At 45.0% G+C, this 115,320-nt stretch overlaps 2 protein-coding genes across 2 annotated transcripts; one reads left to right on the top strand and one right to left on the bottom strand.

Annotated features, from left to right (window-relative positions):
* Positions 1–3,415: 3,415 nt before the first annotated feature.
* On the top strand, positions 3,416–29,988 carry PSMB7 (proteasome 20S subunit beta 7). Its single transcript, XM_086475674.1, has 8 exons — positions 3,416–3,477; positions 3,615–3,708; positions 4,090–4,187; positions 4,504–4,644; positions 5,902–6,017; positions 13,846–13,904; positions 27,838–27,989; positions 29,771–29,988. Exons 1-8 carry the CDS (start codon positions 3,416–3,418, stop codon positions 29,880–29,882), a joined length of 834 nt encoding a protein of 277 aa, XP_086331800.1. The 3' UTR covers positions 29,883–29,988.
* Positions 29,989–31,518: 1,530 nt separating this feature from the next.
* NEK6 (NIMA related kinase 6) lies at positions 31,519–96,459 on the bottom strand. The gene is made up of 10 exons (XM_086475575.1): positions 96,424–96,459; positions 71,821–71,949; positions 63,377–63,517; positions 62,671–62,733; positions 58,258–58,368; positions 54,629–54,737; positions 53,209–53,316; positions 43,093–43,187; positions 36,509–36,622; positions 31,519–32,676 (listed from the first exon to the last, which is right to left on the bottom strand). Exons 2-10 carry the CDS (start codon positions 71,911–71,913, stop codon positions 32,566–32,568), a joined length of 945 nt encoding a protein of 314 aa, XP_086331701.1. The 5' UTR covers positions 71,914–71,949; positions 96,424–96,459; the 3' UTR covers positions 31,519–32,565.
* Between the last annotated feature and the right edge of the window lie 18,861 nt (positions 96,460–115,320).

Genomic DNA, 115,320 nt, shown 5'->3' with positions numbered 1-115,320 from the left:
GATCTTAAGACCACCCGTTGTACCTACATAAATGGGGCTGAAAATTGGGATCCTATAAAGTTGAGAGGGAGAAACAAGCATTTGTCCGAATCTCAGCCAGCCATTAACCAGCAATAGATGGAGCCAGTGGTGCACTAAGACAGCTTTGAACCAGGGAAGAGACGTACCTGCACATCTGCAAAAGAACCAGTTGCGTACCTGGGAGGATAGGGAAAGACGCTATATTACCAGAAGGTAAAACAATAATTGTAGGACATCTGCTTAGTTGTCAAGGACCAAGAGGGAAATAAAGCTGTTGTCCCCTCTAGCTAAAACCTGCTGTTTCTTTTTCCCCAGACTCCCAACCACCAACTGCTCTACAGTTTGTATGCCAATCCAATTTTGATGCCTGTAATTCACCCCAGAGACTGTTTATTTTAACTTTATCAAGTGAAGAGAAAAACAACTGTGTTAGAATAAAAAAAGAGCATCTGGCAGCAGGATATTCTTTCTCTCAGACAGCTTCCCAGCCTAAGTGGTGCACAAGAAAATGGGATTTTAGTCACTCAAGGGTTGAAAGAAGGGGGAGAAGAGTGCAGAGCGCAGGTTTTCTGTGTGTTTATCTTAAAGATGGTCTTTCGTGGTCAGTTGGAAATGCTCTCAGTATATTGGGCTCCACCTCAAAAGAGGCAGACAAGCCTCATCTGCGCCCTACAGGATGCAGCAGCAATGACTCCACACACAGGACACTGCCCGATGTAGCTGACGCCAAAGCAGTGACCTCTGGAACTCCACCAGCTCAGCCGTGTATCCCCAGGAGCCCCCGGCCCGCGCGGGGCAGAGCAACGCGGCTCTCTGACAGTCAACAGAAACCGAAGGGCACTTTGGAAAGCAGCCCTGTCCGTTCCTTCTTCCAGACACCGAGTATCAGGCGCTCTTCAGCGGCGCAGGAACTTTGAGCAGCGTCAGCACACATCAGAGTCGCCTTCTGCGAGGCGTCCTCAGCGAGAGCCTGTACAGCAGAGGATCTCGCGTTTCCCTGTCCCTAACACAAGCTGATTCTTTCGTATTTCCTGACGGGACTTTCCTGTTCCCTGGCAGGGGCCAGTGCCACGCTGGGCTCTGCGCCTCCTCCAGGCTGAACGCGGCTGGTGGCTTTTTTTTCCGGCCAGTCTGGCATAACGAAGAAAGTGGTTGGGGTTTGGTTTTCTTCCCTATGGCTGTTTCTGTTGCCTCCCCTTGGCAAGTAGTTTTGAACACGGGAGGAAAAAGCAGACATGGCACGATAGCTTTGCCCACCCACCCCATTTCTGTTTGCCTACTTTCATCTGAGTAACACGCTGATGAAGCACACGCATTTTTAAATAATTAGGAGGGACGCTGCAGAGATGTAGACTTGGTCTGGACACATGAGACCCTAGTTTCATTTTCAGGCCATCTGCTAACTGGGTACTGTTCAGAGGGAGACTGCAGCATGTCTGACTCGCTTCTGAGGCAAGAGCCACCATTCCTCTTGGAATGAAACACAGGCCTGCTCCGCTCAGAAACACCACCCCCTCTTCTGAGCATTAACTGTCTCAAGAAGGAAGACACTTTACTCGGTAAAATACTTGGAGAAAGTTTCCTTTAGGCAAGAAGCAAATGCACTACTTACGTTCTTGTGTTGCTCTAGAAGAGAGAGGGCCTCATGTAAATAACATTTAACGTTCAGAACAAGTAACATTTGACTTTATTTTGCTTTAATCAACAAGATTTTTAATTTCAGGCATTTACACATCTAGAAAGCAAATTAGGTATGTGGTAGACTTTGGAAAAATCTCACTACATGTCTGCCTTGCTTTAAAATGCATCCTTTCTTGAGATGTTGCTGCAAGTTCTCCTCTCTATGGATACTTTAGGGCATTCCTTTTAACAGGGCAGTAAGCTGGAGGGAAAGTGAAAATGGAGGTTGGACGTAGTTTACCCAGAAAACACTAAGTTAATTTCACTGACCTCCTTGACATACAGCAGGACTTCCCGAATTTTGAAAAGGGGCATTTATATTTTTTCTTTTACTATCTAACCACTACATCAACAGCAGAGCAATTTTTGGTAGGTTTCCATTTTGTCACGCAATTACAGGTTCTTTGTAAGATCTAAACATAAAAGTTTGCGATTTTTTTCCCTTTTTGTCCTTCACCACCCTTTCATTTTCTTTGAAAGTCTCAAAGCTGTTTACAAAACCCATCAGACAAATCCTACAACCCAGTAAACACAGCATTACTTCCATTTTAAATATGGTAAAACAAAGGCAAAGGAGGGAATAACAAGACAGCCCAGGTTTACACATGAAAGCACAGTCAGAGCCTGGACGAGCATCTCGTATGTCCCCGTCCTTCCCTGCTCTGGCCTGTGGGTCCGTGCTGCCCTGTGCCTGTTGAACACCCAAGGGACGACTGGGCCCTGTGCGCTGCTGCTGCTGCTGCCAGGCTCCGTCTGCTGCCTCCTGCGCTTGGCAGACCCTCCTCCTCCTCCCCTGAAACCAGAGGATGTTGTTTGCAGTTGCCTGTTACCAGTGATGAGGTTTTCTACTTTTGTGTGAATTTTGGTTTTGCTAACGTTTGAATTAGGGGCTGTGAACCTATGTGAAACTTTGGGTCGTGAAATTCTGCACAGCCTGTTTGCTGGTGCAGGAGGAATGTACAGAAACTGCAGGAACGTCAGGAGCTCCCTCAAAGCTATACATACCAGAGAGACATCAGGGAGATAAAGCTCCAGACATCAAGGAGACATCAAGGAGACAAAGCTATTTACAGGTGCCAGGCTTAAGGAGACCCCTAGCAAACATCTCCAGGACTGATTGTTACAAGAGGTTGCATCAGAAAGGGGCCCTGGCTTGTGCTCTAGAAGGAGGATTCAACTCAGCGTGAGGAAGACTACGGACAACCAGAGACCCTCGAAAGACCACCGACCTGTTTATTTCCGCTTGACAGAGCCCGTGCAAGTGGGAAGGAACCTATGTAAACCATTATTAGAATAACACCGCCTTTTCGGGGAAAGATAATGACTGTACAATGAGAAAAGTCTACAAAAGCTGTGGCCACGTGACCCAAAGGCGCGACCTTGGCGAAAGGATCCGCGTGTGCGCCCAGCGCTGCCACCAAAGACCGCGTTTCTCGCCGATGCCGACAGAGGGGCCTCAGGGAGCTGCTGCTCCGCTGTTTCGGTAACCCCAGACACCAGCAGGCCCCAGCAGCCCGCACGGCCCCCGAGCCCCGCGCCCTCCCCAGCGCCCCCGGGCCGGTGACCCCCCCCCCCCCGCCGCCATTTCGCGGGCTGCGGGCAGAGGGACGGGCGGCCGCTTCAGGCCCCGCCGGAGGCCCCGCCCCGGTGCGCGCGCCGGCGGGTGACCCGGAAGCGCTCGGCAGGGGTCGGCCGTGCCTGCCGGAGCGATAAGATGGCGGCGGTGTCCGTGCTGCGAGCGCCGAGCGGTGGCTTCAGCTTCGACAACTGCGCTCGGTGAGGCGCGGGCGGGACGGGGCGGGGGCTGGGGGCACCCCGGCGGGGCGGGGTGGGGTCCGGGCGGCAGCGGGGCGCGGGGGCCGCGGCCGGGGGGAGCTGCTCCGCCCGGCCTCACCTCTCGCCCCGCGTTGCAGGAACTCCCTGCTGGAGGCCGAGCTGCTGCAGAAGGGGCAGCGGCTGCCCGCTCCCCGCAAGACGGGCACCACCATCGCCGGCGTCGTCTTCAAGGTGAGGCGGGCGCTGGGCGCGACCCTCCGGCGCTTCGTGGCGAGCGGGAGGCTGGGCCGGGCCGGGCCGCTCCTCTGCCCCCAGCTGGGGGGGAGCGTGGCCGCCCCTCGCTCCTGAGCCGGGGACGGGGAAAGGCCGCTCGGCCCCGCGATGGCCTCCTCGGGCAGCGGCGTCCCGGTGCGGCTCGGAGCGGCGGTCCCGCGCTGCTGAGTCATTCTCGGCATCCCCGGCCCCGCATCCCGGCCTGTGCGGAGCCGGCTCCTGCGGCTTCTCCCACCCCCGCCCCGAGCTGCCCCGGGCCGTGCAGCCGATCTCACTGTCGGTGCCAGGAATGCCTCCTTGGGAAATCGAGGCTTTGGGAATAATTCTCTCCTTCTGTAGGATGGCGTGGTTCTTGGAGCAGATACGAGAGCAACTGAAGGAATGGTTGTTGCTGACAAGAACTGTTCAAAAATACACTTCATTTCTTCTAATATCTAGTAAGTATTAAAATTGCTTGTTGTGTAATGGTGTTGGTAATAGTATTGGGATTTTTAGCCATATCCTTTGCTAACAACAAATACTGAGGTGAACTTTAAAATGATAACTTATTAGTAAGGCTTGGGTATTTTTGCTGTTTCATTTACGTAAAACAGGCTATCTTGTTTGTTTCATGCTCTCAAAATCTTGACTGTACAAGAACTTAATGTCCTGAGTTTTACTATGAGAAGAGCTCTACTTGTTGGACAAAGCAGAAATTTCCTTGTTTTTCCTGTCCTCCCCACATTTTCCTGACTTGCTTGTAATATTTTTTAGTTGTTGCGGTGCAGGCACAGCTGCGGACACGGATATGACAACTCAGCTGATTTCTTCGAATCTGGAACTCCATTCACTATCTACTGGACGACTTCCAAGAGTTGTTACAGCTAACAGAATGCTAAAGCAAATGCTTTTCAGGTAACGGAGTGGGTTTCTTGTTTGCTAATAATGCTGTTAAAACCACTAGATGGTACTTAAGCTCCTGTGAAGGAGCGTCCTTCCTCAGCCTGCTTAACCTTCGTAACAAAACTTTAGGGAAGATTTAATAATTGCTCTTTGCTTCATAGGCTTTTGAACTGAGGTGGAAGAGAAAGCAAGTCTGGTGTTTTAGAGAGCTGGTGCTGTAGTTGTGCTGTGCTGTTAGTGTTTACCCGGCAAAAGCAGAACGACAACAGTTCAATAAACTATTGATCACACCTGTGAAAACTGCTGGGTGTCTTTGTGGGGAGATGGATGGACCAGTGATAATCTTGTAACTGCAAGCTTGTAAAATTGAGACTTCATGTCACTAGTAATAGAATCACTACCTCAAAACTTATTTTATTTCTAATTTAACTATTTGAAGTCCACAGCTGTTAATATAGGAGTCTGCTGGTGGTATAGTGAGATGTGAGTAAAATGGTTGTACTGCAGTTATCCTAAGATTTCATTTGATTGCTTGACTGATCGTAGTTGGTGGCAGTTGAACTTCCTGACTAACAGCATGATGTAGGACGTGCCCTTAGGTTGAGGGCACGCTCTCCAAACCTGTAAGTACTCCAGTACTGTTTAGTACTGTCTTTTGCAGTAGCAAAAAATCCTGTTGAAAGAGAAGGAAAGAATGAAACAATTGTATTCAATTAAAGATACTGTCCAAGCTATTGGAAAGTCTACAGGAAGATGAAATAAAGCAATGAAAAGAAAATGCTGTGTGCAGCCAAGTGACAGATAAAAGTGACAGCAGTTCAGCTCAGTTGCTCAGTGCTGTATTGCTAGGCAGTTTGCCTTTAAGTGTGTCACAAAACAATAAATTAAGAAGTTAAAGCAGCCAAGAACATCTCATGGGAGAAATGAAGGAATGTATTTTCTTTGAAGTCTCTGAAGAAAAGCTTAATTGCAGATACAGGAATTTCATTTAAGGCTTGAAAAATAATCCTCATTCTCTCCCTGTTAGCACAAATGTATCATCCAGCCTCCTTGCTTCTCCAGTGCTTGTTTGTTCTGCCTGACACTGAACTGTGCTGTGTTCTAGTGAACTTCTCAATTTAAGCTATTGCTGACAGATAGTAAAAGTAGTCTTTGTTACGGACCGTGCCTGGTGTAAGCATGGAAAAACTCTCAAATGTGTACATTGTGATAAAAAGAACCGCAGCTTTATTGTGGGCATCCAGATTCACATACATACACTGCTCCTAGGTATCAAGGCTACATCGGTGCAGCCCTGGTTTTAGGGGGAGTAGACGTTACGGGACCTCACCTTTACAGCATATATCCCCATGGATCGACTGACAAACTGCCTTACGTGACCATGGGTAAGTGATGCTCCCTCACTGTTGTAACACAGCTGCCTAGTGGAAAGGGTGAACAATTCACATTATTATTGAAAGTGGTTTTACTTAAATTCTGTTGTTTGCTGGGAGCTGTGCAGACTCAGACTTCAAAGATAAAGTTGTACCCATATTTGTAAGGCAGGTGCACTGTTCTGTTTTTCTCTAACGCTTTAAAAACATGGGCTATTGTAATACTTGAATCTAAGCTGCCAAAAAACTTGTATTAGGAATGTTACTGTGCGCATTCCCCAGCATACCTTAAAGCAAGAGAATTGTGGGATTCACAAAAAATTGCTGTAAAAAAAAAAATCCTTAGGTCCTTGATTTGCAGATAGTGCTAACTCACGGTTCACTTGAAGTCTCACCAGGGAATTACATTCTGCCTGCAGTTTTTCTGTAGCTTCGTTAGGAAAAAAATGTGCCTTGCTTCTCCTTTGGGACTGTTGTATTTCTGTATGTCTTGATAAGTAGCAGCTGTGTTTTACTCAAGAAGGTGCTTCATTGTAGTGAAGCAACACCTGGATTACTTGTTACAATAATTTGTCCTAACTACTGTGTGGAGCTGCTCAGTAAAGAAGTTTAATTCTGTCTGTTGCTGGGGTCAAGGTGACACTGTCAGGCTATTAAATGTTAGCACCCCAACTCTGGCCATGTAACGCCTCTGTAACAGCAGTAATTCCAGCTGTCGGTAGGTGCAGTTCTGTGTATGTCCCGTTCAGTTTCGAATGGGAGGACTGATAATATTGAAAGCTGAAACCACAGATTTTTGCATGCTTTTTTGGCATTTAGGTACTACCCTGTCAAGACCAATTGTGAAAGCAATGTTCAGGATATATTGCAAAATACAATTTACAGAAAAAAATGATAAATATATTCTAATTTGCTGGGGTTGTTTTTTTTTTTTTCAACTATGAACAAGAATATGGGAAAACATGGAAATAAGTCCTTTGTGGTAGCAGAATGCAAGTTGTAGGTGGCTCTTCCGGAGTGTCTTGTCTTTATCACTTTGAAAAGCAGAAACATTGCTCCATTACTTCCGAGCTCTACAGAAAGAGGTGAAGAATACCTACAGGAGAGAATTAAACTTTTGAACTCAGCAGTGCTGCTGTGCAGCAGCAATAATTTCAGGTTGTGAAATGGCTCTTGAGATACACCCTTTTACCCGTGATCCTGCGAAACAGCCCAATTAGAGGCCTCTTACGAGTATATTCAGGAAAACGCTGTATTACAGAATACAGAATCTTCAGTCATCTCTAATCTTGATTAGTGAGTTTGTTGTTCCTCCTATGTCTTCTAATTATTCTTTGTCAGCGTCTAGTGAAATTGTTTCTTTAGATGTCGCGTTCTGTTTCTTAATTATTGAGGGACGCTTGGAGAGCCCCTGTGGTACGAATCCTGAAGCAATAAGCTATAATAAGCTTTGACTTGCAGGAGAGCCTTAGTGACTGCTGTCATCTGTGTATTTTTGGAAAAGGGAAATAACACATGCATTGTTGAAGGGAAGGACACACCTATCTGGCAGTATTGCAGAACTTGCCCAGTATTTGGCAAAGGGATTATTTTCAATAGTAGTGTCAGCTTGTTTGATTATTTCTGAATTCTTTTGTGATTTACAGGCAATAATCTGGGACTAAAGGGTACAAAATGGTAAGAGATTAAATTAGTGCCTTGTGAGCTAATGATATTCTTGTGCAGTTTCGTCTGTGGCTTTTAAGGCTAGTGCCCTACTGAGAATATCATACATCTGGAAAAAGTAAAATTCCAAGCATAACCAGGGTGTGTTATAACCAAGTATTTTTGTGCTCTGATCACTCAAGAAGATGCTGTATCATTTCAGACTTGAGTTTCATTTTGAAGACTTGGATGATTTTTAAATGAAAGCTTGGTTTTGGTAGAGCTGTGGAAGTGTAACATCGAGTCCAAATGGAAGAGAAAATTGATCTGAAAATGAAGTGTGTCAGGACTAAGTAAATCAGACTCGGCCTGTGTCTGATGCAGCTTTTACGCTGACACTGTGGTGGGAAAATACAACTAATTTCAGTTAATCTCTTCTGTTCGTGGTTGGCATCTCTGAATAAAACGCCTACTTACTATGTTCTTGGAAACGTTAAAGGTTTTTCTTTTTCTTTTGGATCTTTGTGCTGCTGAACAGTGCAGCTGGTACTGAATCATCTGGGTAACTAACTGTAACGAGAACGTGCCGGATTCTGCAGAGGTGGTGCTGGACCGATAGATGGTGCCATCGCCTTAGGAACTGGCAAATTACGTGGCCAATGATACCGTGTAACAGTCATGTGATGTCATTGTTTAGCCTTTCTGTAAAGTAAGCGTCTGATTCTTGTAATTGCCTTATACCGAATATTGTCGTAAACTGTAAAACTCTAACTGATGCTATACAGGTAGCTGCTCGTAGTGGATTGCCTGAGTAAGCTCACACAGTTTGTTATGTACGTGGTTACTTTGGTGCCTGTGTTTTAAAAGCTTTAAAATGTGGCATTTCTGAAAATTCTGGCCGCTCCTCTTTCCCTCCACAGCAATAACACAGGAGCAGCTTAAGCTCAAACAAGTAGGAAGGGGAAAATCAATGGATTAAGTTCATTGTAGCTTAAACTTTGATTTGCTGTCAGCTGTACCAAGTCTGTGTCTGGTGGTTGCATGTTACTCTTGGCCATGCTGCCGGACAAAGCCCTTCTCAGCATAAATGTCCTTTACCTTTCTACACCTCGTACACTGATACTTTCTCCAGTGACTAGGGTGTATTTTAGTGAAAAGATTAGCTTATGTATGTAAATGAAGGATAGAAGTGAGACAGCAGGAAAAGTACCAAAGGTCAAATCAGAGATAGTAGTTGGAATTGCATTTCAATCTTATTTAGACTGAAATCTGTTACTTTTTTCCAGATGTTGTAAGGGCAGTTTATGAAATCGGGGTAGGTATTTTTGGCCAGTTAATTTCTGAGAATTTGCTATTAAGTAGGAAAGGTGGTTGAGGTGTTCAGGTTTTTTTTTGTTTTTAATGTGCTGGATGTGTTTTTATTTAGCTGAAGCATGTTTGTGGATGGACAGAGCGGTGTCCTCCCTTGCAAGGGAGATTTAAAAGATACTCGGTGCTTACTCAGGAGTGAAAACATCAAATTAAACTGTTTATGCTGACAAAGGACAAAATTGGATTTCAGCAAACGAGGCAAGATTGTCTGATTGCTTGGCTTGTCTAGGAAAGCTTCTGGCCAAGACTTATAATGAAATGCATGCATAAAATTAAAGCACTTCAAGTAGTTCAGCTTTCGGAAACAGTAAGTATGTTCCAGTAGTCTCCAGTGGCTCAAGCTAGTCCCCTGGTACCAGGGTTGCTTCATATTCATAAATCAGCTCTTCACGCATTGGCAATGTCGTCCTGCAGAGCAAGCACTACCTCTGCTGAGGCTCAGCCCCTCAGCCAGGAACCGGGGTGAAAAATGATCCCAATCGATGGGGCTGTGGAGATCACTGAATTCTTACCTAGAATGAACAGCAAATTGAATAACAATGAGTGCGTGTGAATAAATGCCCTGTCAGGGAGCCCTGACACTGATGGATTAGGAAGTGCTGAATGTTGCGCTCTCAAGGCTCTGCACATCCTCCAGCGTGGCAGGCTGAGGTAGCAAACGCGTCCTTGGGTGATGAAAATGGACTGTTCTTAGCAATAAGAAGTTGTCTTCAGTGAATGCTCTGCTAAAAAGATCCAGTTCATCTGTTTTAGAAGAGCTACTGCAGTTGCAAAACACGGTGGAAATTATTGTCGGCTGGATTTTTTTGCTATGTATTAATAATTTCGCTTTAAGTCAATACTGAAGCCGTACAACTGCTCAAGTACAGACTAGATGGGATTTTTAAAATAAGTGTATTACAATAGAGACCAGGTTTTTTTTTTAATAACTTTGTTGTGAAAACTTACAAAATGACCAATATTTCTTAAACAAGAAAAATAAAATCTATTCTGGTCTCATAACTTACCTGGTTCATTCTAACTATCAGTCTGAAAAGCATTTGCTTCAGAGTAGAGCTTTGCATTTCGGTTTCTATAGTTCCTTATATATTTAGATGCCAGATTAATACTCCCTGAATATTTCTTTCTAAAGTGTAGCTTACTGAAATGTGTGCTAAAGTAATTCTCTGGAATTGGTATGGCATTTTGTCTTGATGATTGTGTTTCCAAGGTTGTCAAAGCGAAACCTTTCATAGCAGTTAGTGGTTTTTAAAAATCTAGCTGGAAGGTTGTTTTTTTCCTGAGTGTTGTAGAATACAAATACATGATGACTTCACCAATTATACTTTGTTTTAATTATCCTTACTGCTCATACACAGAACAGTCATAAACTTCCAACGTTAAAAAAAAAAATTCCAACAAAGACGACTTCTTTCTGTGTTGGTTGTGTGGTGTTAAGATTTCAAACTAAAGTTACGTGAGATAAATGTCTGGTTTGGTGTTACTTTGAATCTGAGCTCAGTTAAAGCCGCTATTTAATGGTGCATTATCTCGCAGCTTTCCTGAATGTTTTAATAGATTTGGGGTTGAACTGCTGCATCTTGGCAATGCTGCATCCGAACTTAAAGCAGTTATTGTGTGTATGAGGTGGGAACATCTATGCCTAATTAATGGATGGTGTTTTGCAATGTTTGGATTTTATCTTTCTCCAGACATTATGTTTGGGAGTTGTTAAGCTTGTTTCTACATAAAGGCAAAGCATGCTTGTTAAAAATGAATTATTGGTGGGTACTGAATGCATGGACAAGAGAGCAGCTGTTTCCCCACATACAAACAAGTTCTCCATAGACCCTTAATATCTAAGTTTTCTGTGCTTTATAGGTACTGCAATAAGAAAACCATACTTCCAATGTTTACTTAAGGTCACAGGTTTTATTGCCAGCTCTTGCTCTCCTGTTACAATGCGTAGCTTTGACAAGTCAGTTGAATACTTGGAACATTGTGGGGTTGTTTGGATCATGTGTGGAATTTGACAAGTAGAGGGAAGTCGGAGTAATTGGATAGTGAAGTTCGCCACTACGCGTGTGAGCAACTGTCTGCTGCCGGATTTCTGTGTTTCTGCATGGCTTCAGTCCACCAGCAGGGCGAGCAGGGGGACTGAGGGGTTGTTCTTGGTCTGTGGGGTACAGGTGGAGATAGGCAACTCACTGGTATTTTGCAAAACGGTGCCTATTGCTGTTGTCAAACAGCAGGTGACTTGTTCCGATGGAGAAACTCGCAAGTACACATCTATTTGTGTTTCTAAAAACAGGGTGTTTACATCTGGTGCTAGTAAGAGTAAAGCATTTTCATTGTGCTGTTTAAGCTTAGAAAAATCTGTTCTTTCAGGGACTTAGCTGTGCTGTGAGAGTTTTCTAAGGCACTTTTTTAAAATGCAAGCTTATAAAGCTTATGTTTAGGACTTATAAGCAGTAAAGGGGGAAAAAACCCCCACAAATGAAGTAAAGCTGGAAAAGCTGAATAAACTCCTGTTCTGTTAGAACCTCCTTGAGATCTTGGTTTTCAGATGTAAATGTCTACATGTAGATTTAATTAAGAGTTTCAACAACTCTTTGAAAACTTACATTGTGGGACTGTTTGCATTTATTTAAAGTTGCTATTAGATTTAGCATTTATTTGCATCTTGGTTACATAGATAAATAATTAAAAGTATAATTCTTTGTGTAGAAAGGATTTCATGTAGTGTAGGGTGTGTCTGTCTGTGTCCCCTCCCCCACTGCCTCTTTCCTTTGTGTTTTTTTTCATTCTTAAGTCTGCTGAGTTCTTGCCCATAGGTTCTTTTGGGAACTTCTTTTAGAAAGGAGCTGGAGGAATGAATCCACTCCAAGCCATGTAGGAGTTTATTGCAATACTGGTGTTAATTGATAACTTTTGTCAGTAGAAGTTTTGAGAAATTAAGACCACTTTTTCCTAGCTCGGTAGCTAATGTAGTAATTTCTGTCAGATGCGACCTTTCATGCTTTCATTCTTTCGCATTTTTTAGTCTTCGTACTATTTAGTTTTTTTTCAGAGAACCCTTATCCAAGGGTAAGATTGTTTTCTGCTTTGGAGGCTTCCCATTCTGCTCATGGTAGGCCTTCATTTGAGTGTAGTAAGCATGGGGTATTAGTTTGAGACCATGTCTCTGATTTCCCCCCCCCCCCCCCCCCCCATTAGAAGTGTTCCCGTGTCATTCCACAAGAAGAATTATTTTATGGTTCAAGTCCTGTATTTGTTTTGGAACATACCTTATTTTGACCTTGTTTGAAGAATCAGTAAAACTCCTTTTATTTGTGACTTGTTCTGTAATATCAGCTGTTTGGATCAGCAGTTCATTTCTGCTATTAGTTGCTTAAAAATCTTCTTTATTCCCAGTTTCAGCATTTAAAAAATGGAGTCATGTATTGCTCCGAGGTGTAAATGAATAGTCATTGCCTGTAATACAAGTACACACTTAGAGTGTCCTACTGCTTTTAGATGTGATGTATTTGGTACTGTAAAGGTAATGATCCTCAACCACAGCAATATTCTGTAACAGGAGTATCTGTCATATTCATTGGGATTACCATGTTCATTGATTTGTGTCTGTAAATCTGCTGTTTCTGCCCTTTAAATTTGATCTATAATTGGACCTCCTTAAATGGTTCAGATAAGGTAGTCTGTATTTTCTCAACAGTGTCACTGTCAGCTTCTCCTTTTTCATTATACATTCAGCAGACTTGATAAAATCAGCAGGACACCTCATTTGAAACTGTTTAATCGCTGCCTTTTTCTTTCACTAAACCATTGAGGTGGTCAAGCGATATACACAAATCATTTTAAATAGAAAATATGGCTTTCTTTGTGACCCAGCTAAACAGATAGCAGTATGCAAAACAAGTTAAAAAGTAATAAATGCCAAAAAATCTTCTAATTGGAGTAAAAAATTGCAGATAACTTTATTCACTCCCCAAAAGTAGTGTGCTCTGAAATATGGTTAGGGCCACAGACAGACAAGGTACCTTCCTGAAGACTCACTCACTCTGAACAAAGCAAGTGTACGCTTTTGGATAGTGTCCTACTGCTTTTTGGATTAATTCACCACAAGCACATCTGTAACACCTGCAGTTACGGTGCTTTGGGTAGAGATGGCTTCTGTTCCATTACTACACCTGCACTGCATCCTTTAAGAGGAGTGAAGTTAAACCCCTGATTTCATCTCTCTTGTTTTGTCTATTCAGCTGTTAAAGTTCAGTGTAAAAAAAAAAAAAAGGCACAAAGTAAATGCATGATAAACTGTTTAAAAGTAGGTATGGGAAATCCCTGACGGCAGCAGCCAGCTACCCCGTTAGCATTGCTGGTTTACTCCTCCCCATGTGTCAAGGTGACTGTGCCAGGGCAGCTCGTTAAAGCAATCTCTTCGTCTCAGTGTTACGTGACATACCCTCTGACGTGGCCTGGCACAAAAGTGGGACAGGAGAAATGGAGGGATTGCAAACTGTGGCATTCAGTTAACTCTCTTTTTCTAACCTCATTTTCATATCTTTAGTGTTCGTAATAGTAAGAAGGCAAACAGGCTGTCGGAATGGGCACCATGACAAGTCTGTGTACACTAGCTATAAATCTAGGATTAAATTGGGTGCTGGACTTAGAGGGTCGACATTTTATAGCGTATAGCAAGCCAAGGTAGACTTTGCTCTGGTTTGTGCTGCTGATGTTTGCCATCTTAAAAAAAAAAAAAACAAACCAAACCCACAAAAAACCCAAGCGCACAAACCCTGTATCAAACCGCACTGGCTAAATAAGTGTCCCAATTTTGTTACCGTAGGTTCTGGGTCGTTAGCGGCTATGGCGGTATTTGAAGATAAATATAAACCGGACATGGAGGTAAGAAATTTTTTTGAATCTCGGTGTTTCTTCCCTCAATAATCCTTGTGATTGTAAGAGTTTAAGAGCTTTGAAGCTTAAAAAAAGTTAAATCTGCTCTAGTTTCCCTGTACTTAAAATGTACTAATGTCAACTTACTGCAAAGCTGCAAAAATTGGTGGGTAAAATAAATTTAAAGAAATACAACTTTTTGCAAATTTACATACGGAAAAACTTGAGTGATTTGAATCGTTGAAAGCTTTAAAAACGTACAACTTGCAATTAGAAAAACAATGTTGATTATGCGAGGGCTGTTCGATTCCTGAAGTCAACTCTATCAGTCAGTCCTCTCTCTTAATCTTGATGAGATTGTAACATCAACAAAAAATGTTCAAGCAGTGTATGAAACTAGATGTCTGGTTGGTTATGTTCAGAACTAGTAACTGCACTTTCATTTTTAATGTCTACTTAAAAGCTGATTATCAGAAGATTTATAAGGCTGTGGATTGTTTGTGTTTTGCTGATGATCTTCATAAAAACTGAGAGATGTTTGGTTGCTCATTATAGAGAATCATTCAGGAGAGCTGAAAGCTGGACTGTCATGATTAAGATCAGAATAAGCTGTTCAGTTATGAATGTATGCAGTACATTATTTTTGCATTATCTGTAGCATTTCCTTACACTTAGTTACAGCATGTTCAGTGCCTGCTGAACTAAATGGTGAAGAATCCAGTTATCTGCAGTCAATTGATGAAGATAAACCTAAAACAATTAAAGGGCTTTCTGTAACTGTATCTTGTAAAAAGCCTCAGTAATGTCAAGTGCTCTTTTAAACCATGCTAATCTCTTCAGACTTTCTGTGAATGCTCCTTCTCATTCCAATTGATTAATAATTTCACAGTAAAGAAAAAACTGAATTGAACACAAAATTGAAAATTGAACCTATTAAAAATGACTTGTAACACTTAACAGTCGCAATCCCTTCAGCCTAAAATGCAGATATAACAAATCTTACAGCTATTCAGTACCACTGAATAACATGGGACGGGAAAAAGTTGATTTACTTCAGAAAGGGTCTTCAGATGTTCCTCATCTTTGTAATGCAACTGCTGTGGGTCACTTCCTCCCCTTCCAGTGCACTGTGTTTTCAGGTGATGGTTCCATAAGTCCACCGAGTTCCTCTCTAAAATTGACCAGTTGAAATTAAAATTTCAAGTGATGCGTTGTGCCCTGTTACATCTCCTCAAGAAATGTGGTGTGTAATACCAGTTGATTTAAAACCAACCCAACCCCCCCCCCCAAAACCCCCTTGTTTTGTTAAGTTTTCCATTCGTTAGGTTGCTTTAGAGTTAGTAATAAGCAATTTTCCAGTTATCCCTGGAACTGGCTCCAGTATATGTGAAACAGTTGTAGGTGTGCAAAATTATAACAGTGTGTTAAGGTCAGGGTTCCTGTGTTGCTGCAGTGTTTGGGCAGGATCTGAGGGCACTGGACTTCTGGCCTCTGGTGCGTTTATAAATGCTCTCAGAAGTACTTTAATGGGCGCTCCAGTTTCTCCTGGCAGTAACGTTACACGGGATGACTGATAGAAGAACCACTAGATAGAGGTAGACTCTACTTCTTTTTCCTCTCCCCTCGCACCACTGAGAATGACAGAGCCTCTTTTCCAGCCTCTTGTGTGACTGTGCACTTGGCACGTGTGCCGTTCGTGCTGAAAACAGGGACTGCAAATCCTTGGAATCAACAGCCACGGCATAATAGTCTGCTTTCAAAACCACAAATGTCAAAGAGCTGTGCTATGAAACTGAAAATTTCATCTTATTCTCAGCTAGTTTTCAAGCTTGTATTTTAAGTCATTCTTTGTGCAAGAGCAACCAAAAAGGCACCAAAAATTGGTAAATCTCCAACTTTTCTCCTATTTAGAAAGGTCATCCTAATTAAATTGTCTTCATACACAACCATAAATGGCAGCAGATATTCACTGTTATAACAAGCATGTAGAAATGCAGCCTACCAGTTTGTTGAAATAGCTATTTAGATCTGAGGCTTGTGTGCACCTTCCTTTGTTTTTATTAGCTATTCTAATAACAATTTAGTAAGTGTATTAACTAAACCAGCAAGTTTTGGGTGATAAAGCTCAGCTGTACTCTTCAATACTTGATAGTATGTTATGACTGCCAGCTTGACATATTTACCTTCTAAGTCAGATGTGGTGTTTTTTCCAGTAATGAAATAACAAATTATATTTCTATTGAAATTAAAACAAATTAAATCTGAAGGACACTATGTATATTTTACATAAGATTTGCTATGAAATGGCAATGATGATAAACTTAAAATTCCTGGAGATTAATTTAATAAAATGGGTAGTGGATTAATATTTTTCTGTCAAGATCAATACTGCTTTCTTTTGCACTAATTGTCAGAATATCTTGCTAGGGCTACTGGAGGGTAGTGGTGTGCTTCAAGACCATCACATCACAGAAAAATGATTCAAAGGCAAACTGTCCTGCACCCTCTGGTATCGACTTGCAAATTAGCATCTGGAATGTAATTAAACAAGCTTAATGAAAGTAGCAGCTGAATACTACTGGAAAAGACAATCAGCTTTTTTGCCTCTGATATATATTCTGTACTATTGAAGCTGATCACCAAACGCATCGTGTGAGCACAGTTAAAAAAAATTAGCATTTATTTGAAGAATAGGAACTGTTTTTCATTCTGTTATGCTTTTGGCATGCACTGGTGTCCCATGAGAGCCATGCCACAGCAGATAGTGCACAATATTTATAAATCCGTGACAGGCAATAATAGCAACTTGAAAAATTCTTTTGCTAGAATTTCAAGTTGAGAGCTGCCAAAAGCTGAGAGGATCAAATCTGCAGTGGCAGCTGCTGTGCCCTACAGTTAGAATCGTAGACTTTGAAGATGCTCAACTTAAAAAAAAATAAAAAATAAAATAAAAAAATAATAAAATAAAGAAGACTGCAGGCTTAGCCAATTTTTGCAGGTTCCTAGAGCCCTGGCTCTCTGCCTTTTGAAGATGAGTTGCTGAAGCTTCTACCACTGCCTGAGGCATGCTAACACCAGCAGGATGTATTTTTTTCCATAGACTTAGTGTGTCTTCAGATTTAAGTAGCACATGCTTTATCAATGCCAACTGTGATGGTCCTTTCCCTGGTTGCAGTGCCGGGAGATGATCTTTACCCAACATCCTTCAGAGAAACTGCTAAGATAGATGGTGACGTACACAAGTGCCACTTCTGCAGTCTGATTTATGGAGGCATGTTTCATTATGAAGCAAGTGCTGGCCTCTAGAGGAACCATTATAGATTGCTGAAGATGTGAACACTTTCAGCCCTGAAGGCCTGTAGATGCTTCAAAAATGTAATGCCAAGCACCTAACTACTGTGGAACAATATTAATCTGTCATGTGGGCAGCTATAGATCTACCTTAAAAAACATAAGTGGAAGAACAGCACATCTAATAGAGTGTTTTGAGCCTAGATCTTTCATTGCAGCCAATTTTTCTTTCCGTAGAGTTTCAGTAGAGTAGCCACATGGTTTTTAAACATTACAGTCAGATATTGCAAATGCATTCATGCCTTCTGGTGTTAAACAACAGTGAAGAAATACTCTGAGTCAGTGGGTATGGAAACCATCATGATCTGGGGAAAAAATGTCTACAGTATTAAATGCTGGAAATTTGGGGTTATCTGTACTGTGGTTGTTGAATTCCTAGGGAGATTGGGGGGGTATTGCATATTTTATTCTGGTATTTGATTTCTGTTTTTTGAAACGTAGAAGCTTTTTGTCTGTAGAAGAATTAATTGATGTACAGCGAGGTGCTGTTGTAGCCTTCTGACAAGAGCTTTGTATTTAAGCAAGGAGATGGGTTGTTTGTGACTTTTCTGTATTTCATCAAAACAGCTGGGTTTAATAGAAGGAGGATCCAAAAGAGAACCAGTAGAGGCCACACAGAGCAGAACTATTGCAGGGAAAGGGAAGTAAATCTCTGTGTAATGAGTTCAAGGGCATGGAATAGGGGAAAAAAATGGAAGGATGTAGCCTGGCAGATATTTAATAACTGTTTCTAAAATAGATCACCCCCAAAATGATACTATATTTATGATCATTGATTATATTGTTTAAGTGTGGCAGGAAATCAAGTGGTACTGAATGAAAACAAAGATACTCTGGAGGGATAAGAACAGATTAAAAATAAGAGGTGGCTGTTCTGACTATGTCTGAATTATTGCATCCTGCTCTCTGCCAGAGACGTGCCCTCCTTCACCTGTTGGCCACGTTTGCTTTTGTGATCATTCTGCAGTGGTTGCTTTTGCTAACTTGGTTGGTTTAGACAAACGTGTTAGGGGGTAATCTTATGAGCAACGCAGCTGGCAGATCTGGGTAATCCTTGGTAAAAGCAGAAGTGAGGAGCAGACCAGACAGGAGGAGCTGGAGGTTGTAACCTTTTTCAGCTGATAGCTGCAGCTGTTGGAGTAGGGGTGTTCACAAAGAAACTATGGGAAGGAAGAGAATTGGAAGTTGCAAAATGCATAGACTCGGGCTCTTCTGGTCTGTGGTTTTGTTTCTGGCTTTGCCGTGGATTTTTGAGGTTCTTTTGAGCAGCCCCATGTCTCCAGAGTGAAGCAGCTGAGGCATAAAGAATGTTCTCCTCTGGATGCTCAATGTCTGCTGACTGTCTTTGCTGTAGCAAAGTGAAAAGTAGTCTAAATGCAACTTTCACCGTGTACCTCTTATTTCAGTAAAAAAATACATCAGGCAGACTACAAAATATTATGAAAACATGTCACTTTCTTCCATTTTTTAAACAGCTGACATACAGATCATTCAAATGTTTCTGTGCTCGTATTTCCTACTGCCCCTCAGTATGGTGGTATTTTTGTTTGTTAACTACTGACAATAATACTGAGCTATTTTTGGAAACTGTCAAAACTCTCTAATCTTCAACAATAGTTCTCATCAGTCTTATTTAGCCTGCATCTGTGCGATTCGAGGCTCAAGAGCAATGACAAGCTGCATACGAATTCTGTATTCATTAGTGATGGTGATCAAAATGCCTGTGTCCCCGCCATAGGGCTCAGGTGTGGAAGTCTGCAGGCTAATCCCACCAGCTGACATGCGGAGGTTTAATGACTCCGTAGGAAGGTGACCACTTGCTGGGAGGTTTGTCTGCTGAACTCAGACAGCAGACAATAGAGATCAAGCCAGACTATCAGAGTTAAGCTGGAGAGCCTGCCTGAGATACTTGAACCCCTGTGGGTGTCAAACACGGAGATTAAGTAAATGGGGGGGGGGGGGGGGGGGGGAGGATCTGACTCTGAACAAAAATAAGTGCTTAGTATTTATGTGCTCCATGTAGCTGTTTATTTCATTACCCAGCGACAATAAGTGAGACTGTGGCATATCTTCACTGCCTTTTCTGGCAGAGCTCATGGTGACACAGATTTCATGCTTCCTTTGCATACCTGTGTTATTGTCTCCTTCAGAGACTTGGGTTCCCATGGGTAAGTGTCAGGGGTTGGTGCAGACAGCTGTCCAGAAAATAACGGCTTATCGTGCTGTTTCCTACTTCCAGATTAAAATTAATCTGTGGTAACGTGGGTTTTGCTTGGCACGTTGGGCAGTTGGCATTGTTCTCATCTTTCACAGAGTTGTGCCTTGGATTGGTTTCCTTTGCAGACCCAACGTTCAACGGGAAATAGGAGGCTGGTTTAAAATGTGCTCTGGAAGGGCTGGGGTTGCTGCAGGAGTGTTTTGAGGTGAGGTGGGCTTTCTGAATGTATCACAGCACAATTTCCCTGCAGAGATCAGGTGGGAAGCTGCCAACACCGCCGGTCTGAGTTACCGGCGATACCCAGTAGCACTTTCTTCTAGTGTTCTGTTTACAGACTGCATCGAGGGAAACAAATTTTACTTTAGTTTAAATTGGGCCTTGCTGCATGACAAAGAACAACAATTTCTTCACCTTTATGAAAGTAACACTTAAACTTTGTTCCTAATAATGTAGACGAGCTGGGCAGAAGCAGGGCTCCATGTTAAGAGATCATTCCGCTGCACAGGGTAGAGGTAGGACAGGTAATTATTTTTGATGCATTTCTCAGGAGCAGGTGTTCCAGTTTAAATAGTTTCAGTTTGTATCTCCCATAACTGCAGAACACGGGCAAAACACACTGGAAAATATTTCATGTGGCACGAAGCCCGAGTGCCGCCCCTGCGGAGGCAGAGTGCGGCTCCTGCCTGAGCCGGAGGAGCGGGTGGGCGGGAGGCGGAGGGTGGGAGCCAGCCTGGGCTGTCGGGGGAGGCTCCCGCCTGGCCAGGACGCTTCATGCAGCATTTTGGTGTATCCGGAAGGAGAAAGTACCAGAGAGCCCGAGACTTCTTTTTCCAAATAAAATGCTGACCTTCATTCCCTTCCCTCCTTTTTTAGAGGTAAAATAACAGTCGTAGGAAGGGAGAGTTGCTTTATTTGAAGCCAGACGTGCTATTGCCGAATAGTCATTTTTTTGACATGCAGTAGTAATATATAGTAATTTTAATTGTCATCTTTTGCGTGGTGTGTGTATCGGGCTACTTCCCAGTAGCTAAGGTTGTGTGTTACTGGGCGGCAGTGCAGCTGTACGGAAAATGGGGGGTACTGTACTGTCAGTGGAACTTGCAGCCTGCCGGAATTTACAGCTCTGGCTGTTGAGCAAGTTCTTTTTATTTTGGGAATCTGTTACCTAAAAAGCCATGAACTTCACCCAGACAAAAGTGATGGATTAAATGAATTTTCATATTCATTCTTCGATCAGAGTATGGGAATAGGTATTCAAATCAAAAACCCATAGTTGTGAGAGGAGCTTGTAATTTAATTCTGTACCCTGGAAGTATGGATTGCACTAATCGTCACGTAAGGAGTGACGTAGAGGAACTAATGTTATTGAATAGTAGATCCGAATCATAAGTTTCTTGCCTTGGCAGGTAATTTGGCATAAATTGTTAATGTAAATCCAGGTTAGTGGGGAAGACATTATTTTACTAAAAAAGATAAACTGCTGATTAATTCAGTATAGAACTCAATTACAAATTGAAAGTGTCTCTGCGGGACGCCAGTACCCTAAAGACAGCAGATGTTGAATTGATACTCCAGCATATTTCACACTGGTATGAAATATTAACATGGTTTATTATACTTGTGTGGTGTACAATATCAGAAAGGGGGAGGTGGTGATGAGTGTGGGCTTGCAGGCGTCTGCCATTGGAACATGAAAAAACTGTAATCACTGAGAATAATAATTAGGGACTAAGGTGCATTTTATTTGAAAAGTTCTTAGTAGGAAACGGTTAGGAAAATAAACACTTACTAACGTATTATTCACAACAAACCTGTGAGATCAAATGCAGTAAAGAATTACCTGATCTGTGCTGTATCAGGGAATGAACACAGGTACGAATTGCTGAGTGTTACAAGACTGCGAGGTCAGCGCTGCGCTCGGGTTGCTTTTGGCTTAATTTCCTGCCCATGCCATGTTTGTGCTGAAGATGGCTACTTCCTACGGAAACCAATTTTTCTCTATTTTTTGTGTGTGTGTGTAAAGCAGGCAGCACATTAACCCTGATGTGTTCATAATCCAGGGATTTAAGCAACTTGGGGTTTTGTCTGTCGCGGTTCTGCGTTGGTGGCGGTGGCACAGGCGGGCTCGGCAGACTCGGTGTTCGGGAGCGCCCAGCGATGGCCGCAGCAGCGGTGCAGTGGCGCAAGGAGATCCGGGAACGCGAGTAGCCGAAACTGGCCTCTGCTTCCCCCCTCCTTCAAATGGCAGTCCGGCTCGGAAAGCTTGCAGGGAAGTTAGAGCTCAGACAAATGCATTTGAAGTCACCTTTCCAAGAGGAAGGCGTGTTCCGCAGCGTTGGAACAGGATGTATTCTGGGGAGAAAACTCTAATCGTATTTAATAGCCTTTGAGTCCTTGAGACTGTGTTGTGCAAATACTGAGTCATTCACTTGCCTTCCTGCAAGTGAAAGAAAGTAATGTTTGGGAACTTGGAGCATTTCAGTTTCTTGTTAAATAAGGCTGTGGAAACAGAACTGGAAAATAACATGATACACGTTACCTTGATTTAAATTAACTTGGCTGTTTAACACACAAAGCAAGAGTTAGTATTTCACTCCCCCCCTTTGCTTTAGAAACTACTAAATTTCTGTTTATTTAGCTGTCTTTAACAGCAGTTCAGTAAAACTAAATAAACTTGTATATAACATTTGAAGGCGTATTTTTCTCTAGATTTAAGTGTTTTTTCTTTAGCGCATACATGATTCCAAAATAGCCTATGTTGAAATTCAGCAAAACAGAGGCGATGCCATCTTTATACCTACACAGGGCACAGCTTTAGTCCTAGGTATTTTTAGATACCTTCATTTTTCCATCGTGTGCTGGGAATGTTCTGGTAATTTCTGCCGCCTTTATGCACAAAGTGGTGGCTGTTCCCAGGACCCATCGGTGTGTTTTCCTGCTCCGTGTCTCCCAGACGCTGCTGACCTTACAGATTCTGATTCTCATAACCCCTTTGCCTTTGGTGTGATCGTTGCTTTATTCTTCCTGTGTGCAGCTTCTACCTCGTAAATGTTTTTGTGCTGTGGTCACTCGACATGTCAGTTCAATCCCGTTTTCTGTGATTTGGAATCCTGATCCTACATATCCATCACATATATCTGTGTTAATAGCCTGTTGTGCATTGTTTGGGCTGTTAAATCTCAGCATTCTGCTTCTAACTTCTTTGGTGACTTTTTAGAGCACAAACAGGAGATGGTGGAGGAAGAAGGGTAAGGGGGAGAGCTAGGAAGACTGGCTACTTTTAAATTTTAGTCACCTGATCAAAGGTAACAGGGAAGCAAACTATTTTGTTTGTAGTATAGGTCTGTTTAAAAAAAAATAAATAATTATGCAACAAGGTATGTCACTCGTCTGCTTGTCAGGTACTACCTGAAGTGCGTACTTGCTTTGGGGAAGACTTGTTAAACCCAAGTGGTTTAAATGACATGTGCCAGCCCTTTTCCAGCTTCAGAAGGCAGCCAAAGCAAATTCATCCCCACTAATGGAGTCTTTGATTTCTCCCCTTACAAGAGAAACGCCAAGTACTTTGCTCCTCAGTTTTGTTCTCTTTGGACTTGGCCAGCAGGTTTTAGCGTTGCTTCCAGTTACGTATCGATCTCTACCTCAGCCTCTCCCAACAGGCAGGCTTGCTCAGCCTCTCACAGGTTGTAGTCTGCTGATTACTCTTCCAAAGTCTAATTATGCTTCTGTAGGTGCTTATGTCCTTCAAGAGGTATCACTTTCCTAGCCCCAAACTCCCAACGCTCCTTTATAGATTTATTTTTATATTATCATTGTCCTTCCTGAAGCTTCTGATTTTTGTTTTTCTTCCCATGTGATTCTGGGGGATTCTCACTTCAAGCAGGATCAACACTTCCATTATATGATTTGAAAGAATTTCATTCTGTTGTGACAGACAGTTGTGATAAGTGTTTGACTTCTTTATTTTTCCAGAAATTGTCACACCTTTGTGTTCATTCTGTACTAATGCTCTGGGCATTCTTGCTAAGACTCAGTATTGGAGAGCTGCACTATGTATCACCTATCTGAAAGCATACCTGTGACCTGCAGAAAGGTATTAATTTCATTTTGGTAAGAATTTAAAACAAACAAACAAAAAAACCGCAAAACAAAACCAACAACCCCTTCTACAGTTTTTAAATCTGGAAAAGGCATCTCCTGTTTAACTCGCTTGCAAAGTTACAAAATGTTGAGGAAATGCTATTCACAAAGCTGTTCCAGCTGCTCCCTTTACTGCTGGAGGTGTAATGACAAACTTGTTTAGAAGCTGTTAGTAAAGACAGTGTTAATGTGGCGTGGAAATAGCCACATCTTCTGTCGGAAAGTCTCTCTTCTTTTTTTTCCTTCAGTAGCATTTGAAATCTGGAAATTACTTAAGTGGGAAGAGAAACTTGATTCAAGTCATATACAAGAATAATGTGTAAAAGTTCCTTATTGGTGCTGTTTGGGACTTGCACCATAGCAGCTGTGGAGAGGTAATCTATCAGTTCCTGAGTGTCTACAAAATGCAACTCTCCAGATAACAGGTTTAAAGTAAAGATTTAATGCAGGCTCTATCTGCTGTGATGTTGCAGTGACAGTTTAAAACTCGTTCTCTAAATCTCAGCAGACTTTATAGCCAGCAGTGGGCCCATATAAAGCTTAATGGCATTACAACACATAAATCATCTTTTAAAGATGCTACCAGTAGCGCCAATATTAAATGCAGACAATTGTCTGTGTTATAAATAATTTATCAAACACCATTTCAGATTAGCCTTCCATGCTGAGTTATTTATTTTAGCCTTTACTGTACTATTCCTAAGACACATTTTGAGAGATCCATTACTGGTCACTTTAATGAACTTGGGGCTCTGTTTCCCCCCTCAAGCACGGCGGTGCAGCTGTGCTGACCATTACCCGCCTGAGCTGGACCTCTTTGCGCCTTTCACAAGTGCCGCCCATTTGTCACGCAGTGGTAAATGGAGTTGCACATTGGAGTCCTGGGACACATTGTGCGAGGCGGTGATGGAGACAAACGGATAGCTCTATAAAGCGCTGCTTGTCACCGCTGACGGGTGTTACAGCGCGCCGCGCTCGCCGCAGCCTCATTTCAGAAGCAGCGTGGACCCGAGAGAATGATATTCCCGGTTAGCTTGGTCTTTGCAGCCATAAAGCAGGAAGTGTGCCTTTTATATGCTCGGAACTTTTAGGGTTTTTTAAGATTAATTATTGCAGCGCCTCGTTCATGCCCTGTACTTAAGACTGTGTCAGCACTTTCTATGCTAACCCCTATTTTCTGACTGTAAAGGAGCAGTCCTTGCTGGAACTCGGGTGCAGGCTCTCCATCAAGGAATGGTGTGGGGCTTGTTGCTTGTCACTATTCTGGTCAGCTTTCTAAATTATGGAGAGGGGAGGAGGAGTAAACCCAGCGCCGAAGCAGGCTTTTCTATAACGAAAGCTATTCCAGGTTCGTGAACGGGGCTGGGATAAGGAGCTGAGACACCATTTAACACTTTCTCAGTGCGGTAGGTGCCGTAGTGCAGATACAACAGCTCTGCTGACCATACTGGGTGGTTTTAGATCATGGCTGGTAACGGTAGGCTGACAGAGTATGTTTTAAAAAGTGAATAAAACTGAAATTAGTGAGAGGGCTGCAGGATTTACATTGTTGTCTAAAAAATGTTAAATTAAAAGGGAGAGTGGAACAGCCCCCCACCAATCTGCTCCGGCTTTCCCAAGCTGCGGTGCTTTTCTTACGCCAACACTCACATAACTACTTAATTGTTCTGGTTTTGCCACCACTGAAAACATACCTACATACATGTCGTTGCTGTAGTTCAGTATATTTACATTCACTGTAGTACTAAAATAGCCTTAGCATGTGAGAAATCGGTGAAAGGAGGCTTCAATCAGTTGAATGAGGAAATTGCTTATCGGAGTTTTATTACCAAAAACACCGAAGGAAAGGTACTGGAATTATTTTTGCAGCATGGCTGGTTTGTTCTGCTTGGCTTGGTAGAAAGTATAATTCACTTTATTTTATTTTTTTTTTAGAGTAATACTAATAAACCCAGGAGTGAAATAAGAACTTGCTATTTTTAGATTTACTGAAGAAAACACCCCCCTCCTAATGGACACCTTAATTAAGCTGTTAGATCAGGAATACTGTTATTAACCAGCTCGTTCATGGAGGCCATGGGAGAATGCAGAGCACGCGCGGGGAGCGGACGTGGCTGTAGCTGAGCTAATTTTGGGCTCCTCTTCAGCTGCATTTGTACACGGGGGCTTGTGCAGCTGCTGCCGGGACGGGAGGCTCCAGGAGCGGGCGGGGGCTCTTGGCATCCCGTGTGCCGTGCGGCAGGACACCGGCAGGACACCGAGGCCTTTCCAGTGACGCCCGCTTTGGAGAGCTGCGTTTGTCACAACCAGTGTTGAGCACTTGCCTCGGTGCGTGGTGCCCAGGGGGAGGAGATAAGTCAGGGGCGTGAAATACCCGCAGAGCAAGGGCGAGTGATGGGGTACACTGAGCCCTGGGCCGTGGTCGTGTTGGGCTGCCTGAGCAGCGACGGCCTGAGTGACTTCGGGATAAAAGGGAGCCCAAATGTCTGTTCCTACAGGCGCCTCAGCCTTACTCCTCCTCTCCTGGACAGGCATGCTCTAGCGGTAGTTCTCAAGTAAGTTCCTTACGCACCTTTGAGAAAAATTAAGGGGTCTACGGGCTCAGCTACGTCCTTAAGAGGCTACTGAGAAGATTAAAGTGTGTGTGGGTGTGTAGGTGTCCTCTGTGTGTGTGTGTCTATGTATGGACACAACCTGTTTTCCTCACATTCCGCCACTTTTGGCAATGACTGGAGCACTGGCACTGACTGTCCAGGCCTCGGTGGAGCTGAGGGTGCAGGGCCCGTCCTCGCTGCTCTGGTCTCTGTCCCTTGGTGCTCGCCTTCTTCAGCCACGGGGCAGAACCGAGGGTTTGCTGGCGGTGTCGGGCTGTTTCTAGTACCGCTGGGTCGGGTCTGGGATTAAGCTGCCTTTTGGAAGGAAAATAAGCTCTGCCTGGGATCTGTAGAGGGAGCCAGCGCAGCTGCAATAGCTGCTTCTTTTCTAGCAAAGGCTCAGGCGTATCAAAACGTGTATTTCTGATGCCTTCACATCAACATCCCTTGTGTATTTTATTGGGGGGGGTGTGTGTGTGTGTGTGTGTGTGTGTGAAGGTGATTTCAGATCTGTTGTAATATTTTAATGGAGTTTGGTGAATGGGAGATGTTTCCTTGTAAAAGACACTCATCTGAATGTCACCCCTGTTGGTGTAACGCAGACACCACCGCACTGTTTTCAGGCTGTTGAGGCAGCTTCGACATGGCACGTTTCTCACCCTTAGGCGCAGCACGAGTATCCCAGCAGCTGCGTGTTTGCCCTTCTAAAAGAAAGTAGATAAAGCCTGCAGGAAAGCAAACATCAGAACCTGGGCAGGATTGGTGCGTGGTTTCAGAAGCGATAAACCTGTGAGCTTTACTTCCTGCTCTAGTTTTCTGTTCCAGTTCTGTTGCAGATGCGATTCCACTAGTTGTACCAAGTAACTTAGAAATGCAGGTGGCTTCTGAAATACATAAATACGGGCTGTGTTGAACAAACTGTTTTAACTACACTTCTTGCTGTAGTTACCTATGGGATTTTTGAAGTGTACAGCAGAAAAGAAACTGTAGCAAATTTCCCAGTTTTTCACTTAAATGGCAAGAACTTAACTAGAAATTGCAGTATTTTGACAGAGGTACCTAGTTTGACCACTGTTTTCAGCAGGTTTCTTTAAAGTCTCTGCTCTTGTGTTCAGGAGTGGATCCAGAAATGTTAGCCCGCTGCAGTCCAGGACGGAGCGGGGCTGCAGGGCTGCTGTGCAGGACGGTTACTAGTAAGACGAGTCGCATTTTGTAAACCGAGCTACGTTACAGGGTCGTAGAAATAATTTTGGTACCACAGCGGATGAGTGAATAGCCCTGCCTGGGGAAGGCTTGTAACCGAACTGGTGTGCAGGCGTGCACAGGGGGCGCTACAGGGGGCTGGGAATAAAAATCACAAAGTTTATTTTCTCCCTTCATTCAGACAGAAATCCTACCCTCGTTTCCTTGCCTGTCTTTACCAAGGCTGAGCCGCCCGGGGTGGTGGATCTCCAGCAGGACGACCAAAGGTGGTCCCTGCCGGTCGTGCCGCTGCTCAGCACCGCGAAGGCCGCGCGGGGCTTCGGCAGGCGCTGCCGTATCACGGGCTGCCCTGAGCGCTCCCGGCTCCCCCCTCACGGGGGCAAACACGTCCGTGACGGCAGCGCTGGTGCAGTGACGGCTTTTCGGGCTTTTCCAGGAGGAGGAAGCCAAGCAGCTTGTGAGAGATGCCATTGCAGCCGGCATCTACAACGATCTGGGCTCCGGCAGCAACATCGACATCTGTGTCATAAGCAAGAGCAAGTTGGATTTTCTCCGCCCGTATGACGTGGCCAACAGAAAGGGGGACAGGTTCGTATGCCCCAAGCGCTGCGTTACCCTTGCTTTTCCAGCAATTCCTGTTCTCCGTAGGACTAAATTTTGCCAGAGTACTCTCTCGATCTGTGTAAGAATTTCAGCTAAATGAGGAAACACAGTTAGTGGCTGTACGTGCAGCTGACTGGAGGCTGCTGGGGGCACGTACAGATGCATGAAACAAATTTCTTACCTGCCGCTGCTTTACTGGGCCGAGAGGCTGCTCCCCAGTTTCAGGCACTTTGAGGAAACGACACATTTGTGACGGAGCAGATACTTGGGCTTGTTTTGCTCTCGGGTAGCAGCAGTTTTGTTCTGCTCTTCTCTTGCCAAAATGTGTGTGGTGTCAGAAAGACGAGGGGCATGGCTGCCCCCTGGGCAGTTCTGCCTGACCCTGGCGTGGGGCGCCGGAGGGGCAGCACAGCCGGGCAGCAGCCACTGTACAGGAAGGCTCTGCAGGACAAACCCAAATCTGAGAGAAAACCCCAGAACTGTGACTGCAGGGTTGGGTTTTACTCTATTTCTAGAGGCCCTTTTTAGCCCGTGGCTGGAAAATGTGCCCTATGCAAGATTTTTAAGATGACACAGACACTGTTTTGCTCACTTGTTTCCTCAGAATGGTCCAGAAATACCCTGTGATGTGTCGAATGGACAGGTCACAGTTCATAGCTAAACACAGCAGTCACAAGATTTTTATTTTCTTTTTTTTTTTCAGTTGGACTTAACTTTTGAGTCCCATTTCATGTATAAGTAAATTTAAAAAATGCTTGTAGGCATTCATGCTTCCCTCATCAACCACGCCTCTGGACCCTTTCCACTATGTAGAAACTCGTGCTCCCCCAGCCCAGCTCTTCATCTGCCAAAAAGTCAGATTTCTGTACAGCCCCCCCTACCCTTCCCTGGGGTCATTTCCTCACAGCAGAGGCAGGGTTGCACAGCGTGTGCAGCTACTGTAAACCCTTCCCCAAACCTCTTGCTGCTTTCCTGAAGGCAGTGACGCTCTTCAGCTTTGTGACAAACTCCTTGGGAACACGGTGACCTTGAGGTACGTGTTACGGGGTCTTACTCTGGGGCGGCCCAGGAGAGGGAGGCGCGAGCACTGGGGGAGCCGGCAGGTTTTACTGCTCAACACTCCCGTCCCTTGCTTGGTGAACCACATCACTGCCTCACGGGTGAAATCGCAGCCCCCAGGGCAGCTGAAGGATTTTGCAATAGGTGCTTCTGTGTTACGTGTAACAAGTTGTGCAAGGTCTCCAGTAGTGTAAAGAAAGGGCTGCTGCCCTTCAGCAGCCACAGCGGTCCCTAGGAGAGCGGTCTTACGGGGTGGTTTAGTGAGGGTTTGGGATTCTGCTCTGAATGGGTGAGGGGGGGACAATTCAGGTGCAGTTAAGATTTCAGAAACATGCCTTGGTGACAGGCAGTCTCTAGGAAATGACAGCCAATACACGGGTAAAGCTATTCTAGAGTTGCAAAAAATAAATTGCTTGGTTTTTGAGTGAGGGTACACAGCACGAGTGGCCTGTGCTATAATGAGATCCCCCTTGGCTCTAGAGAGGAACCTTTCCAGTTACTCAGTAATTTATGTCTTTTAAAGACAGTGTGTTTCCTAAAAACACTAGTGTTATCTGGTATGGTAATCAGTTCAGGTTTTGCAGTAACCACAGTTCCTTTACTTACTTTAGACTTTTATAGGAAACTTCCAGAGAAACCTGAGGAGTTCTAGAATGTTGAATGAGTTTTCCTCTGTAAAACCATCTTTTTGCCCGTTTCTTTCACAGACATGGCCGATACAAGTGTGAAAAAGGAACAACTGCTGTTCTCACAGAGAACGTGGCGCTCCTGGAGATTGAGGTGGTGGATGAAACCGTACAAACCATGGACACGTCCTGAGGCAGCCTGGGCAGCGCAGCACTGGTGCTCTTCAGCAGCCCTCCCGCACCAAGAGCAGCACGTGGCTGATGATCCCCAATAAAGGCGGTTCTGACCATCCTCCCGAGCCCTGGTTTCATGGGGTGCTGATTTCTTTTGCTGCTTTTTCCGTCTTACGCTGTTGGAAAGGTGAGGCAGGACAGAATGGCAGCATCTTACACCCCCCCCCCCCCCCCCCCCCCCTCCGCCCGGTTTAGCGTTGTGTAGAGGCAGGATCTGAGGTAGCCTCCATGCTGGTACACATGCTTCTGAGTCACATGACAGAAGACAGCGTAATTCAAGGTCTAATTGTCTTGTTACTTGCTTCCACTTGGACCCCTGTTGTCCTAAAATCCTGAGCTCGTACTATTTGAGATGATAACCTGTTTCCTAGGGTACCTCATAATCCTGAAAAGCCCCCGCAGAAACTCTGCCTGCAGGATTAGGTTCTCCTTTAGTCAAGAGGGGAGGCACATCCTCTCCTGTCAGCCTCAACAGGGTAACTGGTACCAGTGCCTGGTCTTGGCATCCTGCAGCACACAGCTTCCGAGGGGCAAGACTCTCACACGTACTTTTCCACAGGGACAACTGGTTGGGTTTGTGGGGTCCCTTTGCCCATTTTCTGGAGAAGCTGGGAGCAGTTTCACACATATTTAGACCTGTTTTCAGTGTTGGGCTTTTTTTTATCTATTTCCCTTAATACTGGACTTTTTTTTTTTTTAAAACAAAGGTGTTTATTTTGTAAATATTTTTTTATTTATCTAAAAATGCACAATTGCAAAAAATTACCTTTTAAAATACATTTACTTATAAGCACTAATAAATTTTATGTAGCAAGAAAAGTGACCAGACTTCTCAAGATACCCAGATTTAAGCTGAGCTTCCCTGGAAGCCAGAGCTCCTGCTCTGTGCCCCACCACGAGAGGCGCAGCACAACCCTCCCGCTGAACGCCTATAGGAAAGCTGCGGGGGGCAAGCGCCAGTCCTCAGCCTCGACTAGGACCTGCTGAAGAAGGCGGGTATGAACTAAAGGAGTTCGCCTGGGAGGGGGGGAAGCGCGAGGTTCTCGTGCTGGTCCGAATCTCCCGCCCCCCTCACGAGCAGCGGGCTCAACTTTCCGCTGAGAAGACTCAAGAAAACGGCACCTTGCGTTAATGACACGAAGGTTATTCACAGCAATTAACAGCTTTGCTTTGCTGCCCTACGTCGTTTGACATCTGACAGGAAGCAGTTGAAGAGGGCACTGCAGTTTTCCTTTAAGTAGAGCAAATTAGGTTAAAAAAAAAAGTCACTAAAAGCATATATATATGTGTAACCCTCTAACCCCCCCTCGGATTTCGAAGCAGTGAAGGACCTTGTGCTTTCCTGAAGAAAACCACCAGGCACAGGCTGCGCCAGACCCACCGCCCCCCCAGGGCAGCAGCGCAGGGGCTCGGCCCCACTGCAGCCCCCGTCCTCCGGCCAGGCCCAGAGATGGAAACACTGGAAGGTGGAGCCGTGGTGGGTCCTGAAGCAGTGAATGGTTCCCATCGACAGCAACGGAACAAATCATTGATTCAATGAATGAATTTAGTCAGTTGAACATTTTCGTGCAGGCAAAGACGATGACGCCTTCGAATCAGGTTGAGATTTTATAAAAATTCACATTCTGTAAATTACCTTTCACAGTTAACTCGAGGGGGGAGGCTGATCCTTATGTAGAATTAGATACACAAAGCATTTTACTTCTTTCTTTTTAAACAATTTTTCAAGGTGTGTAAGACACGACTTTGCTCAGGTTTCCCCTGTAGTCCCTAAGGCACTACTGAACGTGCAGCGTTCTCTTCACCAAAATAGAGCTGGCAGAAAGATCAACACTTTGTTAACGAATACATAGAGTCTAAAAAGAATCATGCCAACTGGGAAGAGAAGTTTAAAGAGACATTATTTGCAGAAGAAAGGCTTGTTTTGGGTTTGTTTGGCACGTTTCTCTTGGTTTTTTCCCCAGGCCCACGCTTAACTCACCTCACTGGCTGTAGCCAAGTTAACAAATGCATCAGCAAAATACTCACTCATTACTTTTCAATTAAAAAAAAGAATGAAACAAATGTCTTTCCCACCCCCCAACCCTTCCCAATTCCAAAGTCTGAAGAGGGAATTAATAAAAACACATAAATGGCTGCTTTAAAATATACGAAGTAAAAACTGAATTTGCTATTAACCATTTGCAGAAGAGGCAAAGTAGCAGTTATACAAATTACACAAAATCTACTGTAATTCTTACATTAGTATAAAGTGATTTCACTGAAGGAATTATTTCAATATTTCACATTACAGTTAAGATAGAAGGGCTGTGTCAAATGCTCTGACACCCTCGTTACTATCATCTATCCTAGATTACACACGACAGTTTTAAGAAAGGACCCTTAAATGATCTACATCTGTAACATGTTATTGGCCTTAAAAAAAAAAAAAAAAAATCACTTGCAATACCTCACAATCTTCACTTTAAAGCATGACCACCTTGTAAGAGTCCTTGTCAAATAACCTGCAGAAATAATGGAGCATCTTGCTACGAGTGCTCACCCCTCTCACGTGTGGGACTAGGCACCACTCGGTTTCATCGGAGAAAAAAATTCAAGTAAGACTGAGCTGTGCTGGCGTCTGGCGAGTGTCTGCAGCTGGTTCATGTGCTGGAGGTCCAAACATGCATTTGTTTTGCTATTTGGTGCACGTAACCAACGTCGGGTCTTTGATCTGGGTCAGGGTATATGCACATGCTGACCAGCTCCCGCAGCTGAAAGACAGGAAAAGCGGCGTGAGGGGGTCCCCGATGGCCGCCTGGCAGGGCTACGGCGGGGTCTGTCCTGCTGCCGGAGCCCGCGACAGGAGCTGGGACCCTCTTGCAGACGCTCCTGGGCAGAGGGCAGGCACACGCCCATCCATCCCGTCCTGTGTCCCATCCCAGAGGGCCAGGAAGGGCCTTCCCCACCAAACCAGCACCAAAGGTTTACGTCTTCCCCACAACCCAGTGGACTTTACCTCATCATTTACAACGTGCTGGCAGCACGTACCCACCTCAGGGTTCCCTGCGCAGCTCTGCAGGGATTGCAGCCCCCACCTCCCACTTGCCACACTTACCACTCCTGACACCGCGAGTTCCAAAGTTTTGGTTTTTTGTTTGGGTTTTTTTTTGTTTTGGTTTGGTTTGGTTTCTTTTAAAAGAAATATTTTTTCCTGGGGGATTTTTGATTCCCTTCAGAACCAGAGCAGAGATGACCAGTGCCGTCAGACGAGCAGCAGCTCCCAGTGAACAGGAGTCTGAAGCAGCAGCCAGGGCAGTGGGTTGGAGGAGCGGGAAAGGGAGCCCAGTGCAGGGGGACCCGGCCCCGTGCACCAGGGGCGCGGGCTGGGGAAGCAGCGCTGGGCAGAGGGAGGCACCAGCAGCTTGAGCAGGACATGGATGAAGGAAGGAAAAAACCAAGATCGCTACCAGAAACCTGACTGAGCTGACAGGCAGGATGGACCCAGTGCAAGTGGAGTCTGAGGAAAGGGGGAAGCAGAGGGAGGGGTTTAATAACAGACCCTGAACAGAGCTCTGCTGTCCAACTGCGCTGCCCTTCCCACACCAACCCCTGGTGACAAGCCCCTTCAAGGTTCTTCATGTAAGAACAGCACTTGGGTATCTTAGGATACCGGAGCAGGGCTGTCAAACAGCAGTGTTTCTTAAAAACCTTTGTGAAGAAGAGAGACTGGCCATTGATTATGTTTAATAAATAAAATGCAGAGGGGCTGAAGTCTCCCCACCTCCCAACCCTCTTTACTGTGCACATGAAAGATTGTAGCTCTTAATTATACAGACACTGAAAGCCGCTCGTACCCCCGAGGCACTGGGAGAAACAGCCTTGAGCCTCTGATCTTCGCACATCCTCCCAGTAGCCACAGTGCCAATTATTTTAATGGTAATTAAAAGCATGACCATACAGCTATCAAGCACACGGCTTCAGCTGCATTACTGGGGTTTTCAGCTGTGGATGGAGCAAGGCCCCGCGCTTCAAGTCGTCCCTGGGCCCGATGCACGTTTCAGCGGGGATGCCTGCAGGGCACCCGGGCGGCACGGGCAGCACAGACACGGTGTAACGCAGTCACTGCTACCTCCAGAGCGAAGCCACCTCACTGCCGGGCCCTGGCCCGTTCTCTCTGAACTGCTCTGGTGACTTGATTCACCCGAGGGCAGGGGGCTGCTGCCTTCACCACCCTGAGGCCCCAAAGATTCAACACATACCTCAGCCCCGATCAGACAAGATCACCACAAAATGCCCACAAACAAATTAAATTGCTTCTAAAGCTCTGAGCAGAGCCTGTGCAATCAGTACTATTGGTCCAACCCGCAGCTGTGCTCCCACGTGAACACAGCACTTCACACAGCCCGGCAAGTTTCGCCCTCTACCGACGCCCGGGACAGCACAGGCATTTCACCACCGTCTACAAGGAACTGGCAGACCAAGCCTCAACAAGCACCACCAACCAAATCTCCAATTACTAACAAATTTGCTCCCGATACAGAAAACTGAACCCTGGCTGGAGTCCCAGCTCCTCCTCCTGCTACAAGCCGCGCACCAGATTTGGACTGGTTGGCCACAAAAGGCTACAGAGAAGAGGAATGTCACTGACAGGAACCACCACCGAAGCCGGCATTCTTCAATAAATGCTCTGCCTTGTTCATCTAACACAACGCTGCAACTAAAATATTCATGTGATCAGCAGTCAGCCTACAGCCAAAGCTGCGCTTTGAGACCGCGTTGCTGCGGTGCGGAAAGACGTACCGATGGCTCCAGAGCATCACCGAGACCTCCGGCAGCCTGGCACGGACTAATCCTCACCCTGCCTTCGGGCGGGAAGTGTAAAGGCTTCACTGCTTCCCCGCGTCACTCGCAACCCTGTGGCAGTGGCAGTGCTAGAGCGGCTGTGAAGACTCTGCCCTTTCAACCTTCAACAGAGACATCGGCTCTTGAAGGAAGCCACGTACGACCAGACCGAGGCAACCCCCCGCCCACCGGCCGCGGGAAGAACAAATTCTTTCTGGTGCAACTTGCTGCTGCAGCTGCCTCTACGCTCCCGATCCTGCCTGCAGGGTGTACCTTGGCTGCTGGGGGACACCACACACCTTTCCCTTTGCCCAGCTGCTCCAACAGCATCTGAAAAGTATTTAAGTACCTTTAGAAGCACCTTCTGCACCGAACATTGTTCATGGTGGAGCCACGTTATCAGAGTCACAAAATTGAAGCTCTTTGCGGTTTCAGTGAGAGGCAGCAGCTAATGCAGCGAGATGAGCTACAGCCAAAGGCACAGCCCTCCTCAGACTTTGTCAAGCATTCTGTTAATAGTGTATGAACACCATCTGGAGTCTAGTTCTCTGGGACCTGGCGCCTTTGAGCTTTAAACCATCCTTCTCACCCTGGATTGTATCACCACACTACACACACTCTTTAGCACTGCCAGAGGGAAGCAAACAGACAGTAATTGTAAAGACAGGAAACACATCTGTCAACTTACACTAATTCTTGCTGCCAGCAGGCAGACCCTGAAATGCACGCTACAACAGCACGGCAAACGTGAACGCACAGAGCCGGGACTCGCTGCTACGGCAGCTTGGGGGAAAAAATTAATTTAAAAGTTCACTTTTCCAGAACAGTTCTCAAATAATCTTTTTGTGTGAGTTTACTAAGTCAAATGTAAAATGTGCAGCACAGGGTCCCTCTCAGGGTGGAGACCAGACCGTCTGCTACCAGCCGTGTACAGTATTTCCCCTGCATCCTGCTGCCTCTTGCTCCTCAGAACTCTGAAGCAGAGTAAAACAAAAGAAAACCCCCAAAGGATACGGGGAACATTTAAAAGCACATTAGCCATTTCCTTTCAAATAGAAGGCAACCATAACTGAACGAGGAGGTAAGGAAAACCAGCTGGTTTGTCTAGGTAAAGGAAAAAAAAATTAAAACCCCAGCTCAGGCGGCCCTGAACAAAGACAACACCGTGTTTGCAGCAAGGTGAAACATCGCACGCACAGTGACAGGGTGTTTGGGGTTGGGTTTTTTTTTTAAATATACTCCAGTTCAGCCACTGCTCTCCATCCCTCGTTTTCATATGCACAAAACCCAGACTCCAAAAAGCCCCCATACAGCTGCCGTATAGATGTTTATTGCATTAAACCACTTTACTCCCCCGTCTTTTTCTTAAAAAAAAAAAAATCTTTCCGCCCTTGTTACACACTGAAGACTTCATGAACAAAGATCTAAGCTGTGTTTTATGGTGTTATTTTAAGGGAAAGGAAGTGAAGGAGAGGGCTTTCCCACGGTTCATTGTTGGGTTTTGCCAGCATCACAGACTTTCAGTTTCAAAATATTCCCCACATTAAGAAGTCTTCTTTTCTGTCTTAATTTTGCTTGTCAGTACTCAGACACGACAACAACAGTTTCCTCAGCCAGCCCTGAAGGTACCCAGGACACTGGCCACCTCCTGTTCTGCCTTGGATGCGGGGGGCTTCTCCCCCCGGGGCTCCCTTTCCCCTCTGCAGGGAGGAACTCCACTGCCGCCCCCCCCATTCCCTTGCAAAACTGCTCCCAATTTACCTTCTCAGAATAATGTTCAGCTGGAAGAGGTGGGTAGTCACATTGCTCTATTTTTTGGCAAAGAGAAAACAGGTTCATTTTATCTCCGTAGAAAGGGCTCTGAAGAGCTGCCATCTGGAGAGAAAACACAGAAAGTATTTCAGAAACGCAAAGGATTTAACAGCCCTCGGTACGGCTGCTCTGCAACTTCTGTTCTTTGAGTGAGCAAGTGATGCTGTTGCACTGGGCCTGCCCGCAGCCCGAGCTGCTCCGAGGTGGCGGTGGCCTCGCACGCCGTCCCAGCGCCGGAGCCGGGCGTGCCGCCGCGCTTCCCACCGCCCTCGCGGCGAGCGAGCGGGGCCGCAGCGCCAGCGCCGAGCTCCCCTGCCAGGCAGCGCCCGTCCCCGCTGGCGAGGCGGCAGTGCCAGCCGGGCTCCTGCTCTCACACCGCTTTCCGGGGCGCCCCTGCGACGCCAGCCCCCGGCCCTGCCTCCCGCCGGAGCCGCCCCGGCCACTGGGCAGCACCCAGCCTGGGAAAGTCTCTGCGTTTTCGTCTCGCTGTGATTCCTTCTGCCCAAAACATTTCAGATGGGGGATGTTGGGTGGACACAGGCAATTCGGCAGGTACACAGAAAAAAGCACCTTTTTTAAAAACCAACCACAACACCCACACGAAATCGGATGCTTGGACCGTAGGGCAACCAGTTAGAAAACAACCGGCTCCAAGATGACTGTGGAAGCCTCTCAAACACAGTCATCTCTTTACAAAGTAGACGCTCTTCTGGCTGTGGTAACGTGTCACGGGCTCAACCCTCCTCAGTTACGACCATCTTCAGTTCATTTGTGCTCTGGGACTGGTAGATTTTTAGTAGACTGCTATGAAGAATAAATGGATTATTTTTGGACATTTAGCTACTTAGAATACGAAGAATCTTATAGGCCTGAGCACTGTACTTCAGCCTTTAAAAAAAAAACCAAACCAAAAACCACAGTGACCTCAAAACAAACATCCCCTCCTGCCGGGAATCTGCTGTTTAGGAAAGAGTATCCCAGGCAGACCTGGGAAGCAAACTACTGAAACTTTTCCTAATCAATCTGGTCTTTTCCCTCTTTCCAATCTGTTCTATGAATCCAGTATTTGCATCTCCAAAAAGATGACAGCTGTCCGAGATAAACAGGCTGCTCACACAGCAAGGAGAGCACAACGGAAGGCTCTGGGCGGGGAAGAATTTCTTCCAGGGCACATGGAGGCTCCTCACAAAGACATGTTTATATTATACTGAAGTCTCAGGAAGGAAACTGCATCTTTGTGTGCGGAAAACCATTCGTGCTGCAAGTCCTCAACCAGGAGGTCAGAACGAACCCTGAAGGATGAGCCTCAGGCACAGCCGCAGCGGCGTCCGGAACGCCCGAAACACGGCTGCAGTCGCGCTGTTAGCGGCACACGATGAGCCGAGCACCGTCCCTCTCGCCTGCCCACACCAGGGCGCCAGCCCAGCAGAGCCACCCGCGGCCGCTGGCCATGCTGGGCCCATCTGCTTATTAGCCCAGGGTGTCACTCGAGTGCTGCTCGTCACTCGCGCTGCCTGTCAGAGGTGGCCCCGCGCAGCGATGCCTCCTCCTAACGAAGCACCGCTGGATAATTGTGGATGTTACCCACTCTGTTTAGATCTTTTTAAACCATTTTGCTACAAGCCAAGTCAAATTGTCAAGCTTTTCATACCGAGGCCAGCTGAAGTTGATGCTTCTCACTATCACTTTAATAGGGAGTTATTTGATGATTATTAGTCTTTTGCTCATTACCATGCGCTGTGAAAGCCGTCTGAGGAACGCTGCCTTGTTGCTGACACACACAGCAAGCTCCCAGCAGCATTAGAACCAGTCAATACTAAATCCTCCACTCTATTATCCTGCAGTTAGGAATCAAGATTGATGGATTATTAGTGATTTGGTGACAGACAAGCAGTTTTGATTAGGGCAGGGTTTTGCCATGCTGCGCTTGGGCTGGAATTCCCGCAGCAGGATGCAGCCCAGCACAGAGGCATCCCCGAGCGGCCCCCCCAGCACCGCAGGAGCGGGCTGCAGCCGGGGTGTCTTACCCAAACCTCACGACCAGTAACACATGTCCAAGTGTTAAGCAATGCAGGATACATGAAGATAAACCACCCTTGGGTTAAATCATAAACTGTCTTTTAAATAAGTTAAAGTTCCTGCGTTTCCTCCTTGCCTATTTGCAAAACGTCCTGGTTACTCTGGGAAATTAGTGAAAAGGTGCCTCAGCTGCGGGGGTCACCTTGCACAAGGCAGAGCAAGAGACCCTCTGCAGTGGGTTCTGAGCCAGTATGAGAAGCCATACATATTCTGGCCAAATCTCCAAGGTTATCTCCTTAAGCACCACTACACTGAAATATTTTTCAGGAAGCTTTTCCCGAGGCACGTATCAGATACCCAGAGAGGCTTATAAATGGCAATACAGAATACATGAGGGTACCCAAATGACACTGAAGGACACAACGAACCGAGTACACAGCTCCCAAAAACATCTCGGAAAATCCCAGGCTTGTTCCGTTTTCTGTCTGTAAGGCTCCACGTGAGGCAGCCCCAGGTATCTGCTGGGCTGGTGACGCTGCCCGTGCTTTGCCGCAGGCCAGGCGAGAGGAGGGATTACGCCTTCAGCAGGGGCGCAGAGCAGCGGGCTGGGGAACGGGCACACGGTTACCCCTCTGGTTTCACCGGTAACACTAAGCTATTCCTCATCACCCGGCAGACCGGAGGTTGAAGAGTCGCCCGGCAGCTTGTGAACAGCCCCGTGCTCGTGGCCTTTTGGAAGTTTCTGAAGGCAAAAGGTGAAGTTGCATCACCGTTACTTCATTACTGTCACAACAGGCAGATCAGTGGGGAAAAAATTACAGACTCCAATTAGAGGCTGTAATCTCCCATTAGGGATTGATAGCAAACTGCTCTCCATCAGCTCAAACAGAACTGGAGAGCCCAGCACGCAGGGCTGCTCCAAGGAAACCACTAATGGGCGCATCAGGGAAGGCGCAGAAGGCAACCAAGGGTTAACCAAGGCCTCCGAGATTTCAACACAAACATCAGTAACACCAGTAAGGCTGAAAGGGGTTTTTCAATTCCCACTAACTTTTCTTTCCAAGCCCAGTTAAGCGGTCACGTGCAGAAGAGAAGGAACGAAAAGGAAACACCGAGGGGTTTTGGGTGGTAAATGCAGGGAGTCAAACCAGAAGGAGATGGCGCACACGTTCTGACTAAGCGGTCAGGTCCGCGGGGGCTGCGGCCACAGGCGCTCCGAAGATCTCACTAACAACAGTTTGTGATGCCACGTTGGGGTTCGCTCCTGACATTTGGATTAGAGCAATTACTGCAGGACAGCTAGATCTCCATTTAAAGTGACCACCATGCAGTACGACTGGTTAAAAAAAAAATAGAGAGGAATCACTGCTAGTGTTTAAATTCATCGTCTTGCCAGAACTGCTAAAGTCATTGCTTGTAGCTATATTCTGGGAATTAACAACTTATTTTTATCCCCTCCAAGTTATCTTGCTGACAGACATCCACAGGAAGTGAGGGATGAAGACAGTTACTACTATATTGATAAGATTTAATAAAAATCACTGTATGATTATCAATGTCAAAGTTAAGTGGTGCTATGTGGCATCACATCCCAAACCCCTCAATGTCCCCTAAGTGGATTCCAGTGGACACGAGTGTCTCTGAAGGCAATTTGTACGTTAAATCTCTCTGCAGCTTATCTACGTGATCTATCTGGAGAAATATCAGAAGTGACTCACAACTAAACAAACATCGCTTCCTTACTTTGAAGCCAAATGGAAAAACATTCTCGTTACAAGAAATTAGTGAAGCTAAAACGCAGCTCCTTCAAATACATACAAACTTGATTCTTCATTTTCTAGAAAGTTTAAAAAAAAAAATCAAGTAGCTGTTTATCTACGAACACAGAATTGGTAACTGTCCAGTCCTCCCTGGAATCTGCAAGATCTCGCAGCTCCTGTTCACAAAGTTAAGGCTTACCTACGTAGGAAGTAAATTTAAAGTCGCTTCATATGCCAAATCTTCCCCATGTTACTATAGCACTGCTACTCCTACCAGAGAACTCTGTTTAGCGCGCAATTAAGTCAGCTTCTTGAAATGCAAGGAGCACCAAGCCTCCTGTGCCATAAGGGGACCATATTGCCTGCAACAAAAACACATCTTAGCGCAACGCTAAATATTTCTCTCTGCATAAATCTGGAATCCCATCTCCAGCAGAGCTCAGCCTCCGCAATGACTCGGAGCAGCCCGACGCAGCAGCTCTGCGCTCCAGCAGCGCACGAGGAGCCGTGTCCAGGCCGGGCGACTCGGACTGTTATCGACGGACTTGGCAAGTCCCACGCGCCACAGCAGGGCCGAGGTCCTCGACTCAGCAAAGCCTTAATCGGAGAATTCCTCTCCAGGCCCCCTACACGAAGCGCACCTGGAATTGCTTGGCACAGTGACTTACTGGGAGCTCAGGCTTCCTTCCCCCTGTTCCCACAGAAAAACCTCCAATTTCCTTTTCGAAGGCCATCAGCAGACCCAGGTACCTACAGCTGTACTGCACCATCCCACTTTCAGTATCTCATGAGAAGCACAAGCAAAACCATCCTTTATAAACAATACCAGCTTTTTAATGGCGTGTTGCTGCTGCTTCAGGAATTATTAAAAGTCTCTTGAATTCTTTCATGCAAGGTAGCGAGAATTTGAGAAGCCACTCCATTTAAGCTCACAATTTTCCAAATATTTTTGATCAAGCACTTAGTAGGGTGCCTTACACCCTTCCAGTACCTCCTATCCCCCAGAATTTTGACAATAAACCAGTGCTACAACGGTATCAGGCTCATGCGCGTCCACAGTGAATCTTCCCTTCAGCACATCCAGTGGCTGTCTGCAGTAAGGCCAACGCTGGGCCTTTACGTTGCTGGCGGTGACTTCTGGGGCATTGCTGCCAGGCCCCCAGATAAATCTTTTTCCTTAGTGCAACTCTGTGCCGTGTCAAGCCGACAGGACAGTCAGCAGTGGGGAGCCGGCTGTCTGAAGCACTGCAGAGACACCGCCTTTGGACCGACAACGGTAGGAGAAGGAAAAGGATGGACAGTTGTGGGGGTTTTGCCCCCCCCAAGAGCATTTTCTGGACCACACTCCAGTCCATGACTGTACCTGGGCCAGCTGTGCTGCTGCCTGATGTGCAAGAAGCAAAGGGCTGTTGGAGCCGAGCCCCCAAACCTGCTGAAGCCCTTCCAGTGGGATTTCATCGAGTCCTTGTGCCGAACTCCCAGCACCAGTTCCTCACTGCAGACACCCCCCCCCCCCATACGGCCCTTTCACGCTCTGCCAACAGTCCAGCAGCACCCATCGACCTGTACGAGCCAGGGCTTGGGAACGCACGGGCACTGGGTGACCTCGCTGAGCAAGCGTGTAGCTGTGCCGGGGGGTGTTCCTCCCAGTGACAGTAACGGTGACAGGCCCTGAACTCCCGCCGGGAGGACGATGTTATGGGAAAATTTACTTTTATACCGCCTTGTCCTAAAAGGTTTGTTTAACCAACTAGCTGAAGTACGTGCTTAACTATCGTAGTTTTCACATCTGATGCGTTTGCAAAATAAATTACGTTTCTGTTTATTCTCCAATTCCATGTGGTTAGGAGAAGTTGTAGTGAGAAGCAAAATGTCATCAGTTCACATAATTTATTATCCAAAGAGGATGTGAGCAATATTCTTATTGCTAAATGTCCCAGGGACTTTTAATTCTCTGGGCTGGGATAAAAGCTTTCTAAATGTTGACATGCATTTTCACTTGAACTCAAAGAGGCAAACATCTAGAAAAAGATTAAGATTAGATTATAAATGAGTACAAGACCGTTCAATACTCTTTGATCCTTGCTGAAAATGAAATCACAAAACTCCAAGTACTGTTACAAAATCAGCACACTTATTTTCAAAACAGATGTAAGAGCGTGCAACCGTCTCAGAAGCGTGGCGTGCGGATCACACGGTGTGCCTGCTTTGTGTCCGTGCCTTTGGCTAGAAGACAACATACGAACAGTAAAAAATTCCAGCTATAGTCTGACAAAAATCAGAGAAACCGATTTCAAATTACATAAACCCACAATTTTTCTTTATTGAAGGCTCCCAAAATTAAAAACCTCCAATTGGTCAGGACTCCATGTAACAAACCAGCAGCTTACACTCAAATGGATTTGCCATTTTTAAAACAAATGCAGTATTGAGGAGAAACTACGACTACGCTGCCCTAATAACAGCTCTGCTCCCAGCAGGAAGAAAGAATGCAGTAAGCTGGCTTGTTCATGTCCACAGCCTCAACATCTGCTGTGACCTACTAAATTAACCCTGTGCAAGTACTGCGCTGTACAGCACAACCCCTTTGCTGTGCACCCTCAAAAAGCACGTGATGAGCACAAGAAGGGTGAACTGGCCATAAGGTTTCTGAACAATTCAGCTAAAGTAAGTCTGACCCACTCAATTCTGTACCGTACCGTGTGGTTAAGACAAACGTGTAGGGGGAAAAAAAAAAAGTCAGAAGATACTTGCCTCGTACAATAAACAGCCCAAAGACCAGATATCAGATTTAAAGTTATAGCCGTTTTCATGTATTCTTTCTGGGGACATATAGTATGGAGTTCCCACTGTAAAAAACAAACAAACAAACGAGGAGTTACCATCTTAAGAAGTGACCGTGCAACTTGTATTATACAGAAGTTTGGCTTCGTTAAAGGGTTAGGTTTAGCACGAGTAGCAAGTGAGAAGAGACTGGCACAAAGATTTGGAAACAAATCATGGCTTCGAAGGCGCAGAACCAAATACATCATCACACGCAGAGCCAGAGGACTGGGGAATATTACTGAAAATATCTTCTGTATTTTTGAAGTCTGAGGATCGTTTTCTTCCCCTCCCAGGCCTCCAAGTACGTTCAGAGGGTCTCAGACGGACAGAGCCACCGCAAAGGGTCATCCTCTGGTTCGCTCACCAGCAGGGAAACTGCAGAACTGCAGGTCGGACGGCAGGAACGCTGGCTGCCGAGGCAGGCTCCTGCGACAGCGCATCCGCTGAACCTCCACCTGCCACACGCGGCACCAGCAGCGTGACAGAGCGGCTCCCGACACGGCGGGGGACCCTTTTTAGGGGTTCAGGGGACCACTTACTGCAGCAGAGAAATGGAAGTAACAAGCCCAGCACCAGACAGATATTCAAAAGCTTTCTGAAAGAACCAAGATAATAATTCCAAACTTTAAAACGCCGCTCCAACTTGCCATCATGTCAGAAGCTGTGGGATTCCTATGTACTTCCAGAAGTCTGTATTTTATCAAAAGAAATTTACTCCAGCATTTTGGACAGAAGTTACAGGAAATTATTAATAAATTCCTTACCTCAAAAAGGTTTTTTTTAAATCCTAAATAAGTTTCAGTTGTGGTTCTGAAAATACAAGACATCCTGGCAGTCTCAACTACATCAAATAATCCTCAGATACATCATTTATTAAAACATCCAAGGACTTTATATGCTCTCTTTTCTCCTGCTTCCCCTGCTTGCCCGTCCCCTGTCAATTTTTTTATTTTTTTTTTATTTTTTTTTTTTTCCTTTTGGCATTCGAGCGTATCCTTCTCCTAATTAAAGGCCTTTCCTCACAAGATGGCAAATGTTTAATTTGCCTGTAACATTCAGTTTACAATTCCTCCATTTGAAACGCTGACTGCAGACTGCTGGAAGACTAATAAGCAGATAAAGGATGGTGGTAGAGGTGGAGGGGGAAGAACAGCCACCACCTTCCCCCAACGTTCAGGGTTCGCTCACTGCAGGAAACCAACAAGTTCTGGGGCAGAAAGCAACAGCTTCCCGAAAGGTGGAACCCAACCCCCGCCGAGGGCACGGATGACCCGGCGCAAAGACCAGAAATCCTGAACACAGCCAGGATCTGCCATACGGGCACTGCACGAGGCCTGCCCGCACAGGACAAACAGCTGTTGACACCCCAAGGAATCCACAAGGCGCAGAGGAACAGTCAGACGCAGGGCAGCACCCGAGGAACCGGACAACAGCCGTGCTCAGTGCATCAGCACCCTGACAGGAGCTGGAAATCACAGAGACACAAAAATCTTTGACAAAAAGCGCATTGATCTGAAATTAGTACTGTCAACGCCATCAGCCTATTTACTGCAAAGCATCCTCAACATCCCCCCTTATGTAGGTCCTGCCTAAGTACGTATGGATGCCATATGCACCAGTCTCTCCCAGTTTACCCCATTACTAAAGCTGGCACCGTACCAGCATTCTGAACCCCTAAGCTTTCTGTGGGGTAAACTGGGATCGTGCTGTACCAGCTACTCCACCTTAAATACTCAAGGCGTTTTTTTTCTCTGGGGTGAAAACTAGGCAGCTTACCTCAAAACAGAAACTACACCCCCCCACCCCAAACCAACACCCTTCAATCTTTATTCTACATTTCTGTCACACATGGATATGCCCAAACCTTGAGTCTGCTGTGAACCACAACAATTTTTAGTCGGAGCTATTCAGCAACGCAGCATGTAATGTGAAATTAATCCTATGGCATCGGTGTGAAACATAAGATGCTGCAGGAATACATATACAAAACTCTACTTACCAAAATAGAACAAGTAACCAAGAAAGGGGACCACTGTCCCGACTGGCTCATCTATTTGGTCCCCCAGCACTTTCAATAACCAGACGCCCTACATGATGAACTCAGCTTGTGCCTGCAGCTCATTCAAATACGAAATTACTTCACTTTCAATGTGAGGAGTACCCTAGTAAGAAATTCTGGGTTTGCAAGTTCTATACAAACTACACACTGGAAAAATAACTCGTGGAGATTATGGTACTTCCACGCCCAGTACTACCACATCCAGCCTAAGAGCACACCAAACTGACACTGCCCCGGACCTAGCTGCTTTTAATGGCCAGTGAAAGGTCTCCAGGCATGGATGAGACCAGAGTTCTGTTAAGAGTCAATAATTTTTAACAGACTGCAGAGAGGAACTTCACAGGACACCCAGAACAGACAGGACTCATTCAAAGAGCCCAACAAGGCTCTCCATGGCGCTCTCCACGTGCACGCAAGATGCACACGACGGACAGCACAGCCCTCCGAGTAATTCCCACACATTTGCCAGATTTCTGTACACAAACCGACTCGGTTGGAATAGCACCGATTCATTTTCCAGCTTAAAAATATGCAGCTGCAGAAGAAACAGTGATTCATTATGTGAAGTTCTTGAAGACAGTTTTGGAAGTCCCCACTGAGCACCAGCGTGTAAGACACTTCCCTACCGTCAACTTCTCAGTGCTGCTGCTGTTCTCCGCCCTGCCGGGAGAGCTAACAGAGCCGCTGAAGCAGAAGACAGCGAGCACAGGAGCCGAGCCCGGGCGGACAGCAGCACGCAGCTGGCAGGAGGGAGCACAAAGATCATTCCCACTCCTTCTCCTCGAAGTCTTCGTGCTCCAGAGGGCTGGTGCCAGCGGCAGCCTCCAGCCGTAGCTGTTCCTGCGATCAGTTATTCTGGGTCACTGCGTGACAAGCTCAGAGCAAATAACAACGTGTGGGCTCTAAAGTTACGGCCTTGCCTTCCACGTTCGCAGGGGTCTGCTCGGTAGGCTAAGACTGTCGTTTTGGATAATGCCTTAAAATGACCTTCGATCAAAGCAGAATGACAGGGCTTATAATACGGATGAGTGCGTTACAGTCCGGATTTGATTCTCTGTGCATTAGTCTGTTCCATTATATTAATAGGTCTGGGGAGCAGCCCACGCCTGAGCTGATTTTAGGAAGTCTACCTTGCACAGTTACCTACCATTACCGTAGTGTTGCCAGCAAATGCACGAACAAGCAGGTCTCTGCGTTTCAAAACGGATGCATTAATTTTTAAATAACTGTCATGGTGAAAGACTGACAAGCCCAATTCTCTTTAAGGCCTGTCCAACATTACGTGGGAATCTCCCGTAATGAGCATCTTCTAGAAAACCGCACAAGGCTTCCAGTGCAATCAGTCAGGGCTCACCATTGCATTACATTAGGCAATTTGACAAGAATAGTCTAATCGGAGACTATTAATCAGAAACTTTCTTTGGCATTTGCCCTGCTGAAAATACAAAATATTGTTCAGATTCAATATTAATCACCAGGTGGTAGAGTAATGCCTTTAAAGTCATAAAGGTGACAAAATGGTAGATTATGACTAAGTAAGCGTCTTCCCATTCTATTCCTGAAAGCCGAAGCACTTCACCTGAGTATCACCCTACTTCAGCGATACCAGAACAACATTTCTTCCTACTCTGCCCAGCCGGGTCTGTGTGCACAGCTACAGCACTCACACGGACCAGGACAGCCCTGGGATACCTGCAATAGTCAACTTTGGGAAACGCTAACAATCCCCAGTCAGATGAGGAGCAGAGTCTATTGTTTCACCAGGAAAACAGAGGAAGCAAAGTTATTCCAGGAATAAAATTCAAATTCCTTTCCTCTCATACATAGCCTGAATTAAGACCCCAACCTGTGCAACTTCAGCAACAGTGTGCGTGGGTGCTCTGAGCTGAATTCCCACAGAATCTGCCACAGAAACAGCCAGGTGAAGAGCCACGTTACTTCTGAACTCCCCAAGTCTTTCACTACATGGGGAAAATCACGCTCACTCGTTTTGAAAACGTTTTTCGGCTCGAAGCAGAGGAGTTTTGTTGTGGTGGAAGTGACAGGGGCTGGGTCGTTAGTACAGTCTCACACAGGATCGTCGCCGGCTGTACAGAGCTTCTCCCTGTGCAAATGCAGTTCAGCCGGGGAGCAGTGCTTCCCGTGAAACTCATCCCCAGCTGCTCACGGGCAGAAACAAGAGAAAATCCGATTCGTACCTTTAGGAGGTTCTATCAGAGTCCCATTCACTGAATTTAACGCACCACAGACACTCGAGTCTCTTCTGTCATCAGTTCTCCCACACCTTTAGGCAGAGTGTCATTAGACTGAAATCAGTGTAGAATATACCCAAATATTTTAATAGGCTCTGTATGTCAGGTTTTTTAAATGCTATAAAAAATAAGCTCCTCTTGAAATGACTCAAACTCCACAAACATACTGGGCTCTGCAAAGTACAAGAACAAGTGACAGGGAAAGCTTCTGTTGTTCCGCCTTCACCAGCACCTTCCAGCTAGTCTTTAAGACTAAGCTGAACAGTGTTTCTGAATCTATTGCTTTTCTTTCTCACAGCAAGGAACAGAGTTCTGAATATGAAACAGCCTAACAAATTCTGACCTTTATTGTATCTTTACAGAGTATTCCCAGTTTCAGACCAAGAGATATCAGAGCACAACACAGGCCTCAAAGGGGTAATACTGATTAAAGCATTCCTTCCTTCTAGAGATGTTCCACTCCTGTCAAAACAAACTTTGCAATGTTTTGAAATACTTGGGATTTTTGAAACATCCTCATTACAAGTGAAAAAGGCGAAGAACTATGCTCAAAAACCTGAGATGCCATCTATGAATAGCAAAAAAACACCCAGTTTTTAAAATAACAATTAAGTATTTCCAGAACTATTGGCTAAGCTTTAACATAAGACACATTATTACATATTCCATGAACATACATACAGTTTCGAAAAATATTTTAGTATGTTTTAATAATATCTGGTGGTGCAAATACAGCAGGGAAGCGATTTACTTCGAAATGCAAGTCCACAACTCTCACCTGTCTCGTCTGTCCAGACATGCCTGTAGGTTTTCAAGAAACATTTACCGCATCGTTTAAAAGGAATCTAGTTCCTAAGGATCTGCTAGGAGCAGTGTCTACATTTCCAACAAGAAAGCTGAGGTCTTTTCCCAGAAGCAGAATTTGGGAATTAGCTCAACTTTGAGGAATCAGATGAAGTGCAACAGTGGTCAAAGGCACTAAACTATACTTTAAATTCCTTCAAATCTCAGGCTGAGGTATCCCCACCAATTGTTTCAAGGGGGAGGAAAAAAAAAAGATTTAATTACTTATTCTTATAAAATAAGTATTTTGTGCATAATATTGCAGCTGTCTTACAAGACCTGTTGCTCTAAGCTCTCCATTTGTCTTATTAGCATTTAATTACATACACAACCCTACTGAAGTCCTTCTACGTTCTCGAATTTGTTGTTGTTTTGGGATTTTATTTTTTTGTTTTTGTTTTTTTTTTTTTTGTTTTTTGGGTTTGTTTTTTTTTTTTTTTTAACACATAGGTAGTACAATATACCTGCAGTAATTCTGCAGCAATCTTCTTCCACAAATACTGTAGTACGGGCACAGGGCAAAAGGCCAAAATCTCTCAAAATGCACAGAGCACTAGCTGTTGAAATTTTAAGCCCATTTCTTGTGTCCATTTTTTCTGAACAAGTACTGCTTACCACCCCCCTGAAGTACTGTGATTTTGTTTCGGATGACAAACTGGCTTGGCAAGCAGAAGAAAAAAAAAAGGACAAACAGTCCATTTATAAGAGAGCTCTTCTCGTGATCGCAGTTACTCCCTGTTTGTCCTCATACCCAACAAGACACCAGAAGGAACGTGTAACACCCCACGTACTCCAATCCACCACTATTTGCATGTTCTAAACCAGGAAGCTTTGACTTATATGCATCCCCCAAAAGGAAAATCTGCTCCAAGTTTATTCTTGTCCAAGAATAAATAATAAATCATCTGCTCCAGAACAGGACTATTCTGTGTAAAATTGGTTTTTTGTTTGGTTTGGGTTTGTTTTTTTCTTTTCTTTTCTACTTTCTCTTCAAAATGTAAAGCCAATCAGAGGCTTTGGATAATGCCCTGTTTATTTGGCTAAAAATGGACATTATACCAGTTCACAATAACGTTATCCATTTTAATACTAATGAAAATTCTCTATATTTATTACAGCTCCTAGTCAGACCAAATCTGCCAGCTTACTGTTAAGTTTTCCGGAGTCTATGCAGTTCTTAAATATGCTCTGCTATTTATCATTTTTGTCTTATAACTAATTAGGTTTTAGAGCAAAGTTAATGACAAACTTTCTAACAAGCGTATACTCCTCTGGATGCCACCTCAGAGATGAACAAAATAAATAATGGCCACAACCAAACAGCAAAGACAAATAAATACTCCTAGGCCTATTAAATCCTGAATGGAAGAGACGACACCTGGAAGCACATCACACCCCAGCACTATAAAATCAACTGCGTGGTGCCACGCGCCCGAACGCCGGCATCTGGATGTCATTTCGTCACTACTGGGTGCAAGGCCCTGTGTTAAGGACAGTCATTTTCTGTGGGGAAACAGCCTGTCCAACACGTATCGTACAGCTCCTCTGGGGGAAAAAATCCCACACAAACAAAAGAAAGAAAAAAAAAGCCTATGGATGTAGTAAAACGCTTGCATCAACTGCAAAAGAACAGGCTGTAGAAGTTTTCAAAGAAAATAGTAAGCAGTACTGAAAATAAGGAAAAAAAGAAAAATCATTGCTTCTCACTTCATGCTGAATTGCCCCCCCCCATTCCCTCCAACGCCCCACAGTAAAATGAAGCTTCTGTGATGTGCAGGTCCATCTCCACTAAACAAAATCATGGAGCTTCTGCTACAAGGGAGCTTAAATTAGGGAAGGAGGGATGGTAAACCACCATGTTGTAACAAGCAGTAGTAAAATTCACCTTAGCTACACTCATTACCTTTAAAACACTAGAGTTTTCTGGTAAAGCTTGTGCATGAAGAGCTCTCCCCTACAGAAAAGTATCTCCTGTCTTCTCTCCCGAGTCATGCAGGGAAAAGGGAAAGTGGTAGAGGAGGTGCCACCGGGTGAATTCACGCACCCCCTTCAGCCCCCGGATGGTCTCTACAGTCTATCACACATCCCACAACACCGTCGCCTTTCCCAGCACAGTTTTGTGATGGAGTGAGACAGGAGGTGTCCGTGCTTCCCCTCTCGCATGTCTGCCCGCAGAGGTTTTCCAGGGCCGGGGCTTTCCCTGCCTCCCGGTCGCCCGCTGCCCCGCCGCTGCTCCCGACGGGCCGTGCCGCCGGTCAGACACCCCGCCGCTGCTCCGAGCGAGGCACTCGCTGGCATCTCACGAGCTGTGTACGGGCAAATCTTTCATTTTTCTTTCATTACCCCGGCATGTACTGTCACTTAATTTTTATGTATGCAATCCTTCCTGACAAATATGATCTGCTGCCTGGTAATTCATCTGACGTTCATTCTGTTCCTTGCTCTAATTACGGCTCCCATTCCTGACACGGCGGCGGCGGCGCTGCCGCAGCCCGGTGGTACACCTGTCAGGCGGGTCGCGGTACTGCCTAATGCCCTTTTACGCCAGTCTGATGCTAGCAAACACAACGGAAGGGAAAAAATGAGATGAATATATTTGCATAAGCCGCCCGTTCAATTCATGGGTCAGCAGCCAGCGAGATGACGGTCCAGGGCGGTTGCCGGGGCAACGTGGCTGCGGGAAGTGCCCGGCATCGCAGCCTGGGTCCGCGGGTACCACGCGCCGGTTTGCAGCGTGTTCATCACTCGCAGCTACTTAAACAAATGTCTTAATTAAACCAAAACCAAGATCAGTCGATTTCCTGCTGCTACAAAACCTGTATGTCTGGCAAATTACCAAAAAAAAAAGCTTCAGGTCTGCATATTTTTTGGTTGTTAAAATGTTCTTTTTACTGGGATACACGAACCGCTGGAAATGGTGGTGTGTCCATCCCTCCCGCCACACAACACAACGCGCTCTCTCCAGCATCACTCACGGCTGCTCCTGTAGCGTTTTGCACCTTACTCCCCTGCTTCCAGGATGCTGTTGATCTGAGGAAGGGTAAGGCTCCTGCAGAAGAGGCTGAACTCCTCCTACATGAGCCTTCTCAATTAAGAGACAGCAACCCCGGTAAAGGTCACAAGCTCGGCTCACATGTGCAGCCAGTTTCCAAGCTCCAATTTATTCTTATTAATATAATAAGTGCAGCAGTCAAACCAGATAAGATCATATAATTAGACATATCATATTTTTCCCTGTTCAAATGATTTGATTGTAACTTTCTGTGAAGAGGATTTATTTTAATCTATTAAGTATAGTGCATATATAACCTAGGATAGCTTTCGATGCAGAGGCAAATCTGGTATTTTCTGAAAGTAAACTGTAGAAATGCCTCGTTTATTTTTTTAAGCACACACACAATAAGGCATCTATCTTCCTCTCCTGTGCACCGAGACACCCCAGTGCTGTTGGCGATGTTCTCAACTAAGTTTGTCCGCATGTAAGAAACAATTGAGCAAGACTCACACTCAGTGAGGAAACTGCACAAACAGCGAAACAAATGTCATCTGTTCCAAAACCAACTGAGTGCTAAATGTAAGAGAGCTTAACTACTGCACTAAAAGCCAAAGTTTCTTCACTCCTGTAACACAGAATTACCTTTGTGACTCAAAAAACTAGACCCACTAACAAAAACAGAAAATCAGCCACCTCTCAAGAGGTTACAGACACACTTATGAAATACTTCATACTGTAAGACTTAAAGAATAAACTGTATATCCTGTACACTTCTCTACGGCATTGCTATTAATGCTAATGGTAAAAATGAAGCAGAGAGGAACCCAGAAGCTCTAAACCAGTCAGCTTATTTTCAATTCCCAGAAAAGTTCTGGGGGTATAAACACACTACTTGTAAAACACAGACAAAAAGAAGAAGAAACGACTCATCACCATCATCATGTTCCACAAATCATCACGACAAATGATATAAGTTTTTTATACTATAAGCTACGAGGCTTCAGAGGGAGGGAAACAGGAGCAACAGACGTATTACAACTTTAACACTTTTATCAAAGGCCTATGTAACTTGTAAGCAAACAGTGAAACCTGTCTACACGAAACTACTTAATGGATACAAAACTGGCCTAAAAAGCAGTTCCCTGTCAAAGTAGAAGGCTACTTCAAGGGAAGTCCTGCAAGCCAGCCAACAGATCTGTTTAACTCATGCACTAACATGGGGGGGACCGTGGCGACGCTATCGCCTTTGTGGATAACAAGAAGGTGGGATGACGCAAAGCACAGCAGAGTACAGAATAAAAGTCAGAGTGATCGCAACAAGGAGAGTCTGGAAGTGGGATACAATTCAGTAAGAGTAAAAGGTACTGCGCTTCGGCCAGGACAACTAGCTGCACTTACAGAAGGGCAGGAAAACAGCCTTGAGCTATGTGGAAGACATTAAGAAAACTTGGATCTTTAAAGGCTAAGCTGAGTTTCAAGTGAAGTCCCTTTTTGGAGCAGATGAACCCTGAGGTTTGAACACTTCCCTCACCTCAAATGACAGTCACAACCCCTGGTTCAGGGTGCAACGGCTGACCAGCATCTGCTAGAAGTGGCGGTGGTGCAACATTTAATTCCAGTGAGCAGAGTGCAGGCAAACATGTTATTTAGCATGGAAAAGCTGCACTTGTCACATTTGCTTATATAAATCATACCTTCCAGAAAAAAGTATCAAATGGAGAAACACCTACTAATCTCATCTGAAGAGTATTTAAAATACATATCGCAGAAAATACAGTATGCATCCACTGCATCAAGCTTCTGCCGTGGCAAGAGGACAGACACCACCTCTTTCGAACATCACAGCTGACAACTGTAGGGCAGCGATCACTTCACATCTGCAAGTACCATCTTACCTAAGGAATGTGCTGCAGTGGTTTTAGAACTAAAAAAACGGCCTAATCCAAGATCTCCCAGCTTCACCACCCCTGTGGCTGTTATAAACACGTTGGCTGGTTTTATGTCTGTAAGAAGAAAAAGGTAAAAGGTCAAAGCCACAAAAGGTTATTCGGTTCTACTACTGCAACAGAAACATAGCCTGGAGCACTCTCTGTACTAAAGGGGCCTGAGCAGAACCGTCTTTCTTTACAGCTTTGATAGGCTGAATCTTGCAAGACTTCAAGCTCCACACATACACAAAAATCAGAGTATACTTCCCAGCATACAAGAAATACCAATGAGGGAAAAAGTAGGGAATGGCACAACAGAACAGAGGCAACCTCTTTAACTGATGGAAATCAAAGAAGTCAGTCTGCTTCTCTTTGGAAATTACTGTCTTCTACAAAACCTGTACTGCCCACCATCGTCCCCTCACACCAAAGGCTCATTTTTGTGTGTGTCGTGTCCATCGTGTCGTGTCCGTGTCTGTCGTTCGTCCGTCCGTCCGTGTGTGTCCCCCCCCCCAAATTCTGGACTCTATACAGCCCAGTTTGTTCACGGAGCGTAAAAAGTACTAGGACCCCAGTTTCCCAAGCGGTCACGTCAGGATTGAGTTCGTGAGGCTCCTTCCTCATGTTAAAGCAGGCTAAAGGTGCGAGGATCCAAATCTCAGCCACCAGTTACAGACTTAATTCAGATACAACTGATGAACTGCACTAGGGGACGTATAAAGGAGCAAAAATGGCACCACGGTGCTGGAAAAAAAATGGTGAGGAATTCACCACTTCAAAGGAGAAAGGAAATAACAAGCAGCAGAGATTGGTATTGGTGCCTTTTGGGATATTTGCGTTTCCTGGGTCAAGTCCTTCACAAAGCATTTCATTTACGCTGAAAGAAGCAAAGCAATTTTTGGATAGGGCTCAAAGTTACAGAAAGTTCTAAGACAAGAGACTAAAAAATAATTCATGAAAATAGAGAACATGTTATGAGAGCGTGTGACATTTTTGTATTAATATTTCAGAAAAACTTGCAAGACAGAAAAACTCTTCTAAACTCTCTAAGGTCACAGCTAATATAATGAAGTCTATTTCTTGGAGTTCACTGTATCCAGTAGTCTCAGCATTTTACTTCTGACACTTTTCTAATGGCAAGTTTGACACTTCTACTTAATATCAGTGTCTGGAATACAAAGCAGCTCATCTTCCTAATACCACACTCACTCCGGACTGAATCCTTTAACAATGAGGCAAGGAGACAGAAGGAGAAATCCATCTTGCAAGCTCCAGCCTTTCTAAACATGCATTGGCTGAACATCAGCATAATTGTTTTTGAATGTAGGCGCTTACTAATTGGAACATTATATTATTATTCAGTGAAAAGAGACTGAATTAATGTTACCTCTGTGCATCACCCTGCGGGAGTGCATGTGTTCCACTGCACTGCATAACTGCACAAAATATTTCCACACCGTCCTTTCCGGGATTAACCGTTTCTGCTTTTTAAAATACTGTGGGAGGAAATAAATAAAAGATCAGTGAAAAAGCAACATATTTGACTCCTTCCTGGACTTGTGTTAGTCAGCTGCAGGTTGCTCATGTCTTCCAGATCTGCAGCAGCATGACTTTTCTTCTGATTAGCTTTTAACTCCTTCTCTATGTAAACTTCAATGCAGTTCACTAATTAACAACTATTATGAAAAATATGCTTAAATAGGTTTGACATTTTTGAATGGACACCAACTATAATTAGCATTAATCTCCTTAATTACCTTGCAAAACATATTTAATGCCTCAAAACAACAAATGTCTCAAATATTTTGCCTTAAGTAACAAGAGATCATAAAAAAAATCTTGTAAACATTCATTATTGTACTGTCTATTAACAACAGTCAGGTAATCCGTTTCCCCTTTTTAAACGATGGCCAGAACATCAATAAAGTATACGTGTTTCTTCTATGATCTGGTAGAATAATATATTCTATTTCATGCATAATAGGAATACGAAATTAACTGAACTATCTCTAGTGAGACAGAAAGACACTACTGATCAAGAGACACACAGATCTGGAAAAAGACTGTTTTGCGTGCATTTATGCAGCACCAAGCATAGCTCAGTCCGGATTCAAACGGACCTCTGGGCACCAATAGCTCAAATCAAATAATCGCAAGCATAAAGCCCACAAGACGAAGGAGTGCAGCACGGTGATGGTTCTCTGCAATACTGAGGTCTTCTTCCCAAGCAACTTATTACGGGAATGAGTAACTAGCTGCGCACTTCAGCAAAGGTTAAACATTATACACCTAAACCCTGCGCTTTTTCCATTTCAGAAATGCACTGCAGCCACGTACATCACACGCGGCGCGCGATTGCCTCCTCCAAGGGATGCCAAAATTGCACTGCTTCCGATTACTGGCCCCTGACTTCTCCTTGCTTCTTCCTGTGCTAGACACTGAGCCAGCTCTTCACCCAGAGCATTAACAAAACACACAACACACTTCCAGAGGTTTTAGATTTATCCTCACCCTTTGATACACAAGGCGCCACTGGATAACGACTATCTCTGAAACGCTGTACACCCGCTAGAGCACAACTGCATTTCTTTTGTACAGTGCAGCATTTCCATCAGCAGCATGCAAGAGCAAGAATAAAGGAAGGGAATTGGCTGTTGCCCCTTTCTGCATCTAGTGGTTTTCCCTCTCGGTACAGGCATCTGATGTCCGTTGTCACGTTTTATGTTTGATGTGAAACGCTGTTACTGGCTCATGTTTGACTTAAGCAATTGCAAATTTTCCTTTGCAGATCAGCTGTGAAGGGGCACGACCGTGCAATTCCCCAGGCAGCAAATCTGACAGATTGCAACAGTTTCAAACTGAAACTGGATAGAGAGCACAGAGGAATTACAGAGGGTGAGGGATAAAGTGTTACATACACAATAAAATTATTTAATTCTCATTAAAGTATTTAAGAGTGGATATGCAAGACCACAAGTGATAATTTTCTAAATGTCATGTCCAATAAGATTCGCCTGACATTTACAAGGAAGTCCCGGCTCTCCAGTGGGTTATCCTGCAGCCCTCGCTTACAGCAGCGTTACTGTACCTCATCAATAATGCAGGCACCAGGGGCGTGACACAGACAGACCTGGTTTTATCACTCTCGCACCTTCGGAGTGGTGTTACCGCTGTTCCTACCGCCTTGCCGAAACGGGAATCCTCACATAAGCTTAAATTCCCAAGGGACGGGTGGGGCGTGGGGGTGACACAGAGGGGCAGGCAGGCAAGCTCCGCTTCTGCGGTTAAAGCTGTATTTAGGAGGAGGCTTTTGTTCCCTCTTGGTTTTGGGTTTTTTTCCCTCCATTAAAAAAAGGAATTCCAAGATTTGCACCAATGGAAAAACATAATTTATATGACCTTAGTGATTCTTCTTCATGCCTGTGATGAACACATGGGAAAACACCCCAGACCGGGGAGTGCCAGCAGCAAGAACCCAAGTTACAGTGCTGTTTCCAGTTTTGGAAAACATAACTCCTATTCATAATGACATGAAAAGTAGTTTAAAAAAAAAAATAACCAACAACCCTGATAGATAAATGAACATAATTATCAGTAGGGAATGATTTAAACTAAAAACTGCAAATGACTAAAAATTGCAAGTATTTTCTATGATGGTATCTCATAATTATGTAGGTAGAACTTTTTATAAGCCAAGATTTAAAAATCAAGCAAAACACTTGCGCACCCCAGGATGATCAAAGCCCTAACTCCTGCTCTCACAATCCTCACTTTTTTTTCCCATCTTTAACCGCAACTACTAAAAGCCTGCGATAAACTGCAAGTTTCCCAGGATCTGATGGGAAAAGGGTAAAACATACAAGAAGCCACAAGAAAACAGTGAAAGATAAAAATATACGAGGTCTCCCGGGTCAGAAGGACAAGCTCTGTCTCCACAAGCCCCAGGGAGCACATCAGGAGCCCTACGCCCGTGGCTGCAAGAGGCGGCCGCCTTCGGCCGAGCCACCACACCCTCAGGGCGGTGGCACCAGCCCACGCGCGGCTGCGGCCACCACCGGCTCGTCCCTCGCGTTCGGGGCAGATCCAACCATCGCTCCTGCTGTGGAGAGGCGGCAGAGGAGGCTCTAACTGGAATTTTGGGGCTCTCCCCAGCAACGGCTCTGCCAACTGCCTGTTCCCAGCTCGCTCGCCCAGGGGGACTCTCCTGTGAGAGGGAGCAGATTTTCATGGATACTGTAAATTTAGCCGTTGACTATGGACTAAATGGATAACTTGTTTGACAGCCTTTGGCCTAGTGCCTCATAGCTCTGCTGGCAAAGAAAACAAATCTGTTAATAAGATATTTTAACTGTGACAACAAGGAGGAGGAGAACTTTCCAAACATTCATTTATGATAATTACAGAATAATGATGGCAAAAATCAGGTAAAACATGGAGAGAAGGTTGAGAGTGCTAACAAACATGATATAACACATCTGTTCTCACAAGGGATGTGTGTCTAAAGATTAACATGTCAAAGAAAATATAAAAGCAGGTGGTAACAGCTTAACTAAAGCTGGTTTGCAGCAATACAAGTATTCCTAAGAGCAACATAAAAGAAGAACAAGTACTTGAAACATTTTCTCAACCCCAAATCCCCATTGCAAAAAAAAAGTCAATACACTTCCTTGAATGTCTTCAGAGTGGCAGGCAGGCTACGCGAACAGCGAATCTAACAATAATTAAGATGTCCCCATCAATCATGAACTGGGTAATCAACCTTGCCAATCACACATACGTCCCACCAAATCACGCAGAGGTTTGCTCCCTTCCGAAGCAGCGACCAGAAGCAGGCGGCACAGCTGCCGTCTCTCAACGCCACCAGACACTTCGGATTAGGCCCTGGAAGCACCCTGCGGGCGTGCAGAACTGAGAGCACCACCAGTGCCTCTAGCACAGACGTGCTTCCGCCCACCGCCTCGCGTCTCTGCCTAATCCCCAAAGTTTGCGGCACCTCTAGAACTGACACGTCCTTACCTTAATCATCTGAGAGAGATCACCAGCGTCGGCCAGTTCCAGGACAATGTTAAGTTCATTGTCTTCAATAAAAGAATCCAAATACTTAATTATATTGGGGTGGTTCAGTTGCTGCAGATAGAGGGAGGGCAAGAAGAAAACTTGTAACGCTGTAGTAACGACAACTCCAGGATACAGTACCTGCACCCCCTCTGTAATCGTGCAAAAGTTCACAATAGGCGCAACTACAAACTGTGCTTGGAGTTACTATAGACAAAAATCCTGTAAGAAATATCATTTATCACAAGCACAGCATAAAAAAAGTATCTTGAGTAAAGAGCAGAATAGTGTGAAACAACATTTTCTATTGTAAATTCACAAAATATTTAAAAGCAACGTCCTGAAAGGATCCTTTTTAAGCAATAACCGATTTTTTTTCCCATTAAATATAAACCAAAAAACCCGACTGTTGATTACAGTACTCCCTGAGATCTCTTTGACCCTTAGAAGAACAGAAGTAAATTAAAACTTTCATGGAGGAAAATAATGCACAAACTGCATTTATTTATTTAAACAGTTTATTTTTCTGATTATTTATGCTTGCACCATCACTAATTACTTTTTCATGTCAGTATAGCTTCTTCTTATAGTCACAACTGATATCTTCACTGAATTTTTCCTTCTATGTTTCTTAAAAAAAATTTGTACCTTCTCAAATTGTTACGCTTTACTCACGGGACTAAATCAAGAAACAGGCTGAATAGATTAAAATTTCTGGTTCAATATTTTATGTCTGAGTTTCTTAAAGCGGAAAACTGTAACTGCTTCGAAGATAATGTGGTATCTAGATCTCTCTAATCACTCTCTTTTGCGCGTTTTGCTTTAGATTATCTTTCTCTTGTGCTCTTAGAAATGCAGTAAATTTAGAAACTCCTAAAGTGAGCATTTCATCGACTAAACAGCTGTGACTGAACCTGCCTATTCCCGGGGTTACAAAGGCAAAAGAAACCCTGTTGTGATCCATCACACTAATCACCCCGCTCCGCGGGCGCAGCCGGGGCGAGGCTCTCCTTGGCGACGCCTCGACACCAGCACACATTAGCGCTAATGGGAGCCATGGGCAGGCATCGGGAGAAGAACATTCCCACAAGCCCGGGCCTTAAATAAATAAATACCAGAGCCCACCTTGGGCTGTCTTCTGTGCCGGAAAACACGGGAGACTGCCCACGACCTCCCAGAGGTGCGAACGAAGCAGCGAACCTTTGAACTCTGTTTTACCCAGAGCAGCCAGGCAGACCACTCCGGATAAGCCAAACGACCGTTCTCCACTCTTCCCTTTGTCAAACTTATTTTGAATAAACATATTGACTGAGGCTCCTTGATAACTATCATATATTCGTGGGGCATGAAAAGGGCTACCTGAATTTTCTTTTGTCAGAAGGAAAGTATATTCGTTCTCACAAGTCCTTAAATGCACAAAACGTTACAAACACTTTATCTTGGGTTAATGACATTTCCTAGTTCTTCAACGCATCCTAAAAGTACGACGGCAGCTAATGCCTGATGTGTATGCGCAGCAGCACTGCCAGCAAGAGGCATGCGGCAGGGCAAGCCGCCTCTAAATGAGCGAGTGTGGGTGCTGGCAGCCCAAATGCTGATTACAGCCGTATTACCGAGCTGCTTTACCTAAGCCTTTGAGCCAGAATTACACTGAAAGTAATATGCAATTTTGTCTGGCCTCTGTTAAATTTTGAATAATTGCAATTCATTCACAAATCACCAAACCCCCCCTTTGTTTCCATGGTCATACAGAAGTCTTTGATCAAAAAAGACAAAGTATTATTTTGACGGGGATGGACTACTGTAAGTCTATGCAATTCCTTCACAAATTCCTCAATGGTCTACATTAAAAATGAAGACAACAGAGAAAGAAAAGCTCTTACAGCAAGTTGCTGCAGTAATAGTGTATACATACTTCATACTAAACACTGGAACTTAAAAGTAGCAAGAAAGTTTTAAAAATATGAATATCCCCTGTTACATGGCCAAACACTAGACAATTACAGATGTGTACTTCACATCAACAGTGATGAAAAAAAGTTGAGCAAGATTTAAACAGACGCTGAAATACTGTGCTGAATCGGGTCTTTACACATTTTACACTTTCCAGACACAAGAACAACCATCTTAACTGATAAACTTGGGAAGTGAAACGTATTTTATCTTTTAATATAATGACATTGAAAATGCTGAAATTATTCCGAACAAGTCACTCATTTGAGAAAAATACACTTCTCTTGCTCTCCTGAAGCTCTGCACACATGACTCTAAAGGAAAGCAAAACGTGAAAAGCTCCCACCAGAACAAGAAACCCCTTGGAATTCCCTAACAAGCCGGGCCGGAGACCATGTGTACTCTGCACCAAAACCTCAAGTCTCACTTTTAAAAGTTTTTCCTGCTTCCAGGCACGGACTGTTCTGCCCCACGCTGCATAAATGGTAACATCTACTGCTCTCTCATCCCTGAGAAGGGCCCTGGGTCCTGCTCTGATGAAGCAGCTCTGAAGTTTTAAATACGCCTTTGCATGACTGTCCCAGCAACCCACGTACAGAGCTTCGGTCATTTCCACGAAGCCGTGAGAACAGGCAGCACGGGAGCGAGCAATCAGCGAAAGATGAGTTGCAGATACATTGATCTGATCAGTTACTCATCTTAGGGCACAGAGTGACGCGCAGTGGAGCTGCTGAGGCTGAGACACCAACCTTGCCCTGCCGCAGGGAACAGCCAGCCCTGCGCCGGGTTAGCGGCACGCCGACCAGAACAGCGTGGGCAGCTCCAAAGTTGGCGACTTCAACTCCGACTACTTTTTCCTTGTTATCTGCTGATCTTCTCAGAAGCTGAGCTACACATATCTTGGATAATTTCAATTGATTTTCTTGGCTCTGACTTGAAAAACAGTAGTCATTTGAAGGAACTGTACTATAGGCAATATTAAGAAACGTGTCCCCTTTGCACCTGTAACACAACAGGACTCAAACTGACTTAAGTTACTCAGACTTCAGATTCCTTGGACGGTGCTACACAACTGTCCAAGCTGGAAGATTTGCTGACGTTCAACAATAAATAATAATTAAACTACCAGCACAACATTTTGCATAATAAACAGCACATGATTATGTTTCTGTAGAGCGTCAGCAACTATTCCTGCTCCTCCCTTCACCCCCAGCTACATGAATCTACTAGAAAGACTCCTGGTCTTCTACAAGTACTGTGCAAAACGATCCAATTTCATCAACCCTGTTTAGCTGAGCGCATCGCATTTGCTCTCACAACTCCGCCGCCATGGTAACCCCAGTTTGTACCCGGCTGGTAGCGAGCTTCACTCAAGGAGGTAAGTGGTCGTCCCCCACAGGTGGGAGGGAGCTGACCTTCTGCAGTCACCTGTCACCATGCATGTTCTATTTGCAGTTTCCTCTGATTCTAATAAATCTGCATGTTCTGCTCTGAATAAACCCTGTGTGGGTTTGACATCTTCCACAACCAGAGTTCAGGACAAAACTGTTTAGATTACCTAGAACCCAAAAATATTCTTGTTTTGAATGTTAAAGCATATTCTCTTTTTGAATGTTAATGCTGGCATTATTTTTCTCCATGACTGTTAAGCAACTGGATCATGTTCACACAAACTGCTGTCTTCATGTTTATCCTGTATGTCATCACTACCGTCTAGTGGACTCAAGCTTTGTCTACAACTGTATGAATATAAATCGACAATTTAAATCGAAATTCCTGAAATCACATTTACAAAATGAATTATTTAATACTTTTAGAATTAAATTTGACTAGCTATTTTAGCCTTCTTAGCAACAATCTGTTGCATTTACTCAAAACAGATATTTAAAGCACAATGCATAAAGATTTTCTACCAATATTTTGAAATAAATTACAGAGACGGAAAAAAATCACGAGCTGGTTTTAATCACTTAAAACACACCCTCTGGTTTCAGAGCCTTTATCTGAACCACCATTTTTCATGTGTGATATGTATACACATACACGACAGGCATATGCAAAACTATTTTCCTGTTTAGCTAGTTCATTAATTAGTTCAAAGTGACAAAACTAATCAAAACACATAAAGGGCAGAATTTACATGCCTCTCTGAAAGAGTAGTACTTGTGTGGTTTTTATGACTGAAAGATTTTTAATAGATCCATTAGACTATAGGCAAAAAAAATAAAACTGAGCTTTAAGACAAAACTTCTGCATCATGCAGGCATTCTAGGTTGCCAAAGAAAGCACAGTCTGCCAAGATCATTCCGTTGCTATATAAGCTTCATTTGCCACAAAAGGCAAACAACTGTTGCCAGCCTGAAAACAATTTTTTTTTCTCTCAAAACAAAATCCAGAAGAAGTCGTTGTAAAAATTCTTACCTTCAAGAGGTCAATTTCTTTAATGCAATCTTGCCTAGCCTTGGCATCCATCATTTCAAAAATCTTCAGAGACAAAAAAACAGAAGATGAAAATGAAACAACAACAAAATTGTATTTTAACAAGAAACTAGTCTTTCCTCCCCCAATTTGAATACCCTCTACTGTAATTAGTATACACACAATCCCCAGATCAAAGCAAGATCAATGTTTTCTTTATTTTGAAACCACTAAAGGGCTTGCAATAGGGTAAAATTAATTTTAGAACCTGTAGGCAATATTCTAAGCAGCACAAAAAAAACCCATCTCATTTGTGAATTTGCTGTCGTGATTTTCAAAACACAGTTTAGTTACTATTAAATTCATGATAAATAAAAGAAAATGTTTACTTCTTTCTTTTAAATGGAGATATAGCTTCCACTGATTTCTCTGTATTAACAATAATATTGAGCACTAACGTTCATTCTGTAATAATCAGAGAGCAAGTCAGTAGAAACAAGAATAATAATAAGAAAGTGTTGGCTTTTTTAATGTAAAAATATCAAATCAGATCATCCAGTGCTCTCAAACCTTAAGCTCTCTTTTATCGCATTATTCCTGCTGACAAAAGAATACTGAAAGACACTCGACTCAAAGTAAGCTGTGTAGACACTTAAAAACATTCCCATTCTACTTGCTAAACAGTAAGACTCTGAACTTAAATGCTCACCTGAACTTTCTTTAATGCCACAGGTTTTCTGTCCAGAAGACAAGTTGCTTTGTAAACTTCACTGAATTGTCCTCGTCCAATCTTTTTCTCTATCTGAAAATCTGCCAACGTGCAGCGATACGGGTACGACGTTAAATGTCTCTGTTCAAGTCAAAAGACATTAAATAAGTTAACTGGAAAAAATGATGCAAAACCATGAACTTGCATTCCCAACCTGTCGTCTTCATGACCTAGCGGTTTCTATGACTAATCGTATTCAGGAGGATAAATTCCTCACAGGAAGGATTGCCCGCCAAGAAAGACAAGGAAGTTTGGTGTTGGCTTGGTGTACGACTTCAGCCACTACTGCACCGGAGCAGCTGCACTGTAAAAGCGCAGGATGCGGCCGCGAGCGCACACGTGTGACGGCAGAGACTTGCATAAAAATATTGACCAAAGCAAAGCATAAAACTAGTAACGGCTACCAGAACTGTACAGAGCAGAGTTAAGATCAGCAGATGTGTACATCCTCCTGCTGATGGTCAAGAATTTAATCTAGACTGATTAGTCTATGGATAATTTCGACCATAAATGCATTAATTCCTAGTAAATGTATTAGTAACATGGGCTGAATTAAATTACTTTTTAAAAAAGGAAATAAAGTCTTGCCCTCTGTGTAGGTAACTAATTAGTCCCAAACGACTGTCTCCCTAGTTACACACCCTCTCATCAACTTTGCCTGCGTGTGTCACCTGGGAGATGCTGGCGCCTACTCCTGAGCAGTCTCAGGTAAACACCCAGCTAGGCAGGTAGACACAGCGTAACGAGGATTACGTACTCCATGGACTAGGAATTGCTCTCTAGAGCCAATCTGGTCTCCTATGTAATTAACACGACTGCTAACAAACGTTTAAAAAAGAAATTATGAAAATTAATTACTTAAAGTTGCCATGCATGCCAAGTAGAGTATTTCTAAGCTTCAGCATCTTGAGCCGTTTCAGAGTTTCCACTGCAAACCACAGACAGACAAGTACACAACAGAAGGGGGGGCGCAGAGGGCTTCCTGGGGACACAGCCATCGTTTACAGCCGATCCTTCAGCAGCCAACGCCAGCACACGGGCGTGGGGTGAGGCCAGGAGGGCCGGGCACTTGAAGGAGATGGCTATTGCTGCCACTGCCATTTCTTCACACAGCCAGGTGGGGCTGGACGTAGGATTTCAAATGCAAGCAAAGCTTTCAGTCCAGCATCCTTTGCCAGCACTCATACAAGACAGGGTAAGGATTTCTTACAGTGTATATTTATTTTGATGAGTAAATAAATTTGGGCTTCTTTTCCTTGCAACAGAAATAAAAACAACTACTATTCAACAAACAATAAAAAGCATCAATCAGACATCAGAAAAGCTTCCAGATTTCAAGGTGTCTGTGCAACTCTGCGCTACAATCACAGTTATTTGACAGAGGTTTTGTAAATGAAGTTGTAAAATTTAACGTTTTCTTTAAAACTCACCAGTAAAGTCCCCCAAATAGTAACTTCTGGCCCACAAACTTCATCAATCAACCAGGACAAGCTATTTTGAAAACTGTCGCCTTTGCAGCATCTTTGTCACAACAAATGGAGGGGAAATCCCCACAATGAAAGCTTCTCTACTGCAGGTATACTCAAGAAAAATTTTCTTTTCCAAATGCTGATGATACAGGGATGCAGAAATAAATCACAAGCCAGACAGGGAAAAGACTATCAGGTCTTTTTGTTGTCATCTTCCCCCTCATGTCTCTGGCAGTGAAAGGCTGTTTGTTGCTGGAGCTTGCCCTGCACTTCCACACCACTGCCCCGCGTCAGCCGTTGAGACCTTACTGGGGATAAAGCTCTGCAGTTATGGAAAGCGAGGACTGCTGCTGAGCTGAAAAGCTTAGATGGTTATGAACTCCAGAGAAGACAAAAATGCAATACCGTAACATCCAGCCAATGCCTGCTGATTCAAGTAGGCACATAACTGGAAATTTAACTCCAGGCCATCATTATCATCAGCTTTCTCAGTTTAAGTTCCCTAAAAGAGCAAACCCTTCCTTTTCAGACGAAATGACACTTCGAGTAATTATTTCTGAAATGCCAAGGCCACAGGTAAGTTTTTTTCATCTATCACCATGAGCATTTAAATATTCTCATACTACAAGAAATGGTTTTAATTTCTCTAGGCTAAAAAAGACAACAAAATTTTAAATTCATGGACAATAACCTACACAAGTAAGAAGGCTGCATTAGAGTTTGCATTAGAATTTACAGAATACTCATCTCATTCCAGGGAGTGCTAAGGGAACACCAGTTTACACAAGTATCTGTTCAACCTGACTGAGAACCAACCAGGCACATCTCCGTTTCCCGACTTTTTTACATACGAGCTACTAAGAAAATGAATTGAGCCGTCCAGTCAAATCGCTTTATGCGGCCAAAACAAAGGTGTCCGTATATAAAATTACAAACCGCTTTTTCCTAATTAAAAACCAGAAAGACCCAAACCATTTCCTAAACCGGGAACATGTGCCTCCTGAGCCACACTCTTCTTGAATAGCAAGACAGCTTAAGCCAAAGCTTTTCTAACTTGCAGTTAACAGTCACAATAGAGGCAGCAGTTTTAATGAGATTTTACAAAGCAACTACCACAAAACTTTATTTTTAAGGAAGAAATCCTTGCTACAATCAAGGATGATATCCATTTGCCCTTCATAAATCATTAAATTCTGTGTTTAAATCAAGAGTGTTTAGTGTAAATTAAGATTTTAAGCATGTGCCAAGAAATAGCTAGCAACTTCTTCACTTGAAAATATAAATAAATGTTGGGCAAGTGACAGGGTGTATGTGTGTGTGTCCTAACCACCTTCACATGGTTAGCACATAAAGTCTGCTTGCCATGCTGGAGTTAATGCTGGGTGATGACTGGACACCTTAGCTGATATGTTCTGGCATCCTCCAGGACTACAGCTGCACATTTACATATGCAATGACCTAGATTTGCATTTGCTATCACAACCTATCAGACCTAATTAAAGTAACGGAGCTTTCACACAGGCTAGAAGATGTTTGACTGTGGTATAAACCAGAGAGCATGCCCAGGTTAGACCAAACCATACCAGAAAGCTCCCTATCGATTACAGCAGCCCCATTTCCCCATATGTCTGTTTAAAGTTAACCTTCTCTTACGTTTTACTGTACTTAAATGTAAGCAGGTAACTCTTCTAAATGCTGTTACAAGGGTATGTCTAGAATTCTTAAGAAATCTTATCTGCCTCCTCAGAATACCACCCCTATAGTCTGGCCTTGCATATCTTTCATTTATTTCATGACTTTTGCCAAGGGGAACTCCATTTTTTCAAGTCCTTCCACATTTAACCACTACAATTTTTCGTAAAGCTGTCAAAGAATCAATACCTATTCATTCCAATAAACCATGATCTTTATTTCTGCAAATCTCAAGGTTCTCTTACAGAGATATAAACTGCAAATAAAATTAGATACCACTACCATCTTCAAACCTGTTCACCAAACCCATATTTTCTCATTTTCAGGACAGATTCAGGCTCAGTGAAGGGTTCAGGTCTGAGTGAATACAGTAAAACCACACCACAAGGTAATGATGCAGCTTGAATTAAAAAAAAGAAGTGAAAAGAAAAGAGGGGAGAAAAACCAACCAGCCAACCAAAAAACTCCTCCAACACTATGAAAATAGGGCTGCTTGCACATTTCTGTTCCCGGGGCAGCTGTAGGAAGGGGACAGTCTGGGAAGAACTAGCTTTGAGACAAAGACTGTTCTCTTTATCCACACAATGAAGTCCCATTCTTCTACTACTACATTAAAACAAAAAAAAAAAAGCCAAAGATTAAAGTCAATTAATTCCTCATTTGAATAAAGAGGCTATTCATTTTTAAGAAGAAATGCAGAGATTATTCCAAGAACAAGCTATTCTGGACAACGTCTCTGGCATACATGTTCTTTCAGATGCAATCACTGTTGCAAGAGCAAAAATTTCAAAGCTGGCAGAAGTTTGCAATGACAGTCCTCGTCACAATACTTAAGGGAGACACTTGCCAGAACTTTCAGCCTCTAATTTTGAGGTGTTACAGGAGATTTTCTGCAAAACAGGATTAGTACGGGTTTGTAACACTAAAAAAAATAAAATAAAAACTTCATTTCTATTACCTTGTACACACTTGAACAGATATGCTGCAAGGATAAGAAGCTTAAAGAATAGTAAGAGTCTATACACCAGATTTTAAAGCAACCCAGGCAAATACAGAGGATGACAGTAGCAGAAGAGCTCCTTGGTGATAGGTTGTAGCTTCTACTTACGCTTCCACATTTTCGGGGATGTCTGCAGCAGCGCTAGCAGAGGCACCTGATCACAGGCAACTCCCTGAGCACGCACGGACACAAACGTGCCAAAACTTGCAACTGGAGATTTGACAGCTTCCTCCAAATCCTTCATACACTGCTATAACCACATGCAGGTAGGACAGCTACGTAACCTGAACACAGTTTTTGTATTTTTTTTTTTAAATGCACAGGTGTACAGCTCAAACTTTGTGTTTTGGGATAAGGAAGAAAAAAAAACCAACCTGTTCTGTAGAACGACTTTCAATCTCCAGAACAATTAATGTTTGGCCAATAAATTGACCTCTTTGTTATTTAAGAGCTGGGGAAAAACCTAAACAGTCCTGAAAAAACTGTCCCAGCAGCCTTTTCTGCAGCCTCTAACCTGGCGTTTCAGGCAAAGCAGAGTACTGAGAAAGCACAAACCTCAGCGCAATGCCAACATGCTGCAGAGCACTGCCTGTGTGACTGCTTCTCCCAGGGGCGTGGAAAAAAATAAGCCTGAATGAGCTGAAAAAAGGGGAATGTCCACTACCAATTGCAAAATATCTAAACCCAGAGTGCTAATGGTAATTTATAATAGTCAGTTGTTTTACTGCTGCCTGATTGACATGTGGAAAACTGGCACTAGCCATTAGTCTGCACAAACTGCTACAAGGTGACGAGAATTTTAGATTATTTGTAATCAACCTAAAAATTGTTAAAACTGGTTAACCAACAGTTAAAAAGTCTGACAGGACAATCTTTAGATGCCAATAAAAGCATCTTTCCAGTAGAGCCATGAAATGAAATATTCTTTAGAAGAGTAAAAACATACTCGCCCAATTAATTTTCTGAAATCTCATTAAAAAATTTAGCCCGACTAAGTCGTACACTTCTGACCTGAATTTTAATTATCTTTACACTGGATATAAGGTTTTTTCCTGATATTTGCAATGCATCATTAATTTTAAAGGCATGGTTTCCTTGCTTCTAAAGTGCATACTTCATCTGAATGACATTTACTGTAAACTAATTTCACCTTTAAAAGACATCTGCAATAGTAGACGGGGAAGCTTCAGCCCCTCCAGCTGAGCACGTGTACATTACAAGCAATGATTTACTATCAACATCAGTGTTTCAAACCTCTTTATGATACCCCAAATTATACACCCATCTCCATTCAATAATGCCCACCTGAAAAGAATTTTGCATACTTCGAGGTTGAAATTCCAGTTTGAATTTATGAGAACCCATTAGAACAGATTGATTAAAAAAAGAACTTCCAAGCTCACAAGAGATGAGGAAACTTTTAAAATATGGATTATCCTTCAAACAGGTAGTCAAGTAATTATTGAAGAACACATCAGGTTTCTCAATTTGCAGCTTCAAAACTAGACTATACTGTCATCATAAAATATCCTTAACCTGACCTGTTACCTAGAATTTAGAAGTTTGCTGAAGAACTTGGCTTGAATTTCAAAGTTTTAACATCCCTATCAGCAGATATTTGTACTAGCTCATGACAAGGAAAGAAAGAAATACCAGCTTGAAAACAGTAGACCAAGGTGATATGCACAAAGAAATTAATATTAACACAGAAATAATCTAAGCATTTCAGAAAATGGTAAATTGAAGAGTCTTTGCTGCCAGATGACCGGTTCAAGTCTACCTTCAATTTACAGACCAAAATGAAACTACCATGAACAGCTCTGCTGCTGTGTGAGTATATAAAGGGGTTGCTTAAAAGTGAATTACAGCTTCATACTTTTGCATCACTGATTTACTCCTAAATAACTTTTATTGCTTACTGCTCTAAACACTAAGTAATCTAGAGACTTAGATAACTGACACTTTCACTCTAGAACATTAGTAAAAATCGTTCTGCCTCTTGCTGATGAGCTTCACCAGGGTGATGCTGGGCAGGTCAGAGCGCCAGAAGCTAAAACTGATTTTATTGGGCCTTTTTCCATTTATATATCCACTTACTCCAAGAAACTTCTAAATACGAAGCATTACTCCGAAGTGTCATCTCATTACTAAACTATAGTAGTTAAAGACAGAAAGAAAAGTCTGATACACTTACTCATAGCTCTGTGCTAACCACTTATAAGACAGAAATAACACCTCTGTCAGAATGAAATAAAAAGCAACCTTTGGAAGCAGCGTAATTATAGGAAAAGTTTCTACTAGAGGAGCACACTGTAGCTCTCGTCTTTTTTAGGGCTGACACAGTAGCTTTGAATGAAAGGTCTGGAAGGAAGAGGGGGCCATTCCACACAAAAACCCCTCCTCATCCAAGACTCTTAAAGCTCAAGTTCTGGGTTTTTTCTGCTTAAGCTTTTATCCCTGCCATTCATGACATTTCATCTGAGACAAGTTTGGTGAATTTTTCCCTCCCAAACCTCTCTCTCTTCCACAAGCTATTACCCAGCACGTCTGCATTACTTCTATCTTCTGAAGAAAGAAATCATGTAATTTTGGATTCCTCTAGGTAATAGGTACCAGAAAATTGAAAGTGATATATAATTATGTTTCTGCAAAATGGAAAATCAGAAGTACGTAATGAGCAATCGAATCATGCCACCAATGTAAGGTAGGCTCTAAATAGTACAATTTTTGTTAATTTCTAAACTGAGTTTCCTGCGGAGATGCATTATTTTTCGTTTCTCTGGTAGACTATATTTGTCACTGAGCTTTTTTAAAATTTTACTTTAACAGCAAAAACAAAGAAGTCCTTCTGCAATCCTAATTCCAAACTAGATCATGCTCATAGCAGCTAATACACTGAGACCTCCATTAACACAACTTGGATATTGATGGAGTTGAGGGGAGGTTTCACTGAACAATGACCATATAGCAAGATAAGCCCACTCAGCATCAGCATAACAGCAGAACATAGATTATTAGCTACTAATTACACTTAACTATGTCATTACAAATTCTAACATGTGCTCCAAGATGCCACGAATGTATCTGCTGCACAGGAACACTTCCTAATCTTGTTCATGAAATAATTACAGGGGCTCTATCCTGCCAAATGAGGCAGTAATTAACCCTAATTGCTCAAAATGCAACTGGCTAATTCTAGGAGATTAATCAAGGGGATTCAATTATTATTAAATGACTTAATATGACAAATTGCTACATTAGGAGAGGGGGGCTTTGCTCCATACAACGTTCCTTTCCCAGCAGCGCTGCATAAGAGACAGTCATCGCTGCACGCTGCGTGTAGGCAACTCGCCGCTTCTGCAAACCCTACCCCGGGTGTTGACACAGCTCTCCTGTTGAAGGAACCTGGATCACCACTGGACTGCGTGTTTGGAATGACAGATTGACACCTACAACCCCCTCCCTACGGTAACGTTACACCACAGTTGCAATAGCCTTCTTTCTGACAGCTTTTCCACAGGTAAAATGTAATTGCTCTGATAAACAGACAAAGAGTCTAAAAAAAGGCAAGCAGCCAGACCTCACAAAATACAAGTTTCATGATTACAGTGAAGGTATTGGCACTGCTTTGAATGCAGGTCTAACCCCAGGGTTAACCCCAGGGTTAGCCCACTTCTGCAGGAAGGCAGGGAAGAGCGGGAGAGACGAGTCCCTACAGTGAAACTTGGTAATAGTACAGACAAATCCACTGGGGGTGAGCTTCCAGAGGCTCGCAGGAAATGAAGTCAGAGCGCCTACAGTTTCATGTCGTATTACCACTTGTATTTGGTAATTACCTCTTCAGCATTTATTATTAAACCATAAAAGGAGATAAAATACACTTATTCACTTAAACAACTGCTTTTCTTTGGCCGTTTCTTCAAAGAATCAAAGAGACAAGAAAGCCAACACAGTACATGTTTTTATAAGATTATTTTAAAATACTTGCTTCAAGCAAAATCCAAACGATTTCCTTTTTCCCTTATTATTATCATCAAAAAAAATGGATTCAGGAAACTCTGGCTGACTGGCAGGGTCCCAAACTAGATATACCCTAAAACTCCTATAACTGCACTATAAACGAGATGAAAAAACCAAAGGGCTAAATGCTCAGAAGTCTATAGATCTTTATAAAATGAAGGGAAGAAAACAGAGGGAGACAGATTAGAGACATGTGCGCTTACCTGAGGATCATGCTGGTACTCCTGCCCCGGCAGCTTGCAAAGAGGGTTGTTCTGGTCCCCTAGATGATGTGGATGGTTATGCTGCCCTTCCATGGTATCATACCAACCTCAACAAGCCTCACAGTTCTGCTGGAGTTAAAAGAAAGAGGAGAGAGAAGTCTCATCACTGTCCATCTGGCACTGACAGCAAGGAACTCTTTCTAGGGGTGTGCCTACATGTGGTTGTAAATCAAGACAGCAAGCACCGATTCCTCCCCTTTCTTCCCTCAGACTGACTCACACATTCAGTTCTCAAAGAAAGAAAACCCTGATCTACCACCAGCCCCCGCGCTCAGCTGGTCACCGACAGACCAGAACGCAGCCGCTGCCGCCTGCGAGCTGAAAGGACACAGCAACAGGTCAAAGCTACCCTTGCTCTCCCGAGATGACAAAACAAAAATGACAAAACCAGTACCACAAATACTACTAGTACCATTTCATAACAAGCAAAATAGCAGAAAATGGCTTTATTTGGTCAGTGGTATGTCATCTACAAGAGAGACTGCTTTTGTCAGCTGTAACAGCAGCTAGTGTTACTTCCCCTAGAACTACTGAACCTAGGCGATCCCCACTGGTACCAGGCACTGAGGAGACAATTCGAGAAAGGTAAGCTCGTTTCTGTTTGTAAAACAAAAGTGACAGAACATCCCACCAGACAGGTGTAGCTTTCTCTGGCAGAGACAACCTAAAAGTGTAGCTTTACCCACATTCTTTTTCTCCCCTGCCCCCAGTTACAAGTTTTCATGCAGGTTTGTAAGCCACAGGAAGCAGCAGCTAGAAATCATATTAGATTCAACAAGATTAAAGTATTATTCTAGGAATAAACAAACCGACACGCGAAAATTCCCTGAATGGCTTTGTTCCGGTTTTACCTGCAATAATTACTAAGCACAGTGAGCGAGTGGAACACAGTGCTCCTTGCTCCATGCCAGTTCTGCGGTCAGGCTCCAGCCCCGAGCAAAGCCAGTCCCCAGAACGCATTCACAGCATATACAGAACATGCACAATAAACACACTAACGTCCTCTCCCCACAAAGGAGAGCATGCAGGGGTTTGGGGCTTATTTAATGATGATGTTATTCATAGCTAGTTATTTGTTATCCTCACACACTCTAGGTATTGTCATTTAGAGACGCATTGTTGCTGTCCTTAGCAGTGAGGAGAAGCCTGATAGTGACAAGGGAAGATTTAGTGGCCAACATAAGCATTTGCAGAAACTTGTTTCAAGAGTTCTGGCAAGTATTCACTCAGGGAAAGAGCACAACCTGACCTCATTAGTGTATTAATAGTGCATGCCTGGCACTTGGGCAATGACTAACTCTTCATTTAAAATACAAAGGTATTTTAAATATTTGGGGGAGTGGGGGAGAAAATAGGATGGAGAAGAATTTCTGTAGCAAGTTGTGCTTGGTTCTTTTCACAGTTGTCAGTGAAACAGGCCTTTACCTCTGGCAGATCTTTCCCAACACCAGCTACTGTAACACAGCATACACAGTATCGGGGAGAAAGCAGAGAAAAGGCTCTTCTTGTTTCTTGAGCAAATCAACTTTCACTCTAACAAACGCTCACTAGGAAAGAGTTGTGAGAGCTGAAGTACTTGCTGCATCTACAGGCCAGCACACTGGTTGCTTTCAATAAAAACAGTTTTTTAAAGTCAGTACTGTGAAACTCCAGTGGGAGAGGGATAACCACTGTTAGTACGAAGAAGTTTGATTTTAAGATTCCTTCAGTATCAGGGATCTGTAGGTTTAGTAGCAACCAGGCAAATACTTAAAAAATAAAAATGTCTCAATATCAACAGTAAACTGTCCTATGAAATTTCTACCTTACATCACACAGCCACAACCATCTTAATTATTTTATTATTCATGATTTGAAGAAAGGCTGTTTACTTGAAGAGAACGCAACGCACGTTCCTTCTCTTCTAAGTCAACGAGCACAGAGAGAAGGCTGCTAGGGACTGCAGGCGCCCGACGCCTCCCTTCTTGCCACTTATCTCCAGAGGAATTCAGAAATCTCACATTTACAGCCTCAAGATAAAAGGCATGTCCAGGCAGTGTCATGTGAAGTATCTGCAGTCTAACACTGATCAAACATCCTATCTACCGCGTCCTGCCTTCAGAAAGGACTAATGCTCAAACAGAGAAAAGGGAGTTATTTCTGAATACAAGAACCAGTCATCTGACCATACACAAATCCGGGACATTCCTAGGAGAACCGTAACTTTCCAGCTGCCATAAGGGAACTCAGGGTACCATTATTTACCACAAGGGACTAGACAACAGGAAGGCAATTAACAGCTCAGAACAGCCTAGCTGCCATGAGTGTGTACAGGAATGCATTCGGTGGAGTGTTTGGGTTTGGCCACCGTTTGTTTAAAGCACTACAGCTGGAAGCAAAGGAAGAAGTAAGAACAAAATATCAGCTTTGAAAAGAGATACGGCACAGCTCACATGACACCAGCTCCGAGGCCGCTGACACCTACGGGACAGTGTGTCCTGCTGGAAGCTGTCAGCTCGGCTATTCTGGGCTATTGGCAAGCACACGGTATAGGTAGACTGGAAGGGGGATCCCCAGGAAGGGGCTTCACAGAGGGTCTTCAAAGAGCAGCCAAGAACACAAAGGCACTTTATTATCTCAAAAAAGGTACACAGATTGCACAGAATTGTAATTCTATGGAATTCTGTGGGGGGTTTGAGATTCTTTTAAAAAGTCTAACTACAGAACTCGTATTGCAATTACACTTCTAAATGTGACAATGCTGAGCAGAGAACACGACAGTGTCCAATACAACCGGTTTAAAACAGTGACTTTCACCCCCATTCCACACACTTGCACTTTCCTGAGGAAGCACATTCTGAGCTACATTTTACCAACCCTGAAGTTAAAGAAAAAAACCATAAACATGTAAGAAATCTTTAAATCCGTTCAGTTCACCCCTTAATCCATCACTCCATTCAGGCTACTCAGTCTGTGCATTGAGTAAATTATCTCACGGAATCCAACAGTTCCCGTGAAAGCTTTCCTTGTAATTAACAGCAGCATTTGAATAGGATGCAGCATACCAAAAGCTGTATCTTCATTCCTTTGGAAAGGAATGATCTTCTCAAGGTTACCTGAATGAGTTACAATCTCCCACAAATCTCTCTCAGGCTACAGTTGTTAGAATGGAAGTACCTCACGCTAAGAGAAGCTGTTTCTGCATACAGCATCACGTGAACGTTAACCATCCCGCACTAAAAAGGCTGAACTACATAATGTTTCAGCTTAGTTAAAGCATGCAATGCCTCATTAACTGACAGCAATATTAATAGGTAATGAATTTTCCTTTATCATTTTACTAAGTAGCAATCTCAAATGCAACTTAATCCACCAACCTCTAGAAGCAATCTACACCAAAGTTATGTCTCCCCACCTAATCCAGTCTTTGACCTACATAAGAAGTGGAAGAAAATAAATCTACGGTCCTGGTGTATTTTCGGTTGTAACTACTAACAACTGGACCAAGATCAACAAATTTACTTTACATGTCACTCCTTAGCAGCAACAGTATCACGGACACAAGACAGCATCAAAGAAACCAAAGAGGGAAGAAAAAGCTACCCAACACAAAACCAAGCAGTGACAATAACACTCCAGACTTGGTCTCATTTCCTTATTATCTCAAGGGGGGTATGGGGGCGAAGCAGTTGCAGACAAATAACTGAAGATTTTTTTTTATCTGTTTAAACAGCCAAAGACAATAGTAGGAAATAAACCACAAGGTTTTGGAATAAGCTCTCTTAACATTGGCACGTTTTTATTTTACATTGTTCTACCTCTGCACTTTTACTTCTTAAGTGACAGGCTTTTTTATTCCTGCTTCCAAATTTCCTACAAAGCTTTGCAGTGTCAAACATTTTCAGACTTGGTCTTGACCATGACAGTAAATTAAAACATTTTTAAATTGCATGAAGCATCACATGTCTTTCCAGAAAGTGGATAAAAGAACAGGATCATCATCCGCGAAAGGCACTACAAGAACAACCGAACAGATTTCTGGAATCACTAGGAATACTCAAGTATCTCATACACCCAAATCCTCAAAAATCCACATGCACAAAAGGAAGGACTGTATACTGTTCACAAAACACCTTGCAGAATTTTCCAGCTTTTGATTACAATAGGGTGGAAATCTGTCTTCAAAACCAAAGCATTTACCCCTGCCTCCAGAAAAGCAATTATCTGGTTTGGAAACTATGCCCTAAAAAAGAAAACAATTGATATCAACTGGGTTCCAGTCCTGGAGAGGGGAACAGGTAAGCAGAGCAGACAACCATGTTTGTGCCTACTGGTAAAGGAAGCGCAGGGAGGAAGATTCCACTGAAGCTCTGTTGATGCAGCATTACTTCCAGGATATTCAAGACAAGTCGTGTTATGGATGTATCACAATTGTTTTAATATTTGGGGTCAATTTTAACCAGCCAGACAAATTCCAAATTACTTGGCTTGGCTGCCAACTAACGTAGTAACTTTTACAACAGCAAAAGTGTTGGCAGTTCGGGTTACTTTCAAATACTGGGGTTTATGATCATTTGCATCAATCACCTTGTGTAGGTGCCATCCCTGTTTTAGAAGAACAGACACAGGCTCACTTCTCTCTGCACCGACCACAAAAGTAACTTTATCATACCAAAATCAGAGGAAACTCATGAAAACAGAATCCACTGATATTTCCAATTATTTAAGTATCAGTACTTAGCTGCATAGTAGGAATAAAGTGAGGTGCATGTTGTCTCAGTAAAGCTTTAACTTTCTAATACAAGACAGACATCACGACAGCATAGAGCCACGCACAAAAAATGGCAGCTCCCATAGAACTGAATGGTGCAGCATTGTTGGCCTGTACCTGATCCCCTGGGGCAACCAGTTTACGAAAACAATGGAAGGAAGTGAAAGATTTCCAATTAAATCAGAGGCCAACTTAAAATAAAAAAATGTTTGAAAAAATATACCTGAACTCAGTGCAGAGCTGCTTCACCTCTCCCAACAGATCTTAAGGTAGAAGCTGAGAAAATTTTGAAAACAATGCACTAAAAATACCCAAGGTACCAAAACCTTCCACCTCGTTGTCTTCAGGCTCATATCTCGATAGTTTTGCAGGCAATTCAGTTACCCTCCATGAATTCAGAATAACTTTAACACCGTAGTGGGGAACACTACCAAAGCCTAGACAGGAAGAGCAGCTTATTCCCTCAAACTACAACTTAATATAGGTTTGGCTGTCACCATGCCCTCCACTCCACAGGGGAATAATGCAAAAAGGAAAAACACACAACGTTATGTCCAGCTATGCCAAAACACCTAAAAAAGAAAAGGCTCCATCCACATCGAAACGTGACTTGGCATCATAGTCTTCAAGCACCCTGCCACTTACTGCCACCCTTCTGCAGCGCAGCTATTACTGCACACAGTTGCACTATTCACAGGTAACCTGGGGTTTTCCCAAAGCAAGGGAAAATAAAAACCCCTTCGTGCAGTCAGCTCCCCTAGCACATCCCAGGTGGCAATTCCTCTTTGGGAACTTACGACCCATCCTGCCCATCCGATGCCTGAATCAGTAGAAAGCAAAACAAAACACAAAACCCCAGCAAATCCCGTGGTACCTTGCAGGTACCTGAACAGGTGGGATTCTCAGAGCAGAACAGCCCAGGGCACTTGCTAGCAAAGGCCAAGATCATTAGTTACGAGACACTCATTAAGGAGCAGAGCCTCATCAGCATCTTCAGCCTCGCACACCCTACTGCCCCAGGTGCAGCTCCTCTCTACACAGGCTTGGTGAAGCAGCTGTGACCAGTCTAATCAGGTACCACCATGTGTCTCTGGATGCCTCAAACTCAACTACAGGCCAAATCATTTGCTCCCAGATGTAAAATCAACATGACAGGACCGTGCACCTCGGAAGTAGACAGCAAAGCAGCAGTTTGAATGCTCAGTGTTACAACCATTTTCCGTACCAACACTCTTCACCTTCCTGCAAGACACACCAGCTGCTTCCACGTGCCCAGCGTTCAGCTCTGCTGCTGCCCACAACACTGGAGGAGCCAAACCCAAACAGGCCAGCCACTGCTAAACCGATCCGCAATGGTCAGGGATGCAGCAAGGGGTGGCCATGCACAGAGCAGCTCGTTCCACAATACATATTGCAGACTTCACAGCAAACAGCTTTGCAAATGTAGTACGAGCCACAGCAACTCCAGCTTCCCGTAGTACTGCCAGAGTATTCTGCAGAAGAAACTACAAGGTTTTCCACTTTTGCACCACTTCCTACTGTAAAAGCGACACGACTCCATCTCGAGGAGTCTCAGCATTGCTGGCTGTGAAGTAGGGGCAGCTGTGCCCTTCCTGGAAATGTTACAGGGCTTTTTGTACCTCTGACCTGCTCCAATGCCCTCAAAGTATCATGTGAGATATAGATAGATATAGATATGCACTTTTCCACTCAGTTACTGTATCCCTCTCAGATCCTCTCCCTACGCAGGGATTTGGGGGGTGGGGGCAGTTTGGGTACCTTGTGTAAAACAAAACAAAAAGGCAAGGCTTGCACAGCTCCAGAAATTCTCGAGTTGTTTAAACACAGTCAAGTATATTACTTAAACTACCGCACAAACTTCCATCTTTTAACACATACAAAGAATTGAGATTAACGGTGCACGTCAAGCAGCTGCTCGGCGAGCTGCCGGTACCCGCAGCGGCTGGAGCCCAGGCTCTCCCACCTCCCCCGAGCCATCAGCACGCCGCGCGCTGCAGACTCCCCGAGGACTGGAGCAACGCAAACTATTTTACAAAATAAACACAGCCACATCGGTAACACTTTCTTCCTCTCTACTGCCCAATAATATTCTGCCTCTTCCTTGTTCATAAAATAAATCTGTCAGGATACTATACGAGATTGCCTATATATGTAAATGATGATCTTGGCTTATGATTACATTATGGCTGTGGTTCAGGGTACGTGCTATGGGGAAGGCAGCCCGATCCTAGGAGAGTATTATTTTCGAGTGACTTTTATTGTCCATTATCTTACACCATTTCTGTCACAGCTATGATGTCTGGTAGGAATAGTTCACAACAGAAATATCTTTGTCGTTAGTATTCTCATTGCAATTTAGTCAGATCAACCTTTAAATCTCATCCATCATACTGAAGAGCTTTGGCAAAGCAAGCGCAGTAATATATGCTTCCACGCAAAACCTAATTACAGGCTAGGTTAAAAAGCCTACCCCATTCCTTCTGCAGTGCAAGGTGACAGGAAATCCTGAGCATCCCTTGTTTCTCACTCTCCCTTTTTGCTGGTGAAGTGCGTAACCCGTTCATTACAGCAGACTGATTCTGTCTGGCACATGACAAACTTACTTGAACCTAACAATTAAACTTCTGACAGCGTTTCCAAAAGCAGAGAGTATTTACTGTAAATGCTTGACAATTTTCTCCTCTCTGCTCATCTCTCTCAACAGTCACCTTATGATGACTGGAAATTACCATAAGCAAATAGCAGTCTAACATCCAAAAAAACCCTCATGTTAATGTGAAATACACACCTGCCAACACTGAAAAAAACCCATGAATATGAATGTTAAAAGAAACAACATGAGGGATGCCACTGAAATGCGTGAGACAGGAGAGAATGCTGCAAGAGCAGAGTTAAATAATGCAATTCAGTAAAAAATTGTTCAGAAAGAGCTGCCTGCACAGCATACAGCTGGCTGGAGCGCTGCGGTGGCCAGGCTGCCTGCAAGCACCCCCAGCCGCGCCGAGGAAGGACTGTGCGGCTTGTCCTACCAACAGCTCCAGCCAGCAACGAGGGCATTGGAGCAGGAACTGCAAGTGCAGGCTGATACATCACCAGTGAATAGTTTCAAAATTTTTGGCTTAGCATTAAGATGAAACTGTATCTATAGCTATACCCATGCAAATGTAACGCAGCACGAGCGATGTACCCCTGCAAAGCCCAAGAAAACATAAAATATATGGAAGCGTGAACAAACTCTTAAAACCAGTATGTGAAGATCGCTCAGTTACACAACGTTGTTAGATTTGGTAATGCCATCCATGACCAAAGTGCAAATGTATTACCTAATATAACTTTACTCATCCTCATTGACATAAGCTCTAAAGGACAAATGAAAACTGGCAGAAATCAGCTTTCCCAGCCTTTAGTATCAGGGAAGCTTTAAACGGAAGGCCCTGGACCTAGTACCAGCAGTAACAAAAGCATCAGTCACCAAATGCAGTTAAAGACAACAGCTGTGTTTCAAAGTAAAATTTCCTTTATCAGTATTTTTTAAGTACTAAGGATCCCAGCTGTGGTTTTTAACTCACCCTTATTTAAATTTCACTTAAGAGATGGATATTTTTGAAAACTTCCACAAGCATATCCTCAGCCAACCTTAAATAACTCGTATTAATAGAAGTTACAAATATTCCAACTACGGAATTAACCTCACAATAAGAAAATAGAAAAATATATTTATGTATTTATATATTCAAAATTTTACAGGTAGCTGCTGCCCAATCAAAATGCAAAAACCAAGTCAGCCCTCAGTGAAAACTGGACCTGCAATTTATAAACCCCCAAAACCAACGAAGATGTTTGTAACAAACTGACACTGAGCAGAAGAACAGTGTTTTAGTCACACTTTCCATTTTAGGAGCACTGGAATTACCCTGAAAGCAGGTGCAGATGGGTTTGTGTAAAGACTCCGTGCAGACCTTTTGTTAAGACTTTGTGCAAACTAGACTTTCAACAGCCAGAAATGGAGTGCTGGCTTCTCAAAGACCCAAAATCCACTAACTGAGAATGTTTTAGTAAAATGGCTGAAAAGCCCTAGAGCTTTTTCATACTATGTCAACAACTGATATTCATTAGCCAAATGCTGTGACAGACCACTGTTCCATACCTAGAAGCAAAATTACATTAAGTCAACTATTTAAAGCTATTTGGAGCCATCTCACTGCAGATGTCAATAAAACAAATGCTTCCTGCCAATAATTAAGTATCCGTGTCAAACTTCCCACTCTCTTTCAAATCACTCTCTACATCCAGCTCATGTCCATATTCCCACTTTAAGCAAGCAAGATTATAATTTCAAATACTCTGTATTCTAGTTTGGGGACAAAGCTAGTCAAATGACTTGACAACAGCAAGGTCTGACACAGTATTCTCCCCTCCACAGCTGTATTATGCCTGAAGATGCTACTTGAGTTTCTACAACACTTTTGAAAGAACATTTTGTATGCCTGTTACTTTCATCAGTTTTCACCACCAACCAGGAAGGTAGTTAGCTTACTCCTAATTTTGGTTTAAAAAGGTTTAATCCGAGTTAAGTGTTGGGTTGGGTTTTTGTACGTTGTAGTACCAACTCCCTAGAACTTGGTTCCAAATCAAAAGACATAATTGTCTGGAAAGTCTTCTGAACACACTTTACACACTATGGAGCTCGATCCATCCATTACAAGGGATGGTTTCACATGGCTCCTATTAAACAGTCCGAGGATCAGTGCCAAATGTACTTGGTGATTTATAGCTGTGACTAAAGAATCGGTGCGATAAGGTAAATGTTCCTTTTCACCAGCCTAACTGAACTACTCCTACCTCTTACTTCACTGCACAGAATTTCCTAGTGCAACACCACATGTAAATATTTACATACAATGTTTGCGTAAGATGTAGATAAACATCAAATACATACTCACATCCCAAATCGAGGATGGATAGCAGTCAGAGGCATTTAAAGTGACAATAGTTCCTTTGAAGAGAGATAATATTGTAAACACAGCACAGCCACAGCAGGTTGCGTTTTTCCCCAACGAGTCTTCACTTACGTATGTTTCAGATAAAGAAAGAAGCCAACGTACCTGAATTTGTATTCTTCTAGTTGCAATTTTGAGCCTTCCAAAAGTATTCGCTACATTCATTTTTACAACCTTTGAAACACTAGAGATGGACCTCTCAGGCCACTACTGGTGCTAATGAAACACATGTTAAAAATAAACACACACTAAATCTACCTGGAATTCTACTGTATTGCTTATTAAGCACGCAACGACATGCTCACTTTTTAATTTATAATGCAATAAAGCTTTCAAGCCTGAAGCCAAATTATTTAAGAACATTTCTGTTATCCTTCTCAGAATTCATTCATTTCTGATGAAGGAAAGATTAAATATAGGCTGGAAATATATTCCTAACGTATACGTTCACAGAAACTGCCAGACATTTTCACATCATTAAATCATAACTGAAATAAGTAACACCACATACAGCTATGAAACGCGCGCTGTCTGTACCACTAACGTCAACTTCATTATCTCACTGGCTGTTCAGTCTTCCTTCCGCAGCACGGGAACAACCAGCTATGTGCACACAAGTAAGCAAACTCACAGTACTACCAGCGAGCTGACAATCTACATGTGAAATACAAACAGTTTCCACTCTTGATCAACATCTGAAGAGCCCTTGTAAAAAAGAAGAGCCAAAAATCAAGTAGTAGGTAGGGAAGAATGGTTGTTCCCAGCCTATGGTGAAAACATTCCATTTAAGCCAATCCCTAAAACAAGTTTCTACCACAGAATCCAAACTACTCTCACGGCTTGTTCCTATCAAGACACCTTTGGCAACTAGTCATCTCAAACAAGAGCACAAGCTAACAGATTTTCTTAAGCCAGTCAGACAAAAAGGGAAGTAACATCCGAAGAACAAAAGAAATTGTAAATAAGCTCTGCTCCTACAGCCCCAAAACCCAAATGTGGGAACTGCTCAGCCTGGTCTGTTTTCAGAAAGCTCACACACATATGACCTTAAATCCTAACAAAGTTTTCTATAAATACATATATATACATTTGTGATTAGAAACACCACCACTTAGCACTGATAAATAACTTTTAATTAGCACACTCCCAAGCACTTGACAAATATTAGGCAAACCTCACAAAGATACTTCTGAAACACTGCTGTAATTTCTCAAATGCTTAATGAAAGCTTAGGTAGACCAAAGTGTTAGAAGAAGAAAAAAAAAAAAAAAAAAGAGCAAGGCCATGTCAGATGGGCTCAAAATCCATGAAACCTGCTGTAACCACTCTGTTCATGCAGTTCAGAGCCATTAGTCTTTAATAGCCAACATTTCTGTCTCAAATAGAGGGAAAAGGAATGGAGGAAGATATAGATATATATAGATATGGATGTTTGTTCACCCAACTTCAAAACATCAGCGCAACAGCTTGAAGTATTTACATTTCTCATAATCACAAGTAAGAGGAAATGGTGCTGAGAATTATGCAGGCCAGCCAACCTAAAGATTCATATGATTCAAATCCAAAAGCAACTTCAAAGCCACCTCATAAAACCCTATGCAAAACTTCCAGGCAGCCAGATGCCAGCATTGCAGGAAGAGCTTTCACAGCATCCGGACCTTGCAAGGAACAGCCAAACGGAAGCAGAAACTCTTCCCCATGTAAAAAGATTTAACATTTTTCTGCATACACCACCAGCTACATTAGCAATATGTTTGGGTTTTTTCCACCTCAAGAGATGCTAAATAAGACTGTATTATTAATATTGCTGTAAGGTGTCTAATCTATACTAAATAAAATAGTCAGCTTCCCTACACACTCCCGAGTATCTGGAACTAATGGCATCAGTTTTTCAAAAATTCATGCAGCTCTTCAGTTCATACCCACACTTCTACATCACTGTACGAACACATCACCATCTCCTTTCCCATGTGGGCAGAGTTTCATTCCCCAGTGCCTTTCAGATCAAGGCTATAGGGTAAAACAAAAAAGATCTGTTCTTTATAAAGACTGCATAGCTACTTTTATTACTTATTTTGATGACAGACAGGGTTAATGAAGTTCTTGCAGAGAACTCTCCCTTTCCTGGGCTAAATGCCCAAATTCTTTCAGGATTCACAAGACTTGTCTATTTAAATTGGGTCCAATTTTTCTTCCCTACAGAAAGGCCTGCACAGAATGTTCTGAAGAGAAACTGGGAATTAACCTTTCAAGAAAATTATAACTAAGTGTGCAAGCTCTATGTTAGAGACGAACCACATTTCGCACTATATTCTGCCCTCTATGTAACCACTTTCTCCTATTCTAATAAGCTTCAGTGTTGAAGCACAAACTTAATAGTATAAGATTATTAAAAACCATAAGCTTACTCATGCAAACAAAAATCTTCTATCCTGCCCACCCTGCATTCTTTCCCAACCTTCCCCAACTGCCAAGACATCACACTGATCGTAGATTAACAGTGTGCTGTTAGAACAGACATTCACCTCTTTGAGGGAGCTAGAAAAACGAGGCTTTACTTCCCAAGACAACAGCTCCAGTTTCTTGTCCGAGAACTCCGCTGTATGCCACAAGGTGCCTTTCGGACATTCCCAGCTCTACAGCGATACACTGATCAGAGACTGAGCACTTCACTTTGTCCCCATACAGGTACAAGAAAATGGCAAACCCCCCTAAAACTGAGGTCCATCTCACAGCTGTTTTGCAGATACTACACAACCCTTCAAACAATAAAAAAGCACTTGTGTCAGAGAGCGTGAAACCAAAGAATTAACAGACATTTGCAAAGGCCTTTACATTATGTTTCCAAAGGCAGCACCTGTTCTATCTACCACCAGACACCCACAGCCATGATGAGAAGCACGTAGGGTTAAAGTGCTAATGCAATTAGAAGAAACAAAAAAGTCCAGCTGAGGCACAGAATGTAATTTAGCTTTCAGCAATCCATGAACTGAGTAAAATGTAATTTTCCAACCATCTCAAATTACCAGTTTTTAAGAGTAATTATGCAGAACACAGCTGAAAATATCTACCATGGACCAGTTCCTCAGCATTCAAAGACAACTGTTTACCATCAGATACTTACACAAAGGTTTGTTTCAGAAAAGAAACACAAATATTTACAGTATTTCAAAATAAGCTACAATATGGTTAAGTAGCACCAATGCAAGTTACATTGACACCTTATTAATACCCATGAATAACAGACTACTGCTCATCCATAGAAATAATTTCCCAAGTCCAGCAAAATCCACGCACAGCTATCCCCGAGCAGTGAAGCAACACGGCAAAGCAAGCACAACAGCAGACAAATAAAGAGCAGCAACAGGAAAGAATCAAATTGACCTAGTGCAGAACAAACCAGTGTAAAGAGCTAGTAGAAAAATATAAATGAACAGTGATGTCGCCGTTTACTTGGAAATAACAGGAATTGCTGTATTAAGTGTTCAGACTTGACTGGAGTCAAAGATGGGGATAAAAGACACCCACCCGGACTCCGCACTCTACGTTGCTCTAACCCGTAGACAGGATCACAAAATAAACGTGGACCGCCACAGTGATGTCAGCAGGATCCTGCAGGGATTTACAGGTATTTGGAAAGCAAGGGGAGCGTGTGGGCAAGATTTCCGGGAAAACAACAAAGCCGTTTCAGCAGCACACATTCCTGTGAGCGGATAGAGTTCCCACACTACAACCACGAGCTGCACAACTACTTGTTTTAAAAGAGTAAATGTGTGGAAAAGGGGAACACTGGAAGAAAAAGAAGATATTTAAATAAACAGAAAATATTTATTACTGAATTTGCAACATCTACCAGTCAGTTGACAGTCATGGTCTATTTCAGATCAAACCAAGGCAAGAGAGAGGTGAATCAGAAGTCCCAGAAATGTGAACCCTCGGCACAGGGAGGCAGGGGCAGGACTATACCATCCAGTTTTAGAGGTCAAACTCAACATTTAAAACATGGGAGGTGACAAGGAGAGTTGCTTCAGCACAGCAGCTAGTGACTGCAGCTCCGCTGCACGCTGACTCACTCCCTGAAGAGTTTACAGCTTAAACCCAGCCAAAAGCCTACCAGTAAAGTGACAGTGGGTCTATGGAAGAACGTAACTGCCACATGGCCTCAGCAAAATGTACAGCCATGTACTTGTGAGCAGCAGTATTCCATGCTATGGTAACAGCACGAAGGAAAAACTACGGACGACAGCAACTGAACCCACAGGGGAAGCAATGCCGCATATTGGACACAGGAACAAAAGCCACCCTGGTTATTAACTGCCGCCTGATGACTGAAGAGTAGATACAAATTTAAACATAGTCCTGTATAACAAATTAAAGATAATCTCCAGAGGAAAACTGTATTCCCCACATCATCTAGCTGCCTTTGTCAAACTCATTAGTGCCACCTATGTCACCCAAAACAATGAGCAAGCTGGCACTCATCTGTCCCCAGTGTCACACGAACAACGGGAAAGGTAACATGCAACTTCAGCAAAGTCTGATGAGACTTGTGATGAACGATTCATTTCAAACTTCACTTCCTTTGGAGCACCACATGCAAACAGGTTGTTTAAAAACACACACAACACTTTCACCCCCTCCCAGCGCAGGCTTCACTTTCATTTAAGCTTTTCTAGCTGACCAGCTTCCCACGCACCAGCCGGAGGAAAGACACTGTCAGCTTCTCCTGCCAGTCCCATGAACTCTGAAATAAAGCTGACAAAAGGCAGGAGGGCACCTCAGAGCCCCATGCCATGGCCACACTGTGCGGGAGAGAAGACACCAGCACAAAGCTCCCACGCACAGCTGCCCTTAGGCAAGTGTTAAACCAAATACTCCAACAGGTGTGCCGAGATGCGAACAAGGTGACCAGGAGAGGATGGTCCGAGCAGTGCTGAAACACTGTTTTTCATCCCCTTGTTATTGATGGAATGAACGATGCTGAGGCAATAAATATTTGACCTTCCTATTCTGAAAACAAAGTTCTTGTTTCCTTCATTACCCCTTTGACATTTTTCTAATCCGTAACTACACAGCATATTGAGGGGTTTTACGGAAAAAACAAACAAACCAACCCAGAAACACCATAGCATGACATGCTTACAAAACAACCAAGTCCAAACAAATCCTGGCTGAATCTTTGCAAATGACACGCACTTCTTTGAGAGCAACAATCTACATACAGTGTGTTATACCAAAAATGCTACAAGGTCTGTTTGTCCACAAGAATGATTCATGGTTCACCCCTGGGAAGAAAGAAAAGTACAATACAGGCTCCTTCGGGGACTTATTAGATCCTCCAAAAGCCATCATAGATGCCAAAACCTGCTTTTACAGCAGAAGCTTCATCTTAAAAATACACAACAGAAAAGCATAAGAAAAGAAAAGCCAGTAGATCACACTTCAGCAGTCACAGGTAACAAGAGGAAGAGACATCAGCACTAGACTATTTAGCATCTCTGGCCTTATCTATCTTAGGCTTTCCAGAAAATTTCCTACCATTCTGTTTCCCAGAGCCAGTGGCCACAGAAGCAATGATGGGTGCTCCTCAAACCCAGGGTTTTCAAAGTCACCAGGAATTTTCTTGACTACACATACCCTTCTCCCACCCTACAGCTCCAAAAGTAGGCTTAACGACTAAAACGCTACGGCAAGAGGGCACGTCCCTTTGCTACACAAGGATCACCACCATCAGGTAGCTCTGTGGTGGCAAAAGGAGCAAGGGGAAAGGCAACTTCAAGAGGAGAAACTCCAGTGCCAGGAGACACCTTTATTCTCTCTATAGGCCAACTGAAACCCCATAATGGAGTCGCAGCAGGTTTTCACTTTAACATGGACAATTATAGCGAGGACGTGAAATCAAGTCAGCCATCCCTCCCTAGTACAGAGCCAAACCCTCCCCTAGGGAGCTGTGGGCTTACAACACAGCAAGATGTTTGACTGCTAGTTATCAGTTTCATCAATAGACAATCAAAAATATTTAAACACTATTTGCAGCAATTTTGACTTAAGCAGCTGCAACTTGATTAACAGCCTTTACTTCAGAGAGAACTGCTGCAAGTTCCCCCTCTCCGTGCATTAGTGATGAAGCACAAAAGCTAAAATAAGTCATCATAGTCACTTTAAAGCACAAACCAGGGAGACTAAAAGAAATCTCAATAAATAAGTCACAGAGTAAGTTATTGCATACCTTAATATACAAAGAACTAAGAGCAAACACAGGTAAAGAACCGTACCCCACACTGTTTACCCTTGGACGGTAGAGTTCTTAGAACTGACATAATGTTATAAATTGAGTAATTGACCCACGAGGAAGTAAGGAGCTCAAGAGAGTTAAAAATTACCCTATAAATACCATAAAGATTAACAGATTTGTAATACCCACCCAAGAAGCGCTTACTCTAAGTAGAATGATTATGAAAACACAGCAAGAATATTTACTACATAGTACCGAGTTCAGTATATACAGACTGCCACAAAAGGCAGCGCTGGTTCTTAATATAGTGACAGCTGAAAGTCACCACTTAGGTTTCCCAACTGATTAAAGGGTAGCACAGACACACACAGTTATGACTTACTTGCTTCTCTGGAATACATTCATATATTTTTAAAAACCTTTTCAATGTTGTTTGGGGTTTTTTGGTTCCAGTTTAACATTTTTGAGACTTATGTTTTGCACAACTCTGACAGAAGAGCTAATAAAATATTGACAGCATAAAAAGAATGAAAGCAAAACTTCCATGAGTGAAAGAGGAGGGAATTTTTGTGTCCATGTTTGTTCATATCGACTCTACCCTGAGTCCCTATACTTGGAGGAAAGGAACCTTAAAATATCTACAGCTTTTTCCCCCACCCCCTCACTGTAATGACATACATACGCCCCAAGAACCAGAACCCACCACAAACTCTCCAAGACAGGCTTGACATTGAGTGTTCCTATGTAAGAAATAAAAAGTTCCAACAAGGAGAAAGCCAACTCCTTCTCAGGACGGCAGAGACAAGTGTCCACAAGGTTAAGAACAGGACAGAGACTTGAACTGAAACCCCTGAACGGAATTGTATTGAATGTACTCTGAAGCTGCGACCCATCCTGCGGGTCAACGTTCCCCAATTATTGCATCATCTGCAGCAATTTTCATCTCCAACTCGACAGTTTAAAAATCACTAGGTTGAGAGAAAAGTTACTCTCCCAAGTACAAGAGAGCAGCTGGCTCTAAGGAAAGCAGGAAAATTGGAACTTATACTATCCTGCGCCACTTGAGCCAGGAGACAGCGGCTGCCTCGGAAGCCAGCACGACCGAGCAGCGAGTACAGACACAACAGCTCGGGCTGCGCTACCTCCCAGCACTTCGGGTCTCAGAGGGAGCAATCCCAACTATCCAGCACCCGTTCTTCCTGTCAGCGTGGACTTAAAGCTCCACTTCACGCACGCCATGAGTTTTCAACAGGCTGGTGGATATTTCCCACTTCGTAGCAAGTGGGCTTCCCGAATACCGAATGACAAAAGTAACTGGAGAACAGTATCTGTCACTGAGCTCTGCAAAATGAAAGACTTGCAAATCCTCCCCAGGGTGTGGAGCGACACCTGCTCCGTCAGCAGGCTGGCCTGGGCGTGCAGTCGCGGCCCTTATCAGTTCGGTTTTTGACCCCTGAAATACCAGTGCACTAGGTGAGGCGACCGCGACTCACTTGGATACAGCGCATGGAGAGGCAGGACGGCAAAAGCGTCCCCAGACAGACGGCATAGCCAGTCCCGGGGAATCCCACCTACATCAAATATCAAAGGATGTTTTGGGCACAAAAGGTGGGATGCTGCGCTGAAAGGAGACACTGAGACCTCCTCAGGAAGGTCCCTCAGCTGTCTCCTGGCGGTGCCGAAATGCCTATCTGGGGACGCACCAGCCAGCCTGTTGACAGCCATTCATTTTGTAAATAGCTGTGGCAGCGCGAGACATTATCACCCCCCTCCTCAAAGGGGAATCTCTGCCTTTTTCTCTAGCATTGCCACACTCAGGTTTATTACCCTTGATGCCCCAGTTAGGTTGGTTTAAGCTCACCAAACTAGCATTGCCTGAAATGTGCCAGGGAGCACTCCCACACGTCATTCCACCACCAGCAACGCGAGATCGGGAGCCATCTCTTCCCCCCAACCAGAAGGCTCCTTTCCAAAAGGGGTTCCTGGAACAGCCTCAGCAGCATCTCCACGCTTGGAAAAACAACATTTCAACACAATTTCTTACTGATGTTACACAAACAATCCATCCACTCAAGTAATTAAAAAAAGAAAAAGCACATTACCCATTATATGGAGATAAATCAGTCCAGAGGTGCAGCCACATTTTTAAAGACACGGAGAACTGAAACGTGCACAGACCACTGCACCTGCCAGCTCCCCACAGAGAAATCAGAATAGCTTCAGAATGAGAACTGCTTGAAATTACCACACAAACCAGTCAATACTTTGGTAAAACGATAACATCAACCGCCTTCCTAAAAAGCAAATGCATTGATCTGCCAGCGTTGGTGCCCAAGGTCTGTCTAAAGGCAAGGGATGGCTTGGCACCTTGATTCATCCTGTGAAGCAGATACAAAGGTTGGGGTCCAGAACTGGAGACCAAAGTTACTCAAAGCAAATAAACACAAAAACTTTAAGAAGTGCCTAGGGGTTGTAATAGGCCAGGGAAAAAAAAAAAAAAAAGACAGCAAGGAAACAACTGTAAGGGCAAAAGCTTTATGCCAGCAGCAGCAACTTTTTAATTTAAAAAGAACAATCTTACCATCTACCATCTTCTGCATTTTGTGATCAGACATGTCCTAACTATTTTAATAAGTTTTATAATTGCTGTGGTGTACTAGCTCATAGAACAATAAAGCAGCATATCCGATTTACAATCTGAAACTAAATTCATGTAGTTCTGTGCACAAACCACATTTCTGCCATCTTGAGACCTTAGCAGAAAACACTCAACTAACAAAAATCATTACGCCTTTCACACCTGCTCTTTTTCAGATTCCATTGCACTTGGACCCTATTAAAAATACGGATTTGCTATGTGCTTCCCTGACAGCTTCTAATCCATCTGATTCTGCTGTGTAAAACACAGGACAGGAACAGGACAGACAATACCACCTTGCCTTACTGAAATACAGCAGACTCTAAAGAAGTAATTCATAAACCACCTGCAAGTTGCGGGGTTTTTTTTTGAGGTATAATAAATAATGCATTCTGACTGTTAAACAAGCATTTATGAGGTTTCAAGAATGCTTTGGAGTACGGAATTCCTAGAGTCTCACTCACTTACGCCACTTGGTTTCAAATAGATAAGAGTCTGCTGTCGGTTCACTTAAACGTGTAACAGGAAACTCGAATTTGACTAAAAGGTTGTATTACATTACTACTGGTTCTATACGGAAACCTTTTTAGAAGTAAGACGCGAAGGGGAAGTTTTTTTCCTCTCCCATCTGTGACAGACAGCTGTTCACTGCCTGGAATCTATGCTAGCAGACACTTAAAAGTATCACCAAGCTGGAGTAAACACTTCAGAAATTCAATTTCTTTAATTGCACTGACACCGTAAAATGATTTGCAATTTATCGCACTACACCATGTCATAAGCCGTATCCTACAACTAAACATTGGATGCTAAAAAAAGTTTTTTTTTCAGAAATATTTTAAAACTTTAAAAAACAATCCAAGAGACTTCTCACACTTGTACAGCCATGGCGCGTACAGCAAATCCAGATGTTTAAATACTTCGCACAGGTTAGAACTTGAAGTAATCTTGATCCAATCCAATATGCATATAAAAAATATGCCAAGATAGAAAAACACCTATCTACTCATAAAAAGATCTGACAGCTTTACAGACTTCCGCACTCGAACCACTATTGAAAATAACTCTCAATGGTTTTCTGGTTTTAAACAAAATTTACCTTACAAGCTCTAGATCTGCCCACTTTGTCACACACTTCCACAGGACTTTGGTTCTCCCTGTCCTACATTTCAGCCAACTGAAGACAGCAGCTTCCAATCTGGCTTTAAAAACAAACGCACACACCTCCACACACACCCCCCCACACCTGCAGGAAAACTTTAAACAAGTATTTTATACAGCTTAATTTTCTGTGTCATCTAGACACACGGCAGCAATTTCAACCTGCTAAAAAACCAACGCTATGATTTTAAAGTTAGTCTTAAACGTAGATTTTTGCATGCAAATTTTCTGGCTTCTGTTTTTTTCTGCAAAAAGAAGAATATTGTCTGGGACAACACGACCTCTCAGTATGAACATATTCTTCTAATTCCTAGATACTATTTTTCCCCCCCTCCTTTTAACTTCAGATACACAGCTCCACAGTGAAACAGGGAATTCAGAAGTGGAAGAGACCTGTTAGACCACATCACACCCCACGTGCTCTGCAGTTGACAGACTACTGCTCCCTGGGAAGCATCAGGCCAGAAGGGCCCAGCCTGCTTCCCCCAGTGCACATCCCAGTCCCTCCGCTGCAGAGTCCTTTGATCCTTCGGTGGGTCAGTTCCCCTCTGGACACAGCCAGAGAAAACACAAATCACCCTTTCAGCAGCCACACAGACTGAAGTGGTTCAACTCTCTTATTTAATCAAACTTTTTTTGGTGTTTCTCCCTCCTTGTATTTTGGTTCCTTAGTTTTACACCGGTTTACTCAGCTGAGCCAACTCACCAACACTGGGAGTGCCAGCCCGGGCACAGGGGAACAGACAACGCAAGGGAAACTGTCCAGTTTGGTAGCACCAAGCTGTCCGACGTTAGCTCAGGCACCTAGGGACTGCGGCACGCTGAGACAAAACAAATCTTCCCGATTCTGTTATCCTCAGCTTTCAGATAAACCGCACTGATCTTCTCGGGTGCTTAGAGATCTACTGATGAAAAAGCACCAGGAACCTGCTGAGTAAATGCATGTGCTGATACCACAAGCTTTACAAAGGGAAGGGTGAGGATCATAAACAAAGAGTTAACGCGACGCAGTAACAGAAGAAACTATTTTCAAAGGTTCTCTCTTTAACAGGACAAAGTGTTAATTCTGTCCATTTGAGACAATGTTTAACTTCCACATGATTTTACACTGGGAAAGGCCATTTTGTTCGGTCCACAGAGCGTGGCGCAGACACATGCGAGCTTCCTCTGCTGCCATGACTGTCCGGTAGCCAGTAGCACGAGTGCGTCACTGTTTTCTTGCCCACAGCCACATTTTCAGGGTTTTCCGTGATGAGTGGTACCAAGGCAATTATTTCAACTGCATGAATATTCAGTGTTTGCTTCCAATATTGCAAGAATGTTTTTCCTGCATCTTGCATTTATACTGGACACAAAGACACACACCACATAATTTCCTACAAACAACCTGGTCAAGCACCTGGATGTACACGGAGTTAGTCACCATCGTATGTCCCAGAAAAGGTAAAACAGGCTGGTTAAGTGAGTTTACAAGACAAATGCAGGGGCGTGTGTCACAGGTAGAATGGGTATTCATGCCTTCCTCAGTCACAACTGTGTGCTCAAACCACACAGGACATCATGGCCACCATCCATCTAGATGGAGAGTGTTGAACTGCAATTAAAAACAAGTTCACTCAATGGTAAAGATGAGCCCAACTCCTAAAATGAGGTTCGATTAATTTATTTTTCTCATTTGCTGGAGAGTACCGTGAACAACCTCTTCTACAACAAGAGCATCTAAGAAAAGCAAATTAGAATGAAAAAACCTAAAACACAAGTTGGGATATTAAACTCATTTTCTGTAAGGACTGTATCCCAACTAGGCCTTCATTTAGGACAGAGCAGAAGTCAAGACCCACAGGTCATACTAATGCCCACTTTCATCACTTCATTTTTAAAATCTCCCTCTAGTACTTCCTCTGCTCCTCCAGCAACATATGGTCAATTTTCTTGCTTTGAATTCAGAACAAATAAATTTGATTTCAGCCTGCCCCACCTGGCTGCTCCAGTTCACACTCTCTAGCCTGCACTGCCATGTTGTTTGTTGTGGAGACATTTTTCATAGCCTTGAGGTTAAATATATTCGACACCACATAAAGTAGGAAAAAATGTTGAAGTGCAGCCACCAATTTGTCTTCTCACCCATAAAGTGTGTTCTGAAGGTGCGCAGGCGGTGGGCTTGTGTTTGTTTGGTTTTTTTCATTTTGCAGCTAAGAAAGCAGAGGTAGAGCAGGAGAAAAACCCACACAGGTATGTCTGGCTCCTATCCCCATACAAGAAACCCACCTAATTTTACTCTGAGTAAACAATCATTAATAGACCATTCAGTAAAAAAAAAAAACAACCTCTTAAAAGCCAAGAAAGAGGCCTTCAGACCAACAGGAGGTCCAAATAAAGCCTAAAAGCATACTGTAAGATACATCTCAGAATCTCCCACTATTTTCTCCAGCACGGCCTCAATTGTTATGAGAAATGAGAAAAGCCTGTGTAGGCTCAGTATTTAAGTACTACATATTGACATAAAACTTTTCAGGCAGGATCATAAAAGGCAAGAACTACTCAAAAAAAAAAATAATCTGTTTCCCAGTGTGGGCTTGGAGTCAAATTATTCACCTTCACCTGCTTTTCTCCCAACAAAATGAAGACTGAAGAATTTGAAAAGGTGTATTGAAATTTGTATTCAAATTAGGTGTCCGTCCTCTCTTGTAAAACATGTACTTATTAAGAAACAGAATTCCAGAAGATACAGGGAAAACCAAAACAAGCAGCAGTGTTTTATGGATCACAGGTGTTAAGAATCCACAAGGTTGATTCCATTCTGACAATTCCTTTGGGGTGACAGCACTCACTCACACTCTGCCTAGAAATCTCACTTCCCACAGAAGATGCTCTTTTTCCACCCTAATAACAGTTCCTCCCAGCCCCCGTTTGTTTCAGATCCCTAAGGCACGGAGCCATAGGAAACAGGGGCAGCAACGCTCTTATCTAAAAGAAGCTACTTCCCCCCCCCCCTTTTTTTTTTCTGTTGTTGCTTAAAAGAATATGACTGTCACAAAGAATGTCGACAGGAAAAAAATAACAGTGGAAAGAGTTTGACTCAATGTCAAGAGATGTCTCAAAATGTAAAAACTGCCGAAACGCTGCAGAAGTTAAACGGTTGCTTACAGTGATTCACAAAATTGAACTTTGAAAGGAGACGCAGAAATGACAGCCAGACAGTCACAATGTGTCAGGAACTTGCATCACTGGACTTTTAATTGCTACAATATTTCCTATCAAACCACTTATACTGCAATAATGCCACCGGCAATCACCATTGGCAGAAACACTCCGTGCGTGCGAACAGACAGACAAACAGATGGAGCTCAGAAACCCACCACTATTCCAAACAAGCACAAATCCCACTTTGGAGGAAATAACATGTTGAGAGGAGAAAAAAAAAAAAAAAAAGCGCTATTTCATAGTTCAGCTCTCACATGTGCTCATCCCTAAAGCGCTGGCTTTCTGAGCTCCTGCCTGCTGAGGCAGCCCGCCGAGCGCAGCCCGAGCGCAGGTTCCCTCCCGCCCGGGAGGGGCCGAGGGGAACGCCAGGAGCCCGCCAGGGAGAAGCGCTGGGGAGGGTCTCGGGCCAGCGCCCGGGGCTCCCGGACACCCCGGGGTTCCGCCCCCGGGAGCTCCCGGAGCCCCAAAGAGAGGGGACAAACCACCCGCGGGCGCACACCGGGCTCCCTTGGAGGGGCTGCCGATGGGTCCCGCTCCGCCGGGGCACGCGCGCTTGGCTGCGCTGCTGCTTTTAACGGGGAAAACAAACAAAAAACCAACTCCCCCAAACCGCTCTGCAGTGACACCAAACCACGCAAATATCCGCGTCTTGAGAATAGTTTTAACTTCGCTCAAACCTTCGCGCTACCGGACAACGCCTCCCCGGCGGGGGCCGACGACGACCCGCCACCCCTCGCCGTCCCGGTGACATTCCCACTCCCGTCCCGCTCCCGCCCGGGCACGTGTCGGCCCCGGGGCCGGGGGCGCGGCAGCTCCGGCAAGACCGAAGGCCACGAGGCGCCACGGCCCGGCCCCCGCCGCTGCCCGCACGCCCCTCGGCGGCCCCGGCACCGCGGCCGGCCGCCCGCCCGCCACCCCGCTCCCCACCCCGCTCCCCACCCCGCTCCCCCTCGCTCGACCCGCGGCCCGGGCCGGCCGGGGCTGCCCGGGGATGGCGGTGGGGCGGCAGCACGGCCGGAGGGGCCCGCGGCGGGCACACCCCCGGCGCGGCAGAGCGCGGCGCGGCCCGTCCGCGGCCCTCGGCGGCGGCGGGGCCCTGTCGTGCTCACCTGCGGCCGGCGAGGCGGCGGAGAAGCGCCGGTGCCCGTCCCGGAGGTGGGGCGCTGGGAGGCGGGGGGAGGGGAGGGTGGAGGAGGAGGAGGCGGTGTGCGGGGAGCGGCGGAGGGGGGTGAGGGGGGGGGTGGGGGGGTGCGTGCGTTCAGGCGGCCGCGGCCCCCGCGGCGATCGAGCGAGCGAACGGCGCCGCGTCCCGCAGACAACTTCGCCGCGCGCGCGCCCGCCGCCCGCGCACGCGCCGCCGCTCACTCACTCGCTCGCTCGCGCGCGCCCCGCCGGCTGCCACGCAGGCCGGGCGGGCCGGGAGCGCGCGGGCGGTGCTCGTGTCGGCCGGGGGGGGGGACGGGCGGGGGGCGCCGCGCGGCGCTCTGCCCACCTGCCGCCCGCCCGGCGCGGCCCGGCGCGGCGCGGCGCGTACCTGGGCCCGTCCCGCTCCTCCGCGGCGGGGGGTGGGTTTTTTTTTTTCTCCACGTCCCGCGGTGCGTCAGCGCCGAAACCCGGCGGCCGCTGCGGAGGAGCGCGTGAGCGGAGCCCTCCCACCGCCGCCGCGGCCTTTCCTCCCCCGGAAAACGACGGTTTCCCCGCGCGCCGGGCGTCGGAAGAAAAGCCCGCGGTTCCCCCCGCCCTTCCCCCCCCCCCCCCCCCCACCGCCCGCCCTGAAAACCGACCCGGCGCCTGCTGGCGGGGTTTCCCGTTTTTGGCTGCAGACCGGCGATCCCGGGGTTAGCTCCTTCCGCCGCCGAGCGGTCGCCCCACGGGCCGCCGCCTCCGCCGCGATCGTGGCGTCGGTGCTTTTGCAGCGGGGCGGGTTGGGGGACGCTCAGCTCGGGGCTCGGGGCCGGCGCGGCCGGTACAGCCGGTGCCTTTCGCGGCCGCGGGCCCGAAGCGGGGCGCATCGGCGGTGCTGCAGGCGCCGGGGGCTGCGCGGGTCCGGCTCTGCGGTGGGTTCGGGCGGAAAATCTGCGGTTCACAAACCGCCGTGTTTTGCAGAGGAAGACGAATGTTAGTGCTCGGTGTGTTTAAGCTGAATTCGAACTTGAAATTCAACAGGATTTTTCACAAGCGGACAAAAACCTGAAAGTGAACTTCACAATAAATAAAAACGAAAGTAGCAAGTCTCATCTCCTCGTCTGCACCCGGCGAGAGGCGCACGGCAGCAGCCTCTCTGGTGAGAAGTGCAACTGCTCGTGGTTTGGCACCTTCGGGGCTCCAAGGCCTAGCTCCATCAGAAGGTGTTTGCTGGTGCGACTGGGGAAGTCCTCGTGCAGTCCCAGCAGAAAGCGCTAATGCCAGCATGACTTTGAGCAGTTCAGCAAAGGAAACAAGCTGGGCGAGCAAAACCGCCTTTTGCTGGTAAAATGTCATTTTGACTTAGCCCTTTGCCACTCAAAAATAATACCTTTTTTTTTTAAGCAATCCCCTAAGCAAGACTGGTTGAACTGCTGTCAGCAGTTGCTGTGGAGCCGGTTGCAGCTGCCGCCGCAGCTGGGAGGGGACAGGCAGGTAGCGGGAGGGAGTTCACCTCCGGTAGGACGAACAGGGGGCACCCGGAACGGAACCGCGCACGCCCCGGTCTTTGGGACGCGGCTGGTTTCACCCTGTCTGTCCCGGGCCTTGTCCTTGACGTGTTTCCAGATTCCTTCAGGTGTCCTGCTGCCACGCTTGGCTCTAGAGAGGGCAGCCGGCCGCCACGACGCCCTTCCCAGCAGCACCGAGAGTTTGTTACTGACGCCGCCGGGAGCAGCGGGGAAAGGGCCCGGTGCCCTGCATTCACAAACACACACCTCCCGGGGAAATGCTTGCAGCCCACGTGGAGCGTAGTGCTTGGCCGCTGCACCTCTTCTCTCTCTCGACTGATTGTGTCACCTACACCTACACCAGGGCTGCGGGGAACCTGCTACCGGAGACATTTTGGTTCAAATAAGTCACTTTTTCCAGCAGACTCCACTCACATAGTTTAAGCTCCAAAGTAAGTCTCTGTTTTGCAGAACCTGAAAAAACCAAGGCAGTCTTTGCTCAAATGGTGCTGTTTATCCTTCAAAACTCCTACTTTTAGGAAAATGTTCTTGCTAAAGCAGTGCCGTATCTGGCATCCAGAGAGACAAGAAGCTGCAGCAAATGTCTGCGGGATATTCAGGTGGTTTTGTAAGAAAGACACGAACTGTTTCTTCTGGAAATGTCACTAGGTTTTGTTTTTGTTATAAAGTTGTTTACACAAAGCTAATATAAATTCAGTGCATTCAGTTTGGGTGAATATAAACATGATCCTTCCAGGGGCTCAAGTTTTTGATACGTCTCACATTTAAGATACTGTAAAACTAGATGCTCTCTCCCTGAGCATTTCTGATAGCGTAGAGTTTTCTCCCAAGGGTACAGATGCCTGCACAGCTATGCAATGCTTCTCACTAGAGACAGAGCAATAGACACAACAGATGGAAACTAAGAGACCACCTGGTTTTAAAGCAAATCATATCATCAATCTATCAGTACAAAATCTGAAACATGGGAAAGCGCTTAGAGACACAAAATGAATTCATTTTTTTTTTCTCAAAACTCAATTTTCCCAAGGTCTGTTGATGTACCATTTGCAAAAATGCGTTTCTTTCTCTTAAAAAGAGAGTGTCAGTGGATCGAGGTATAAGAACTTCAGTGTTTTACATCAAAACAACGACAAAAAAAAGGATCTTTTGTTACGCTGCCATAAGTTACCGTCTTTCTATTCAGAAAAGCTGTTTTTAAAAATCTGCTACATTCTTGTGCACAGCCTCAAGATCCAGGTTTTTCACTGCTAAATGAGACAGACCGGACAGAATTACTTTAGATTATCAACAGCAATTCAGTTAGGAGAGCGAATTAAATTTCCTCAATTAAGTCTTGACAGAAATAGACTTTCTTTCATAGCCCATGCTACGGTTCTGTGTGAAATTCGCTTTTAAACAACCCCCAAAGTGAGAACTTTCAGAAGATGTTTACTTTGCTTCTTCCTTGTTTCGCTCCCTGTAAGAAGAGCCAGGAATCGTCCTGCGGCCTGGCTCGCCCTGCCGCGTCTGAGGCCAGGCCCTGGCCACGTCCCCTGCCCAGCAACACCCCCCTTTGACCACAGCGGCCGGTGCCCAAGGACGGCCAGAGCCGGCTCTGTCTCCACATCGAGTCCCCAGAAACGTAAGGAGTGTATTTTATACACGTCCATCCCAATGCAGGTTGCACCCCTCACAGATCTCAGCTAGCCACTTTCATTTAATCAGTCTAATTATTTTATACAGTTCAAGGATGGGCTGATGTACATTTTAATCTACAATATTTAAAATCCCACTGAGACGACTGTCAAAAGGAACTCGTAGCAGCTAGTGTAAGCCTGAAGATCGGCCTGTAAGGAATGGAGAACTACATCAATAAAAGTAATTTAAATAACCTTATTTTTAACCCAAAATATGAGGAAATAGCCTTTTATGCCCCTAAAGCTTTTATGGTTAATACTGGCATGGTTGTAGAGCAACCACCACCTCCACATTATTTACAGCCCAAATGTTTTCGTCCTAACGCATGGCTAGTGAGTTGTTTGAGCAGAACCACGCACAGCAAGTGAGCACAAGGTATCAGTGGAGGCTGAGAAAATTAAACAGGAAAATTTCTGTATTACTTGCAGATTTGAAGATTCCCGGTAAGAAGTCTGTTTTGGGAAAACTAGAATGGTCTTGACCCAAATCTTTTAAGGATTTTAAATCAACATAGAGTCGATTTGATTGATTTACTTTATTCTGAGTGCTAAATGCAGCTGTCACTGTATCCTTCATCCTCAGTCCATTATTGATAAAACCCTGGCCTTACTGACTTAATATATGCCTATTGACTTATTTGTTATTTTCCATTCTTAATAGCATACACTGAGGAGACTCTGCTAGAAGTTATTTTCAAAAAAAAAAAAAAAAAAAAAAAAAGAAAGCAACCAAAACAACCTTCTTCCTCAAAAGAAAATTGCAAGTTTAAGGAAAGCCGGTTTTCCAGCAGTAGCTGGAGAAGATAGGCTGTGAATTTCTCTTTCCACAGACATAGCTGCAGCATGGCTTCTCCGCACACACTGCACGCAGGCTGACTTCCACAGCGTGTCTGCAGCCCGCACGCTCCGTTCTCATATTTCTGTAAGGTTCGAGTCCCAGAGGAAGCATTAATGCTAAAGGAATGCATACCAGTGTGGAACTAGTCTAAAAGTCAGTACAAAATCTCTCCAACAGATTGCTCAGAGAAACACCTCTTTTTTACCATATTTAAGATCTGTAGATTGATCTCATGAGCATTTGTGTGGCAGTTTAGTCTCCAACTGGTAACAGTGCTGCTAAAAGAGAGAAATACAGTCAAAGGAGATTAAAAAGTGCTAGTCTTCAGGAAGATAAGGCATCCTAGAGCTGCCACGTGACCCAGCGATCGCTCCAGCTCGGCCGCCTGCGGATCTCATCAGGGAACCAGATGTGACCAGTGGCAGAATATCCTTCGCAGTGTGAGATCTGGAGTATGTGATTGCCATCCAGGAAAGGGGAGATGGGAAAGTATGATGGAGAAAATGTCCTTTTTTTTATAGAGTTTAATTGCTTAGAAGAAAGACACGTTTTCTTTTAAAGAAGAAGGGGTGCTAGAAAGCAGGCTCAGGAAGGTGTCTGGAAGAAGGAGCAGAAGGATTTTTCATGTGGACAGAAAATCTAACGTTGCTTCCTCTTTCCTGGTGACTCTGTAGTTTAGATCATTAAGTGGCAGCAGACAGTTCTCATTCATTTCTTTGGTCCGTTAGAACCAGGGCGGGGCAGTACAGAAAAGGCCGGAGAGGCCTGTGGTCCCCCACTAGCAGGGCGGGAAACTCGGAGTGCTCACTCTTGAATTTGCTTGTCCTCCTGGGTGGAGAGGACAGCTGGGGAGAGGTGCTGCACCCCAGCAGAGCCCCTCTGCATGGCTAAGGGGCAGAAGGAGCGCCGTGGCCTCTCTCCTTGTTACATCCAGGCTGGCTGTAGGGCCGTCCTGGTCTGTCGGGGTGGCACCTACCACCGCCCCGAACTGCAAAGAGAGCTCATGGCATGAGCTCCAAATTGCCTAGCAGGGGCTGTGGGATGGCTGTTCCTGTTGCTTTTGTGGAAGGGCAAGTGGAAGACGGAGTTTTTCAGGCACACAGGCTTGTGGTTGCTGCTTATTTTGGGGAGAGAGGGAGGAGGAAGTTTGCTGCATAGAGCTGGAGCTGGGACACAGAGCAAGCTGTGTGTCCTGCACACACAGATTTCACTCACTGGGCTCTTGAGAGAGAAGGAGTTGTGGATGCCTTGTCTCAGCCCCTAGGAAAGGATTTGGAGATGAAGCCTGTGCCCTTGAATTTGTATTCAAACAAAGAACAGAGGAGTAGTGCAGGGAGCAGAGTGCTGGGGTGAGGCCCCCAGCAGCCTGTGTTGCCAAGCAGATGGGCTGCCGTGTTCTCAATCAACTGCAGTTTTTAAGGTCATGCCTAGATAATGAGCATCACAGCACTCAAGCCTAGAGATCATGAATATATGGATGAATATTGACTCATGCATTTTCCTTTCTGCAGCTCTGCTCATGTAACTTCCCCTCTGCTCCAACACCAGCCCATCCTCCCTGTTGGTGTTTCTGTAGACTCTGCACCACCCTCTGCCCACTCATGACTCCCTGGCTTTTGTGGCAGCCCAGCTCTTGACAGTGTGTGGTCACTGTGCTCTCCCCTGCAGCCAGCATCTCCCATGGTCCTCTTTTGGGAACTTATAATATGGAAGGAGAAAGCAGATAGGGCAAATAATGCCAAGCAGTAGGAGTTTTCCTTGAGTTAGGTTTCAAAGAGAAAGTGACACACAAAGGTAATCCCCAGCTGCAGCGCCTGCTCCTCAGAAGTCCTTCAGCCCCACTAGAAGGCTGTAGCTCCTGGTGAAACGCTGGTGTGGCTGCTTTTGCAGCAGGACCTCAGCAACAGGCTGAACAACCAGGAGTCATGCTGTCAGTGTAAGGACAATGCAAGAGGGGCTCCAAGGAGAAGCAAATACGTAAACTTCACATCACCACACACAGGCCAGCTGGTTGCCGCTGCTGCCACCATCCTGAGCGACTCCAGCAACAGGGACAGTGGTGGGAAGGAACCCAAAGAGCAGACCTGAACCTTATCCTGCACCATTGCTGCAGGCTGTTGCTAGACCCAGAGCGGATTCATGCAACAGGGAGAAGGAGCCCCACAGACATCTCAGTAAGGAAATGTCTAGTGAGGAGGAACTCAGAGGGTTTGTAGGAGACCCTGTGGAAGTGGAAGATTATCCAACCTCCTGTGATCAGAGGGTCACAAATCTGAAACGGGCTGTGTGGCACAGAGCATGGAGCGCAGGGAGACAGAGGCATGTCGCTTCAGTACTTTCTCTGGTACATCCCATGGTGTGCTATCTGTTGCACCAGTTTTCTTAACTGTCGTGTTGACAGAAGTGTCTGTACTAAGTCAGCAGATATCTAAGGCTTGCTTTGAGAAGTAAGACTGGCCACACCACATATGGAGCAATAAAAATCAGAAGCAGCTCTATTCTGTTGCTGTTTGAGCTTTAAGTGTGTGCCACCCTACTTGTGTTACAGCTTGCGCTGCTGTTTGTGCTGGAGTTTGAAGCACCGTAATTCAAACTCGTTGCCTCCCTCTTGCTTCTCTGGGTAGGGTTTGACTGCAGCTCAGCGGGCTGGAGCCAGAGAGCACACTGACACTCGGGCAGTGTGGATAACTGGAGAGCTTGGGCTCAGGTGTGAACTCAAACCGCATGTTAAGCTGATGGTAAAGATACACCATTCTAACAACTACTTCAGTATTGTGTTAGCAAAGGCACAGGCTTTACTGCTCTGGCTCCCCTAGTTTCTTAATGAACTGTCTTAAGTTGGCCCCTGTTTATATAGTGTCTGTGGCTGTTAGCACGACTCGAATGCCTTCCCTTACTCAGCCATGCTGGAGTTCTCCCTTTTTTTTTTCAGGGATTTGCTTTCTTACAGTTCCATGAGTGAGTTTCTTGAAAAAGAAAGAGTAAAAGGAAGAAGAGAAAGGGCAAGGGAAAAGGAAAAGGAAAAGGGAAGGGAAGGGAAGGGAAGGGAAGGGAAGAGAAGGGAAGTGAAGGGAAGGGAAGGGAAAAGGGAAAAGAGAAAAGAGAAAAGAGAAGAAAAGGAAAATAAAGGAAAAGAAAAGAAAAAAGAAAAGAGAAAAGAGAAGGAGAAAAGCAATTGAAGCCAGATTGAGCAGTCCTAGGCCCTTCCCCTATTTTCCCTGACATTCCTTCTCGTGACCCCTTCCAAGTGTTCTGGGCGAGTTTCGCAGGAATGCACAGTTACTCGGTCTCCGTGAGCACGGCCTGTTATTCACAAGGAGCTGGCAGAGCTTTCCAGCTTTCACAGCCAGATGTTACAAGTGTGACCCTGCCAGAAGCTGCAGGCGTGCACCTTCCCATTCTCAGCCCCCTTTCACTGGGGATAGTTTCTGAAGAATCTATTCTGGGTAATACTTTTCTTTCGTGATGTGTTCATAGCACCAACGCTCTACAATTTAACAGCTAGAGAAAGTGAGATGAATTTTGCCATAAACCTCAATGGGAGCAGGACAGAGTAGTAACACTGTAGGATTTTTGGGTCCTACTCATGAGTCAGGACCCAAATTGTGCTTGGTGTTGCGCAAAAACGCAGGACAAAAGCAGACTCCTGCCCAGAAAAAGCTTGCAGGTAAGTTTTACGTTTCAGACTAACCACATGGATACACAGAGACAAAAGAATGCAAATGAAAAATGAGGCAATATTGGTTAGCATAACACACAGGGATCATACAATATCAACAGCCCTTCTTCCAGCTTTTCTTTGTCTTTTCCACAGATTCCTCGAGCTTATTAACAGTTGTGGCGGTGCATATAGCGGGGCGCGCAGCCAGGACCCAGGTCTTCAGGAGTGCAGCACTGTGTCACTGCGCACTGAGTGACACAACTACAATTCTCTGATTTTAACTTTATGTCCCACGTGACCGACGCTCACAGGAGGTCTAAGCAGTCATGGTTGGGCTCATCCAACCTCCTCCCTTCTCTTCTACTGCTTTTCTTAGTTTTGAGCTAAACTATAAATTCTGTGGGACAAAAACTTTGTCCATTGTAGTAGCACATGGGATTCCTGACCACTGTTAAACTCTGTAGGAGCTACTGCACTGCAAATACTTAACATATATCAAATGGAGATTATACCTTACCTCAAAATGAGCAGAGGTGGAGGTGGAAATCATGAAGTTTAAATTTAGTACCATTTTATGGTCCCAGGAAACAAATGACAAATTTAACCTTTAAAATAATATATGGAAAGGAAGTTAAAATAATTGCATAGTTGTTAATGTTGAAGCTTTTTCCGTCCTTCTAGTGAAAGGTGCTGCAGAAATGCAGAGCATTATGTTTATTTATTAATAATCCCGCGAAGAAATTTTCATGATCGCCACTGGGGACTGTCTGACAGGTGACACAGGTGACCTCTTGCCAGGAGTGACATCTTTCCCCTACAATTTACATTCTCTAAATGATTCGCAATCAAATTACTTACAGCCCAGATTAGCTTCTCCCCCTACACTCACTCTCACAGCACCATATTCAACTGTTTGTTCCATAGGGCCATAAAAATAATAGTATGGAAAGTCAGTGCCTCTGCTTCCAGGGTATTCCAACATGGAAAGAGCGCATTGGCCAGGAGATCGATTCCTGCACTCATTTTCTCGGGCACTGGGATTTGCATCTGGGGGAGATGCAGGTCATTGGCTTGAAAAGAGCATTCTGAGTTCAGGTTTTGATTGCACAACCAGATAAACAAACAAAATGTCCCAATTAGAGGGAAGAAAATAATCAGCCTGCGGTTTGGTGGTACAGGAACTGAGTGGACTAAGGAACAAAGGGATCTGGAACAGTCAAAGGACAAATCCCAGATATTTATTGGATGTTAGGGAGACTGTAAGCATCAGCGGCAGAGAAATGGTTAAGAGAATATATTAAAGGTGCAAAGGGTCTCCCGACCTCTGCCACTGTCAGTTCTGTCAATGGGTCTACAGACGCCAGTGGAATAATTATGGCCTATATTTAGATTATGGATGCATCGGGCAGGGTGAAGGTTGAACATGGGGAACATGGTTGTTTGCAGTTCATTAGCGGTAGGAGCAGCCTAGGGTGGGAGGAGGGCACTGAACTGGATTCATCCCACCTGGAGTGCTTGTGCTGAGCTGCATAATGTCAGGGAAGGAGATCTGATTATATCTGGAAACACAAGCAATAAACAACCGCGTTCAGACTGTCACACCCAGCGAGCTGAAGAAAGGAAGGAAGGAAAGGAGAAAGCAAGACCAGCCTCTGGCTCCCAGCCACGCTGTAGCTGTGCGAACGAATGCAACGGCCGCTGAGAAACTGCCTGGGTGGAAAATGCAAAGGGCTGATGAGAGCTCTGTGGATGTGATCTCTGGTGTGGTGTTTGCACGTGTGTGTGTAAGACAGAAGAATCACGTGGCACATAAGAAGTTGTCCCTCGCTGTACGCTGTGCCCACGGCACAAGCCTGTGTGTCTGGGAGTGCTGGGCAGCGGAGGGGAGAGCGCGGCTGGGCTGGGCTGCCCCTGCGTGCCGAGCCGTGCCAAGCCGTGCCGAGCCGACAAGGGGATGCCCAGCAATAGGATGTAGAAGGGCTGAAGGAGGTAGAGTTCAGGGAAAAGGCACAGCTAGTGAGCTTGAAAATGTGTACTGCGCGATGCCTGGACAGGAATATATTGAGGCTGTCACTAGGAAATAGTCTCAGGTGCCTGTTGTGCTGAGGCCTGTAGCAAAAAAAAGTCATTGATGCAAAGTAAAGGATGTAGCAAATAAAGTGGCACTGCAAAAAGGATGGCTGTGGCTCATCGCAGGGTGGTGGAGTCTTTCTCCACAGCCTGTACTTGAGCTTGTCGATGATTAAGCGGTGCTGGGGGGGCCAATAGCACAAACACAGCTCAGATTGGAAGATTATGCATTTTCCTTTTGCTGACTATTGGACCTCAAAACCAGAAGGAAGCTGAGCCCCAAATGAATTAAAGCCCAGAGCACTCACGGGAGAGCCCAGTGTTTCTTATTTAGGGAAGAGGAACCTGCGTGCTCCATGTTCTGCATTTCCTCCACTGTTCTTGCAGTTCCTTTTTGACTTGGAAAGCAATACTTAAAATACCTTGTGCTGAGACTTTCCCAAGTTTAAACTCACCTCTGTTATTCCAGGCCATGGCATCAAGGTCTGTTGTGAAATGCAGGGGTTTTACTGTTCTAGCCCTTTATTCACATCACTAGGTTCTTTTGTCAAGGTCCTAGGTCCTTCTAAAAAAGCCAGCAAACAAGACCAAGGAATGCCGTGTTGCAAGTAAAAAATTCCATCTCAAATCTAAAGCACGTTCTCTTTAGGGGAAGAGAAGAGTGAAGGAATGATATTGAAATCGTTTTGTGGCATGTAACACCACTGCACATGGCCATGCCAACACTGGAAGTCCTTGTGGTGCTGCTACACAGGTCTTCAGCTACAGCTGTGTTGACACAGCTATTAGTAAATAGCAAGTCAGGTAAAGAAGAGGTTGTAGAGAATGTGAAATGGAAAGCAGATGCCACAGCATCACATTGTTTCTTCAATTCAGGCCAAAAATGACTGACAGTTTCCCATCATACTGACTACATCGGGCCCCCATCAAATGGCTGGCAAAGTTTCTTTACTGCAAGACACTGGGGATAATGAATTCAGAAGTTTCTGAACAGCTGCTTTTCATGGATCATTTAGAATTTGTGATGCAAATATGAAAAATCCATGTTAAATGCCCTCAACTAATTGAGTGGAGTACAGTGAATACGAAAGAATAGATTGCTGACCTTGGTAAAAACAGCACAAAAGCCTTAATCTGCCCAGAGAGACCAAGAAGGTAACTGAGGAGTAGGAGGGAGCAAAAGCCTGTATACTCCTGCTCAGCTTCCTAATTCTGCTTGCCAAGAGATAAATACAAGACTTTCCTTTTGGGAATGTGCAACAGCCCCTAACTCCCTTCCTTGCAAACCACAGCAATGGAGAAAGGGGTGGGTGGGAACTGGGATTCTGCCAAATTGCCAATGTCAAACTTGACAATTCAAGGTAGAATTTGGCACTGGGGCAGAAGAGAGAACAGTTAAGGGTATCTTAGGAAAAGTGGGGAGATGTTTAATAGCTTAGAAGGCACAAGAAATGCAGGGATGGGTGGGAGTGGGGCGGGAGGGAAGCAGGACTGCATGGACCATTGGGGTTGCAGCAGTGATGCTCACCTGCAAGCGAGAGATGGAAGATACAATACTGGCAAAATTGGACACAAAGGATAACTGTGGCTTTCCAGGTGACGTGGCAGAGCTGTTAATCTTGGAAAAACGAGTTCACGTTGCCTGGCTGTATATTGCAAATCCGTAACATTTTTCCTTAGCAAGTTGTTAATTGTTAACCATCAGCTGCCTGGATGAGGGGCTGTTATTGCTGAGCAGGCTGGACAGATAAGACACGGCTCTCCCAAGGCTCCCTGTATGGAAAACAGCAGCAAGGTCCAGCAAGCGAGCAAGTCTCCCCAGTTATAGTTTTCTAAAATTGGAACGTCACGTCCGCTGGGCCGCACATACCAGCTCTGGTCCTGTCAGCTGTTCCTCACTTTATCATCATGTTCCTTCGAGGGAGACCAGATAACTGCTCTCTTGTTGCTACAGGCACCGCCACACCTTTCCCAGGTTGTGTCTGTGAAGAGCAGCAAAGCAGAAACGCTGGGAACAGTAGAGGCCAATCTATTATTTATACCCAGCTGCTCCCTTTGGGCCTGAACAAGCAAAAAGCTCTCTTTAAAGGCTTATAATTCTTGGTCAGATTCCAAGAGAGACAAAGGGATGTTGTAAAAAGAGTTTCATATGAGCTTGGTAAAACACTCTCCTAGGGAAAAGGCAGCAGGTTTCCTTTGTGTGGGAAGGCAGGAGGTAGACGATTTTGTTTAAATTTACATTCACAATGAAGGATTTTCCTATATGTGTTTCAATGGCATTCTTTCAAATTTACATTTCTTTGAGCAGTTTTCTGCATTTGTAGGGTTTCAGTGCCATTTCTAAAGCAGCAGCCCTGTTTCATGCCCTCTTGAGTCTGTATCACTCAGGAAGTTGAAAGTGCTGACTCAGCTCTCCGGAGAGCCCGTGAAGCATCTCCGTCCTCACTGTTTGCAGTTCTCGGTTGTGAATAACCACAGAACAAAAATGGTTTGGTGCCCCTGGTTCAAATGCTGGGCAGACACGGGGCTTGCTTTTAAACAGGAAGGAACCAGGGAGGTACCACAGGGGTGCCATTGTTGTCAGAAATAAGAGCAAAGACAACCGAAGCGACCAAGTATCGGGACGAAAGCAGGGTCGCAGTCAGGTGCTGTGCTAGGGGTCTGGGAAAACACTTGAAACGTGCTTTTGCTCCCCGAGTTTCAGCTGAGTTTTCAATGCCCAGAAAGGATCTGGAAGGTTGCCAAGACAACAGCGTTTTGAAAACCGCAACGTTCAGGTTTGGGTGGGGATGAGGAACGTGTTCAAGTTGTTCTGCAGTATCTGGGGTCGCAAGCCAACCCGAGAGTACACGCGGTCGGTAATGCCCTGCAGGAACTGACACAGCCGTCACAAAGTTCTATTGCTCCTTTTACTCAGCACAAACCACATGTTTTTCATTAGGTCCAAATTGTAAAAGAAAATATATACATATTAAAGAAAAATACCAGAGTTCTGTGAACGTGTGTTTGGCAGTTTGCATTCAGGTTACAAATACTCACACTGTGTGTTTTAGAAAAAAGCTGTTTTACAAGGTTGTGATCCACAGTCAAACGATGCGAGACATGCCATATTCTCAGACATGGTTTGGGCCCACACGAACTCAAAAAGCAAATAAAACAAACCCAAGTAAACGAAATCATCCTGCACTTCAACAGCTGGGTTGGTTTGGGTAGATTAGTGCCTTGGAGCAAAGGGGTTTATGGATCAGAGACTCTTCAGTTTTCTGAATTTTTTAAGCTGGGTTTCCTAATTTCGCAAGACCGTCCATCTGTCATCTCCCCTCACCTCCTCCACCCCCTATCTTTTTAACTCACTGGCCAATTTTAAATAATTTTATGTAATTTGGCAGGCAGTTGAAGGAGGCTCCAACACGGATTTGAGTTTGACAAAGTTTGTGAAAAATCAGTGGACTAGAAAGCGATCAAATGAGCGTCCTTGCTGAGGAAAGAAGCCGGACAGCTACCGCGCGCACAGCCAGGAAGGCACGGTCCCTTACCCCGGCCAGCCAGGGAGCGGGGGGGGCCTGTTGTGCCCCAGCGGGGGCTGTGTCACAGGCACACGTCAATGCACTTGTCACCGTAACTGCAGCTCACGCCACTGGGGTCTGGATGTAAAAGCCTGCCGCCCCTGTACACAAGCAGGCTGTTCACGGGCATTGTGCACGCCCTGGGTTTCGCTGTTGAGAAATCTGCGAGAACAAGCAGTAACTGTTCAGCAGCAATGTAAGTTAAGGTAGTGTTTATGCCATAAAAGTATGCTGTGCTGGTGAAACATGTATAGAAGGAAGCAGTATCTGAGAAGGGATTGTTTTACGAGGGGCTGACTTTAAAATGACTCATTTAGCACAGAGCAGCAATTGTGACTTTATTAAAAATCACCATGTTCTGGAGTGAACTCCTTGGCTCAGCTACATGTCCTGCCAACTCCGACTTCATCAGAAAATAGGTCTTGCTGAATTCCCATGGAAAAGTTCTGGAGTGGGTCCCAGCTCCGTCTCCCTCCCCGGGGATGCTGCTGGCACCCTGTCGGTGGCTCGTTTCCCGCGTGCGCAGCGGGCCGGAGCCTGATCCCGCCAGGGTGCAGATCGCATCTTCTGCTGCTTTGTAACAACTTCCTGCGGTTATTTTTGTGCCTCCGCATTCATTAGGTTCATTTTGTGCAGTCAGTGTTCAGACACTGCAAAGTGCTGGTATTAAATTAAGCAAAAAATGCTCACTTGAGGTAAAAATCAGACTTTTCACACGAGATTTGCAAACTGCAGCCCCTTACCAGCCTCTGCCAGCAGAGCAGGTACCAACAACTGCTGCGTGCTTGGGGGGCAGGATGTTCAGTAGAAAGAGCACATAACCGAGGATCGGCAAGTGTGGGAAACCCAGAACTTCTTGTATTTAAGTTTCCAGAGCCTTTAAGAGGATCCAACAAGTTCAGATATAAAACAGATTGCTTCATATTTTAAGGGTATGGACTTTACATGGCCAATTGAAAACTCTGCATCAAACTGCCTTCTTCTCTCCCTTCCCCCGAAAACAGGTCTTGGGGATGGAAATACTGATCTAAACTAAATCCCAGGAGCCTGACAATCCTTCTGCAGAACTTCCCTGAGACCCTGGGACATTGCCAGCTTTAAGCGATGGAAAGAAAGACTGCCAGGTCACAGGGCATGCCACAGATGGGATTTGACTTCTAAGCAGTCATTTAATTTAGGCCTGGAACAAGATTTATGGGAGTCTACACAAAATCACAGAGAAAGAACAGGGCTGGTGGGGAAGAGGCAGGTAGATGTGAATTCAGATGAGACAAACTCCAGCTGAAGGGGGTACAATATTCCTCTGAGGCTCCTAGTTTCCATCTCTTTTTTATGGATGGGGAAACTAATGCTTCGAGTAAAAAAATCCACGCAGAGTGAAGAATAAGGACATGCAAGTCCTGCTGTCCAGCTTTATGGTCTAACCCTCCTCCTTCTCCACATACTCCCTCTGCAGGGAGGGTGGGGTGAAAAGACAGAAATGTTGTGTTATTGTCTGCTTGTACCAAACGAGGCACATCCACAACTGGAGATCTACAATTGGGTTGGTCATGCGGACACGTTGGGCAGGAGACATCCTGCCAGCAGCCACAGAGAAGCTCCCCCCGCCCGATCCCTTCTTGCCTGTGGTCCCAAGGCAAATGAGGCCTCAGCCCAGCAGAGGCACAGGTACTTCAGTCGCGTTCCCCGGAACAGTTTCACCAGCTACCTTTAAGGCATTTTTTGTTGCTCCTATTGTGCAGCACTTGGCCCAGAACCAAGCTGGTCCTCCTGAGTGCTTGTCATTTTCCCTTTTCCCTCTCCTCTTAAACAAAAACAAAACAAAACAAAAAACGAAAAAAAAAAAAAAAGAAACAAAACTGTTTCCCCACAGGCTGCAGGCAGAAGCGAGGTGCAGGTGCAGGCTGCACAAAGCTAATGAGTTCCAATCCCAGCTCCCACACACCCTCATACAAGCAGCCCAGCCCTTGGAAGAGTAAAAATGGAAAGAGAACAAGCACAAGTGCGTGCACCTGTAGGAGACAGCGGGCTGCTCCCTCCTCCGGCCGGCGGCGCAGGTGGAGAGGACCCCGCTCCAGGATGCCACGCTCACGTCATAGTCCTGCCTTTTCCTGAAGAGCTTAAAAGCACGACTTAAATATCAGCCTATATAGCACTGCAGTGAAGCTGGTCATTATTATTTTATAAATGTAGAAACCAAGGTGCTGGGTAGAGCAGGGAACTCGTTTGTCCAGATCACGCAGTTCATCAGGGCAAAGACTTGGTGGCTGTGCCCACCCTGCTGTGCCAGCCCCTTCCCCATCGGCTGTGGTCCTGGAGGTTTCAAAGCTTGGCCCAGGAGCTCCGTTCCTTCCCTCTGTTTGTGGCAGTGACTGGCCACTGTGGCAAATTCAATGTACAGGGAGGAACTGAAAACTGCTCCGTTCTGTTGTGGAATAGTAGGAGCCAGGTGAGACTCCCAGGTGTACTAGCAATGTGCCACCACCTGTCCTGGGTACAGCACAGCCCACAGGGGCTCTCCAAACCAGGACCCCCAAACCTCCCTGCAAGAGAGAAACCTGGATAGAGACAGGGACCAACGCCTCCTCTCCTATCTCGCTTCAAATCATTGTGAAGTCCTGTACCTCACCCTGTCCCACAGAGAAACCACCTAATAGCAGCTTTACTGAGGAATTTTGGCAATGATGTGTGTCTTAATCACTGCAAAGCTTTGAAAACCAGTGGGAGGAGAAACATGTTCCTGCAGCTTTAGCTGGTGCCTTCCAGAATAGTCTCTTACTTTTCTGCTGGCAGCTTAGGTTCCTCCTATTATTGTGCCTCTTTGCTACACACGGAGAGCAAGGGAAGCTGCCTCCTTCCCCTGCCCTCGACCAGCTGAGCTGCTGCAGGGCCCTTGCTGCAGAGCAAGCTCCCTCCAGGCCTGCAGCTTTACATGGCTTTAACTGCCCTGTGCATCACCGAACTAACCAGTAAAACAAGAGACGCTTCAGCCCTGCCCTTGCAGAGACCCAGCTCCACGTCCGTGGCGCTCAGCTGTCCTCCTTGCCCTCCCAAGGGTCTACCTTTCCTGCTGCCTCTGCCCAGCATCGCCTCTGCTCCTCCGGGCAGTGCTGTGAGCAGTCAGACCTTCCCTACGCTGCGTTCCAACCCTGGACCCTGCGGCAGATCCTGACTCCGTGCCCTGTTTGACAAGCCTCATCTCACCCTCCTCTCCGCTCTCCAGCCGCCAGCCCTACGCATGTCACAGTGCAACACGGCAAACTTTACTTAATGCTAGAACACCTCTCCTGCACCCCAGGCCGGGGGGCACACAGCCTTTCGCTACGTGACGTTCGCAGTGACGTGTCTGCCCGCTCACAGAGCTGTGCTGTTACAACGCTTCACGTCCCGCGACTGTAAACGTGCAAACCCTGGGAACAAGGACACAACGCCCACACCCACGTGCCAGCGCCTGGATGAAGACAGAAGCCATTAGACCCTGCAGTCCAGGGCGGATGGGCGCTGAGATTCCCCAGAGCCCCGCACACAGCCCACTGGGCAGGAGAAGTGCAGCCCCCAGCGCCCTCGCTCGCTCTGATGCGCGGCTCTGCGGGGTCTTCGCTGGGCAGAGCCAAGGCCGGCAGAAAGTCTCCCTGCCTGGCTGGGGGTCTGGGCTGCCCCGCAGTCCATCAGGATCACGCCTGGGTTTGCATGTCACTCGTGGCAGCTCCTGCCAGTGTGTGGAGCTCCAGCACACGGGGCAGGGCAGGACACGGCTGTGCTGCCAGGCTGCTGGAGAAACCCAGAGTGCTCAGGCCCACAGCAGCAGCCAGGCTGGGGGTGCTGGGGGAAGGGACTCAGACCCTCCTCCCCTCTCCCACAAATCCCTCTCCTGCCTCCTCCCGTCCTATATTAGGTGGTGGAGACTTTCCTTTCTCTGTGGTGCATTTTTTCTTTCGCAAAGCCCTGATTTATTTAAAGCACATGGTCCCACAGCAGGCTGCATGGAGGGAGTGGAGGGAAACGTGCTGGAACCAGGGAGTGGGCTCTTCTGTGGCAGGTGACGGAGGGGTGGGAGCACCAAGAGGGGCCTCAAATCCTGTCCGGTTCCCCAGAAACGCGGCTCTAACAGCCCTGGGGGTTGGGAGATCCAGTTACCCACTGGACAGATTCCCCTTGGCTGGTTTGCCCAGAGAGCAGGACACTGCTCCTTGCTCCTTACTGGGAGCAGCTGGTATTCGTGGCAGTTAACCCTTTCACTTGCATCACATGTAGTGTCACACTCTGCAGCTGTCTGGGCAGGTGGAGTCCCGCAGGCTGGGGCTCTCCGTGTGGCTGGCAGGCTGGGGAAGCCCCTGCGGTGTGTCAGCCAAGCAGCGCTTCTCCGCAGCGTTCCTGCCCGAGCAGCTTTCCCCCACCTTGGCTGCTTTGCCATTTACTCACCAGGAAATGTTTTGGCTTCGCAGAGAGTTGCAAAGCACTTTCTGCCTCTGGTTATTAACCTGCATGCAGGGCTGCAAGGGGTGGCAGAAAACAGGACAGGAAGCCTGGGGTGTGCTTAGCCCCCGTTCAGGCGGTCCTGTGGGCATCCAGCCACAGCATCGCAGCTGGTGGCAAGGGGCTAAATCCATCCTCGGTGCAAACAAGTGTGACTCGTAGTCCAGCCCCAAAAGCCAGCATAAAACCAGGCCTGAGCTGGACCCCGTGGGGTGGCAGTACGCAGAGCTCTGAGCTGAGACCAGCTGCCTGTTTCCTCGGGGAGCTGAGCCGGAGCTCTGGCCAATGTGCCTGATTTCCCTCTCATTTGTTTTAGACTTTCAGCAAGACATTTCCACAGCTACTCCCGATTTACACCAGTGGGAATAAGCGATGGTCCAGACCCCTCCTCCCAGAAGCCTGGCTGTGGTTCCTCAGATTTCTTCCTCGCAGAAAGCATCGAGAGTCCATTTTTTCCCTGTTAAATCATCTGATTTTTTTGGCTCCCCTTTCGATAGGAATTCTTTCTTTCTTTTGCACTAATTTTGCCCAGTTCCAGCACTGACCCATGTTTATGAAAGGGGCTTGTGAGCTGTAATGTTAACTAGCCTCAGTTTGCTGATTCAGCAGCAGAATAAATAGGTAATTACACTCTGCCATATGTGTCTCTAATTCCAAATAGATGGTGTCCAAAAGGCGCTGTGCATTACCAGCGGATGACTGGAGTTGGGACTGTAAAAATGAGTAAATTGGTCCCCAAGGCCAGAAAAAGCTCTGTCAAATCCCACTGTTTATATCATACTGAGTGGCTGACTTGTGGTTATTTTGTAATTTAATACTGCTAAATGTCAACGGGAAATCCTTTCAACTACAGTTTGATACCTAGTGACAGAAAATCATTCAAGACTTAGACAAAGCAGCTAGCTCAGAGAGGTGCATTTTTTTCTTTTAATCTTTGCATAAAGAGTGATCTTGCAGCAGCTGCCCTGCCCTGGAGGGGAGAGGGCAAACACACTGCTTGCGTCTTCTTCCCCCAAAGATGCACCCTTCCTGTGCCATGCCCGAGGCAGTGACTGGCAGGCGCTGGGCAGGGCTGCCTGTACCTCTGTTTCCTAGAGCAGGAGGCGCTGGGCTTGGTGTTCCCTGTGCCTCCCCAGTCAAACCCAGCTGGGCAAGTTTCTTTACTCCGTGTCCTCCACAGCCCAGTGTATGAGACCAACTCTTTTGCCTGCATATTTGTTTATAAGAAAACAGAAACCCCAGAATGGCCACATTCTCCAAATGCTTCCTGTAAACAAATCCAAATACTCATGCTCACGCAAAGGCTGCTCGAGCTACACTGGGGAAGGAGCTGCAGAGAAGAGACTGCAAATGACTCGTGACGTGTCTCTTTCCAATGAGGCACTGAATCTCGTTCGCCATGTTAAATAAATGCAGCTAAACTTGCCCAGAGCAGCCTACTACACTGCATTCAAGCTGCTGTCCTGCCCGCCCAAAGAGCTCCTTGA

Source organism: Leptosomus discolor, chromosome 19, assembly GCF_034619465.1.
Source record: "Leptosomus discolor isolate bLepDis1 chromosome 19, bLepDis1.hap2, whole genome shotgun sequence".
In the NCBI taxonomy this organism is placed as follows: domain Eukaryota; kingdom Metazoa; phylum Chordata; class Aves; order Leptosomiformes; family Leptosomidae; genus Leptosomus; species Leptosomus discolor.
This window is presented reverse-complemented; position numbering and strand designations above follow the sequence as displayed.

What these genes read in the sequence shown, in the direction of transcription:
- PSMB7 (XM_086475674.1), top strand. Translation starts at nt 3,416, where the DNA reads ATGGCGGCGGTGTCCGTGCTGCGAGCGCCGAGCGGTGGCTTCAGCTTC. An exon ending in TTCATTTCTTCTAATATCTA is followed by an intron (nt 4,188 to 4,503) that starts GTAAGTATTAAA and finishes AATATTTTTTAG; the next exon opens with TTGTTGCGGTGCAGGCACAG. An exon ending in AATATAAACCGGACATGGAG is followed by an intron (nt 13,905 to 27,837) that starts GTAAGAAATTTT and finishes GGGCTTTTCCAG; the next exon opens with GAGGAGGAAGCCAAGCAGCT.
- NEK6 (XM_086475575.1), bottom strand. Translation starts at nt 71,913, where the DNA reads ATGGAAGGGCAGCATAACCATCCACATCATCTAGGGGACCAGAACAAC. An exon ending in TGGCATTAAAGAAAGTTCAG is followed by an intron (nt 62,734 to 63,376) that starts GTGAGCATTTAA and finishes TTGTCTCTGAAG; the next exon opens with ATTTTTGAAATGATGGATGC. An exon ending in TGGGCTGTTTATTGTACGAG is followed by an intron (nt 36,623 to 43,092) that starts GCAAGTATCTTC and finishes TTTTCTCTCCAG; the next exon opens with ATGGCAGCTCTTCAGAGCCC.